The 123,291-nt window shown below is 34.8% G+C and overlaps 17 protein-coding genes, 1 long non-coding RNA gene and 2 other non-coding genes across 24 annotated transcripts; 10 read left to right on the plus strand and 10 right to left on the minus strand.

Moving 5' to 3' along the window:
• The first annotated feature begins 461 nt into the window (after window positions 1-461).
• LOC18606052 (uncharacterized) lies at window positions 462-5,374 on the plus strand. Its single transcript, XR_001926925.2, has 2 exons — window positions 462-938; window positions 4,921-5,374. It is a non-coding gene; the product is annotated as an uncharacterized LOC18606052 (long non-coding RNA).
• A 14,773-nt stretch (window positions 5,375-20,147) lies between these two features.
• On the plus strand, window positions 20,148-21,764 carry LOC18606054 (Putative AT-hook DNA-binding family protein). The gene has a single exon (XM_007039457.3). The coding sequence runs from the start codon at window positions 20,492-20,494 to the stop codon at window positions 21,368-21,370; it is 879 nt and encodes a 292-aa protein (XP_007039519.1). The 5' UTR covers window positions 20,148-20,491; the 3' UTR covers window positions 21,371-21,764.
• A 5,706-nt stretch (window positions 21,765-27,470) lies between these two features.
• LOC18606055 (auxin-responsive protein SAUR77) lies at window positions 27,471-28,428 on the minus strand. Its single transcript, XM_018116875.2, has one exon. The coding sequence runs from the start codon at window positions 27,966-27,968 to the stop codon at window positions 27,594-27,596; it is 375 nt and encodes a 124-aa protein (XP_017972364.1). The 5' UTR covers window positions 27,969-28,428; the 3' UTR covers window positions 27,471-27,593.
• Window positions 28,429-30,060: 1,632 nt separating this feature from the next.
• On the minus strand, window positions 30,061-34,294 carry LOC18606056 (AT-hook motif nuclear-localized protein 13-like). The gene is made up of 5 exons (XM_018117931.2): window positions 33,546-34,294; window positions 33,405-33,460; window positions 32,588-32,719; window positions 30,974-31,135; window positions 30,061-30,682 (listed from the first exon to the last, which is right to left on the minus strand). The coding sequence occupies exons 1-5, from the start codon at window positions 34,081-34,083 to the stop codon at window positions 30,410-30,412; spliced, it is 1,161 nt and encodes a 386-aa protein (XP_017973420.2). The 5' UTR covers window positions 34,084-34,294; the 3' UTR covers window positions 30,061-30,409.
• A 1,083-nt stretch (window positions 34,295-35,377) lies between these two features.
• LOC18606057 (Clathrin adaptor complexes medium subunit family protein) lies at window positions 35,378-40,128 on the minus strand. Its single transcript, XM_018117930.2, has 13 exons — window positions 39,777-40,128; window positions 39,386-39,563; window positions 39,159-39,249; window positions 38,647-38,741; window positions 38,399-38,488; window positions 38,267-38,315; window positions 38,054-38,192; window positions 37,708-37,824; window positions 37,241-37,331; window positions 37,020-37,162; window positions 36,629-36,743; window positions 36,076-36,120; window positions 35,378-35,996 (listed from the first exon to the last, which is right to left on the minus strand). The coding sequence occupies exons 1-13, from the start codon at window positions 39,857-39,859 to the stop codon at window positions 35,916-35,918; spliced, it is 1,317 nt and encodes a 438-aa protein (XP_017973419.1). The 5' UTR covers window positions 39,860-40,128; the 3' UTR covers window positions 35,378-35,915.
• An 8,371-nt stretch (window positions 40,129-48,499) lies between these two features.
• Window positions 48,500-51,925, plus strand: LOC18606058 (uncharacterized). Its single transcript, XM_018116853.2, has 2 exons — window positions 48,500-49,007; window positions 51,380-51,925. Exons 1-2 carry the CDS (start codon window positions 48,756-48,758, stop codon window positions 51,620-51,622), a joined length of 495 nt encoding a protein of 164 aa, XP_017972342.2. The 5' UTR covers window positions 48,500-48,755; the 3' UTR covers window positions 51,623-51,925.
• A 159-nt stretch (window positions 51,926-52,084) lies between these two features.
• LOC18606060 (late embryogenesis abundant protein 18-like) lies at window positions 52,085-52,779 on the minus strand. The gene is made up of 2 exons (XM_018117220.2): window positions 52,600-52,779; window positions 52,085-52,490 (listed from the first exon to the last, which is right to left on the minus strand). Exons 1-2 carry the CDS (start codon window positions 52,684-52,686, stop codon window positions 52,194-52,196), a joined length of 384 nt encoding a protein of 127 aa, XP_017972709.2. The 5' UTR covers window positions 52,687-52,779; the 3' UTR covers window positions 52,085-52,193.
• An 847-nt stretch (window positions 52,780-53,626) lies between these two features.
• Window positions 53,627-57,079, plus strand: FDC2 (2Fe-2S ferredoxin-like superfamily protein). Of its 2 annotated transcripts, none has more exons than XM_088804992.1 (6): window positions 53,627-53,923; window positions 54,125-54,188; window positions 54,393-54,481; window positions 55,788-55,856; window positions 56,559-56,603; window positions 56,830-57,079. In XM_088804992.1, exons 1-6 carry the CDS (start codon window positions 53,669-53,671, stop codon window positions 56,833-56,835), a joined length of 528 nt encoding a protein of 175 aa, XP_088661118.1. In that variant the 5' UTR covers window positions 53,627-53,668; the 3' UTR covers window positions 56,836-57,079. The 2 variants fall into 2 exon arrangements, with proteins under 2 accessions (XP_088661118.1, XP_007039531.2); XM_007039469.3 differs by having other exon boundaries at window positions 53,628-53,923; window positions 56,825-57,079.
• Window positions 57,080-60,444: 3,365 nt separating this feature from the next.
• Window positions 60,445-63,406, minus strand: LOL1 (lsd one like 1). Of its 2 annotated transcripts, none has more exons than XM_007039471.3 (6): window positions 63,249-63,406; window positions 62,761-62,909; window positions 62,061-62,174; window positions 61,770-61,883; window positions 61,507-61,616; window positions 60,445-60,737 (listed from the first exon to the last, which is right to left on the minus strand). In XM_007039471.3, exons 2-6 carry the CDS (start codon window positions 62,819-62,821, stop codon window positions 60,699-60,701), a joined length of 438 nt encoding a protein of 145 aa, XP_007039533.1. In that variant the 5' UTR covers window positions 62,822-62,909; window positions 63,249-63,406; the 3' UTR covers window positions 60,445-60,698. The 2 variants fall into 2 exon arrangements, with proteins under 2 accessions (XP_007039533.1, XP_007039534.1); XM_007039472.3 differs by lacking the exon at window positions 63,249-63,406 and adding an exon at window positions 63,034-63,165.
• A 5,936-nt stretch (window positions 63,407-69,342) lies between these two features.
• On the minus strand, window positions 69,343-73,359 carry EYA (eyes absent-like protein). 2 transcript variants are annotated; one of them, XM_088805058.1, is made up of 6 exons: window positions 73,270-73,359; window positions 72,804-72,983; window positions 72,524-72,691; window positions 71,689-71,782; window positions 70,450-70,644; window positions 69,343-69,871 (listed from the first exon to the last, which is right to left on the minus strand). In XM_088805058.1, the coding sequence occupies exons 2-6, from the start codon at window positions 72,957-72,959 to the stop codon at window positions 69,612-69,614; spliced, it is 873 nt and encodes a 290-aa protein (XP_088661184.1). In that variant the 5' UTR covers window positions 72,960-72,983; window positions 73,270-73,359; the 3' UTR covers window positions 69,343-69,611. The 2 variants fall into 2 exon arrangements, with proteins under 2 accessions (XP_088661184.1, XP_017973639.2); XM_018118150.2 differs by having other exon boundaries at window positions 72,804-72,994.
• Window positions 73,360-76,616: 3,257 nt separating this feature from the next.
• On the minus strand, window positions 76,617-79,341 carry LOC18606066 (plant intracellular Ras-group-related LRR protein 5-like). The gene is made up of 3 exons (XM_018118149.2): window positions 78,622-79,341; window positions 77,048-77,964; window positions 76,617-76,953 (listed from the first exon to the last, which is right to left on the minus strand). Exons 1-3 carry the CDS (start codon window positions 79,151-79,153, stop codon window positions 76,816-76,818), a joined length of 1,587 nt encoding a protein of 528 aa, XP_017973638.2. The 5' UTR covers window positions 79,154-79,341; the 3' UTR covers window positions 76,617-76,815.
• A 1,521-nt stretch (window positions 79,342-80,862) lies between these two features.
• On the plus strand, window positions 80,863-84,549 carry LOC18606067 (RING/U-box superfamily protein). Its single transcript, XM_007039477.3, has 3 exons — window positions 80,863-80,995; window positions 81,093-82,815; window positions 83,711-84,549. Exons 2-3 carry the CDS (start codon window positions 81,172-81,174, stop codon window positions 84,227-84,229), a joined length of 2,163 nt encoding a protein of 720 aa, XP_007039539.3. The 5' UTR covers window positions 80,863-80,995; window positions 81,093-81,171; the 3' UTR covers window positions 84,230-84,549.
• Window positions 84,550-86,375: 1,826 nt separating this feature from the next.
• LOC18606068 (aluminum-activated malate transporter 12-like) lies at window positions 86,376-89,278 on the plus strand. The gene is made up of 6 exons (XM_007039479.3): window positions 86,376-86,929; window positions 87,026-87,166; window positions 87,268-87,540; window positions 87,628-87,749; window positions 87,845-87,988; window positions 88,339-89,278. The coding sequence occupies exons 1-6, from the start codon at window positions 86,617-86,619 to the stop codon at window positions 88,963-88,965; spliced, it is 1,620 nt and encodes a 539-aa protein (XP_007039541.2). The 5' UTR covers window positions 86,376-86,616; the 3' UTR covers window positions 88,966-89,278.
• Window positions 89,279-89,384: 106 nt separating this feature from the next.
• TRNAC-GCA (transfer RNA cysteine (anticodon GCA)) lies at window positions 89,385-89,456 on the minus strand. Its single transcript has one exon. It is a non-coding gene; the product is annotated as a tRNA-Cys (tRNA).
• Window positions 89,457-89,698: 242 nt separating this feature from the next.
• LOC18606069 (TLDc domain protein) lies at window positions 89,699-90,699 on the plus strand. Its single transcript, XM_007039480.3, has 2 exons — window positions 89,699-89,924; window positions 90,084-90,699. The coding sequence occupies exons 1-2, from the start codon at window positions 89,750-89,752 to the stop codon at window positions 90,602-90,604; spliced, it is 696 nt and encodes a 231-aa protein (XP_007039542.2). The 5' UTR covers window positions 89,699-89,749; the 3' UTR covers window positions 90,605-90,699.
• Window positions 90,700-92,712: 2,013 nt separating this feature from the next.
• On the minus strand, window positions 92,713-95,496 carry LOC18606070 (NAC domain-containing protein 71). The gene is made up of 4 exons (XM_018116834.2): window positions 94,692-95,496; window positions 93,972-94,246; window positions 93,567-93,887; window positions 92,713-93,466 (listed from the first exon to the last, which is right to left on the minus strand). The coding sequence occupies exons 1-4, from the start codon at window positions 94,846-94,848 to the stop codon at window positions 93,203-93,205; spliced, it is 1,017 nt and encodes a 338-aa protein (XP_017972323.2). The 5' UTR covers window positions 94,849-95,496; the 3' UTR covers window positions 92,713-93,202.
• Window positions 95,497-100,660: 5,164 nt separating this feature from the next.
• ABCI7 (non-intrinsic ABC protein 6) lies at window positions 100,661-103,738 on the plus strand. Its single transcript, XM_018117732.2, has 3 exons — window positions 100,661-101,591; window positions 102,555-102,814; window positions 103,168-103,738. Exons 1-3 carry the CDS (start codon window positions 100,704-100,706, stop codon window positions 103,484-103,486), a joined length of 1,467 nt encoding a protein of 488 aa, XP_017973221.2. The 5' UTR covers window positions 100,661-100,703; the 3' UTR covers window positions 103,487-103,738.
• Window positions 103,739-103,844: 106 nt separating this feature from the next.
• On the plus strand, window positions 103,845-103,976 carry LOC148763837 (U6atac minor spliceosomal RNA). The gene has a single exon (XR_016025621.1). It is a non-coding gene; the product is annotated as a U6atac minor spliceosomal RNA (small nuclear RNA).
• A 255-nt stretch (window positions 103,977-104,231) lies between these two features.
• On the plus strand, window positions 104,232-107,087 carry LOC18606072 (pentatricopeptide (PPR) repeat-containing protein). The gene is made up of 2 exons (XM_018117731.2): window positions 104,232-106,655; window positions 106,741-107,087. Exon 1 carries the CDS (start codon window positions 104,387-104,389, stop codon window positions 106,520-106,522), a length of 2,136 nt encoding a protein of 711 aa, XP_017973220.2. The 5' UTR covers window positions 104,232-104,386; the 3' UTR covers window positions 106,523-106,655; window positions 106,741-107,087.
• On the minus strand, window positions 107,086-113,546 carry PLL1 (poltergeist like 1). 2 transcript variants are annotated; one of them, XR_001927169.2, is made up of 5 exons: window positions 111,436-113,546; window positions 108,436-108,549; window positions 107,987-108,035; window positions 107,771-107,888; window positions 107,086-107,540 (listed from the first exon to the last, which is right to left on the minus strand). XR_001927169.2 is itself a non-coding variant. In XM_007039485.3 (4 exons), the coding sequence occupies exons 1-4, from the start codon at window positions 113,290-113,292 to the stop codon at window positions 107,416-107,418; spliced, it is 2,361 nt and encodes a 786-aa protein (XP_007039547.3). In that variant the 5' UTR covers window positions 113,293-113,543; the 3' UTR covers window positions 107,086-107,415. The 2 variants fall into 2 exon arrangements, 1 of the variants encoding a protein (XP_007039547.3); XM_007039485.3 differs by having other exon boundaries at window positions 107,771-108,035; window positions 111,436-113,543.
• Between the last annotated feature and the right edge of the window lie 9,745 nt (window positions 113,547-123,291).

Here is a 123,291-nt window from a genome sequence, read left to right on the forward strand (position 1 = left end):
GGTTAAATTCCAAACAATTTTTTTTTCTAGTTGGCTTCGTACCTCTGATCGGTTAGCATTGGGAAGAGATCGAGTCATTACCCCGTAGGTCATAGCTCATTCTACAGACTCCCAAACTAGTATAAATTTGGATCAGATTGGTGTTGAAACCCAGTTATACAAGCCCAGTACCTGATGCCTAAATATACAAATTAGGCCCATCATCATGTTGTGGATCCTATCTGTTGCAAAATAAAACGTGAAAGAACTGGATGAATTCTATTAGAGTGTAATAATTCTGATTCAATGTGACAGGTAGCGGGTTGGATGCAATGAACAGTTGCATTGAGATTACAGTTTGGCCCTTGCTTGATCCAAAAGTAACGCCAAACCAACCACAGCGAGTTGGATTTGGTCCATGTGGATGCGGATGTGACAATGAACCGCTGAGATTGAGGTAGAAAACAACGGTAGATTTTGGCTACGGGTCAAGCTAGGTTGAGTTTAGTTGGTCTCCAGTTCAGCTGCAAGGCTACAGCAAATCTACTCAATGCTGGTTTGGGATTCGGATGCGTCACTGCCTAGTTCCCAGATTTTGTTCTAGAAAAAGAAAAAAGAAGGCATGAAAAAAAATGAAAAACAATAAAAAAAAAGAAACAAAAATGATTATATGGAGACTCACAAATATTTCAAGTACGAATGTGTCCTTGTAGATTCTGTACTGTGAACTGAAAGTACGGGAAAGTCTCTCCCCTCAGTTCTGTTCAGTTGCTGAGCTGAACCTTTCTGAGTCAAAAACTAGAACTCTAATGAGAGATCTTTGCCTCCATTCAGACAACAGCAAAACAAACCCACCCTTTATTTGTCTCTTATTGTTCCTTGATGATTTTGTTCGCTAGCCAGACGCTGCCTGATGGCTCTCTTGTCTTTGCAGCCAAATAACCCAAAGCGCATGAAAGGTCAGTGCTTCCATCCTTCACTTTCTTTCTATTTGTTTTTTTCTAGACCCTGTTTTATTGGTTGTAGAGAATGATTTTAGCAATATTATGATCGTTATGGTTTCCTTTTTGTTGAGCTCTTGAATCTCTTAAACTTTTGTGGATAGTGCAACCTTGTGAGGTGAAAATATGAGAAGCCTCGATCATTTTTTTTTTAATCTTTTTTTGAGATTCTTAGATGATATATGAGATGTTGTTGATTCAAGCCTTTCTACAAGATCATCGTTTAATGTTACATTACCTCTAAATTTGGTGGGTTCTTGTGCAAATTTAGAAAGATGCCTTTAATTGCTATTTCATTTGTAGAAATCCGAATGTCAGTTTCCCTGCTAGAGTATTGCAGAGTTTAGGGTGTGATCTATTTTCTTGTTTTAGAGTTAAACTGATGGTTTTTTTTCCCCCTTCTTATATGAGAAAGGAGGAAATTTAATTAATTGAAAACTGACAATGATGGCAAATGGAGTAGAATTTTTAATTTACTGGTGGAGTCCTTTAGTGTCACTCATTGCTGAAAGTGTAATCTGTAAAGAAGTTTCTCAAAGCAATGACTGATTAGTAGGAGTTGGAAGTGTTCATTGTTGATATTGATATATTGAACTGGTGCTGTCAATTGTTTGAAAGAGGGACAATTACCATGGCTTGCATCAAGCTTGTCATATGCTTATTTATTCCAGTGGAGTTGTGAATTTTTGTTCATTATCATGATAAAAAAGTCACCTTGAATGGCACGAGGGAGGAGAGATAGAAAAGATGCTTCTCTATGCAACTAGCAACAGCAATATACATATATATATATATATATTTTGCACTCCTCATATCTCATTTTATCTGACTATAACTTGTTATGTTTTTAGCAGTTTGGGCATAAGTAATCCTGGTTCGAATATAGAGGCTGATACATGAGAATTTTGTCTAATTACCAATTATTAGAAATTAATGACATCACTTGTTTATCTGACACTATCCCCAAGATTGCTAGGTGTGTTGTGGAAACTTACAATCAAACTATAGATGGGTTTTGGGAAATGATGGACTTGTAGATTGTTTTGAATTTCTAACTTATGGTTTATATCCATTTTTAAGAGATCTAATATTTGGGTATCCAACATACGCATTGCAAGATGAGCTTGTTAGAATTTCTTAGATATCCCTGCTCTCTTTCAGTAAATTTGTTAGTCAGTTTTCCTTGGTATCCCAAGAAAAGGAGGGAAGAGAAGAGGCAAAGTAGTGTTTTCCCCATTGAGGGGAACATGATATTACGTATATTTTCATCTATTAGTCTGTTTTATAAGTTTAAAGGTTTTAGATATAGGCGACGAGCCATCGTCAGAGAAATCATGCGTGAGAAAATGGAAAGAAGATTGAGAAATGTGGAAATTCCTTTAATGAACTTTAAGATTATGTTTGAGCTAGCCTACAAGTTCAGGTAAAATGGTGTGAACTGTAAAGTCTTAATTACCAAGATGCATTGGTCATATAAATGTGGATACCTTAATCGGTTTTAGTTTTCGAAATCATAGTCTGTCTGAAAGTTTTTTGGTAGTTATACACCCATATGGAGGCACTTATTAGATGAAAAAAAAAAGACTTAGTTTTTGAAGTGCCAAGTTGAATACAAGGAATGTGCCTATTTTTCATATTTCATTCCTTTTTAACATTGTGCAAGTGCATCTTTTGTCTTTGGTAATTGTCCAGTTTATCTTCAAGTGCTTTCTGAGATTGTAGAAATTTGTGAAGGACTTCCAGCAGGATAGTTTTAAAGGGTTGGGATTTGGCTTGCACTTTAGCTTGTAAAGTGTATTTCTTGCCATTTGCCAATGACTTACTGGAGTTTATTGTTGGTTGTTTTACAATTTAGGGCGTTTGAATTCTGTAGTTGATAGGGTTTGGAGAGTGTGAATTTGGTGTTACTCTGAAGGTGTTAAGTCAGCTTCAACCTGTCTACGCTCAATGATCAAATATCTATTTGCATCTATTTGTGGTAATGTGTTTAATAAATTACAGAGATTTTTCTGGAAGTATGCATTAGGGTGGATCCGAAGTCGATATGAAACAGCAGGTGGGAAGGGATGGTGCTAAAAAAAAGTAGTGGAAAGAGAATTAGTTGTGGTTCATGTCTTAATGTGCATGGTACTATTGAAATTTACAGTTTCATAAGCTTATTTCCAGGTAGATGCCCAGATTTTCTTCTTTATCTCTAATAACTTCCTTATTATGGTCTTTTTCTGTTTTATTCTTTCTTTTTAATTACTTGGACCCTCAACTATCTTCTAAATTGTTACTAGAACCAAAACCTCTGGGATAAAACAAGATAACTAACCCATATAAGATTAGTATTTTCTCTTTAATGCCTTCTCATTCCTAAGTTTGCATAATTTACAGTTATAATACTAGCTTTTGGAGATTCCATGCTGTTCTAGTGTCATAACAAGCCTGTTAAGATATTTATTAATGAATCTATTTTCAAGGGGAAGCCATCTTTCATGAATTTCATGAACGTTTGATATCGCATTGTTCTTGGTTTACCCTAGTGCTCTACAATCTATTTCATTCTGCTATATCTAAGGTTTCTTTGGGTAGCATCAGATTTCCTCAGATGTGCATATTTTATTGCAGTTTTAGCACTTTCTAGAAATCAAGCCTCTGTGTGATTGGTGTTTTTGCTTTTTCGCTATTTGTCTTTGATATTTTTTCCTATTTCTAACTTTTTGCTTGTAATTCATTTTTTGCAAAAATATAAAAATAAAAAGTGAAAGTATTAGCTAAATGTAAATTTAAAAACAAATAATTAGTCGGGGGAATTTCAATGTAAGAAGTTTTTTTTTCAAGCAGCTAGCTATAGCGCCTATCGTACAGAAGTTAAATTTTAAGCACCAATATTGCAGAAAATTTCCTCTCTAATATTAATGTTACTGGAGGTGCCCAATGATTTCAATATAGGGCTTTAAAGATCTTGAATGCATCTTCATTTTCCTTGGTTTCTGGGGCTTCCATCCAACTTTGTCAATAACTCAATGTTTTAATGAAATTATTAGAACTTCAGGAAACACAAGAACCTCGTACTAACTATTTGGAGGGCAGCTAAAAATCGGTTATCATTTCCCTATGTGCGCTTTGAAAATGCTCAGTAAGAGCAATTCGAGTCTCTATGAGGATGGAAGAGTCATGGACTCTGAATTATCATTTAGCTGGCCAGGAAGGCTTCAGCTTTGATGGTCCATTGTAAGCCACGAACCAGTACATACATTTGGGCTTTTTAAGGTGAAGTTGTCCCTATCTGACTGACAGTGGACCAAATCCGCAACCAGACCAAGTCCTCGAACTTCGTTCTAGAGAACCGAACAAGCCATGCAAAACCTAAATACACTGAAATGTTAACCAACCGCAAAGTCTGATGTAGCACAGATGTATGTATCTGGTATGGCATTGAACATTGTGTATGAGTTACTTGTAGCAAATTTCGTAGATAAAATTGTGGTGTATCGCATGATCAAGATCGTTTTTGCCGCTAAAAGCAATGTGAAACTTTCTCGGGCAATAAAGAAAGAATAGTTGATGATGGTTCAACCCAGGATTTCAGTTACAACCCTCTGATCTTGGTAGCCTGGTAGATGGACCAAAAACAATTTGTTTTGAAAAAGCTGCTAGCACATTGGGCTGAGTGCATGACATTGAGGGGAAATGTTGGTCAAAACGAATGTCATGAAGAAGAATTACTGTCCAAAGAGTCGGGTACAGAAGTTAGGAATGAATGGATTGAAAGAGCAGATGATATTAGCTCACAATCATAGCTGATACTTGTTGCATACTTGCATTTATTTCATAGTCATTTTTGTTGATTAATTATTTGTCATGCTGATGCATATTCAACCTAGCTTCCTCATATGATCCGGCCCGCACTCAATTCGTTTATCTTATCTCTATTTTGTTCACCTCTGTCAAGGCATCCTCAGCTTGTAAACCTTAGCATATAGCAAGTCAATCTTTCTTAGTGGCAGACCTCTCTCTCTCTCGCTTCGCATATGTTGGCACACGAGGAGCAGCCCTGGTTGACCTGAGGGAATTAACATGGGTAATGCTCAATGAGCCTTGTGTTTGGAGTCCATAACAAGTTTGAGGGCGTTGGCACCGGCCACCCACCAACTGTGCCAGCAATACTGAGAGATGGAGAATCAATGCGTAGTGAGGAAAAGAGCGCTTCTTACGGCTCGTCATTCTCCACCCACTCTTGGCACCATGTACCCCAGCTTGCATTTGCATATGCTTTCCGCTCCTCAAAAGGAGGCCTCTTATTTGGACTCTTTTGGCTCCATTAACTATGCTTTCTTTTGCTTTACCTCCATTTCCCTATTATTATATTCTCTTAATTAATATATAATCTTTCTGGTTAAGACTTTTGTAGTCGTCTTTATTTGAGTTTAATATTGGGAAACGGTTCCTGTTCCATTCATGAAAAGTCTTAATTATCTCTTGGAAGAAACCCAATTGAATAAAGCTTCGAGGGGTTCATATTAAAAAAATTAACAGAAAAGCTATGGAAATGGTGTCGTCATTATCAGTGGCACAATATTCGCCCTCTCTCTCCATTGATCTTTCTTTTGTAGCTAAGGACATGTTTTATTGAGATTAATGATGGGTTTTGATCAATTCTTAAAAGTTATACAGCAATGGAAATGCTTTTCTTCAAGAGGCCGGGGGTCTGGACCGAGGTGCTTCTGTTTCTGTCTACCTGGCTAATCCCAGCCAAGTGATTTCTATCCCTGACTGGTGCTTCTTTTACCTTTCATAGTTACTGCCTCTGCACTACTATACGATTTTCCATCCTAAACCCAAACTGTAAACCTCAGACGACAAGGAAATTGGTTATTGGAAGCATCTTATTTGCATTAGTCCACAAACAGATGAGATTCAAACCAAAGCATAAAGATAGAATCCTATTTATGGACTTAATCATGGTAATTGGCGTAAGAGGAAAGAAGACGAGATTATAAAAATCTTCTATCTTTGGACGTCTCCTGAGGAATTTTTTACATAATTTTAAGTCAGGTATTTAAATTTATATGATCAAAAAAAAATTTAAAATTTTAAATTACTAATAGAAACAAACGGTGAAAAGGATATAAAATGAGACATTAAATTGTCGCATTGGATTAATATTTTTATTTATTGAAATGTAACTATCTTCCAGAGGTTGAGGAAACACTAGAAGATAGATTTGATCAGTGCATCGTTCACACCGGAGAGGTCATTTAATTGCAATTATGGTCCTAATAAATTGCTAAAATTAGGATTTAATTATCAGAAAGTGCAAAATGGATCCTGAAGCAGAGGGGACCCCAGCAGATCTGAAATGTCAGAGCTGCAAAAAACTGGTTGTCACGTGGGAGCGTGGAAGGAATAAGGCCCCCCGAAACCCAAAACGCACATGGGATCGCTTTGATGTTTGGGCCTCTTCATTGACACGTGCTCAAGAGGGTCACGTGGCAAACTTTGAGTGATGACTTTTGGACCTTTTCATGACTCCTAATATTTTATATGCTCCGATCCTCCATTGTAATTGCCTCCCCATCTTCCTATCTTTGATCTAAATTGATTTTTCTCTTAATTTTCTTGGTCAATAAATGATGGTTAACCATTTCAAGCTTTTCTTAGTGCCATTATATAACCCATGATGTTCAGATTTTAGTCTTTTTATATATTATTTCATATGTATTGTAATAATGACTCGTTATTTGTCAAAAATTAAATAAAACATTCGATTGTCAAATTATTTATAAATTTATTATTTATTATATTTATTTCATTTGCTTGTTATCCAACAATCCAACTATTTGAGCAAAATGATATTGTTACTCATTTTAGGAAAACAAAAATTGTTGGGCAGATTGTCGAGTGGACGGGATTGTAGTTTTATTAGTTTGCCTTTGATCATTTCTAAGATTTTACGGATCCTCTTGGTAGCGTGAGGGAAATAAGGGAGTATTTAATTGCATTCATGTCAAATCGAAGGCCACTTTCGACACCATGCATCCACCTATTAGTAGGGAATTAAAGGGAGAATTTCAAGGAAAGAGAACAAATTAAAGGGATCTGTATAATCTTTTAATATAAATTCATGAAGTGCCGAACTCAAAAGCACAAAAGTTGAATAATTCTTGAAAAGATAATATTTAACAAATTAATTTTGTTTTAATAGTTATCATATGCAATCATCATCAATAGTAGGCTGACTTGAATAAGAGATGGAAAACAATCACATAACCAAACTTCTTTAATTTTATTTGTTTGTTTTCTTTATAGATGGGCAAACTACTTAATTTAAGAAAAGTTATCCATTTTCTTCAACCTTCTTGCCTTAAATTTAGGAAAACAAATCATTACTATGAACTTTGCTACTTGATAAATTTAACATTATCAGGTTGTTGTGGCCTTGTGGGCATATCTTTACGACATCATTATTGATTATGTTATTTACTCGAGTTTGATTACTCTAATTAATTTCATCTGATCTTGTAATCACTTGGTGTTAAGGCTGTCCAAAGAAATGATAATGGCAAATGTGTTTTGCAGCAGATAAACTTTGATATGTCTAGATATTTCTCAAAAATAATAAACTAGGGATGTTCTCGTGCCAAATATGAGGACGGAAATTAAAGTGGTAGGGGGTAAAAATTCTTACTAGAAACAAACCGAATTTGATTAATTTCTATATCCATTTGGATAAACACGAGCTTAAGCTATGGGTAATTGTGCAAAGCTGACCTAAAAGCGAGGGTAATAGCTTGAAGAAGTGCATAGGCGTATCCTGCATTCTAAGGGAAAACATGCATTGAAGCAAGCAATGTTTGCTTTGATACACAAAAGCTGCTGCATCCGTGAAGAGATAAACAGTAAGCTCATCATGCGCCAAGTCCAAATAAAAGCACTCATTTCTCTATTCCAACCCCCTCAACCGCAACATCACATTTGCTGTGTCTCTTAGTTAGGACCCTGATAAAATTATGTCTTCTTAACAAGCTGACAGGCAGTTTTTTATGGGGGGAACGTTTGTCAATAAAAGGAAAGGTTTCTTAAGATTAAATTCTCTGTATCATTCTTATTTAATTACATGCTATATATTTAGCATGTTTTAAGAATGTGGCAAAACATTGGACGAGGAGACAATGGTTGATTTAAGTTATTAATTTCCTTAATTCCACAGCTAAAAAAATTAAATTAAATTGCCTTGATTTCTTGACCATATCTTAAATACAAGTTTTTCTTTCGTTGTACGAACAGATAACCAGACGTTTTTAAAAGTAATGCAAGTGGACAAGATAGAGCCCACCCCAGTCCACGCAAAATGATAATAAAACGACAATGAAGTCTTAATCATCCACGTGGTTCCCTCATGCTCATAGTGTTGCACCCATGATTTTTTTTTTCACCTTTTTAACTTTTCCTTTTTGATTAATAAACATTTTAAACACCATGGAATCTATGGGCTAATGGGTTTGTTTATGCAGATTATTTTATTAAATGTAGGGCCTTTTTTGAAAGCTACAAAGGAATTAATATTAAACTATGATTGATTGAATAATAGATATGCTGTTTTACAAGTTGGCTTTAGTGAAGCATTTTTCAAAAAGATGGTTTGGATGGGTTATTGTGTTTTGTCAAAATGATGCTGATGATGTGTTTAATTTCAAGTCTTTCAAAAGCAATACAGCTAATATGATTTACAATGGGAATTGTTTGCTCAGACAGATTAAAGCTATAGTTTCCCCTTTTGGCTTGATCCTTGCTGGCCTTGCAATCTTGGTATCATATGGCCTCCAAATTCCATAACATAATCAGTTTTTACTACTCCAGATTTCTGAATATGAATGTGTGTTTTGATAGAAAAAACAGTAAGCAATTTTCCATTTCACTGTATAATGATAGAAAACACTGTCATATCATGATGGTTAATGCCTCCCAATTGACCCAAAGAAGGAGAGTCATAAAAGAGACGACAGATTCCAATAGTATAATTTTGCCACAACTTGGGAAATGTGGAGAATTCTCTTAGGAGTTTTTTGTGACTGATCAATAATTATAAGTTGGAAAAGTTGTAGGAAATTCTAGTACCTAAATGAGATCTTGGATTTCTGTTAAGGTCTTAGGTACTTTTAAGTTCAATCAAAATGAAATGACCCTATCAAAATTTAAGGATTTAACTAAAGTTACATAACTTTTCTGTGTCATATAAAGTGCAAAAGTAGATGATAAGAGTCCATGGTTGTTAAGAATGTAATTGAGTTATATATATATATATTTATCCAGTCCATGCTTCCTAAAAAATGTCTTCCACTTGCTTGCTGGTTAAGCATTTGGAAAAAGAAAAGCAGTATCATAGTTTGATGAAATAGCAAGCTTCATAGATGATTGTGTAGGTGGTCAGTTGTAACACCCTCTATGATGTAAAAGAAATGGAACCCATGAATTGACATCAAAGGCTCTTCCATAGAAATGTGATGCAGAGAGAGGAAAATCCAAGTAGAAATTCCCTCACCCCCCAAATTATATATGAAACAATGGGAGGAAAAGCATATGCAACATCACTAAAATTGACCTTATTCACACGTTTTATTTTGTTAATAAGATGGGGAAAATAAAAAACATATAAACATATATATGAAGATTAACACCCCCCCCCCCCTCTCTCTCTCTCTCTCTCTGTTTATCCTAATCTATATACTGTACAAACTCCAAATCAAATATATGTATACATGTGGACCTTACATTCATCAAGCAACATGATTTCCCCCCAGAAACATCCCATGCCATGTGATAGAGCCAAAAATGAAATGAAGAAGAAATTAAACAAGATAAATTTAAATATACTATAGGAACCAAAAAAATATCAGGATAAATGAAAATAATCAATCGTTTCAAATCATAGTGTAAAATCAGAATTGGAGCGATTTACTGACAAATCATTGTATCTTTTGTTATTTGTACTCTAGAGTCCAAGACACTATCATTGATACCTTTTACTTATATTTAATCACTTCTCACTAATTAAATGTCCTAAGTCAAAAAAAAATTTATATTATTAAAAAAAATCTTAGTATTCTACAATATCTAGTGAAGATTTACTGAGATCCAACATTGTTTGCTGAAAAATCAAATTGCTTATTTATAATGATAAGGATCACATCCTTCATTTTCAGTGTGATAATATTTCATAAAACAACCTTTTTGGAAACCCAGGACATAGTTTAATATTTGACCTCAAAATTGTAATAATTAAAGATCTGTTATGTTCTTTTGTTCAAAATTAATATATACTAAAACCAAATGAGGCTGTTCCCTTGTATGGTAGAGTCTTTATTTATTTCATATGTATAATATTCTTTTTTGGTGAAAGAGAGAATTATTAAACTAACATATATAGTAATTATATTAATTGAATTTAACTTATAATAAGAAAAAGAGAATGTTACTTTGTAGTAGAAAGATCCAATAGGGTCTGCAGATTTTTTTTTAATTTTCTAATATATATTATACTTTCTCTTTACAAACCTTAAGGAAGGACGTGCTCATCGTATAATGATTGGACAAGAAAATTTATCCGAGGATTAGGCTTTTTCATTTATATATCCCAATCTTTCCTAATCAAAATAATAAAAAAAATATATTAAAAATCAGAGAAAGTAGCTAGTATTTTTTTAATCCTTGAAACTCCACCACTAATCAATACCTAAGGAAACAGTTCTTCAACATTTCATTATATCTTTCTGTTTGATCTTAAGCAAAATAAATAAACATGTTGAAACTGTTCACTTTGTTAAGTCTTGATTATTTAAATGAAGGTAGTTAAATTTTGAAATCAGTGATTAAAAGATTCATTCACACTTTGTGCTTTTTTGTGAACCATAAAGACCAAAAACCTCACGACCGTCGAAGATTGTCATCATAATTAAGAAGAAGAAGAAGAAGCAAAAAATTTTCCATGTGAATTGCATACATTAATTAAGCTGATATTTGGTAACAAGGTTGTGTGATCATGGATTATTAAATTAATCAAGTTGAATTAAAGAAACAAAAACTAGCGGGACCTCGGATTTAAGCATAGATTAGGGAAGTTAATTACTCGTTTCAAGTCCGAAGACGCAGTCTAATTGGCTGACGTAGATGTTTTCATTGAGATTACCTAAAAGATATTGTTAATTTTTTTTATTTCAAAAGATGACAAATTAGCGCACGAACTTAAACTCCATGCCAGCACTTACTTGGAAGAATCATACGAAGCCTAGTGGTCTCAATTATTTGAGGTGGTCAATTTGGGACGAAGACAACTATGATTGATCTTTCCATAGTCACATCTCGCAGCCCAAAGTTTACCATCTTAAAATGAAAAGAGAATCAAGATTCCCCAGTAAATGTCAAAATTAATGTTGTTCTTTGACCTATTGTAGTAGCCCCAAGCGATGCACATCAGATTATTTTTTTGTCTTGATTATACCTATTCGTAGGATTACAAATTGAATGCATTGATTTCCTTGTGATGAAATTATGAAAAGCAACAAAGGAGAGCTTGTCAGTCATAGGAGGCCTTAGGCTTTCAGAGAGAAGAGTTTGATCCCTCCTATTGACCAAAATTTGGATTCACTTGGAATTCAAGCTTGAAGTAATTGACTAAAAATTGCATTTAATGTCGTGGTTCGATAACAAGAAATTCATAATCTATGGCACATCGTTTTATTATGAGTTACAAAAGCATGTTTTGGACAAGTAGGAGTTATTTCAAACCAAAAGAATAGCCAGCTATCGTACTATCCAATATCTAATCCAAGTTTAATAGAAAGAACTACAAGTTGCAGGTTCAGTGGAATAGTCCAAGAGACGAACAAGAATGCTGGGAAACCCCCCATGCAACGCAAGAGCAGCTCACGGCATCTCTCACGGGCTACAGCCCGTGAATATAGGAAGATGTCCATCGTATTTTTCAGAGCCTAGCCAATGGTATTTCGTTGACACTTTTTGGCCTTTGGTGTTGTGTTGTTTTGAGAAAGAGAAAGAAGAGGGAGGAAAAAAAGCCAAAAGGACTTGGCTTGGTTCCTTGATTTGACCCGATCCGTCCTTGGAAGATCCACCAACTCTGCTTCCCAAATCCCTCAATGTCTCCATCACATGTCAAAAAACCTCTCTTTCCTCACCTTGTTTCTTTTGAAGGTTCTTTAGCCCTCTCGTGGGTTTGGCTTTTGTGATTCAAAAAGTCATACTACACGCACTCGCCCAACCTCTGAGACTACAGATTTTAGGGTGAAGGAGAAGTTTGATGTGGAGACTAATCAGGAACTGAAGCTCAGCTCTGCTCTGCTCTGGGGACCGAGAATTCGGGGGGCGGGAGAAGAGGAAAGGAGAGGAGAGGGTGCACTTTTCTAGGATTCGAAAGGATAAGGTTCTTGCTATGCCTTTTTCTTTCTTGCCAAAGCAACCTAGGTAGAAAGAAATTACTTGCTACCTGCTCAGGACAGGAATATCAGACTTGTCAATGACATTTATTAATTTCTTCCACGCACTCATTACTCGCGTGTCCATCAATCCTCCTCTATACTCCAAACCACCACCACAGCTTTTATTTTTGTTTTCCTAATTACAGGGGTAACCTTAATTTTGTCCGATTAAAGAAATTATATTTTAATCTTATATTTTGATTAACGTAATAAAAAGGGTTTTTTTAAGGTAGTAAACATTATTCCTTGACAATAATCTGCTGTTTAAATAGTTTTATGAATATTGTAATAAACCAACGCTTGTTACTAGTATAAATTATGAAAAAATTGGTATATTTTTTCTTTGGTTTTTGGGTTTTGTTACTATAAATGCGAGTGACAATTTAATGGTAGAAAGAGTGGTGCAGAAAGGGCCAGCAGCAAGCAAGCAAGGTGATCAAATGGTGGGGCAGGTGATTGCAGGGCTATTGGCTTTCGTTTCTTACAGTCCCCCCGGAATTCAAGGGGAAGAAAAAATTTTTTTGAAAGAAAGAGAGAGCAATTCCCGATGAAAGTGACAGCTGCCTCGTGGCCGACAGCTATACGGTGGCCTTTCCCTGCGTTTTGACTTGGGACACCGGCCGCACGTGATCTCCCCTTGAACAAACCTTACACTGTGCAACTTGTTCCCACCCCTCACACACTCTCCAGACTCCACCCAGGAAGAGAGAGAAGGTGGCGATCAGTTTTTACTCATGAAGACAAAGACAGCTAGCCCCAGCTTTAAACCACCTAACTCGCTTTCCTGGGCCTCTCCTCTCTTCCTGTTACTAGGTAGCTTCCTTGGTCTTTGGCCACTGCCCACTGACCACTGACCACCCCGACTGATCGAATTACATGCCCTGTTGCTGTGCATTGTGATCACAAAATCTCTCATTCCTGAACCCGTCCTTCACCTCTCTCTTTACCTGTCCCTCAAATCTCCTCATTGGTTTTTGCAAACATCTTAAACCCCCCATATAATTTTATATTTCTCAATGATCATATTTTTACTTACTAAATTAAGTTTTTACAACAGTATTGAAATTAGGGTCACCTTACAAATTTTGACCATTGAAATCAATTTAGGTACACAATTTGTAACCAAACCCAAATCGGGACGTCAAGTCCAATGTGCCACTTGCACTTTGAAAGTGTTAATCTTACAATTGGTGCATCTTAGAATTTTTTAAATTTGGTGGTCCTCCTTGTTTATTTGTTTAGAAGGGAAATGTTGCCAAGTCTTAATTAAGCGATTAATTTATTCCAAGGGAGAAACCCTAGCCTTTCAAATTTGCATAGACTTTGGACTTTTATTTAACTATAAAAACAGTTTGAAACTATTGCTTTCTTTCTTTCTTTCTTTCTTTTACGCTCTGGATTCTATCGGTTGGAAACAGCTTAAAGAATGGGCATGGTTTCTTTCCCCAGTTCACAACCTCGTACCACTGTTTTCCACTACAATTTAAGCTTTGTCCGAGGAACTCTGTGGCCTGTACCTCACGACTATTAACTACCACACATAGTCTGTGTTTTTTTTTTATTTTTTATTTTTCATTACAAGAATGGAAAAAAAATATATACCCCATGCATGAGAAGAAATACTAGCAGATTTTTTAAAATAATTAATCAGATTATTCTATTAATATAAATAAATTTTGTATCTAATGTAACTTAGTATAATTAAAAAAATTGTTAATTTGATAAAAATAAAATGAAATTATATACAAATTTTTTATCATGTTGAAAAACAATTTTGTTTAGATTACATAATAATAAATAATTTTTTATCAATTTTTGTAGTATTTCAATCTCAGAATTTAAATTCAAAACCTTTAAATTAAAATCTCAAACTGGGTTGAAAAATTTTGGCAGATATTTAAATTTAAGTCTCAAGCACTCTACTCTTGTTAAAAAAAGAGAAAGAAATCACATTCAATAATTGATTTCCCATGTTCATGTGTGACCCCGGTCAACTAATTTGAAGATGGATAACGATGAACTTCAACCAATAATCAAAGCCCAATTTTTTCAGCTTTGGCAGGTGAGTATAATTTCCAACAAAATGACAAGATCTTCCATTGAAATACAAGTACAAAAGTCTATGGCTTCCTACACCACATATCTTATCCCCAGTTATTTTTTGTCTTTATTTTTTTGGGAGGGCCAATCTTAGCCTTGGGTTAAGTTAGCCTGACATGTTGCTATTTGCAAGTCAAATAAATTTTAAATTGGCAAACCCCCCTCCCCAAATTCACCTACTTTAGAACTATACCTTTGAATAAATTAAACACTCTTCATTTACTGGTCAATCTTGGTGTCTTATTGAATCATCATAATTAAAGGTATTCAAATCAAATTACAGTCCAGTAAGATAATGAACTTATTGTTAAACGGACACATCTTTCCATTAAATAATTTTCATATTTTAGAAATGAGTTTATAATTCTCTTATAATTAATTTGCGTGTGTATATATAGATATAAAATAAATATAAAATAATCATTTCAAGAACATTTAAAAGGACTGTACAAAATTACTCTATAAAGAAATAGTACGACGAGGTATATAAACCCTAGAGTCTGCGTCGAGGTTACGTGGATCCAAGAGTTGGATTTGACGTTAGTGATTCGTGTGCCAAAACCTTGTTCTCTTTCTTTTTTTCTTTCCTGGGGTCCTTTGAAAGTACTAAGAAACAACTGTAACAAGCAAGAAACCTTCACCGGCTACCTTTACTCTCCTTTGATCTCAATCTGATCGTAACGCGCCTTAAGTAGGGGTTCTTCCCAGAAATCCCAATTCCTTTTAATTTAGTGTCCTATAATAACAAAATGTTAAACCAAGGTTGTTGCCATACATTTATTTAAGTTTACATTTATTCTAACTTCTTGTTTTCCCACCAATAACTGTAGACAAATATTTCTTTATACAATCTTGTATCTTTTAATTGTTAAAAGGAAAATAACAAAAGTGTCTTGAGATTGTTTTATATCAATCAAAAAAAAAATTGGGTGGAAATTAATTTTTTATACCCTATGTATAATTAATTAAGTTAAAAAAATAAATTATTACATTAAAATATCATTTATCTCAAAAATATTTTACCCTTCTTATGTAAAAATTCAAATATGAAATTTTCAAAGAGGTTTGAACACGGAAGGACTACTCATATTTTCATAATTTCTTTGATAGTGGATATGAGGGTTATGATGATCTTTGAAAGGAATATGGTTTTGTGAACATTGAACAAGTAGGAAGAAGAAAAAAATTGTTCACCTATCAACTTTAGTCTCTCCTAGAAGTGTGCATGAGCAACTTTATTGTAGTAGCATTTTTTTATTTCTTATGTTAGATATATATATTGTTGTAATGCTGGCTTAACTAATTAATTAATTAATCTTTCAACAACAACAATGGTAATTAAACAATCAATTCATTAGTACAAAGTATGTTTGGGAGGATAAATATATATATATATATATATATATATATATATATATGTTTCAGTTATTTAAGAACTCATTTTTAGTCTAGAACTTTTTGAGACTAAGAAATCGACAATGATTGTTTTCATGTATAAATTGCTGCTAACATAATAAAAAATTCTAAAAAAATAAATAGTATAAACGACAATAATTTTTTTATTTATTTTAACTCTTGATGATGGGCGTGATGGTACGGACATACACCTTAAACCCCACTGCCTATTCTCTTGCTCCCTCTTTTTCCCAACCCAATATTATAAAAAAGACAGAACTCTTTCCAAATTTAAGATAGATATTGATAAAAGTAAACAAAAATGTCTAGAGATATCTCTGAATCAACAGAAACAATTTGAAAACGGGAAAAGCAGAAAGAAAGGTTAATGGTATTATATATAATATATATTACTATCATTACAACAAATTTGATTTAAGATTATACATTTTTAAAATATGCAATTAAAATATTTTTAGTAATACTTTTTGTATATTTTTTACAAAATTTTTATAAATTTAATTACATTATATGAATTTTTAACAGCATTATAAATAAAATATAATTATAAAAATAACTTACATTAATAAAGATTGTACTCTTGATATTACTACTAAATTAATGTGAACAAAGTGTAACTACAATTTAAAATAGCTACGATTTTTAAAATTTTACAAAATAAAATGATATGTCATCCAAAAAAATATAATTAAAGTCAAATTAGAATTTATTTTAGTGGACGTTAATCATATACAAACAAAACATAAGGGGAAAATTTTTGTCAAGCATCCTAGCTAGCAAGCTTATACTCTTGGTTTAAAAAATGGGTAGATAGAGAAATCCTTAGTGGGCTTTTGGCAGTGGCCTAGCTAATAAGTACATATTTTTCATGAAGAGAAAAAGAAATAGTTAAAAAGCTTTGCAAAGGCCAAATTAATTACCATTATTCTACTCAAAGAAAGAAAAAATTGCCACCTAAAGTAGTTTAAGAAGAGACTTTTGTCAAATAAAGGGAATTAATTTAGTCAAATATGTACATTGGTAAATTTCAACGCCTCCAAATGACCTCGTGGTTTGAATGGGAATATGAACACTTTCTTTTATTTTAGATAAAATATATAAAAGATATGTACTTTGCTTCAAACCAAGAAAATTTCTTTCTTTTCTTTCTTTGTTGATTGACTTGTACATGTTTCCCATATGGAGTTAGGTAAGTGTGGTCTAGTGAAATTTAGTAACTCATGCAAGAAAATAAAAAATCCCTATGTTGGGAGCCTTTTAGACTTTTACACGCTTGCAAATGCCGCCTTCTTTGCTTTGCAGCTTTGCCTCTTGAACACCAAAAGCAAATTTTCCAAACAAAATTGCTCACTCTTCCCATTGGACACATGATTGCTGTGGAAGCTGATCAATGTAATTTGTTGGAGACCATATGCTAATGCAACCAATTAAATGCATACATTTTGTTTTATTCTAGCTTTACCCTTTTAAAACTATGGAAGCTTTTTTTCTTTTCTTATCCAATGGTTCAACTATGGAATGAAGTAACCCTTAAATATTGGCTTTCTGATTTTGTTAAATTATTCTTATTATAGCACCATTCTTATATAGAAGCTAAATCATGTTGTGTATAAATTATATAAAAAAACCATTTATAATTATAAATTTTACATTATAAACAAAATATCTTACAAATTAATTACTTTATTTGACTCATAAGTCACTTGAATCAAAAACTAATTATAACTTGACTTATATAGTTATCAACTATGACCAGTCCCACATCAAAAAAGAAGGTCCTTTCTCTTCTTCTCATTTTTTTTTATATATATAACAACAAGATACAGTTTGTTATTAGCAAGTTAACAAGTTGCAAAGCCAACAAACAAAATAATCGAAAGTGGTTTACCATTTATGAATGTGATATAATATATAATAATGTTCATTGACTTATATATATACATATATATATATATATATTTGTTTCCTAATAATTAAAATTTTTTTTCTGTGGTGCTATATATATACAAAGGGAAAATGATACACCAAATTTAACTCATGTCTTCCTATGTTGTATTAAGATTGGCAATCTATAAACGTCAAATATTTAATTTATTGAGCAACTTATACTGAATAACTAAGGGTCTTATCAATTGCACAATTATTTAAGTAAAGCATTTAATTAAATTTGTAGTTTAATTATGTTATATATGCATTCTTGAACAGGTGGTCAGGTATCCAATGTAGACCAGAGATTTAAATAATCTTTGTTAATAAACATTAATCGATTCTATAATTTCAAATTAAAAGAAAAAAAAAACAAAGAGATCAATGGATCAGGCGTCTCTGCAAATGGTTCTTTGGCTTTATGGAATATATAAGCCACGCCCATGATTTAATCAGGCATTGGATTGGAAAACTGATTAATGATCTTAATTTGTTATTGTTGAAAAATATAGAATAATATAGATAACAAAGTATGAAACCCTAATCTCTAAGAAGAAAAACCTAACTGCCTGGTCAGACCACCATTACAGTTCCAAAGGTGTCATGGCAATTGGTTAGGCTTTCACTTTCAAGGGCTGCTCAGCATGAGCTTGCACCTCTCCTTGTACCTAAGGGGCGAAAAGAAAAATTAATTAAAGATTTATAGGACATACTAGTAATTAATTAATTAATTAGCAGCAAATAGTATATATTTAAACCCAAATCAACCAGCAGTTGTATTAAATTTGGGTCAATCTTTTTCATTTTATTGGTCATATGTAGTTTCCTTGAAATGGAAGATAAGAGATTGTCAACAAATTAATCATCTACTATTAAATTCTAGCTCTTAACTCCTCAACTTTTGTCGTCTTATGGAATTAGCATAATCCAGCAATTAATTATAGAATACTTTAATATGAAAGTGACAAATTAAAATTCATGAGAGAGGGTTATAATTTATGTGATAAATAAGCATTAGTTTCACTATATATAAAAGCAATATAAAATTTAACAATAAAAGACTATCTAAAAAAGAACGCAACTGAATTTTCCCTTTAAGGAGGAACAAACTGAAGTCAATTACCAATTGATAAAAAGCATTGAATTTAGTAATTGCAAACGAGATGCATGCGAATTAATATCTGATATTTGATAGTATAAAATTATGATACAAATTGAGCAAAGCAAGGGGCAGTGACGGCTAGGAGGAGGAGAATGCCGTCCAGGGAGTGGGAGGAGGCGACAAAAATGGGACCCAGGCGCCGCAGCACCATTGCCCACTTGCCCCCATTGGTTTTTTTTTTCTATCTAACTTTTGTGTAATTGTGCCTCTTTCTCTCTTCTTAACCCATACTTTGGTCAACTTGTATAGTGCTAACCATGGTTAAGATTTCTTCCCTGCCATCAAAGTCCAAACCCCCATGACCAACATCTATCATCTAACCCCACCCACACAATCCCCCTCCCCAGTCTAGGGTTCATTTGCTCAAATGTTCTTATCATTAGATCACACCATCATAAGAAACAACCACCCTTACTCACTCTTTCTGCCGCGTGACCCTCCCACCATCCAATCCAATAACAAAATCAAGCACTTAATTACTAAAATATATACTATATACATATATATATATATTTCTTCATCTTCTTCAAAAAATTCTCCCCAAGCTCTGGAATTCTTATCCAAAACCAAAACCATTTTGTCTTCAGAATCAAGTTATTTCTTTAATTAAAGGATTTCTCCACTTATAAAAAAAGGGAGGTCATGAATATAAGTATAATATAGAATGGAAACTTGGGTAGTATATATTTAAAACATTCATTTGTTTTTTATGTGTGTTTTCTTTTTAATTTCTTAATTAGTTTTCACGGTAACATGATAATTAATGTAGAAGAAATCCTTTTAGGAAGAATAAAAGCTTCTTTGAAGTAGTAGGAATATTTTTCTTTTTATTTTTCTCTATTTGGTCACTCATTTCTTGATCTATAGACGATTTAATTTAATAATACAATTTAATTTTGTTTACATATATACGTACGCACACTGAATGTTTTGAAGTCCACGCTCCGAAAATTGAGAATGGGCTTGGCATCCACCAGCCTGTGTCTCAAAAAATAGGAAAAGCAAATAAAAAAATTTCCCAACCAATTATTATTTTATGTATATATTTAAACTTTTTGGGGGTGAGAAATGACTGCGTTTTTTTTTAGAGACTTTGTCCCCTCTCCGTCCTCTTCTTCTTCCCCTTCCTCTTCCCTTTCCTGTCCCTGCACTCGATCTCCCCTCTTGTTGTTGGTTTTCTTTAAAAAAACAAAAAGGAAAACCCTTTCTTCGCCTCTATTCAAATCTTTTATTTCTTTCTAGTCCCGGAGGGAGACCTTGCCTTTCCCTTTCTTTTTCCTCTTCTTTATAATTTCCCCTTAAAATAAACAAACCCCCATAAACAGTTTTTAATCTACACTTAATTTATATAAGTATATATAATTTTTTTTAATTTTTATTTTTAATCCTTTGTTTTTCCTTGTTTTCTGTTGTCCTTTGATGCTGGCATGGCCGGTCTTGATTTAGGCACTGCTTCTCGCTACGTTCACCAGCTTCACAGACCAGACCTTCACCTCCAACACCAACCTGAACCTGAAGACCACGAAGCTTCGCACAACCGTGTTGGTGGTGGAGGAGGTGGTTCTCAGTATGGCTCAGCTGACCATCAACAAGACGATGGCTCTCACCATGCTCTGGACCTAGTCAACGCAGGCAACTCAGGCCCAGGTGACCTTGTAGCCCGCAGGCCAAGAGGCCGTCCTCCAGGTTCCAAAAACAAACCGAAGCCTCCAGTCATCATCACAAGGGAGAGTGCAAACACGCTCCGAGCTCACATTCTTGAAGTTGGGAACGGCTGCGATGTGTTTGACTGTGTTGCGAACTACGCTCGGAGAAGGCAAAGAGGAATCTGTATACTGAGTGGGAGTGGTACGGTGACCAACGTGAGCATTAGGCAACCGGCTGCAGCTGGAGCTATAGTTACTCTTCATGGCAGATTTGAAATATTATCACTTTCAGGTTCATTTTTGCCACCACCAGCTCCTCCAGGTGCCACCAGTTTGACAATCTTTTTGGCTGGTGGACAAGGCCAGGTTGTAGGAGGAAGTGTGGTTGGGGAACTGATGGCGGCAGGACCCGTTATTGTCATAGCTGCATCCTTTACAAATGTAGCCTACGAGAGGCTGCCCTTGGATGAAGATGAACAGCTGCAGATGCAAAGTGGAGGCGGCGGCAGCGGAGGTGGAGGAGGAAATAACATGTTTGCTGATGGGGGCGCTGGCGCAGGGGGGTTGCCTTTCTTCAATTTGCCGCTCAATATGCCTCCCAATGTCCAGTTACCGGTTGAAGGATGGCCAGGAAACTCAGGTGGTAGGCCTCCGTTTTGAGAGATTTGGGTGGAATGTGATCTATGGATGGAAAATTCAAGCGCTGTTGAGAAGCAGTTTGCATTGATGGAAACGGGATTCTTGGATCATAAAGGTCAGGAAATTTATGGACTAGTTATCGTCATCATCATCATGATCATGCTTCTTCTTCCTCTTCCACTTCCACTTCTTCTGATGTTGATGTTAATTTTAGGGTTTTTTTTTCTTTAATCCTTGTTTTAGTTCTTCTTTTTCTTCTTTCTTTCCTTTTTTTTTTTTGGATTTTTCGACTCTATGATTTCTGGAAATAGTCCCTCTTGTTCATGGTGAAACGACTTTCTTCTTCTCTATAAGAAATGGTTTGATGATGTATTAACCTTTGTTGGATAATATCAGTCACTGAATTTCAGTGTTACTAACAGATCAACTAGGGTTTTCCTTTTTCGTTTTCCTGTCTTTAATTTTCATCTTTTAAGTTTGCATCACATCAGTCTTTCATCCCCTACATGGACCAACACATACTATTCTTGTCATCCTTGTTTACAACAGTTTCTCCTCAAGACTTAACAAAGTAGTAAAAGGCTTCCAAAGCAAATCTTGTAGAATTCTTGGTAACATGGGATTGTGTTTTCTTGCATTGTTTTCAGGAGAGAATAAATAAAACAGTATAAAACATAATTAAGAGCAAGGGTTTCATCGCTGGGGGATTCTTCTTGTTCGGATGGTGCCTGACCCAACATGAGTTTTTGCATTGATGTTCAAGCTAACTTTCTTGATATCTAGTTCTCTTGGGAATAAGCTCCTTCCTATATATATATATATATATATATATATATATATATATATATATATATTTCTATCAGATGAAATTCTTCTCTTCTAAAATCTTTTTGAATTAAACCAAAACATAACCAAAAATCTAAGCACCCTCTCCATTAACAAGTACTAAACTGCTCCTTTATAAACCAATTATTGTTTCAAAAACAAGCTTCCATTAATAACTCCATGAACAAGTTGGTAACAGAAGCCTTTTTCTGGTCACATAATTAGAGATGGAGTCTTATTAGCTTAGGTGATCAAAATTTATATGTAGTTGAGCCAAGAGTCATTCATATATACATTCAGCTTGAAACACTATTGCTTTGTGGCTGTCTACTCAGATTCCAGTACTTCTGTTTCTGATAATTTTGGAAACCCATTTGGGGTGGGAGTGTGTACTATAAGAATCAAAATGGTGTCCTTAAATCTTTCAACACCCTCCTTAGAATTCCCTAAAGATCAGCCTTGGCTTAGTTTCCAGGGAGAACCAAAAGAAACACAACACATAGTATCTCTCCCTCTCCTTATCAATGGGATGGATGACAAATTTATGTCCTCACAAATAAATATTATAGATATTATTTTATCTTAATTATTATATAATTTCTTAAACATTGTTTTTGCTTTAATAAGTAAGTCTCTAAATAAATAGTTGTATACTTAAATTATTATAAGTAATAATGTCAAAATGTTTTGAACTCATGGGGCACTCTTTAATTATAAAGGTCGTCTATGTTAAATATCTTAATTAAAGCAAGTGTCTCTGTATATATTCAAATATTCTTTTTGGTGTTTGTACAGTTGGGCAATGGTTTAAAAATGAAGAACAGTACTCTTACATGGAAAAGGATATATTAACTTATTTAGGCTTTTCCGTCTGCACATACTTGATTTTAGAGACTTTCTTCCACCAACAGTCCTCTCCATTCATAGCATTGGCAGCTATGCATGCTCCCAAATCCTATAACCCTTTTTTAGTTTTTACTTAAATACCATCAATGCATATTTTTTTTAACTATTAATTATAAGAGTTAGGCATTTTCCATAAGATCATCCTCCATCTGACTGATAGGATTAAAGTTTACATAGTTCAATCAGAAGATTGAATTTCCTGTTTATAAAGATAGCGATACAATGATTTAACAAATGTTATGACATAGATACCTCATGCGAAAGAAATTGGCCGTAAAAGCTTTTTCTGATTGCATATTTTGATCAAATAATGGTCTTGTTTATCCATCTTGATGCTGATTCCTTTCTTGCTTACGATTACAGCCTCTTCAAAATCAATCCTTCCACGCTTCATTAAGAAATAACATAAGCCATGATCTTCATTAGTTCAGTTAGGTATTCTATCAATAGTGCACTTAAATAATATATATTTTGTCAAAATTATTGTCAATGACTGAATCTATTCTCCACTTTGAATCCTTATACCAAGGTTCCTTTATGCAGAAAGAAAATGCTTGCCTTGCGCCAATTATCAACATTGCCGAAACAGATTATTCTCATTGTGCTTTGTCTTAAGATAGAATTGTATTTTAGTCTCTTTGGTACTAAAGAACTTTAGTTCTGGAAGATGCCCATTTTATTCCCGGGGGGTTTTTGTTTCGTTTTGATTAGTCTGTTGTTTGAACTAAACACTAATATCTTACAAGTGGAATACACATACCCAAGAGTTAACACAGTTCGTGAACCATTCCTTGCATGATATAATATATACTTTTGGTTTTGATATATTTAGAAGTGTTCCCAAAGTATTTCATCTAGCAAAATTTCTGAGAGTATTGGAAGCAAAAGCAAACTAATTGCACAAAAAGAAAAAAACAGAAGCAAATTTACATGCTCTACAGCTTAATTAGCGATCATGGTAACCTTGGAGTGAATGGAAATGCTATAATTTTGTTATATTTATGTTAATTGTCTTCTAAACTTATCCATACATATACATATATATATATATAACCATTTTTAGCATTAGATGCATCTAACTAAACCCGTATTTATTACTTCACTTCTTCCATCTTGGTTTTTGGGATCGAGATCAAAAAATACAACCCCTTAATTTAAAAGCTATAGGTGCACTATACTACTTAATAACAATACTAATTATGTACCAAATTAAAAAAAAAAGAGTAATTATATATATATATATATATATATACATAAATTACAATAAGATTGTCTATTCTTCATAATTTAGTCAAGAGAATTCTACAATTCTTGATTAATTTGATTATTTACTTTTGGTGATGTATATAGAATTTCCATCATTAAGTTTCTTTCTTATTTGATTTTTTTTTTAAATTTAAGCAAATCAAATTTGATTTGTGCTTGTAGTTAGTTATACTCCATCCAATTCTAATAGCGTCAAGAAGTGGCATAACAAGAGAAACATTTATGCCTTCTTACGTTGTATATGTATGATACCTTAAATTACTGACAAGAATAAATGGAAGGTGAGACTTATAGTTCTTTGTGATAAGAAAATGAAAACAAACAAAATTCCCCTAGACATGATTGGTATAACATTGTACAATTAACATAAGCAGCAGTGTTTTATGTCATAGTCAAATTAACCAGATTTGGGTCGATAAAATCATTGTCAATTTGTTTAGATAATTAAGTAAAGAAAGTAAAACAAAGTTTTTTTTTTTTGGATAAATCAAAATAGGAAGATGCCAAGAAAAAAAAATCTTTTAATTGCTTAAATGGTTAAGTCATGCTTGATATATAGATTTTCATTAACTGAGCTTACTAGTATTGAGTAAAATTGGGTCGAAACGGAAATAACCAACCGGCGATAGGGATGAAGATGATGATGTAGAGAAAGCAAAGAACAAAATGATGATGAAATGACTTTGAGAAGCTTGCTGAATAGTAGTTAGAAGCTGAAGATGAAGATCTTAGCACACCAAGATGAATAAAATAGTGCAAGTGTGGTGGAACAATTATGAGCAAAACCTGGTTTTCCAAACAAGAGCTGACCAAGTCATATGTACACTAATACATATTAAATATCAAATCATGCCTAGGCTTTACAACATTTGATTCTAAGCTGTCACCTTTCTGGATAATCAAAATTTTTTATTCTCACAAGAAAAAAACCTTGTTTGTTTTCTATTCATTTTAATTTAATCAACTCTCAACCCCCAATAAACAATTATCGATTAGGGCTAAGCCTCATTTCCAAGAAGTAGCTTGTTTTCTGGCTCCCAACGACAGTGATCATAGGGTAGACGACAACGATGATGACAACGTACCACGGAGAGTCCCCTTTCTTGACCCCAAATTTGGGTTCGGTTTATTGAATAACATTGATTAATGATGCTAAAAAAATGCATAAATATAGTAATTGACAAATCAAATTCATGATGAACATTTAATATTAAAATATTATTCTTCATCCGAACCACGACAGGAAAATGAAATTAAGATTGATATACTAAGAAATGATGGTGTCCCTAACAACAAATCAACAGTGCTTATAAATTCCAAAGTGTATCATGATTACCATTGACTAAAAGCAATTAGCAATTATGTAAATCCTAAGCAAAAAAAGTCAGCATTTTAATCAAATATCCTGGCCTTCTTTCTTTGATATTGGAAAAGTAGGAGAATTTTGTGTTGTGCATTGAAAGAAAAATTGCACAGCAAACCAGCTTTGGGTCATTCATGCATGTGATTGTGATTCAGAATCTAAACAGTAGAAGGAGATGATGAGGGTAAGTTTACTTGGGGCAATTTTGATGTGAAGTTCAATTTTTTTTTTGTTTTTTGAAAGTGGAAGAGATTTTATTAATGTAATTCAATTACAGAATGCCTTAATCAAATTGAGACCCACACCCCCTATTCCATACCAATACCCTGACATTAAGACACTAAAGAAAACAAAAACGAGGCATCCCACCCCAAAATAAAGCAATGGATGTGGACTTGATATTTGTTAGTGCTTCCTTCTTGAAGGAATTTCTGTAATTGAATTACATTAATAAATGTGATTTTCAAATTTAGTAAAAGAATATATCTATGGTTAACTTGGACTTTAGGTCTTTGAATCACTAGTGACCATTTGAAGCACTTGGATTTATCCAAAAAAAATATACATAATGTAAAACTGAACTTTAGTCATGGAAAGCTTTCAGGGCCCAACCCAACCTGACCCAGTGGGCCTAAAACGCCAAACCCAGGTTCCAGTTTGGATATGCTCACATGGAGTTTATACATAAACGAGTTAGGGACTTAGGGTTTCTTTTTTCTTTCTTTTTCTGTCAAATCTCTGTTGAATCTAAATTCTTCTGGGAAATTTGCGGCTTGAAGTTTTGTGCTGGGTAGCTTTTCCAATAGAAGTTCTAACATTTGACCTGATTTTAACTTCAATCCTCTCTTTTCTTTGGGTTATAATTTTAACTTCAGTCTTTCTCTTAATGCGCCAACAACCCCAAAGTTTTCAGCATCTACTTGGGTTTAGATCGGTCCAAGTCTTGAATTAAGCAAATTATACCTATACTTTTTGTGATTTTAACTTTTTTACATGATATTTTTATGATTTTTTTCGACCCTAATTTTGTTCAATTAACGTCTTTGTTTGAATTAATGTACTAAAAAATTATGTTTGGAATGATAAAAGAGAAAGAGAAAAAGAAAAAGAAGAGACTGATAGATTTTGTCCCAATATAGTTTACTTAATTAGCACATGAAAACAACGCCCATGTTTTCTTTGGGCTTTTGAAAATTACGCATTGTTCTTTTGTTTCATCGAGTGTTGCGTAGACTTCTTGTTGTTTTTAATTGAGTACATTTACCTCTTTGTGATAGAGATTGGAATTAATGTACTTAAACGTTAGGTGAGTTAGAGATGGACTAAATCTGCGCCATTCACATCATTCCATACAATTGCAACAAAGTTGTATTATTAGGACAATTGCGAAGTAATTAACAAAACTGAGAGCTGAAACTTTCAAAGTATACTTAAATTAAGTACTAGTACTGGTTATTTTCAACCCTAATTATCTGCGTGAACTGCTCTTAACCCAAATATATGGTGAATTGGAGAAGCTGAAATCAAGTTAGAAACATTATTACTTCTTCAACACCCAAAGAAGATAAGCGTGTTTGTTGTTTTTCACTGTAAAACGCAAGATACGGCTCATGAACAGGGCTGAATCACAACCTGGGAGAAGGATCGATTGAATAGTATCAACCACTTGAAAGGAATCAGCATTAATTCGTATAAAAAATGGAGTGTCAATCTCCCGGTCATTAAAGAAAAGAAAGGAGGCAAAGAAGAGAAAGAGGAGGATAAGTAAAGAGAGAAATAGTTATACTGTTTCTGTTTCTGTGAGTGCTTGTAGTGTTTAGATTACAAGAGGATATGTCAATCAACTCAAATTTTGGTTACACCAATGTACCTCTCTTCTCCACTCTAATTATCCTGAGCATAGAAGTCGATAATCTCCTCGAGGTTAAGCTGAAACAGAGAAGAGCAATCATTATTCATCAACCAAAGCATATGCTCAAACAAGATAGCATCCACGTCCACGAAAATCACCCTCCTCTTCTCCCTTCTCGCATCAACTTGACTTCCATATTCCTTCTTCATTGTGTCAATCAAAGCCCGGAATGGACTCTCCTCCAACACGAAAGGGTCAACCAAAAATTCCCTCTTCTCTTTCCCTACCACCACCGTCACTTGTCGGTCCAAATCGCCATATCCATCCTGCCTCAGAGGCCGGTAGCGTAGACCTGATGTCGTGCAGCGCCTTCGCAACAAGGAGACAGGCAAGACCAAGCAATCCATGAAACTAACTAACGTTGGAAGATAAAATATTACGCTAATGACTCTTACGGTGCGTGCTGTGTTATGGCTAGGACAATGGAACAGGTTATATAAATGTGGAAGTGGGGTTTTCGAGGTAAGGAAAATTATGGGGATTGGAGAGGTTGTTATGATTTGGGAGTGAACGTGAAGGGTTTTGAATGGGGGGAAGGTGTTTGACAAGTTCCGGTTGAATAGGCCAAGCAACGGCTAGAGAGAGAAGGAGGGAGTATTTATAAGCAAAGCAAAGGAAAAGGTAATTATAAATGGTAGTGTGTGTTTTAACGGGTTTTTTAGGTAGTAATGTTTGGTTGGGAGTAAAGGGTTTTTGCTGGCCAAAAGAGCCGTTGGCTTGTGTACAAGCATATCTCTTTGGTAGTAGGAATTGGAATAAGACTTGTGATTGAGCAAATACCACTCTCAATCACTTGCGAGTGTGCTCATCAATACTCAGGATTGCTACATAAAGAGTAAGATATCTCTAATTTTGAGGTATTTAAATCTCAACTTAATTTATAATATTCGATTATAAGGCATCGAGGAGGGCTGAATTGTTGAAGATAATAAGCAACGCACAGTCTTACCAGAAACATTGAGTTCATGGGAGACTATGCCAAAGGAGATTGTAATTCAGCAAAACAGAGAAGAGGGTGAAAAAATGCAGCAACACTTGGCACTGACTTCGGTGCGAACTGCAAAGAATTGAGAGGCGCGTGGGAAGAGACAATATCCGTGTAGGATCCGCGTCAGGCGGCAGCAGCAGCAGCGTCGTCGTTGTGTTTGAAGTTCGATTGCGATGTCATGTGCAAAAGTCCGCGTTGAAATTTATGCGTTTTGTGTCTTTCCTACATGCAATTCTTGTCTACGTGTAGAGTTAAAACACCCACTATATTATCTATATATCCAATTCATTCATTCACCATTACATTATTTGTTTTCTTTTTATATATATATATATAGATATTATTACATATCAAACTTTTTTATGCATATTTTTTTCGTAAACAAAAGTAGAGTTTTTACATTATATTAGTTAAAAATTTAAATTTAGTAAAATTTTAGGAGGAGTATCCCATCCTTAAATCAATTTACAATAAATTTTTTTATATATACAAAATTTCGTTTACCCATCATTCTTAAAATTTAATCATAAAACTAAATATCTTTTAATCAAAGTCAAATAATCATAAAAGCGTGATGAAATTGAAATCAATACATTAATTTTGTTGACAAAAAGTTTTTAGCTTAAACATCGTCTTCACTTATAGATGAGGTAAACCAAATCGACAACCAAAATCAGTTAATTCCCGCATACGTATTAGGACGGGCACATTTGTTCTTGTTATTATATACAAATGTGGTCAATTAACCGAAGGAAATTTCCTGAGGTAGTTCATCAAGCATCATTAAGAAGGTTCAAATGGCTAAAAATGAAAATAACAAAAATTTAGGTAAGGTTGTATACATGCATAAACCCTGTTAGGTTTTTTTTGGAATAATGAAATTGTAATGATGAAGAAATAAGGTAGAAAATCAGTTCCAACTTTACAGTCTTGTGTTAGGAGCCGCCCAACGATCCTTGGGTGGTATCAGACTTTCTCCTCACGCGGTTTCTGTGCTTGTGCTTTGCATGTGGCTTCAATGGGTTTTAATCATTAATAATTTATTCACACTTCCATCATTAAGACAAAGCATGTTTCAAAAGCCCACACTACAAGTCTTTCCTTGGTCGTTGGTGCTCCATGATTTCAATGACTTGGTTCTGTCAAAGAGGATTCCAGAAGATTGATCACCCAGACCTAGACTTTGAACATGTCCACAGCTTTTACAACTCTGGGTGGTATGCACTGTTTTTGACATGCAAGCACCGTCTTACAATGATTTGTCTTCTTTCTATTCGGATTTACTCTTTTTTTAAAAAAATTTGTTTATTAATGTTTGAATATAAATCTTGCAACATTAAATATAAAAATATTAGTATGAATGATATCTTAATCAATCTTAGAGATTTCTTCTCTAAAAACACTGGTTAGGAAAAGCAATAAAATAAAATTAATTAATCAATTATGTGATATATGGAGGACTCCCTATGATAATCATATTCTTAAAATGAGTTTTACATCTGAAACCTACCAACAGCAACCAGTAGAGAAACAATACTCGGAAAAAGTAAATTTGAGATTCTAAGAAATAGGTGGAATGTTCTCAGCTCTCAACAGCAGCCATGTTTCGATGAGATGAAGAAAACTTGAAAACTACTCAAAAGAAGAAAGAAGGAAAGAGTCGATCTAGAAGAAAAATGAATCCCTACCATTCCTATTCTTTAAGGCATGTTAGCATTTGGAATTTGATCTCTAGCTGTTATGCAAGAACCATCACCAAGTTGATGCCCAAAGTGCTCTACTGTTAATTCAGTAGCATCTTCATTGTGGAGTGTGGCCAGTCCAAAGTGGGTACATTTGCATGTTGTTATTATGAATAGATGGAGCAGAATTACTGTAGAATCCAGACCCCCGATTAAGAGCGCTGCCGCCATTCTCATCAGAAGACTCACTTGAGCCCCCTTGCGAAGGAGGGCTACTGGTTGATGCTGGAGCTCCAAAATTCAGCATATTTGGTGTTAGTAAGGAAGGTCCACTTTTCAAAATATCTGTGCTCTGTTTTTTCCCATCTGCTATAAAGCTGCCAACAATAACCTGGCAGGAGATAAAAAAACAGTCATGAAACAAGAATGAACGAAACACATTGACTTATTTGCCATGCCATGACAAGTCAGACACTTCCTTTGATACCCAGATGGTTAAACAGTAAGTAATGGCTTCTGCGATGCAAACAACTAAATTCAACTAAGTTTCAACCCCAAGCTGCTCAAGGCTTCTGAGGTGTGCATGCAGAAAATATGTCATCATATTATTATAATTTTACGGTAATTAGTAATTACACATACGAACAAGGCAATTGCAAACACAGAAGTAAGAGAGAGATACCTGAACTGGTGATGCTGCCTGTAACATCCCCGCAACTCCACCACCTAATACTCGACCATCAGATCCAGCCAAGGAGACACTCAAGCCACCGGACCTGCTGCGACTACCATTATTTTCAGAAAGCAAGAACGAGCCTGATAGAGAAATAATTTCAAATCGGCCCTGCAATAAAAAATGATGCCATAATTAAATTGTGCATAATTGATAAAGGGAAAATAATTCAAACTGCTAAAATTGTATAGACCATTTTGGTAATAAATATTTCATGTCTTTATAACCGGATAGGGATGAGATTTCAGCTTAATGTGTGCTTGATGCCATTAGCTATAAACTCTGAAATAAACTCGTGATAAAACCCATGCGGTAAGTTTAAAAAAAACAATGGCTGCATAGGATTATTAGCCTTCTTCAGTTCATATTTCCCTCTGTTCACGTCAACAATTTGTACATGTTAATTCATCTCTCCTCTCAATCTCTCACTTTCACATGCTGGCTCACCCACTCCCTGTCTCTCACATCAACCTTATTTTTGCTAGCTCTTATTAATGGAGGATGTTCAATATTTTGAATATGAATTAGCAATGCATGAATTAGCAGTGCATAGGAGAAGACTGACCCAAGACAGCATTTCATTTGGGTTTGTGTGTATCATTTTCTGGTATATGGGTTTCCAATGTAAGGTTTCCCACCATAAAATCTATATGCTGTCTTCTTCTTCTTCTTTTTTGGGTACAGACAATCTATATGGTGTTTTTTACATGGACATATGTGTCTATGCATATGGATTGCAGTGTTTTGATGGTTTGTTAGCTATCCTTCAAAAAAATGGCAGCTATGCTTTATGTTTTATTTTGTAAGATTGTTGTTATTGCTGTTGCTGTTGTTAAATTGGTGGTAATGGTATTTTCAGCAAATTAGTAGCATTTAGGAAGAAACAGCATAATAGGGAATGGAAGGGCAAAACAAAAGGAGGGAGCATCCATTCAAAGTATCAATATTTTACCCCAATTCTTGCAAGCAACAATTGACTCAAATTTCAAGGATCTTCCAAAACTGTCCTTGGCTCATAATAATTCCTCAAGTTCCAAGAAGGGATCAGATAACTGCATATTACTTGCAGCTCCCTCTTCTCAATTAGTTGGCCTTAACATCCTATATCTGTGACTGCCTATTACACGCATATTGACATGAAATTTTAGCTCTAAGCCTAATAATTGTATCTAAGAATTCATCTAGCACAACCACACTCCAAAAAACCCAACTAGCACATATGAGGACTGGATAAAAAAAATGTAGCCACACTAATGAGTCCTTGGACTGTGATCCTAACATGTGACAAGAAACTTATAATACATTAAAAATACATTTTCTTAAAATTAAATGCGAAAATATAGAAAGTATTCTCCCAAAGAGAGAAAGACACCAAGGTGTGTGTGCAATACGCACACATGACAAAGACAGAGAGAAAGGAAACTCTTTTATTTTTTCTGTCAAGGGTCCTTCAGCAGCCTTGGAAATATGGAAGCAATCCTATCTAAGCCAAGGTGCTGAGCAGATGCATTAATAGGCCTAAGCTTACTTTATCAGATCAATCTTAAATGATGTCAAAATTACCTCATATGTCACTGTACCACCAGACATTGCGGGTTGGCGGAGTGTAACATTACAGATGGCACCATTTGCAGAGAGAATACAGACTGTGCGAGGTCCTTGCTGTGAAAAAGCCATAATTTTAGCCGCTATATCCTGCAAACCAAAAGACTACACAATAAGGCACAAATTACAAGTTTCAAGAAATACAAACATGAGCAATCAGAATATTTCCAAGAAGAAAGTATCACAAGTTTGTTGTGCAATACTATTTAAGATAGATCCATCAGTGATGGAATAACGGTATGCATTCTGCCTCAAGTTATCAACTGGAAGATGTAAACTAATCCATCCACCACACTTAAACACTCAATTATAGAAGTATCTATGTCAATGAATCTTCAACAACAAAAAATAGGGTAAACATGTCATGACTAAAGCTACTTTCCACATCCTATACACAATTTCCATTGCCCAGCATTTGGAGTGTGCAAACATCCAGTTAGAGCTAAATCACTTGATAGTGCTCCACTTAGGAATTATAGGATGAGTTGCTTATTCAATCATTTTTCAAAATCATTATGCTAGAGTTGTATTTCGAAGGGCTCGAAGAAATTCCTTCACGGTACTAATAAACAAAATGGATGATTTCACCGACACGGGAAGCTTAAAACATTTAAAAACTCAATTTAAGAACTTTTAGTTATCCCCCAAATACAAATGCATTAAGCCAAGAAACCCTCACACAATTTCAAGCCTGCCTTCAGATACATAATATTTTCCATTCCCTCTGAAACAACAGCAATTATAACTTCATATATTACTTATAAAACAAACTCACCTCGCCGGCTTTCACGGTGATCACATGAGGAGTAAATCCCACCCCTCCAACTCCACCTGCTCACAGAAACACACACAAAAATTATACAACAAAATATGATAGGAAAAAGACTATAACTTTGACTCTTCAACTCTTACTTACCTAATGCATCCATCTGTCTTTTTCCAGAACCCGGTGGCCTGCCACGGTTCCTTTTAGCAGGTGGTTCTGACGCAGCACCTCCGCCACTACTACTTCCTAAACCGACAGAATCACCGCCACCGTGATTCGTGGAGTTAGAAGCAATAGGAGTGGTGGGTGCCAATTGTAAAAGAGCAATGTTACCATCAGGAGCATATTTTCTAGGCCTGCCACGCTTCTTCTTCATGGCCGGCTCCGTGTTGTACCGTAACTGCGGCGATCCATCAAACCCGACGGAGTTGAGCGAATCCAACGGCTTGGGTTGCTGCTGATGTTGATGGTGTTGATGATGCTGATGATGCGGCGGCGGCGGTGGAGAAGATAAGGAGTTGAAAGGGAAACGTGGGGTGGAAGAAGTAGGGATGGCAGGCGTCGGATTAGGGCTGATCATGCCGGAGTTCGAAGGGTATGATGAAGATGTGGGTCCCATTACCATCTGTTGCGGTTGTTGTACCTGTAATCCCCCTGCCGCCGGACCTTGTACTTCTCTCGACTCCATCCTCTCTCTCTCTCTCTCTTTTCTAAACTAAAATTCTTTATTTTTCTTCCAAAGAAAATGGGAAACGGAAGAATCGAAAAAGAAGTGTAATGCGAAGCAAGTTCTAAATAGTTTGTGTGAGTTATCTACTTTGAGAACTGGGGAACTGGAAGGAACTCAAAAGGAAGAGTACAAATAAAATTAAAAAACTGGGGAATGAATGCCGGAAAATAAGCCCATTTAGTTACAATTAAAATAATAATAATAAAATAGACAAAAATTGTACCCTCCAGGTAGGGTTTTTTCTTTCTTTTTATTAATTTATTTTTATTTTTAGGGTTTTAATACTAGATTTTTTAAAGTACTCTTTATTTGCCCACAGATTTTCTTGTGGGGAAGCCGATTGAATTTTACAGTAATTTTTAAAAAGGTAACGTGGCAGGTTATGGGAGGGTTAAGGGTTTTTTTTTTTTCAGCGGAAAGTGAGTTCAGAACATGTCCTGACTACGTAAACCAAATCTGTGTGTCTTTCGCAAAAGTTTTATACTTATGTTATTCTACACCGATCTTGAATTTGATTTTAGACTTTATAGTATATTAGAATTCATGTTGCTTATTGTAGTATGCAAAAAAAAAAAAGTTTGATCGGCCTTCTTTTTAATTTTTTTTCCCTTTTTACAAAAGCAAGGTAGTAGTAGACTTTGATCCCAAGATTGGGAGCCTTGTTCTTGTAATTGAGAATAAAATGGTAATGAATCTAATTTTTGCTAAGGATCCAAATACCTGGTAACAAAATTTTTAGTAGGCTTGGGGCATGTGGTAGATATGATAGTGATTTTGTGTCATATTTGACAGACAAAAACAAGACTCCAGCGATGTACAGTCATTGATGGATGCTTGCCTGCTTGAATGAAATACAGATGTAACTGCCATAATAATGTCATATCCATTTAATGGATACTACAAGTTTTGGAAGCTGTCCTGCAAAGAGCAAAAAATTTTGAACTTAAAAAGGGTCAGAATCTCTATGGAAAAAGGCCAAGAACCCACCCACAATAATTTCAAATTCGATATTCAGGAATCACGACCCGACCCGGTGAGAGCATTGAACCACCTACAACTAAAATGAAATTGAATATGTTCTTTTTTTCTTTATGCGTAAAAGACATTGATGTGCCTCAAAATCTCCCAGAAACATGGATGATGGAGCAAAGACTAGAAATGATGCTTAAAAGGGTATGCTGATAACCCTTTCATTGCTGTACAGCACCTTGAAAAGAACTTTTCTCACTAAAGAAAAGCAAAAGCATAAAAGTTTGATGGAAACGAATCCTTTTGAAATTTCACAACAACATTGGGAGGGGAGCAGCAATGTGCAGCCCAAAGCAGTGGGATTCACTACTTGCCCAAAGCAGCGGGATAATCTACACTGACCTCAGATGAATCCAATTCCAAAATCCAAACTTCCCAGGTTCCAGCTATCCTGGTCATACTCGTTTAAAACTGCGTATAGTTACAACAAAATGTGTGATAATCTGCGACAAGTAATACAGCATCATGTAATAATGGGACCGTGTTTTTGTTCTAAATAAGGGCTAGCCTTTACAAGAAAAATAACAACCAAATACTCAAAATAATCATATTAACAAAACTCCACTATGAGGGGGAAAAAATGCCTAATAATTCAAGAAACATGAACACAAGCTGCATCCTTTAGGGGGTAATGGAGGCTCATTCACCTTGCCCTCAAGGTAAAATACATGCAACAATCACTTTGCTGAAACAGCTAGCAAGAAAATATCCTCATCACTGCTCAACTTCTGTGACACAATCTCACAGTAGCACCAATGTTTTTAGCACCTGACCTCATATGAGCCAGCCTTGGTAATATAGCGAACCCACTCAACCGTGTTATACCCACTCTTCTCCCATACCTGCAAAATATTGATGAAGTCAACACAGCGTTCACCTAAAGGAATCACATATACATTCAGAGTACATAAGAATTCTGACCTTAAGAAACCGGACACGTAAACCAGAGGCTGTAAACATTGGAACCTGAGAAGAAAAATGCCAATAAGTTACATCTGTATTTCGCTTGTCTAAGTGTCTTCCATAAACATGGTAAGGTGTCAAGATTCCCTGCCTCAGTCACCAAACTGATGCTCTTTGGCATTTTCATGAAAAATACAAATAAGAGGTTTTGTTTTCAAAGATGTGTTTAGAGAACCAAATAGAACCTTAATTCCCTTTATAATCCATTGATCATCCAACTATCCCATGTTGCACCCCCCAATTCCAAATTTTCAACTCATCAAGCATACCTGGAAATTCAACTACCTTTAAAAGGATTAAAAAGGGAAACTAGACGACCGATGACATACATTACAAACAATGAGGTTAACAAGTACAGCATCTTTATTTGAAATTTATAAAAAGAAACTAGAGGAACAATTTCAAGAACAGCAATATCTTTTCTATATTTTCCAAGAAAAAATATTGCAGTAGAACAAAGCAAAATGAGTCTAACATTATTAAGCAGTAAAAAAGTAATCGACTTAGGCACCTGAAATTCCATCTGAATTGGTGGCCTTGTCCAAGACTTCTTTTCTGCCATCGTGGAAATTAACTCAACTTCTGCGCTCAAGGTTGGCTCTGTTTGTCCAGGGAATTTTCTTATCCTAAAAAATCACATGAATATATCATTTAGCAATGACTCAACTCAATCTAAAGATAAACCATATATAGAGTGAAAACAAATGACTAGCAAAGGATAATAAACTCATTGGGCAATTGGCAAACAGATTGGTGCATGGAGAGGTTTGTGGTTGGGACTGCAGCACACAAAATGTTTTGGCTAATCCACCCTTAAGATGAGAAGAAAGCAGGCAGGCAGATTCTTAATATGAAAGTGGAACACAGAAGATATGCGCATATTAACAAACGAAAACACTTACTTCCAAACCAAGCAATCAATAGCAGCATTATACTTTGCTCGACCTGATGTGACTTGGAAACTCGTTTTCGCTGTTTGTTTTGGGACAGGAATTTTGATGACAACTCCAAGAGCAAACATTTTTGCTCCAAAGACACTTTTAACCTGAAATATTAATATAAATAAGCCAAAAGGAACCATGAACTTCCATTATGGCCAATTTCAAAATGTATGATTGCAAACCTTAACGTTTACTTCCATTCGTGTTCGACCAAGTTCCTTGATTGTTGGCAAAACCCGAAAAGGAAGATTAACACCCTCAGTGATACGGTACCTATGCATTCATCAAGTCAAAAGGAACATTAAACAAGCATATATAAAAGAAATTTGAATTGCAGAAACATAGCAAACTGAGATCATTCACCACCAATAGAAAAGGCAACAGATAGAGCCCCACACCATTAAGCATTCATTTTCACAATCTATATCAAAAAGATTTCTAGGTTCAAATGGCATCTGAATGATCAACAGAAGCGTTCAGAAAGTAACATGGTGAGCAAAGATTGAATGCAGCATGGCAGTCTCAGATGCAACGGCCTTACCGCTACAATTATATAAAGTAACAAAACTTTGCTACAACTGAAGTTACATATAAAATAACATAAACTTGACCCACAAAATAAAATATGGAAGAAGACTTTTAAGCTTACTTCATCAATTCAAATTCACCATCTGGTGGCACAAAACTAACAGTCTTTTCTGAGTTGAATCTTGTAAGATTTACACACTGATGGAAAGTAACATCATCGAGCTCGATAGTCTTGCCACTGCAAAATGTAGCATTGTAAGAGATAGAAATCATAAAGTTAAATTTTCATGCTTTGAAAACAATATCAGAAAATTTTGACTTCGTGCAAATGGGAGCAATATATTGAACAAAGAATACAAAAATTTAGAAAAGAACAAATGCAAAATTGACCAGAAAGAAAACAAGAGGATGATATATGAATAAAGCAAACCAGAATACGATGAAACATGAATGCAATTTGAAGCCACCTTTTAGTAGGACGGGATTTTAGTTGTGATTCTTTTTCAAGCCCAATTTTATCATTCAAGCCCAACTTCAAATCAGGCATTCCAGAGAGGAAGCACTTCATAAGAATCTTTCCCGTAACATCACAACGCAGAACACTGCCTGCAATCCCCAAATGGTTTATAATCAGCCAAAAGGCATCAACAAACAAAAACACTTTCAAAACCAGTACCAACCTTTTGAAGACATAAGTAGGTTTACACTTTCCACGATGTCCAGAAACACCTAAAACAAACAAATGTTAAAACCAGCGGAATTGCCACATTCAGTAAAGAAAGGAAGTTGACAGAACTCAGAAGCTAGATCACCTCATTCTTTTTATAAACAAGTCCCTCTCTTCGCCAGCCAACAGCACCTGTAACTTGTAATGTTGCATTTGGAACTGGCTTATCTGAGGGCTATTGATTTGTTGCACACAGCAAATGAAAATGATTAATGAGAACGCAACTTTATAGAAAATTTAAAGCACAAATTAGACCTAGATCTTCCATACATGTATCATCCACATGCATCAATCCTGAAAATACAATCCTGTACAACATAGAATACAACTTACCTTGGATGAAAATGGGGATCGCACTCCTTCCTGAGTAATGTAAAGCTTTAAAATTTCAGGAGAAAGATTTTGTGGGTAGCCAAAGTCCATGATTTCTGCAATGTCAATGCAGAAATCAAACATTTAATCATTCAATCAAACAACAATTTGAACCCACGGCTAAATGATTTTCTTCAACCTTCCTTTCTGTAGAATAAATGTCTGGTATAGAAGGTAGCATGCAACCTAAAAGAGACAAACTATAATTACTTATTTAACTGTCAGTTAATTGACCAATTGAGTCTGCAAGTAATATTCATATGTTTCAGCTGCTACCACTAATTATGCCAATCTAAGCTCCCTAACACAGTCCATAAACCATGAGTCAAGAATCAGTGGTAGTGAATACACAATATAGAAATGCAATAGAATATCATGCATCAAGCCAAAAGAAGAGTGTCTGAATACAGTAGAAACTAAGCAAGAGAATGCATGAGGAAGGAGGTACATTTAACTGTCCTTAAATCACATACCATCCAACAATTCGTAGATCAGAACAAAATTATTACGAATAGCATCCTCATCAAAAGCACCACCGAAATAGGATTTGAACAATGCAACAGCCTGCAAAAGAAGCAACAACGACAGTGTTACTGTCAACCACCATAGAAAAAATAAAAAACAAATTGCACATTTTTCTAGAGGAATATGAGGTAAATCTTTTCTATATAAAAACAAAGAGCAAGATATCTTTGACTACCTCAACAACAAACTTGAAAGCGCAAGCTACATTAGCATTGCTGCTGACAACAATTACGATGTAGACATTGCTGATTCTCATGTAGAAGAAAGAGCAACCTCCAATCTGTCGCACGGGACATGTACCGAGTTCTTTCGTTTGCATTATGTGCATTCGGAAGGCATCCACCATATTTCCCCTAAATGGAAAATTATACGAATCAAACACACACAACAACAATACCAAAAGAAACTAAAGAATTTTCATAAACCTCACTCAAACCTCGCCGTTTCATAGAAAATGAAAATTAGCTATTAGGAGAAACCTAGATGCATTCACGCCAAACTCACAGAAATTAATTCTATTTATCAAAGTTATAGCTCGAATTGAAGGAAAAAAGAGAAAGAGTTACCCGACATCGTCGCGGTAAAGACGATTGATGAGGACATCGCCGCGGAGATTCAAGAAGTAGATGGCAGAAGCGGCCACCGGCATCTTCGATCCAGTGGATCGTGTCCCACGTCAAATGAAGTGAAATCTATTGAGAATTGATTGGATCGGCGGTGGTTGAAACCGGTGAAGCACCTGGATCTAGTAAAACAGATGGCGTTCGCTTTCGATTTTGGTTTGGGTTTGGTGATCAAAGCATCGGTGAACAAGAGAATTGAAGAGAAGATGGAAATTGTTTCAGAAAACCAGTTTTGTGCAGTTCGCCGTTGGAGAGTTTTAATGGTCAAGGGACATTTCCGTCTTTTTATTTTAAGCTTTCGAAATATAGCTATCTTTTCAGAATTTTAAATACTATATGTACAATAATGTAATATTTTTAAAGGTTAAATTAAATTGAAATTAATTATATTTGGTTAATTCGATTTAAATTTTTTTATTTCGATTGATTTATTTAATTATTTTAATATCTAAAATTTACAGAAAAATTTATCAAAAATTGATTATTCATAATATATCTTTAAATATATTTTTTTGTATAAATATTATTGACATTTTTAAATATAAAAATTATTAAAGTATTTTATATATTAAGTATAAATACTATTAATATTTTTATAATATAAAATAAAATCCACTGAATTGACAAATGCTCATCTTTAAATATATTTTTACAACTACTAACATTTAACAATTCATTTAACTACTTTTAATGAAATTAAATTGTCCAAATAGAGATATGTGATTAATTTGATTGAAGTGAAACTTCTTTTTGAAACTTAATTATAGGAAAGGAAAGTAAAAAAAAAAATAAGTAAGTGGTTTTTTCTTTTTATGGAAGGAAGAATATTTTTTATTCTTATCAAGACGGATTACCATAAATCCATATTGAGCATAAGCTATTAGAAAAGAGTCAAGTGAGAATATCATAGTCATAGAGCGAAGCCATGAATCTCATATCAATTATGTATTAGAATGATATTGGATATTTAAAGGATCACACCACCTTTATATGTAAGGCGTTTTTTGTAAGATAAAATAGTAAGGCCAGCAAGGAAAAAGATGATTCGGATTGTGACAGTTGTTATCATAGTAGATTCTGAGCGTATTGGCGATGAAGTGTGCCATTAAAGACATTGACCCTTAATGAAGTGGGGATGCTGAAGCTCTCCTATAACATAATGAATAAAGTAGTGGAAAATGTAACGGTCCGTGTGAATCCCACTTTACATTTAAAAAAAGTGAGAGCTTTTAGAGAGAAATCTCATTTTATATTGAAGAGAAGTTAAATATCTTAGAAGGAATAAGCTCTCAGAGGGGAATCTCAATTTACATTGAAAAGAAATTGAAGCTCTTAGAAAAAAGCAAATGAAGTAGGAAAGAATGTCACGGTCTTAGTGTAAAATCATGTGAATTCCATTTTACATTAAAGAAAAGTGAACACCCTTAAAATGGAGCAGACAACACCTTACATCGAAGAAAAGTGGAAGCTCCTAAAAGAGAGCAAATGAAGTGGGCAAAGGCGGCCCAATAAGTTCAAAGATGTAAAACGAAATATTCAAATGAGGTTTTTTATTATTGAAATTAAAAAAAATTATTAAAATTTTATTTTTCTAGCTTTTTGAGATACAAAATTTTTAATTAAACATTTATAATCAAGTTCTTCTAATGTTTCTTTTTCAATTGATAATATAGTCCATTCATTTAATCTTTCTTGAGACATTATTGATCTTAAATAATATTTTATTAATTTTAGTTTTGAAAAACTTATTTTTTTTGAAGCAACACTTATTAAAATTGTTAACATTATTCTAAAAGCAATATATGCATTTGGAAAAGAATCGAGTCTTCTTATATGATTAAGTATGTCAATTATACTGTTTTCTTCCTGTATAATTTCTTTTTAAATTTTTAACTTCAAAAATAAATCTAAATCATCAATATCAGAATAGTTATTATATTTTAAGGAACATTCAAGAATAAGGTAATATTTTTTCAAACTATTATCATCTAATGACTTCAACTTTTTGCCACTATATAGAAAACAAAAAAAATAATTAGTTTTATATATAAGAAAAAGAATAGCTGTTGGAAATCATCAAATGAGTTGATTGGAAATAAAAAAAATAAGTGAGAAAAAAATAACTGTTGGAGATAATTAAATACATATGATCGTTAGTTAATTAGAAATTAGAGAATATAGTTGAGAATTAATAGCATTCTAAAATTAAGAAAGTGATAGACAATTGAGATTTCTTAGACACATAATTAGAAAAGTAAGAGAACAAATAATTTTATTAATTGGTTTTTACTTATATATATTTTTAATATAATTAATTATATTATAATTATTATAAAATTATAAATCCTTTTCAAATTTGGGGTCTTTCCAAATTGGAGACTTAAAGCCCTTACTTTGGTGGCTTCACCCAAAAGCTAGCTTTGAAAGTGGGAGAGAATGTCACGGTCCTAGTGTAAAACCATGTGAATCTCACATTGAAAAGAATGAAGTGGGGGAGAATGTCACAGTTTTAGTGAATAACCATGTGAATCCTACATTGAAGAGAAGTGGACAAAATCTAGAGAAATGACAGCTTCTAGAGGGGAGCGAACAACACCTCACAAGAGATGGTATGGACAACACCACTTATTCACTTAAATGTCAAAAATTTCTGCTTGTCAATATAGATTTATCAAAAAGTAATTTATATATTAATAGTTAAATACTACATAGAAAGATAAATTTTATTTATATGAGTACTAGTCACATAATGACAATTGAAATTTTTAGTTATTTTTTATTTTTATTTTTTCCATTTTAAAAAAATTCTAAAATTTATATTTGATATAATAAATTTATCACTTCATTAGTAAATAAATTTAAAATATAGAACCTTCAAAAATAAATACTTATAATCTAAAATGTATTAACTTTGAATGATTTTGAATTTTTACTTTTACATATTTTACGAGATGACATTTTATAACGAAATGATAATGTATAAAATATTGTACATTAATAGTGCATTAAATATAAATTCAAAATTTATAATTGAATATATAATTTATAACAATCCATAAAAAGAAAAAAAATCATATATAAACAAGATGAATGGCTTATTTTTATACTTTACTTATTTTTTTAATTTATTGGCTTAAATGTCAAATGTTACTATATAAAATAGTTCTATCACTTTTTTTTACTAAACAAAATATCACTTTATAAAACTAAGAAAGAATTAGAGAGAGTAGTATCATTTCAAAATTATAATCTCTATTTAATTCTTGTTTACTATTACTTTATTGAGTTAAAACTTTTATGACATAATATATAAAAAAGACCCTAAATTATTTAAGAAGATTTAAATAAATCTTTATACATTTATTACGTTCAATCAAGTTCTTATATTTTTATTTTGAGTCAAATATATTGTTATGATTAATGATTAACTTAGTCAAAATGTTATTTGTCATTAACACAACATAACGTTGACGTGATATGCTAAAATATCACAATTGATGATGATGTGATATACTGGTATATCATACTTGATTATATCATGACATGCTATTTTGACATAATAATATGATCATATGGTATTTTTTATTTTTCATATTAATGCTAGTATTATGTAGATATAAAATGATAGGTGGTATTTTAACTAATGACAATTATCAATCATTAGTGATAAAAGCTTATATGATTTAAAATAAAAATATATTAACTTGATTGAATATATTAACAAATGGAACGTTACTGTCGAAATTTTCTTTGGGGTGGTGATGCTGATCATAAACGTATTCACTTAATTAGGTGGAATCAAATATGCAGACCTAAAGAGGAAGGAGGTTTCGGTGTGAAAAGGCTACACGTGATGAACAATGCCTTCTTGATGAAACTGTTATGGCAACTAGTGACTCATCCTAAGTCCCCGTGGGTTCGCATTATTAATGGAAAGTATGACTTCAATATGGATAGACAATTTAGCTCAGTCTATTGTCATGGAGCATCGCATACTTGGAATGCACTGAGTAAACTGTGGAATGTCTTCAACAATAATTTACGATGGGTTTTAGGTGATGGTATCTCGATTCACTTTTGGAAGGATATTTGGTTTGAAGATACCCTTCTTTTAGAACAGGCCATACTTATAATATTGTAACAAGCGAGAATTGTCGCGTTCGGGAATTCTTATTAGATACTGATGAGTGAAATCGTGAGAAGTTAGCTACCTGCCTACCTAGTGATTTAGTGAACAAGATTCTGGTGTTTCTTCCTCCATCGTTATTGTAGACACTAAAATTATAAACACAAAAAATGAATCAAAAAAAAAATATATATATATATATATATAATAAAAATAATTAAAAAAATGAAAATGAAAAAATGAAAAAGGAAGGGAGAGAGGTACGACTGGCAGGGTGCGGACGCACCTTGCCAGGAGCCTCCCTCACCTTGCCAGACGCGAATAACATGCCCCACAGTGCCCAGGGACAAGACAGTGGAGCGTGCACCCTAGTGCCCAGGGACAAGGCAGTGGAGCGTGCCCCCTTCAGAGCCCAAGAACCGGGTATAAAGGGGAGGGGGCACTGTAGCATTCGAAAAGGAAGAAAAAACGAAAAAATCCCAGATCCTGCAAGCAAAAGAAAACAAGCATTCAAAATCCGAGAAAAATCTCGAAACCTACAAGCCAAAAATAAGCAACCAGAGACCCAAAAAATCCTAGTTTCTAGCAGCCAGGAAAACCCAAAAATCAAAAAAATCCCTAGTCTAAGCAGCCACAACCATCCACAAGAAAGTCAAAAACAAAAAAGTCAAACAATACCCATAAAAATACCTGAAAAAATGTGTGTGCAGTGAGAGTTGGGGCTCTTGCCGCCGGTTGAGAGGGAGGTTTTTTAGGGTTCTTTTGGGTTTCCGTTTGGGATAGATCTGAAGCTGATTTGGGTAGAAGCCGTCGCAGGTGAGAGAGAAAAAGAAGCCGCCGGAAGGTGAGAGAGAAAGAGAAGCTTGATTCGGGCGACGTGAGGAAGAGAGAGAGAAGAGAGTCACCGATAAAGGGGAAGAACTCCCCAAGTTAGGTAGCCGGTGAGAGAAAGGAGAGAAGAAAAGTTGAATTTTAGAGAGAGAAGAGAGAGATCCAGCGTTGGGTTGGCTGGCGTCGACGAAGGGAGAGTCCAATTTGGGTAAGGAGAAAGAGAAGGTCTGGCCGACGGTACAAATAGGGAGAAGAAAACTGTTACCTTGTTGGCAAAATAAAAAAAAAAAAAGAAAGAGAATGGGAGAAGTCGCCGGCCACTAGAGAGGAAATAGAAGCAGGAAGTGAAAGGGCAAAAGGGCAGAAGAAGCTCAAAGGGCAATGGGCAAAATGGTGCCGTTTTGCTAATCGGTTTTTGGGTGCCACAAAGAAGCTGAAACGGCGTCGTTTCAAAGGAAGAAGAATACTCTTTTGGGCCTCCAACAGTGAATTCGGGAAGAGGGTCCAGTCGATTGTCCTATTGAACTTAGGTCAGCATTTGAGCCCAAGTCAGGTAAAAAAATTTTCACTTATTCCTTTATGGGCTTTTTGTGTTTTGTGATGATTAGACCGAATATGGGTTAGCTAGATCATTTAGTATAATGTTTGAAAGTTTTTTTTAAAATAAATAAATAAATATTTAAAAATATAAGAATTAATGCAAACAACAAATATAAGGGTGAATATTAGTGGTAAAAGAAATAAATTTAAATACTTTGTGAGTCATAAAAATTATAATAATAAATAATGAATGAAAAATAATAATAATAATAAATAGTAATATAGCTTTATATGAAATAGAGAAAGGAGAGAACGAAAATAGGATAAGATAAAGAATCATTAATAAACTAATAGTTTAATTTAATACCAATAATGGGATAATCGGTCGGGATACGAGAAGTCACAATCCTGGGCCGAAATTCCCTATGTTCGAAATCCGAATCAAGGCTCCACCAGTATCATGAGAGGGCCTCGATTTCAAAATTTCGAAATTCTTAATAAATAAAAAGTTTGACTATACCAAAAAAAATTACTTGATAAAAATAATAAATAAATAATAAATGATAACAAATAATAACAATTCAAACATATAATAAATAATTAATTTGTGAAAATGCAATATAAATAAAAATTAAATAATAATAAATGTTGAAAAATATATATAATAAATAAATAATAAAAAAAACAACTAATTTAAAATTAAGCATTGAATATTAAATGGCATAAACTATAAAAAATGTAAAAAAATATAAATAAAAAATAAAAAAAAATATAATAAGATCTTGGACATTAGGTTTGAATAAAAGATTGTTTATAAAAAATATAATAATAAAAATATATAAATATATAAAATAAAAATAGTATATAAAAAAATACTATAAAATTTTTGTTCACTAAAATAACATAGAATTATAAACAATTTGTCTAACTATAAGTGAAAAACATAAGAACTTAGAACAAAAAATGTAAAGTATAAAAAAAAAAATAATAATAAGAAATAAGAATAGAAAATAGGATAATGAAAAATATAATAAAATAAAAATAATAATTAATTAATAATAACTAAAAAATATAGATAATTGCATTAGCATGACATATATATATTGCATTATGCATATCATTGCATATAAATATTTCTGTTTTCGAGTTTAAGCCCCGATGATGGGATCTTCCGGATATCTTGCGAAGGCGGGTATTTCTCGAAAAGTTTTCTAAGTGAAAAGATGTCCTCGGGTCCCACCAGTATGATGGGAGGGCTCGAGAACCCTCTTTAATAAAAAGTTTTTGCCCGAATTAGGTTCATTATGCATAAAAATATTATTTTAAAAGGAAAACGTACGATGACCCCGATGACGAAAATTATTCATTGAATTTGCGAAGGTGAGTTTCTCGGATAATTCCCTAGGTGAGAGAATATCCCGAGTCCCACCAGTATGATGGGCGGATTTGAGAAAATATCCTCGATAAAAGGTTATTTGTCCAGCATTTTTATCTAACGCCATGTATTTTATCTTGCCACCCATTTGCATTCCATTTTAGGTTAAGTATGAGATAAAATAAAAGAATAATAATTAAGGAAATATAGTGAAATTAAAAATTAAAGCCCAATAGGATAATTTAAAAATGGTACCGTTCATGGAACGGGCGTCCCAGGGGTGCTAATCCTTCCCTGGGCGTAACCGTACTCCCGAACCTAGATCTAGAAAATCGTAGACCGATTTAAGGTTCTTTTCGGTGGGCTTAAAATTAATTTAAGCTTTCATCGATTAGAATCGAGTCAATAGGTGGCCAATCGCACCTAGTAAAAAGATTGGTGGCGACTCCTAGTTTAATTTTTTAGTAAGTTTTTTCACGTTCGCGCCTGGCAGTCGGGTTCTCGGACCCGCATGTTACGACAGTTATCTTTCAAACCAGATACACCATACTAGGCTCCATCAGCTTCAAGGGTTTGTACTATAGCGTTAACATATGAGGTGTTGCGAGAAGATTATCCAAATTACATAGGACAACAAAGCATAAAATGGGCTATTGCGTGGAAGTGAGATGGTCCTCAACGAATACGCACCTTTCTAGTGCAATGTCTTCATGGAAAGTTATTGACTAATTTAGAGCGTAGGAGAAGGAACATGTCATCTTTGACTACTTGTGCGTTATGCTCAGTATCAGATGAATCGGTATTACACCTCTTAAGAGATTACCCACACTCAAAAGAGGTATGGTTGAAATTGGGGTCACGAATGGGCTATGGGAACTTCTTTGATTTATTTTTGTCAGATTGACTGTTAACTAATCTAAAAAATTATAATATTTGTGTTGATGGTATTCCTTGGGCTATTTTATTTGGTTTTACTTGCTAGTATATTTGGAAGTGGAGGAATGTAAAAGTTTTTGACGGAAAGTTGATACCCATGGATAGGAAGTTATTGATGATAAAGGCTTAGGTGCTGCATCATATCATGTTGTCCAAATTCTCTGTACACATAGTAGGCTGAATGGATATAAAAGAGAAATGCTAGTTGGATGGCAAAACCCTCCACAAGGGTGGGTGGCAATAAACACGGATGGTGCATTACGTTGTAATACAAACAAGGCTGCTGCAGATGGTGTTTTACGGAACTACAACGGATGTTGGTTAGGTGGCTCTGCTGCAAAATTGGGGAAATGTTCTTCCTATAGGGCCGAGTTATGGGGAGTCCTACATAGCCTTCGTATAGCAAAAGAGAAAGGATTTCATAGGATATGGCTACAGGTGGATAATAAAATCGTGGTTCAGGCAATTACCTCTAGTGCATTGTATCCATGTGCGAATTCTGATTTACTAAACGCTATTCATGGACTGTTGCAACTTGACTGGGAGATAAAAATTTCTCATATTTATCGAGAACGAAATATGGTAGTTGATGGTATGGCTAACATTGGTTTTAATTTAGATAGTAACTTTATTCTGTTTGATGTACCACCTCCAGAAATCAGTTCAAGGATGTTCAATGATGTATTGGGAGTTTGTTTCTCAAGAATGGTTAGAAATTAATAAAAATTTCCTTTCAAAAAAATAAACTTATTTAATTATTTTTAAATAATTTAAAAATTTATTTAAAAATTATGTCAATTCTTATCTACCATTGATTATTCATTTATCAAAGAAATTTTATCACTTCGTTAAGCTACAAAATGTGAAATTTATGGTGTTGTTAAGTCATGTTTCTCCGCTAGTATTCTTTGCATTGCTTTTCTTCTCGGATGCTTGAGCTTCCTTTCCACTAGAACAAGACCGAAATTAAACATTTCTCTCTCTCTCCATCTTTCGCTTCTTTCTTCTCAACACTTCCAAAACTGTAGATTTCATTTTCCTGAAACATCGATTTACTTAGCTTATTTTCGCTTAGTTCATCGAAATATCGGTCGAGTAGAATTGATCTTTGATTATGCGATTCTTTAGAAGAATAGCGGGGCTTCTGGGGTTTGTCAGAGACGATGGGCACGAAGTGAAAGACCCAGAGAACGACCATCACAACAGCAATAACAACAACAATAATCAACCGCCCAGCAACCGTCCCGTTTTCCAAGAAACTGGCCTTCCACGAAGGGGATTCAGCGTCCCTGTTCAGGTCGCCGTCGATCGTCCCCAGCCTGGCCCTCTGCTCCTCCCCTGCACTTCCGGTGACGGCGGCGTCCAGGTCCATCTCAGATTCTTTCATTTTCTTTATTGGTGTTTTTCTTTCTAAGATGTGGGTTTTTGATGTATTGTTTTAATGGTAAATGTAGTTACGAGTTGACTTCTGGGTAATAAAATTAGGAAGCTTTAAGGTGATTTTATGCATAAGCGATTAATTATTGCTAATCCTTTTTAGCATGGTTAAAGAAGAAAGCAATTTCCGAACTAATTAGTTTGGAATTAAGACAAGATAGCGCGAATAACTAAACATATGTAAGAAAGAAGTGACTTTGAATTGTTTAATTTGGTTTAAAAGAGCTTGAGGTTTGCTAGGCTTTAAAGATTTACTATAATCATTTTGCTTAGTAAATTGGGTATCCGGAATCTTTGATGTCTTTGAATATGGGACCGATGTTTTAGAGGGCATTATCAGGCAAGATCATGTTCTTCCTGTACAATTACAATAATGTGCTGAATTTGAAGTGGCCTACATACATGTGTTTTTGCCATTGCTTCCTTTCCGCTAATGCTGCTCCTGTTAGATTCGTTGTCTTTATGTGATGAACAAAATGCTATCACTGCTTAATCTTAAAACCTAAATCATGTTTTAGTTACATTGTGTAAACCCCACTTTCTTCTAATGGGCTGGTCTGAAGTCCATTGATGTTACTGCCTTGAATAGAAAACGTCTGCTTCTGTTGGTTAAAATTTCCACTGCAGGTCTTACAAGTGGTCTATAAAATTTTGAGCTCCCTGATAGTTTTCTGCACTAGTTCCTTTGTCCATTTCCGGTGTTATGTGTGTTATGTGTATATTATTTCTATTTTCAAGTCAATTTTGTAAAGATGCCAGAACTTTTGTTAAAGATGCTTATTATAGTATTTGTAAGTTTGTAGAAGTCATTCATCGAGGATGATGGACATGCTATTTTGTTTTTTCCTATTGTCTTTATTGACTGATAATGTCATCAGAAAGTTTATCAAAGTTAATGATTGTATATGATGTTATCTGCAATCTGTAGCATGGACTTGCTACTGGAACGTTTAGTTAAATCTACTGTCAATGAAATCAAGTGACATGCATGATTGCTGTTGTAAATTATGATGGAATTGAGTTTTAACTGTTAATATAAAGTAAGCAGCAAGAATAATAGTCCTTCTAGGAGGCTATTCTGAGTCAATTATCAAAATTCCTTCACATTATTATTTCTGATGTTCATGGAAAATATGCAATGAGGAAAAGAATGCTAGGATAGGTTAGATCCAGAGGTAGTTGATGCTCATTTCAGGAAGCTGCATTCCAACGCATGGTTAAATTTAGGTTTAATTTATGTATTGCATGTAAATCATTACTTCTGTTTAACTTACGTTTCTACTATCAATCATTTAATTTTATCCTTTTCTTCCTTCTTTTTTTCAGTTAATAAACACATGGAGGAAAAGATCTACGCTTTCTCTTCTTTTTTTGAACTGTGCTTAATCTTTCTCCCTCAAATTCCTGTCCTAACATCAGTGGTAGTGGTTCCACCAAATATTACTGAAGCCTGTTTGTTATATGTCTTAATTTCCTGAAGTTTTAAAATCTTTTTGTTATCAAGACTGGAAAAGTCTTTTATCTTGAGGTGACTGAATCTACCAAGGCAAAGAAGTCAGTTGCTTTAGTTTTTCTGGAACAGCCTCCCTCCCTATCTCTCTCTCTCTCTCTGTTTGGGAATGAAACTTTGATGGCTGATCTCCACATCTGTTTTTGTTTTGAGAAGATATAGTGCTATGCATGGACAAGTCTGAAAGCATCCAAGCGCATGTCAACTCATTTATTCTTATTAAGATTAGTCCTTTTGCTCCAGCACTTGTTAGATTTATGAAAAATAAAGGTGTCAGATTATTGGTATTTAGTTTCATTTTATGATTGGACTTTGTTGCTTCTGATTGTTTTTTTCTAACTCTTTCACTTTTATGAGTAATCTTCTTATCAAGAAAAAGATATATTATGTACAATTAGTAGTAGTGTTACAAAACTAACACTACCAGTTTGGAAAACAGAAGCAATTGACAATAGATATGATATCTTAGTCATTCAAACTATAATTTACTGGGCATGACAATACTTTCGTATTTAGATTTACCATTGTTCTCTTTGTCAAATAAATGTCCATGTGGAAGATGCAGTAGCCATTATTGGCATCTTGGTGTTTTACACCAGCTGGTAGTTGTATCTCCTACTGTTGGTTTCATTCATTGGCATGTTCTGAGTTCTCAGCATACATTCACCAGTAATCATTTTCTTTCCCCTCTTTTGGTTGTCTCAACCTGCTATGCTACTTCTTTTACATCATGTATCTTCATCAAGCCTGCTTCAAGTAGCTAACACTTCTGTATTGACTTTTCAATTCAGGGTCTGAAATGGTATGCAAAGCGTCTTAGGATAGATGAAGATGGAGATGTAGCAGATGAGTTCCTTGACGAAGTCTTGCCAGAAACATCAAGCGCAGCTAGTGCAGAAAATGAGCAGAAGCCATTCCCAAAGTTCAAAGTGAAGTACACTACGAGACCAGCTAAGGTGAAGACCCAGGTCTTGTCCCATGATGGGAAAATCCAGCAGTGCGTGGAGTACCAAGGAAGTCTGCAGTGGGTATGATTGTTGGTATATTTCATTTGTTTGGTCTAATATAGCGAAAAAGCGTGTTACCAATTTAATTCTTTTGAATAGATTTAGATTTTCTCTTTCTTTCTTCTAACTTCTGTATTAATGGTAATAAACCTGCATTCACTGTAACAGTATGATGTACAAAAAGGTTTTTTTTTTTTTTTTTGTTGTGGTTTCTAAGAGGATTTTGGTTCAGAATTTTCAGATTTGGCTGTTCCATCAATGAAGTCATTCTGTGTAAGTGGTATGTTGAATGATCGTATTATAGATTTTCTCATGTTTGCCTTTCTTGCATCTTTGATGTTCCTTTAAGTTGGTTGATTAGAGGATTTGTAGAGATTGTCAAATTGTCTGTTTGTCTCTGCATGGATGCAGTTACTCTTGGGTTATAGGCAAAATGATAAGATAAAGAGAGTGGTTTGAATTACTATTTCAGCATGGACAAGAACAAGCTTAAAGAAAAAACACACATTCTTATAACTACAAACCAAACTAAAAGGAGTAAAGCACACAAGTGACAAAACACTCCGTTTTGTGTGTAAGCTGTCCCATAACAACCTTATTAACCCATCTTATGGCCATGAGGTGGGGGATGCCCTACAAGAGGATAGGTAGGAACATTAGTTCCACCCACTGGAGCTGCACTTCCGACAGTCTGGTGTCCATGAGTGCCTGAGACTGGTCGTGCATGGTCGTAGCCATAGCCATGGAGATATTGCGGTTGTTTAGACCTCAATCTCTCCTTCGCGTGTCTGACCTTATCCTGTTGCAGCTCCATCTTTGCTCGAGCTTCCTTGGCTTTCTTACTCTCAGTAGCCAACCTCTTTTCTTCTGCTGTCCTAGCCGCAGCTTTCTCCATCTGCTACATTCACCCTTATACTTGTAAACCCATTTTCTTCAACTCCAATATGTATACAATCAAAAGAAGCAAAAAGAAACTTGAAAGGAAGAAAGAAAGAAAGAAGTACATCCTCTTCAACTTTAGCTTTGCCGATGTTCATGTGTTCCTTGGCGCTACTGGCCATGTTGCTAATCTTCTCCTTCACTGACTGCATCTTTCTCAGCTGCTAAACTGTGTAATGATTCCAAAGCAGTCCTCTGTTTTCCTTCACCGATTACAATAGGAACAAAAAGATCAGCATCAACCTTCTATAGTTTTATTACATCAATTTTTCTTTTAATAAAATATGTTATTAATTCCCGAAATTCCGGGGATCATAATTCCCGAAATTACATCAACCACGTTTAATGCAATAGCCACACGTCATCCATGCAACGCAGATCATGTCCTGAATTTGCTGTCACGTTGGACAATCTATCGAGTCACTTACGCACGGTCCTTCTCTTTTTGATAAATTATAATAAAAAAAGTAAATAAATAATAACACACCGCTTTCACATCGCCCTTGCTCTCGTTAATTTTAGAACTAATATTCAACTTAAAAATAATCATGATAATTATAAATATTTTTATTATATTTAAAATTTTCAGATATTTTTATAAGCATTTTATCATCACTTTAAATTTTTTAATATAAACCACGAATCTATCAAATGAGATAAATCATAAAAAATTCTCAAAAAATTGATAAAAATAAAAAATATTATTTTATTTTATATTTTTTATTATCAAAATTATTTTTTTATTTTTTAACTAAAATAATTGGATACGCAAAAGAAAAAATATTTCCAATAATCTGAGTCTTTAAGTTCAAAAGCGAAAATGAAACTAAATACCTTCTTCTTATTAAAAAATCCATCAATAAACGAAATTAGCTTTTTATCAATGACCTTTTATTGGTGGTTTCTTCCTTTTTGTCTATATAAAATTTGTTTATAGGAAATAAAAACAAGTGCAACTGTTTCGCGTACCAAAATATAAAAAAAAAAATGGGCTTTTTAAAATCAAATCGGACGGTGAAAAGTTCAGTTCTACAAAACATTGCGTACAAAGAGGAGTACGATATAAAACCTCTTGCCCCTTATTGTTTTATCTCCTCATGACCAGCAACTGATTAGATTCTAAAACCGGTATCAATGGACCTTGTGGTTCCCTGCAATTCCTGCACTCCACTTTACCGGCAACCGCCTCTTCACCGGCGACTCTCTTCTCCAAAACGCTGCAGTTTTCCCTTCAATTCCTTCAAATGCCGACGCAGAACAACGTCAGAGCTCCAGACGCCGGTGAGCATTACCAGCCCAGACGGTAACCTTTCTCCTTCAATTCCCACTCATAAAGTCACTGTCCACGACAGAAAACAAGGTGTCGTTCACGAATTTCTAGTTCCAGAGGTACGACTTCCTCTCTGTTTGTTTCCCGATTAAATGCAGAAGTTTGACCTATTTTCTGGTTAGAACAATTAATTGTCAATTTTTTAAAAAGTTTTTCGGACACACATTTTTATTTATTATGCTTACAGTTGATGCTTTAGCTAGCAAACTTGTTAAATGATTGATTAGACTAATTTAGGGCATATTTGATTGCAAGTGCAGGACCAATACATATTACATACGGCTGAATCCCAAAACATTACGCTTCCATTCGCTTGCAGGCACGGTATTGTTCTTTAAAATTTGCAGAAGTTATGTTTTGAAATGTCGCGAACATGTCACATTTATTGACGATTTGAGTTTGTGGACATCATTAAGATACTGCAATGGAGTTTATTAATTGGACATTAAGGCTATTTTGATTCTTTTGAATGGTAATCTTTTCTTATTGGATGGGATAGGTTTTGATGAATAGCTCCTTACATGGCAGGTTGCTGTACTAGCTGTGCCGTACGCGTAAAGTCTGGACAAATAAGACAGCCTGAAGCTCTTGGGATATCTACTGAATTGAAAGCAAAGGCATGGATCCATCTGCTCGTTTTGCTTATTATTTGGCATTTGAGTTTCGACTCAAACATTAAGCTCCTATCTCATTGTGTTCTCATCATCTAGTTATCATTTTGACCATAGTATAGGTTTCTATATGAAGTCAGAGTAACTTTAAGAATTCTAGTCATTTAACAAATAGGATACGAATAAGATAAATAAATAAATGTTGTATAAATGCACTAGGAATGAGAGCATAAATGGAAGAAGATTCATAAGACAGGTTTGATTGTGACTGTCATGTAGTCCTTGTTTCAGTTAAATTAATCAAATTATGAGTATCCTTACCTATTTTGGAAGACATGTAAACTTCTTCGAATTGATGTTGTTAAATTTTTGTTGAAAATTTCTGGATGTTATAACTGAATGGATACTAGCATATAAATGTTCAGTTGAAGCTTTAATCTTCCTAGTTAGATGTTGAGGTATTTGATCCCTCTTAACAAAAGTTATTTATGTCCTGGTTAACACGTTTCACTTTAGTTTCTTATTCATCTTGCTTTTTTTTTTTTCAATTAAATTACTGCTGGAATACTGATTAGGCAATTATTATAAAATACAAAACAATAATATGATCCTTGATATGACCATTACAATTTATCAAGATGCTGACCAAAGCAAACCAATACAAAATTCAATTAGTGTCCACAGTCATTTGAGGCGCACTAGGTCTGAAAGGACTCCCTTGCAACCCTTTTACTCATTGGATTCACAGACAGCAATTTCTTATTCATCTTGCTAACGAACAATTATGAGTCATAAATGTATCAAATAAAGAAAAAACATCATTACCCTTACCAATATACATTATCTTAACTGCATGTCCATAAATGTATTGTTCTACCTCATCTAAAACTTCATTCATGATCATTCTATTACCTTACACTATGTTTAATAGGATGGAAAAAAGGTGAGGACAAAAAAAGATGAAGGAGAGGAAGGGTAGTTGTTTTTCCTTCTTTGTATTTCATATAAAGGATGGAAAATAGAGGGAAAGAAAGATACTAAGGTAAAATTGCAAATAAAATGATTATCTTCAGTAGAAAGAATGTTTTCCTCCCGATTTCGAAGGATTAGATTTTGAGGGAAGGGAAAGGTGAAAATCCATCCATTTCCCTTCCACCCTCCAATTTCCCTTCTACCAAATGAAGGAAGAGAAGGGAAGAAACACTATTTTCCTTCCACTACCTTTCCTCCTTTTTACCTCCTATCAAACATAGTGTTAATGTTCGCAGTGAATTGGAAATTGATTCTCTTTTTTTCTTATACTTAAATGCAGGGATATGCACTTCTATGTGTTGGTTTTCCTTCGTCTGATCTTGAAGTGGAAACACAGGATGAGGATGAGGTAATGTGAAAAATGGCAACAATCCATTACAAATAATAACTGCTCTTTGGATTTTTTTTTTTTAAAAGTGATTTTTATTGATCTCCTCACCAATTTGCCATTTTGAGTCTTAAGCTTGACTGCAAAAGACTCTTCATGGCGTAAGGGAGTTGGTGAGGTTGAGGACTTTGTACATTTTCCAACATTTGTCTGCTACTCAAGAGTAGTGGTAGCATTACAAGAACCAAAGAAACTATCTAAACTACATAAAACAGAGCATTTTGCTCAATAAAAGGAAAAAGCAGCCTATACAGAAGCATCGCTGCCATAAAACAGAACCCAAAGATAACAAGAAGAAACAACCCAAGAAGCCATCAAGAAGGCAGAAAGCACCAAAGAACCCATGCAGGAAAATCAGGCCGCAAGCAGAGAAGCCAGCAAATGAAAAAGCGAAACTCCATTTGACAACTAAACCAGAGATGATCAACGAAAAAAGACGATGCTGATTGCTGCATAGGCACTAAGCAGTGCTTGTAACTATTACTGCTTTATGCAGTTTATTAATGAAATCCATATTTTGGCTGAGCCAAAAAAAAAAGGAAAGTGCCTTGAATGTTAATTGTGGCATTTGAATGCATCTCCATCTGCATTTATCTGATTTTTAAAAAACAGAAAGCAGTGCTAACTATATGGGTCAAAATCTGAAATTACTGGCATGTGCAGGTGTATTGGCTTCAATTTGGACGATATTTTGCTCGAGGACCAATTGTAAGCTCTGAGCACTAGAACTTTTTGTTACACAGTAATATGCAACTCGTAGTAGTAAAGGAAAAGGATATTGTTAAAATTGAAAATTTGAGAAGTTTATGCCATAGAGAAAATAGAAATGAGCTGATGCACAGTTATTTTTCTCTTTCAGGATGTTTTAATATTTAAAACTGTTTAGCTTTTGAAGTTATCTTAGAAGTGTATGTTTTGAACTTTGGCAGGACAGGGATGACTATGCATTGGAGCTAGCCATGGGTGATGAATAAGCCACTTAGATTTTCTAAGCGGAAGTGAGCATAACCATGTAAAGCCTGCTGCGGATTCTGTAGTTTCCCATTTTATAGAACTGTGATCATGCTCAGTTACATAAATTAACTTTTTCAATGTTTACTTCACCGTGCGAATCCAGCATTTTCAGCAGTTCTGTTGCCATACTTCAGTTCCAGTTAATTATATCTCTGTTTTATTCCATACAAGATTATTATCTGCATATATGGGTGTTTCTACACATGCACATACCCATTGAAATGATTCTTGGTCGAATCGTGACCTGGCCAGCATCTTCCGAGCAAGCTTCAGCATGAGTAAATAGAAGGGGTGATGAAACTTTTCTGGATAAGCAAGGAGTGAGATAATGCCAGAATGTCCAAATGCATGCTGAAGTTGTTGAATTGAAGAGACTCCACTCACGAGACTCCGATGGAACACAAGGAAGGTAAACCCTCCATTTTCTCTTCGGAAGCAGCCCCATTGTAAGGTTAATCTTTTGATATCAAGGATTGAATCGCCATATATTAGGAAAATTGCTTAATAAAAATCCCTGAATCGCAAATTCCACCCACAAAGCACATATTCTCTACAACTGTAACTTTCCAGAAGCAGAGGAAAACAATCCTGTACCGAGGAATAGAGGTTTTGAAACAAAGGTTTAGACATTTTGGGGTTTCCAACTGCTTCGTTGGACTCATATCTTCGATTACAAATTGATAGTGTCATGCTATAGAGTTAGCCTGACATGATCTGGCTTAGTCGGGAGCAGAGATTGACTGTTACATAGAGTAAAATCCAGTCTCGACTATCCTCTTATTCGGAGATGATGAGTCATGTTATGGTGGAGTACTATCGCTGCTTCAAAGTTTGTTGTCCTAGAGTTCGTACCTTGTTCTACTTTGCCCCACCCAGCTGCCACCACAAAGCTTGAAGGCCCTTCGTATATATGCTACTTTAGTCTGCAAATCACTTACTCGTGCATGCATTTTCTGTAAGTATGAATCTCATCTTAAAAGTTAAATCTCTCTTTTGAGTTGGTCTGTGACTGTGATGTTATTGTTAGAACACAGATGGCGAAAAGATACAAAGAACAATGCAATGATTCCAAGTGCATTTTAACCTTAAACCTCAAAAATCTAAAAATAAATCTAATTTACAATTTAATTAAATGTACGTGTCAAGTGTCAAGTGGCAAGTGTCAAGTGTCTTTATAATATATTATCTTAAATCTTAAAAAATAAAAATAAATATAAAAGCACATGCCCCATTTAGATCAGCTTGGCAAAACATGTGAGAGGACTAAAATTCAAACGAAAGGAGGTTAGTGTGCTACCCTTATTATATATGGAAGGTTTTGCAGAAAAGATTTCTTCGATTATAACCTTATTCCTGAAGGTTTTCTATGCCTGGAACTGACTTTATTGCATGTAGCACACTCGACAGGCCACAGAGAGAGTTAAATTCATGTGTATGTTGGCTTTAGTTCCCGATCACTTTCTGGCTCCTTCTGTATATATTTGTCCATGTGCCCGAGGAGATAGAATTCATAAAGGACCACCTGAAATAGAAGTTTGCATTATGTGCTTTCTGACCATACTTCATTTGAGAGATTCATTTTGATTTTGGGCCAACGGCCAACTGATGGAACTCAACAGGAATGAGAGGGGTTGCCTCAAACGATAGGATGCGACGTCGGGTGAATTTGGATAGCGACCTTAGGTTGAGGATCCTATCCTTCTGTGCCAGAAACGGAACAGACCCAGACAGCGAGTGAAATGAACTACTGAAATGGAAAATGTTAACAGTACAAAAACAGTGACTTTCAGTTATTGTCAACAGGGCAACTTGTCTCAAGGCGTAACCGTTGTTTCACATCAAGCGTCAACCGGTGCAAACAGTTCACTTTCTGGTGAAGCTAACGCCAATTATCTGCTTACGAGAAGGAAAGTTTAGGTTATTAAGCCCTCGTTTTTGAGGCCCCACATAAGGAAATATAGGCTTATGTAGACCTCGCTGGCATTGGTCTCAAGGCATCATTTCTTGGGACCAAGTTACGGTCCGTAGACCCAAACTTTAGGTGCTTTGCTTCCTGCAGATAACATAAGCTTTGGCCACAGATGGTGTGGTCTCAACTTTATCAGTCAGAGAATATACCCCCTGGATATTATAGTTTGATGAATGACATCTGAAAATGACATCAGATTAGCACAAGAAACTTATGAGGGTGCTCAGAGAACTTACAAATTGGCATGGCAAAAGCAGCAAAATTCATTAAATCAGCAAATCTTTTTCAGATATATGTAATGTCTGCTAGAATTAAACAATGTTGCAAAGGAATTCAGCATAATCTCTCAAAATAAAGATTACCGGACAAGAAGAATTAAAGGAGTGTTGCAGTGTTCGGGTCCAGTAGATTGTATTTTGTGCTCACCGATAGTTTAAGGTCGACTAGGCAAGTCTAGACCATATGCTAGTACTATTTTTGATAGTCTGCGCTGGAAATCCGATTTTCATTAAAGGATCTAGTGTTTGATGTATAATATGACCAATCATCCTGATTAGAGGGCTGCAAAGAACAGATTAGAGACACTGATTTCGGCTTATCCTGCTTCTCCTAAGAATTCTTTCATCTTTAACTGTCACGGAAGTTGCTCAGAATCTAGATTTTTTCGTATAACCTCTGAAAAACCAACATTTTTCTTGTAAACTTCTCTCTAAAGGCAAACACGTACATACTTGGTAGTTTAGAATAGCTTGCACAATTCTCTCTTAGCAGCAAATTTTTTCCTGTTTCTTCTAGATGAATGGAATTTCAATTATTCAGGAAACGAATAATTTATTGGATATAGAAGAGGTCCACCTGGCTACTCATTTATGGAGGACTGTCATTACTTTATTGAAAAGATCTGTTTGTTGTGGGTCGGAGGACTACACGTGGACAATGCCAGGAGGAAGGGGGTGTTGAATCCTTGATCCTGAGACTGTTGGATGGGTAACAACCTAGTCCATGCTGAGTTAAACATGGTTGAAACTTGAAAGAATCCAGGATTTAAGCAGTTGAGATAAAACTTAGTATTGGTTTGATAACAATGAGTCTGATTCTGGTTTCATCTCACAATTTTAACATTCAAATAATGGGGTTCTGATACTTCCTTTCCTATGAGTTAATCAGGCTGAATCAAACAATTTCTGAAAAATTCCTCAGCTTGTTCTTCTCTTTTTAACCTTTCGAAAAGTTTTTCCAGATCATAACCGGGTAAATCTGTCTTTTTCATCTAGAGATTCTTTATGAACTGGATAGTCTGAACTCTGAAGAGGTTATTAGTTGATGTCATCACACATCATCTACCATGTAATCAACTAGATTCCCTAGAAATCTGCACCTCAACATTTGCTACGAAAAATCTATTTGGTCCCCTATGTAAGTTTCTTGGGTCAACATATATGGTATCATGAAAAACTCTGAAACAATGGTTTGAACTTAGACTATTGACAATTAGGAAGCAGAAAAAAGTATCAGAAATTAACTTTGCGCCGTGTATTTAATGCCACTCATACTCATAAAGCAAAGTAGCAGAAAACCAAGTTTATCTTATCGGAAGATAACAGAAAGTCTTTCTGATGGAAACACTTATCATACATCCAACCAGCCGCCAAAACTGCTTATTCATAAATAGGTCACGCAAGGAAAAATAACTCTATACATTTGAGGAGGGGATTTCCTCTATTTTGCTGAGAGATGCAACCGTGGCCGAGGACATTGTAATGTTGGAAAACCGAAGTTGTAGCTTCTAAGTAATCAACTTGGGTGTGAAAATAAAATCTTTAGCTGTTGAACTTCTGTTCAGTGGCACTGGCTGAGGCCTGCATCATTCATTAGAACAACATTGAACAACATTGCAAAGCGGATGAAAACAAAAATAGTGACAAGACCATCTCTTCAGAGGAAGGAAACAGTTTCTGCAATGTGCATAAGACACTGAAACATGGGTTGCCAACTAGCTAAAACTATTGCAGTGCAGCTGATGTTCCAATTGTTTTTTAAGTTTCCCAGTGGCTCTCTTCTAGGTGTTCTTAGTGACCTACATAATGGCTGTATATCCACTTTTAAAATTGATTAAAAAGGACATACTACGAATTAGCTCTGCATAATCATCAAGTTGAGAACAGGCCAAAGGGTAAGAAAAACAAGATTTATGACTTTTCTTGAGAAAGTTACATGAAGAAATCAGAGGTACAGATTTTTTGAGCGGTTGATGTGTTAGAGAATATTTAGGGAATAGAAAAAAGAATGTACACGCACACAAATCAGACCAACCAACACACTTCTTAATCTTATAGGAGCTATCTTATCTGCTTCCTTGTACTTCATTTACTGCTGCATTGGTTTCACTGTGCAGCATATTTATGAAATTAGAGCAAGAACTTGCAAGCAAAGTTTTTTATTGCACTTGGCTTTCATTTTTATTTTTCCATTCATTTTTCACAGTGACGGAATCCTACTTAGGTTTGCAGAGAGAACAAAATTGAACTCGGTATTCTCTAAATTTGTACATGGAGGCTTCTAAGAAGTGGATGAATCCTAAGGTTATTAAACAGTTACTGTGTGAGAGAAAAAATATATTGTACTTACCCCAACTGATGTCACAAAATTGCAAACTGCACATTTTACAGATCGTGCTCCATACTGGTACATTAGTAGCATCCTGCAGTTCCCACAATTTACATGTGCCACCTGATTTGCTGTCAGAAGTGAAGGAACATTTGAAGCTTAGACCGAAAAATAGTAACTTAATTTACGAGGTTTTCAATCTTAATTATGGTTGAGAAAAGCATTGTTGAAGTTATGAAACATCATAAGTTTATTAAGTTAAAAAGGAACCACAACATGCATACCTTCCAATGCCAGATTGACGGTGTGACAGCATGAACATTGAACACTTGTGGCCCCCCGGATGTACATTAATAAGGTATGGCAGCCTCCACAAACCAACTGGGCCATTTCTGTGCCTGTTTAGAGTTTTGACTTACAATTTAGGCATAGCCCTTCCCCAGTTTTTTTCATTTAACAGAGATAGAAACAAACTTAAAACAGGCGGGAGATTCAGACGATGTGATGTTTCAGGGTTACATGATAAGATTAAAAAGTTATGAAATAAATAGTACTATAAATAGCAGATGATGTACCAGGAGGCGGCACGGCTGTTACTGCATTGCAAACAGCACAGCACACAGAGGTTGCTCCAACCGGATAGAGTAATAGGTTTCTACATCCAGAACACACAAGCTGGCTCTGAGCACCTGATGACATAGATTTTGGTCACTAGATCAGTGAAAATAGAAAGATAGAACCACAATAACTTTTTCCGGTGCAGAAAGATAGATTCACAGCATATCCTGTCTTTGACCAGTTTGTTAACGAGGCCAAGCCTGTTAGAATCCAACCTAGAGTTTGAAACTAAACTTCTAATGTTGGTAGTTACGTCCCTAACCAGCTGTGTCTTAATGCAATAGCCATGTCCTTGCAACACAAACATCAGAAAAAGAAAAGGGAGAAGAGGGTAAAGAAAAATGAAGCAGACACTATGAACTCGTATTTGTTCTAGATTTGTTATTCCTAATTTTTATCAAAAAAAGTATATACTGCTTGGATCCATTTTTCCTTTGTCTTTTCCTGTATGTAGTTACAGTGAGACTTAACTCTTCTCTGAAGGATAGGAAGGATAATGAAAGAAAATACATAATCTGACTGCATTTGTACTATCTCTTGGCTGTTGCAGCTGACCAAAGTTTCTTAAGAAGGCCCTTCCCTTTGTCTCAGCAACTAAACAGTAAATAGGATTCACATTTTTCAAGATAAATCTGTCTGCAGAACAGAAAAAGATACCATTGGCAGGAGGAGTGTATGGCGCTGGAGGTGTCGGGTATGGAGCAAGAGGAACTGGCATTGTAAAATCAGACAGAGGTCAACTTTCCTTTCCTGGCTCCTAATACTTCACTACCTCAAAAACAGAGAGCACCGATGTCTCTCCCATTCTTACCATGTCGACAAAAAGAAAACAAAATAACAACACTTAGAAACAGCATAAATATAGCAACTTTGATGAATTCAGAAAGTGCTAAGAGTGCAAAACAGAAGGGACTATAATTAAAATCATACCAGTTAACCGTTAGAGAGAAGGGAAATGATGGGGAAGGGAGTGTAAAAGAGATGCATAACAAACAAGATACCTAATTCCCAACTTGGAAACCTTTTTATAGAATTATACAAGATGGTGTAAATGGATATATGCAAAAATAAAAATAAAAAAAAGAGAGAGAGGAAGCTTGAGGACACTTAATAAACAATGAAAATGAAGTGGAGCAAACACATACCTGTTCAGTTTGCAGTCTGCAGATGAAGTGGAGAGAGAGAGAGAGAGAGAGGATTAAGTTTAGAACGGACAAAGATAGAGAAAAAGTTGTTAATAAAAAAGATTTATCTTTTTTACTATGTTCCTTATCAGGTTCATCTTCGGGAGCAAATGTCAACTGAAAGCTTTCATTTTCACCTTATCAAAAGAGAGAAAAAAAAAAGTTCATTTTCTTATCTTGGTGAAATTAAGAAGCTGGTGTAAAAGGAGATCTTTATTGTTTTCCTTCTGAGTTCAGTTTGGTGAAAAAATACTATTGCAGTATGAACTTTCACTTTGTCCTTATCTTACTCATTTTAATCCCACATGTACATGTACGGGTCGTAGTAATTGATTGGCTTGGTCATGGTCATTGGCGGTTTGCTTAACGCCCTTTGCTCTTGGTGGCATATCAAGATCAACTTTGGGGCAGAAACTCTGCGCCCCACATCCTCTGTCGCTGTCGCTTTGCTTTGCTTTGCTTTTTTTAGTGTAAAACATTGCATGCACGTGAGTGTTACAATCAGCCACGCGCTTCCTTTCCCATGGGAGAAATGGAGGGCTCACCAGCCAGCCACATCACACAGCAAAAGGCAATCAGGACCGTCTGTCAAATTAGTTTGATATTGGCAAAACCCGGAACCCTTTTGCTGGTGGTCCTGTTCCCGTTGCATTATGATGGCCGAGCCTTGGAGACTGACTGTGACTGTGACAGGACCGTGGGATTTGGTGGGTGTGCATCTTCTATCTTCAGGCAATTATTTCCCTCTCCAGACGTTGGCTGGTTTTTTGGCGGATTCATCTATTTGTGGACCTATGATCAAAGCCTAAACCAGATATCAGAACCATCTTCTAAATCTCTGCGATACGCTTTTTTGTTAGCTTTGTACATGGATACAGTTTGATATACCCTAAAGTCAAATCAGCATCATCATCATCATCAAAAACAGACATGACAAAAAGAAAAAAGAATAGCACAAGTCATGAACACGGGGCAATACAATTTCTAACCTCTCAGCCATGTGTATAGGAAACAGAAAGCCACAATCCTACTGATACATCATCCTCTGGGTGTTTAGGAAGTTAAGGCTACACTTGGGGTCTACTCTCTACTGTCTACATCTTTAATTATTTTGGTCCTACATTGCATTTGCATCTCCTGTTAGTGTTTTGGAGGGCCATTAGACCATGTGCAGGCTACTCTTAAACCAACTTCCACAAGCTTATTTTTGCTGGATGTCCACTTACTATAACTTTTAAGGGTGTGGTTTAAAGCCTGACTCATCATCTAAGCCACCTCAACTACTCAACTACTCTTTAGCTGTAAGTTCATTTTCTCCTCTTTTGTAGACCCCATAATGTTTACATGCTACTAATAGAAATCGAAATCTAGGGTAGATCCTTTTTGTTCAACGTACGGCTTGAGATTAGCTGATTTTGATAATATTTTTAAGAATTCTTGACTGCAGGTACAGAATTATGATATTTCAATTTGTATGTCCCGTAATTGTAATTATTAAGATTAGTTTAAAAGTTTAAATCTATTATTATTAATAATTTAAGTTTTTAAATATCTCATAATTTAATTTTAAAAATTATTAAATCAATAATATTTGAATTCGGATCATTATAAGAATGATGCATGAACAATCATTGTATTGAAGACAGAAAAACATTGAATAAATGAAAATTATATATATATATATATATATTTATGTGGCTAGGAAAATATACAAATAAAAAATTGTTGAAGACGACTAGAAGAGATCAGTCAGGGAGGGACAAAAAGAGTTAATTGTTGAAGAAGAGTCCATGAAGTATGGGCAGGAGTTTTGCAAGAACTTGATGACACCCAGAGACTGCAGAGAACCATACCAGGTCCGTAGATAAGCATGCAAACAAGAAGGGGACCGCTCTGTTTGTACTTTTGTTGGCTTTTCTCCGCATTCTAAACTGGATATTCTTGCCCCCCTTCTTTTCTTTTTTTTTTTTTCTATTCTAGAAAAGTCTATCAATAATTTAAAAGGGTTTTTAAAAAAACCCTTACAAATAAAATATTTTTAAAAATAGCTTTTTTATAATTTTAATTATTTTTTATTAAATTGAATAAAATTACTCTTAATGATGTTACACATCATGATTAAAAAAGTTATTATATATCATGTTAAAAAAAAAATATTATTGTTACATGCCATATACGAAAATATGTTACACGTCATGGTTAAAAATAATTATTACACGTCATACTAAAAAAAAAATTATTGTTATATATCATGTACAAAAATATGTTATACGTCATGGTTAAAAAAATTATTACACGTCATGTTGAAAAAAAAAATTTTACTGTTACATATTGCAGATAGTAGATTTTGGTTAATATTTATTCTCTAAAAAATTATTTTATCGCGTAACATTATACAAAGAATAATTAGAACAACAATTACAAGTAAAACACTACTTCACGTAAAATAATTAGAATAAGTGAAGCATTACTCTATGTGGAATAATTAATGCAATTAGAACAATTATTTCGTATAAAATAACAATTTCACACAAATGACAGTGAAAGTAATTCGGAATAGGTGGTAGGATTCATGAGTTACTTTCATATTGAGATGTTCCGGAGAGTTTGGCTTGGTGGCTTAGACATAAAGGTAGTTAAGAGGTTTTCTTCTTAACCTTTTTCTGAAGTGTAAATGTTTCACCCTCCTACCTTATTCTCGTATAGCTTTTCTCTTATACTTGTTCACGTACAACTTCTTCTCTTGTACCGTTCATATACAACTTCTTATTTTGTACCTATTCACGTACAGCTCTTCTTTATTAACTCCTGCTCAATAACAAGTCTTATTAAATATAATTACTTTAACAGTCAAATAATAAGTGCCTAACAGTTACTCAACATTAACTCTTAGTAACGGTTACGTAACATTAAAACTCTTTTTAATGATATTATTCATTACGTGTATTAAAACTTTTTCTTGTAACCGTTACTTTTGACAATATATATAGAGCCTTCACGATTCAAAAAATGAGATTTTTTCAGAAAGACCTAACTCTCACTCAAAGCTTCTATCTCTAGCCTATTCTTACTCAAAACTCCTATTGTCTTCTTCTTGTTGCGACATTTAGTACTTCAAGAACTATTCCAATATTCCTCTGTCACCTCTTGTACATCTCTTACTTGTTTGCAACGCTTCCTCTTCTTATCACAAAAACCTCATCTACACATGTTATGTATAAAAATATGTTATACGTCATGTTAAAAAAAATATATTGTTGTTATACGTCATGTATAAAAACATGTTACACACTATAGTTAAAAAAAGCTATTACACGCTATATTGAAAAAAAAAATATTATTGTTACACGTCATGTACAAAAATATGTTACATGTCATGTTCAAAAAAATTTTGTTATATTTTAATGTCTAAAACGTTGTTGTTATCTACGAATCAAAACTTCGAATCATTTCAACTCTCTTTATTTTTTATTTTTATAATTTGGCATCGATTAAAGTGTTTCTAACATATTTTCATAAATCAAAACACAAAATTTTTTATCTGAAACACCTATTTCGATTAAAAATTTTAAAAATTATCTTTAAAACTCTATGTTTATAAATTTCAAAATTTTGAATTTATTAGTATCTAAGTACCGAATTGATCCAATTAAAAACTATTTCAAACATCTGTGATCATTATATTGTTTTAGTTTCATCAAAAATACTTAAAAATCAAATTCTTCAAATAACCACTTATTTCAAGCACATCAAAGTCATCGTTTCGCATCTTGAAAGTATGGGAGAAAGAGATTGGGAGCATAATAAACGAATGCTGAAAAGAAAAATCGATAAAATTAGAGAGAGTTGAATAATGAGAGAAAAAAAAATCAAAAGTACAGATGAAAAGAAATTGTTATGAATGATTTAATTTTTTAAAAATAATTTCAAGAGTATTTTTATTAAGTGATGATTAAATATAATTAAAAATAATTAAATTTATTTTCATAATTATTTTAAAATACCTTTACCAATCAATGAAGGTTATTCTTAACAGTTTCTTTTAATTTAAACTTTGAAATTAACTAGCCAGCCAGCCTATGACATTGGAAAAATATGGGAGACATTGGGTTTGTTTGGTTTGTGTCAAACCCAACTCTTAGACAATCAAGTGATCAATAAGTGTCAAAAAATGAAAAGGAGTAAATATTTCCAGGGGAAAGATATTTTTCATTAATGAAGAATAGTAACCGTGGGGGCAGCCGGAGGAGCACGAGGGTGACTTTGCGTAGGGAGGCCTCCCTACCGACAATGGACAGCTTAACAGCCTCTTAGGCTTCTGTCAAGGCAGCAAGGGTTTAGCACCATGCAAAAAGTTATTCCTGAGATTTGAAATTTCATTGCATGAATTTTGGTGTTTGTATCTCTTATCCAAGTGGGTGACTTGACTTTTTCACTGTGTCCAGTGTACAAGGCAATGCCGAGAGATAGATAATACGAACAGGGTAGTACCCTGGAGAACCCGCCTGGCTTTCTGAGAAAAACGTGATTGATGTGATGGCCGTAGCCCTGAATTCATACATCATACAATAATTTGGCAACCCTTTTTTTCTCTTTCTTCATTTTCTTTTCGTTCGATAGTACATGAAATTTTCACTTCAAAGTTGACAATGGTAACTTGAAAACTGTGCGTGGGGTTTGGTTTCATATCAGATTGAGATGACAAACTAAACTTCTCCTTTGTTGATCAGCTTTTTCCTGTACATATCCAATCATTGTCTGAACCAAAATGAGAATTTGTGGAGCCAAATGCATCTGCTAACGCATCAGCACTCAAGCCTCGTTAGAAATTTCTGCATGAATTATCTCAACCCATTGCCTTCCGGACAAGTTTCATTAAATGGCTTGAATTGAATCCTGAACAGCTTATCTCGTTGCCCTGAATGGATAAGCTGTCCTGATCATGATTAATCAACCTAATGATCATGCTAAACTGTTATAATTTCATATTTTCTTCCTTCTTGCCAATTTCCGTGCCCTTTTTTTTTTAACCGCAGGAGCCAATAGAAACTTCTGCGAGCGTCAGCAGGGCGTCACTTACACGACAAACAATTTCAATGAAGTTGTACAATTCTTATCTTCGAAAAATCATCGAGGAACTTTTGATTTGCTTGTGACGACAGGACAGGAAAGGTCTAGATCAAGGGGGGGGTTTGTAATAAATAATCAGACCCCGTTTCTTGGTTTAAGCAAATGGGTTTTGGCATCCAAATCAAAACTGTTCCGGATTAAGGACAAATCCCAATTTACGGCACTCATCTCAGCCACAGACCTTCCTGATGGATGAGATAAGGTCTGCACCCTATGGATGAAAACATGGAATGCTTTCTTGTTAGAGCCTTTCGCTCTTTTTTTTTTTTTTTTTTTTTTCTGACTGAAAACAACCATAAAACATGACATATAGAGGCAATACAAGTCTCTTTTAAAAGAGATAAAAATGTCTTTTTAGACAACAAACAGAAAATAAAGCCCCCTTTGTCCAAATTTATAGCCCCCATAACATCAGATGCTGATATTTCAACCCATGGCCTGGCCTAGCCTGTATCTCTAACTCCGTTCCAAGAGTTCAGCGATTCGATTTTCGACCACATTTCTGAGGATTTTTGCATGCAAGGAAGGAAGTTTTTTAATTTTTGGAAGAGTGCGGGGGAGGAGGGACATGCGACGGATGATATTAAACATTTGTCAAAGAATCAGAACAAAGTCCAATTTCAGACACCGACATCTGAATCTGGACTAGCATTAAAGAGAGGCTGTTATTAATATGACTGCTTGGAAATGGCATTTGACCTGTTTTCTTGAGGCAAAATGTGGGACCTCATATGCTCAAAATGCATTAAACTTCGACGCTGCAATATTGTCTCTGGCAAACACCGTTGATGGATTATATTGCAAGATAATAGCAATGCCATGTTTAAAGTCTGTCACACATTCCACCACCTCTATGATACCGTTAAGGTTAAATTTCCAAAATTATCAAGCAATCTGAATTGCCTGACTTTTCCAATGTAAACTGTACAAGTAAGCGCATTCTAAGAACTATTCCATATAAAAAAACAAAGGTCATTCTAGCACAAGGTCTAATGACATCATCCAGAAGAAATTTGCCAGATTAATGATCATTATACAAATAATATATGGCCTGCCAAGTGACTGAATGACTGGCCTAATACAAACAACACCATTATTGACACATGCGGCTTCCACATGATCAACTCTGATTTTATGTACAAATAGATATCCATCTCTTTGGCCAAAAATAGATATCAAGAAGTAAAGTATGGTCTACTCTTCATCGTTTTCAGAATCAGGATTTCCATACACAACAGAGAAATAGAAACCCACTGTTTTAAGTGTGAGGCCTGGAAACCTGTGAGAACTACTGGGCCGCAGGTCTATCTTGATAAAAGGCCACTTCATGGCTTGCGCAGCTTCACACTCTTCCCATCCATCTCCAATTGCACAAAAACGGAAATTTGGATTGTTAAAGCGTTCCTTGATCCACTCGAAACATTGCAGTTTCCCGACATCCCATGAGCTGTAAACTGAAGAAACAACTGATTTGTTAGTACCTCCTAGCTCGATTCTTTTCCTCTTTGCAATAAATGATGAGCTTACTAAAGAAATCAGATTAGAAGCAACATGGGATCGATACAGTCTATATGAAAGGGAACAGGAAGGATGGTCTGGCTGCTTGATTTATCTATATTTACTGCAATTGTGGCAGAAGTCCAAGATTCCAATTCCACATTAACATATAATAAGCTATTATACTCCTCGAATCATGCTAACAAAAGATATCTATGCTGTGAGATCAATTGAGGGTAAGAGAAAATACAGTTTTTTTTTTTTTTTAAAAAAAAAGGAAAAAGAAGTTTGTTAAATGTCAACAACACTACCCTTATGATTGTCTAGTTGATGACTTCAACATTAATAATTAATTATAATGACAATATTTATTATAAAGATACCACTTGCTATGTGGAAAGCATGCATAGGCAGGCAGAATGCAGTAATAATGCCAATTAAAGTAGAGGCTGATCCTAACAGTTTCAACACAGAGTATGAAAACATTATAGTTCACTTCAAGTGAATAGAAGGGAGATAAAATCAGATTACGCACCATTTTCGTATGATATCAAACTGTCAAGTCGAAAAAGTAAACATTTAACAAGGCTAGGTATCAATGACCCAGAAGTCACCAAAACATTTATGTGTCTGGATCCCGTCTCATTAGAGTTGACAATTCCACCAGAAGCAGGAAGACAAAAGGTAGCATCCTCATTTCCAGATATACACTGCTCCAAGATTTCCCGTGCTATATTTGGAAAATGAAAAAAATAAATACTAAGCAACGTAAGCGATGCAAAAGAAAATATGAGAACTTTAGCTCAAAATGCAAGTAAATTCTTATATTAGAGTGAAACCTTAAGCTTCAAATGCAGATCCAATGAGAAGGACAACTCTCAGCCATGCATGACTCTTAAGAGGTAACCTCTTATTTGGTGAGTTTTGAGCCCAACCAAGAATGCCCTAAAAATCGAAAATGGCAAATAACTAAACACCTAAGGAAGGCATACCTAAATTTTTCTGTTTCACATATCCCATCTAAATTGCATCTTTTTTCAAAATGCTCAAGAAGATAGCCTACGAGATTGAGCTAACACCAGAAAAAGAATACCTACTGGTCAGATCAAACATTTAAAATGACCACATCTAATTGAAAAAAAAAAATTCAGTAAAGATGTCTAGGCTCAGGCATTCTTTAATTTATATTATCTCTACATAGACCTTGTGCTGATGATAAATAGGATTTATCTCTTACAAGATTGTAGTTTCTAGCACAAGGTTATATTCAGTCCAATTCAAAGGCAGGAAGGTTCCAGAAAGTTCAATGAATTTTATTTTTTTTGGTTTTTCACTAAATTAATTTTTTTTGCTAAAGAGGTCCTATGACTGTTTCTGAAATTACTATGCACAATGACATTATGCCATTTTTTCACTTTTTTTTTTCTCCAAGACATTGCAATATTTCTCAGGGAAAAAATGCCAATAACAGCAGCAACAATTTATTAAGCATGTTGGACACAACCCAAATAAAAATGTCAGCTTGTGTCAAGGACAAAAGATGATTCTAGTTTTCCTTCCATTATACGTTTTTTCTAAAGGCATAAAGTGAATCTATTCGAGTTTCATTAATTGTCATTAAATATTTCAATTTCCCTTTTTCATTTCAAAACTTTCTTGAAAACACCAAAATATGAGAAACAGTCCATGATCTGGATCGGCAATTAACCAAATGGCAGCTGGCAAAGAAAACAACAGAATGCCTCAGCAGACATATCATGGTCAGAGAATATACCTGAGGAAAGCCACCTATCTGTGTATTCATCAGTCATATTGTACAATGCATCCCAGAGATCCATCATCTCTTGGTCAAAAATATTGTGTAAACCCTGAAATGATAGAGAAAGGAGGACTCTCTCAAAAAATTAAACTTTTGTTTCTACATCTAAGATGCATTTTGCATTTTTCATTTTTACTTAGCCTTTGAGGAGAAACAAAAAAGAAATCACAATCAAGGGTGACCATTTAAAAACAAAGCTCTCTAAGGTAAGATACAAAGATGAAGTTTATACTGACGAATAAAGATAACAAGTTGTCTTTGTTTTTTTGTTTTTTTTTTTCTCAAATAATAAGTTGTCTATTCATTGCAGGAAAGTGGATGCGTTGGGAAAATAAGAGAGAATAGAGTGCCAGATTCCCACAATTTGAGCACAATTTTTCCTTTTATATAAATAATATATCTCAGATAAGGAACCAGCAGCTAATGGGTACCTCCATGAGCTTTCTTTTTGCCATTTATATACCTTCTTCATTAACCAATAAGTTATACAAGTTTAGCTCCATCCAATGTAAACCAAAAGCTGCAGATTAAGCCAATATTATATTTTCTATAACAGTTTACCTCTAAATTCCAACTAACTCAGCACAGTGGTACTTTTTTGTAGCTAAACACCTAACTCCATCCATAGGTTTGACAATAACTATGGCAAGGCAACTATAAACAGTGGGTGTTGGAGCATGCAATGCAAAATGCTGCAGATTTTGAATAAATGACAATGAGAAAACATGAAAACCACGCAACTAATTGGGCACACAATTTATATCACGCTTGAGAACATCAATTTCAAAACCTGTTTATACTTATTGGCTATAACTCGGTGTCTGTACGCTAGTTTCTTTTTGTTGAGATCATCATGTGGTGGGCCAAAACCATCTTGCTTAAAATCATAATCGGACAGATCCTGCCCATCATCATATTTGCTCAGGGCCTCGAGAAAAGGCTTATTGCAGTTTTCAATCTGCATCACGAAACACATTCAAGATAGAGATATAAGACTGTAAAACTTGGGATATCTAAGTGGAAAAGAATGTAACATTAAAGAGGGTAAATGAGCAGAAGAACCAGCGTACTTGCTCATAAAAGAAAAAATCATCAGAAATTTGAAGAATATGTTTCTCCCACATCTTTCCAATTTCAACACCCTTCTGAGCATCTTTTACACCGCTGAAGGCCTCGGCGTATGTCCCATTCAACAAAGACTTGAGAAGTATAAGGGTTTCATCCATGTCCCATACATAAACATTTGTTATCTGATTCATATCTAGTAATCAGAAACCAAACAAAAAAAAATTAAATTGCATTCACAATTCTGTCAGTCCATAGTAAGAAATAAACATAGAAACTCATTGAATAAGGTAAACTATATTGATTGTTTAAACGTAACATAACTCGATTTGCCTTCTTTTTTTTTTTATCATAACAGAAAAAGAAGAACAAGGTCAACGTCTCAAGGAAAATGGTAGCAGTGAAAATAAAAAAGACAGAAATGACCCAAAAATAGAAAAATTCAAAGGGTAAAGAGGATTTTCAGTTTACCTTCCTGGGTCAGTGAGTTCAATGGCAAAGATGAAGCAGAGAGAGTGTGTTGAGAGCTGCTGTGAAAAAATATTCCCGGTTCGAATAGATTTTCCCAGAATAAAACCGAAAAAGGGAAGAATAAATTAATAATGGCGTCGTTTCTGGCCCACGATGATAAAATGGGTTGGGCCAGTGGCCCAGATTTAGCTGGTAATTATTCCATTACAAAAAGCATAATTTAACGCTGTGTTTGGAATGCTCGGCGAAATGGTTTTTAACATTTTTTTCATATTTAGAAGGAGAAAAATATAATCATAAATGTAAAATTATTTGAATCAATGAAATTAAATCTAATCCATTGATTTAGGAAGATTATCTTAAAATGGCATCTAATCACCATAAATTTTAGTTAATTTTTATAAATAAATAATTAAAAGTAATAAAAATTGTTTCATTTAAACATTAAAAAAACAGTGCTTAAATAAATGTATCAATGGAATATTATAAAAATACATGGAAAGTTGAGGTATAAACTAATCCTAACTCCATTGAAAATTTATCCTCGTAAAATAAATAAAATTGATAAAATAACTTATCCGATGTCACATAATTAATTTTGTGAGATCATTTCAAGTAAAATTTTAAAAATTTGAACTTAATTTTTTGAAAAAAAAATTATATACTTGTACCATTAAATCAAATAATTGTATTTAATTTTTTTATTAATCATGGAAAATATAAGGTTTGGTGCTTTGTCAAACTTATGACCAATCATAAGACTATCTTTGTTCAAAGTTTGTAAAGATTTTGCTTTTTATGTTCTCTTTGAATATTCTCTAGCCCATTAAAAAATAAAAAAAAATGCTTGACTTGATTATAACTGTCACGGTCGGAACTTCAATCCAATCTCGTGCAATCTTAAGTTTTAAACTCTTAAAATATAATTTAAATAAATTTATAAATCATTCGTCGATATTTTTAATTCAAAATACATGTTTGATAGGTGGTAGAAGATTAATATTTATATGTCCAAAACTCATTTCATCTCTTATTAATGTGGGATCCGCAACAATAATTAAGATTAAAAAGTAATAGTGCAATACAAGTTAAGTCATATCTATGTTTTAGATTAATTTTGAAACTTTCTTGAGGTTTATAAATGAATTTCATGAGATATTGTGTTAATTAAGGCTTTGTTTAGTAACGAAGACAGCAAGTTTCAAAAGTTATTTCTCTTAATTTTCTGAAATTTGGACTAAATAAATTATATCTTCAAACTTGACAATAATTTAAACACTATTGAACCCATCCTAGATAATAATACAATTTCTCCTTTTTTTTTTTTTTTATCAAGCAATACTATGATCAGTTCTTCTATACTTTACCCTTAATAAATTTTATAGATTAGAACGAGTTTTAACATATTTTGAGGAATTTTGTTCGATTTGGATAGTAAAAATCATGAAAGAATTTAAAGGATAATGAAAAATATGAATTATTGTGATAATTTTTGTTTGATTCCGTTGATTTTGTATAGTGTACATTAGAAATTTTGTAACAACAAAAAAATATTGAAGTTAATGGAAATGCTGAGAATTTTTTTTCCAAAATAAATGTTGAGAATTTTTAAATTAGTAACTGTTAAAAAATTTTGTAAAGTTTTAATTGGTTGTCAAATGATGAAAAATATTTTTTTCTAGTTTCATTGAAATAATATAAAATATTGTCTTTTAAAGAAAATATTATCTAATAAAAATATTTTAAAAATTATTTACGAAATCTAAAATAAATTTTTAAAAATATTAATATCCATATTTTTAGTCACTTGATAACGCTGTAAACAAGGAGCATTTCGTACGGCGCCGTAATTAAAAGTGGGAAAAAAGTTGAGAAAAATTAGGAAAAAACAAAAAGAATGGAGAAGGAAAAATTGGGTACGGCAACATTTGTGTGTTCTTCCGAGACGGCACTTCCGCCAAATAAGTTGGAAAAACCCTGTTGCTTCCATTGAATCTTTTGAATAAATTATGTCAATTTTTTTTTTTTCATTTCAGCTTTAATTTTTATTTTCAAATTTTATTTTACATAAAAAAACACCTTTAGATCTTAATATTAACCGTTTCTTTCAAGTATGAAATTTTTTTGTTTTATGTTTCGGTAGATTTGTGAAACCAAAACATATGAAATTAAAATATAGAAAATTGCATTATATGATTTTAATATTTGTATTAGTAATCGATGATAAGTCTTTTATAAAACATAGAATATAGGCTCATTTCAAGACTTTTTCTCCTTTGGTTGCATTTATTTGTTCATTATTTTATTTTAGATATTTGAAATTGTTTTTTTATATAATTTTTAGATACTTAATTTTCATATTATAAATTTATTTTTCATATTGAATAACATTGAACATCAATAATATAATTTTTTTTGCCAATAATATATAATTAAATAAAATTAAAGATTTTGTTTTTTTTTTCGTAAAAATTAAAAAATAATAATCATTTTAAGAAGAAAAGAGAAGTAAGTAAAAATGATCGTCGAAATGAAGGTGTTTCTTTTTGCATGCAAATCAGCAAAAGTGACCTCTGTCCCAGACATCCAGACTGTTGTGAACAGTTTGAACCCAAAGATTTTGTCCTTATTTTGACAATCCTAGAAGAAGAGAGAAATGGGTTTGTCGAGAAAATTCCTGAAACAGTCTGAAACTTTTAAAAAAGAAACCACGTAAGTGCTGACACCGGGTTGATTAAGCTCACTGTTTTAGATGTTGACATCTGAAAATTTTCCGCTGCTTCATTAGTCAACTTTTGATAACAGTTACCGACTCCCCGAGATGTTGTCCACAAGAACATTTGTTTATGCACATAAAATTTTGGTTTGTGTGGTGTGACAGTTATCTTGAAGAGCACAACACCTACTGTCCTGGGAATTTTTTAATCAGATGGTAAGGGGATATGAAACTGAAACTTGTGTTTTAAATGAGTTGTTCCCTCTTCGTGATTACCATTTTCGATCAGGTTGTGTTTTGGTTAAGTGATTCGATTTGTCAGAATATCGTGGGAGCCAAATATGTTGCCGGTTCAGTAGTACGAATGGAAGAAATCAGTTACTACAAAACTTTAATAGGTAAAAATGATGTTGTACAGCAATGAGCAACTTGTTTGAAAAGAAGAAAAAAAATGCCCTTTTCCCTATTTTTTTTTATCTATATTTGTTCCCATATTAATTACTGATGGAAATTCCGTTGATACTGTTCACAGATGCTTTATCATCCCGCAGTTCCTTTGTAGGACAGTTGCATCAGAAGAAAAATTTATACAAAAGCTAGAATTTGTTGCATGAGAATAGATGCCGAGAGATTTACAATACCAATGTTTCTCATTTCACTTGAATTTGAACCAAGTAATTGGACCATCTGCAGAAAGCTCTGCAATCCCACAAATAATTTACAAGTAATATAACTGATGCAGAACAAATCTTGAAAAGAAACCAAAACATTTCGAGCTATGTGCAAGAGGCTAAGGAAAACATTTATTGTTGTGAGTAGTGATTCACCAGTTATATGGTCCTGGCATTTGCAGTCCGGAAATGCCAAAAAATTGAGCAAACCCTGAACCAAAAACCCTTCTTCTTCTTTGCTGGTGGAGACTTCGTACCCCTCTTAGCAACAAGATCGGCCATGAACTGAACAACAGCCTAATGAACGAAGAGGTTGAATAAGTTAGTATGTCTTAACTAATTAAACAGGCAAGATTCCACCAAGCTAATTTTGTAATCGCACTAGCAATACCTGAGCACCCAATTTGATTACTTCTCTTGGTGGTACTTCCAATGGAGTCTCATCAGCACGAAAAACTCTCAATTTTGACAATAATCCGAAAGAATCTGGTAGAACTCTGATCTGGTCGTCACTTATATCCAACTCTTCAAGCATCTCAAGATTTCCAATTGATCTTGGCAAGGCTCTTAGATCTGCAAAGTTCTTCCCCACATTCAATTTTTTGATACTTACTGCAAAACACAGGTTTTCAGGAATGGATTCAATCTCATTGAAGCTTACATCAAGCTCCTTTAAATTGGAAAGGTTACCCATCGTTGTTGGCAACCCTTTGAGCCTGTTATAGTGTGCTGTAAGAATCTCCAAGCATTCGAGCTTTCCAATTGCCTCAGGAAGAGCCCTTATCTGATTAAAATCTAATATTAACTCCAATAATAAGGAGCAATTTCCAATTGTGTATGGAAGTTCTTCAAGGTCATTTGTTTCCACGTTTAGTCTCTTCAAAGAGGTCAAATTTCCAATCGTCTCTGGCAAATGGGTGTACCCATTTGAACTCAAATCTAGATTCATGAGGTTTGTCAAGTTCCCAAAAGAAGCTGGCAATGACTTTAACCTGTTTGCATGGAGATCAAGCTCTATTAGGTTGACAAGTTCCCCAACTGAATCAGGAAGGTTAATAAGTTGGTTAGAGTGAAGATCAAGCTTTGTCAAGGCTTGAAGACCACCAATGGAGGGTGGCAGGGCCATGATACGGTTTTCAGATAAGTCCATTTCACTCACATCCTTCAATTTCCCAATTGATAAGGGAAGCCACTCCGTCTGGTCCATTAACTTGCCCCTAAGATCAAGAACTATTGCTCCACTTCTAGCAGTATTTTCAATAAGGGCTGCTGTCTTCATTAGATTTAGTTTTTCACTGCTATCTTCACCTGCAAATACACCAAAAGCCTTTATTTAGGACTACACTTCCCTCGCCCATCAATTACATGCACCTATCTTGGAGAGTCAGGCTTTCAATCCATATAAAACAAAAAAAGAAACTATCCAGTATGAGAAAGGGAAAAGCATAAATCTGGGATTATAATGATCAGCTTAATTGATGAAATATCAGAAATTTTCCTTTTAAAAAAACTAAATTCCAGCTTTCCAACCAAAACAAAACATACACCCTCAACAAATCTTCGCCCTGCAGGCTTGAAATCAAGGGAAAACGGTCATTCAAAACCAGAAAATAGAAGACTCAAGACAGTATCAGGGATATCTTGCCAGTTGAAATAGGAAAACTTGAAAATAATCTCTCATAAGAAGAAAAGCACTTATCGTTTCTCTAATTACAGAAGCAAATAAAAACAAGCAACAACATCTTTGACCTTTCTGATCTAAAGTTGAAATCACTATAATTAATGACTCCTTTCATTTCATCATATTAAAACATTCAACAATAGAAAGAACTTAAAAAAGAAAAAAAAAAAAACTTAACTGGTTTAAACTATATTCTTGAAATTGTATACATAATTCCGTGGTATATGCAAAATTTCACAAGAAACCAAAATTCCCCAACAAATATAAAAAGTTTTATGCTTTACCTGAAAAGAAAGAAGCCTTTGTAGAAGAACTTCTAACCATACCCTTTGCGTCATCTTTATTTAATTCACCACCATCTTCCTTTCTCTTCTCCAAACTGTCATCACTGATCAAACTTTCTCTCTCAAATTTCCTTACCTGTTCCCCAAAAGTACTCACTTTCTCATCCTGGGTACCCCCGGAAACCAGTAAAGATGCCCTTTGAATCAACCCATCAAAGGTCTCAAACATCTTGTCAGCTTCAACCAAGTAAAGGGCCTCTTTTTTTTGCTCATGGCTTTGAAACAACACCATGGTCTTCCTCACCTGTTGCAGAACAGAGAAGAGTTCCTCAGGGACATCTTCAGCGGCTTGTGCCTTTGAGATTTCCTCAAGCTTGAGTTTTTCTTCATTTTCCACAGTTTGGAGAACAGACTTGGCTGCTTCAACTTCTTCGATGGAAGGCCTAGGTGGAAGTGATCTGTAAAGTCTCATGATTTCTTGCACTGTCTCTACAAAGGCAGGTGATGGATCTTGCTTTGACATCACAGCCATGGCTATGGTGTTTTTTTCTTTTGTTAGTTTGGCTTTGGACAGGAAATTGAAATAGATAGTTTTGAAAGGTTTCTGAAGTATCTATGGGCAAAGTCTTCGTTGTTAACTGTAAACGGATTAGACTTTGTTATTTATAAATAGCAAAAAAGAAGAGTTGGCATTTCTCTATTTCTTATATAATTATTTTTATCATACAAATTCTAGGTTTTTCTTTATATCATATAAAAATTTTCCCTTGTAGTCCAAGGCTGCTAGATTGAAAGCTTGTTTAGAAAAGGCCACGAAAGACAAAAGCAGGATAAGGAATTCTTAAAGCATCTGTGAGAAAGACACTCAAGCTTAAGACTACCAAAAACCTACATAAAACAATGGGCTGACCCGCTCCTCCTCCTCCTCCAAGTTTACCTTGATCTTTTCATCCTCATTGCCTTTCTTCTTTTCTAATAAAAGACTTTGTTTTTTTAATTAAAAATTAGTATTTCAAACCCTTTTACAAGTTACAACATACATTTGGGTAACTTCATTTTTACAGCTTTGAACGAAAAATGGATAAAGTAAGAATGCAATGAATTCTTCCAAATCCCCATTATTTTATGAAAAGAAATACACATTTTCTTAAAAGGTAAAAGATAATTATCAGATTTACATTTAATGAAGTATATATATTTTTTTTGAATTTGAAAAGTGAGAAAAGGAGATGTAAATCTTATTTTTTAAATAAAAACATCATACATTAATCAATAAATTAAATATTTAAATATCATTTAATAAAGTATATTAAAAAATAATAATTTCACATAAAAAAAATACCATAATGTGCTCAAAGTAGAAGAAATAGTAGAATGCATAAGACACAAAGAAGTGATGAATAGCTTTTGTCATCAATGATGAAAAATGTGGTGGGAAGCTCTCTTACATGTTGTAAGTTTTACCAATAGCCGTCAAAAGCCGGCACTTATGTTTCTAGTTCTTTGCTATTGCAAATTTTGATTCGCACACCATTTCTCTCACTAATAACACTTGGAAAGTAATGTCTCCTTTGAATTACTTGACAATATATATCTTCATTACAAGCAGTTGTCAATGGAGTCAATGCATTGGGTTTGCTTTTCTTATACTCAATATTTATTTAAATGTCACAATCTCAACAAATCTTCGGTTTAGTATCTACTATTTGGTACAATTAACATGACCAATTCATAAATGATAATACGTCTAGTACATTTATTATTATTATTATTATTAAGATAAATTTCATTTACATTTTGTGGTGGTTTTTTTTCTCAATGAATATCTTGTGAATTTTTTTTTTCAATTGGTGTGTTGTGGATGATTTTTATTTATAAAAGGTATTTAAATGTGAATAAATAAGTTAACTTGGAATTAAGAGTATTTTGATAATTTTATTGTACAAAATTAACAACTTAATCTTTTGGGAGAATAGATATTAAATAAAAAAATTAAAATGAAAAAGAGTATAGATAATATACTTGGAAAAGAAGTACCAGTGAAAATAGGCTTTGTTTGGTTTGGGTTTTTCCACCTTCTGATATCTGATGGAATATAAAGCCCAAAAACGTAGACAAGGAAGACGAAGAACAATGCAAATTCCACATCCTTGACCACACCAAAATGGCGGAAGGGCCGAAAAATGGCCCAGACCATACTTCACCAATCACACATTTGGCTGACTTCACTGCCACAAGGACCCCCTCCCATGTTTCACCTTTGAACCAAAATGGTTAATACTACTAATAAGCTGCATATTCCCCATTTCTCCTTGTGACTCACCCTCTGCCTTCAACACTGAAACAAAACAAACCCATCTTCACCAAAAAGCCTGTAAGTCTCTCTTCTCTATCTCTCTTCAACATCCCCTTCTGATAATTTTCATTTCTTTTTACTCTCATTTTGATCTGCATGTAATATTTTCTTGCAGGTTTTGAATTTTTTTTTGTATTTTTAAATCTCAATTTGTTTTTTTTTTAAATTCATCGACAAAAGTAAGCACAAAAAAAATGGGCTGCACTGTAAGAGAAAAGCATATCCGGTCGACCCGAAGGTCCCGATCGGTGAAACCCGAATTTGATCCTTGCTGTCTTCTTGATAAAGCTTCAATATCGAAATCCATACTCGAATCGGGTCTCAAACCCTTGAGCTACCCTCTGGGTCTAAACGATTCAACCCAAAGCCCTAATCCTAACCCTAATAACAATAGCAATACTAATTTTGACGATCATGGTTGGGGGTATTGCACCGAGGAACAATTAGAGGAAATTTTATTGAAAAACCTGGAATTTTTATATAATGAAGCGATATCTAAGCTTGTAGCGTTAGGTTACGACGAGGATGTTGCATTAAAGGCGATATTGCGGAATGGGCATTGCTATGGTGGAATGGATGTGTTGACTAATATTTTGCATAATTCATTGGCTTATTTGAATGGTAGTTGTGGTAGTAGTAATGGGAGTAACTCAGAGGAATCGGAGCCTGGTTTTCCAGATTTGAGGCAGTTGGAGGAGTATTCGCTTGCAGGAATGGTTTGTTTGTTGCAACAAGTTAGGCCTCATTTGAGTAAAGGTGATGCTATGTGGTGTTTGCTTATGAGTGATCTTCATGTAGGTAGGGCTAGTACTATGGAGATTCCAACACTTCCTTCCCCGACTAGTGGGTGTAGTCCGGTGTCAAACAATGTGGAGAGTGTTGGCAATAATGGGGTTGGTGTTATGTCACCAGCTCTGTGTAGGTTTCATGGTGGTTGGGGGTTTGGGAACAGAGGAGCGGAGTTTGCAGTGAATGGATTTTTTTCGTATTGCACAGACATGACTCTGCAGAGGGATATTGAATGTCCGAAGAGATTTAATCTTTCACCTTCAATGAAGTCTTTGTTGAAAAAGAATGTTGCAATGTTTGCTGCTAGTTTTAGGGCTAACTCAAAACAAATGCAGACACAAAACCAGGCATGTGTGGGCACTTTGTCTAGTGGGGATGCCCCTCCGGCTGTTGCTGGGGGTGAGGTTCCTACTGAGAAATCTGAGGAGTCACAAAATTTGAAGAGCCAGGATGGGGTTAATTCAGTATTGAGTAAATTTCGTGATTTGAATATTGATGATAATTATGAGCATGTTGGGGAAGATCAGAAAGGTGAGATGATAATTTCTCTGCTTCATCAGATTAAGGATCTTGAGAAGCAAGTCAAAGAGAGGAAGGAGTGGGCTCACCAGAAGGCAATGCAGGCTGCAAGAAAGCTTAGTAGTGATCTAACAGAGCTTAAAATGCTGAGGATGGAGAGGGAGGAGACACAGCGTTTGAAGAAGGGGAAACACACAATAGACGACTCAACCATGAAGAGGCTGTCAGATATGGAGAATGCTCTGCGGAAGGCTAGTGGGCAGGTGGACCGCGCAAATGCAGCTGTGAGACGGCTTGAGAATGAGAATGCAGAAATCAGAGCTGAGATGGAGGCATCTAAATTAAGTGCATCAGAATCAGTCAAAACTTGTCTGGAGGTTGCAAAAAGGGAGAAAAAGTGCCTGAAGAAGCTTTTGGCTTGGGAGAAGCAGAAAACTAAGTTGCAGGAGGAGATTGCTATTGAAAAAGAGAAGATTAATGAGCTGCAAAGATGCTTAGCTCGAGTAGAGCAGGATCAGAAAGAAACAGAGGTACATCCTGTTTACTTATCGATGTACATGCATACATGCTTGAGATATCTGCTTCATCTCTTTAGGCCTAGGTTTTTTGTTATCTTGCTGTGAAATAAAGGGTGATCAATGGAGCATTTTCGATGTCTATGTGGCATGCCTCTTTTAGCACTGTTTATAAATTATTTAACTGACTTAGAGACCCCCTTGCGCACTGTCTTGTTTATCCAAAGTTCATTACTTAGACAACGAAACCTCAAAGCATGTGATCCTATCAGAAGCTGGAATTCACATTCTGGAGTTCTGCCTCATTAACAAATTCATTTATCCACTTGTTGTGATGCTCACTTGAAAATTTCCAGTAGAATATGAGTGTATGTGTGATGTTAATCTGTTGGAAAGAACTAGACTCATTATTTTGGGTGTAGAAATATCCAGCCTAAGAAGGTATCTTAGATCAAAAGCAGCCAAGGCAAGCTTAATACACAAAGGCACTCTCGTATGCGTGACTGTGAACTTGCTAAGATTCGGGCTGTGAACTAGTAACACTTAATGCATTTTCAAGTAGTTTGATGTCCCATTTTTCTTTTTGTAATTGATTAGAATTCACAAGTATGACTTGACTCACGGTGAGAGCCAATCTTTCCCTGGTTTCCCTTCTTTTAATTGTTTATGGGTGTACATTCATACTACTGGATATTTATGTCTGTCTCTTTTATTTTCTCTGTTTTGAGGTTTGATTTATTTAATTATACAAGTGACCTTTTTATGCACAAATATTTTGTCTCATGTTATTCTCAACTGGAGTAGTGAGCTAGGCCTGAGTTATAATCTCATGATCTTTAATGTGTATGTGTATTCTAAATCTACTAATTTCAAGAGTGTAGCAATTATGCTGTGCAATATTCTTTTACAGTCAAAGTGGAGGCAGGAGTTAAAGGCCAAAGAGCTAGCCTTGGCTCAAGTGGAGGAGGAACGACGATCCAAGGAAGCAGCTGAGGTAAACAATAAAAGAAAGCTTGAGGCTTTGCGCCTGAAGATAGAGATAGACTTCCAGCGTCATAAGGATGATCACCAACGACTTGAGCAGGAGCTTTCTCGTTTAAAAGTCTCTGCACAATCTACCGAGTTGAATCATCAATCAAATAATTTACTCACAGGAAAGTCAGAAGGGGCAAAGCCACAGGGAGAAACAATTGCTAGGTTGCTTCATGAATTAGATAAACTAGAGGATTCTTCTGAGAAAGAAGTCAACTGTGATAGGGAATGCATAATATGTTCAAAAGATGAAGTCTCTATTGTTTTTCTGCCTTGTGCACACCAAGTTCTGTGTGCCAACTGCAATGACAGTTACGGGAAGAAGGGTAAAGCTACTTGTCCATGCTGCCGGATGCCAATCGAACAGAGAATTCGTGTTTTTGGTGCTGCTTCATAGTTGCAGTTTGGTTTAAGATTATACTTTGCTGCAAGTCTTTTGGCATACTTAAATATTATGCAGTTTTCTTTTCCTAGCAGTCAGTGGGCTGTTGGCTTTTGCATATACTTGCCTTAAAAGTAAACATGCTGCTGTTGCTTTAGCACAGTGAGTATGTATGTAAATAAACACCAAGCTTCTCCAGGCTCGTGCTGTAAGCCTCAAAATAAGTTAAACTCAATCTTTCTGTTGTTGCCATCAGGTTGAAAACCTGAATTGAGCAAGTGGTCTGTCATGCTTTGCTCATGATAGTGTTCAAATGGAGATATTTTGTTGGCCTAGACCTGTTTATGCTGAATCCTTACATAATGAAAACCATCTCTACGCACTAGTTGAGAATTCTTCTCATGTCCCTGACTGCAGTAGAATGGGTGACATGGCATCAATTATCGCGTATCACCCTCTTTAAAACCAGGGGGCTTTGTGCATTTAAGCACATGTATCTATCTACTATTCTAGATATCTCAAGATAGTTTCAGCAAAAAGCAGAAAAAAAAAAAAAGGATAGTCTAGATCATTTCTAGCCATAACAATAACATAGATCAAATATGAAGATTCTCTTTTTGTTGCTTCAACCATTTATCATATCATACATTTATTTCATAGGACAAATCAATCAACTTCATAATTTACTGAAAATTAAGATGGATTTTATTATTTTGAACACTTCAGTTTACTTTCATTTATTAAATTATATTCTTTCGGTACATATATATATAAATATATATATATTATGTAGAGTACAAAACATGATGATGTTTCCCTTTTCCTTCTATTTGATTGACATGTCAAAACTTATTTTTAAGTTTTATACTACTATATGTATATATATTTCTTTATCATAAATAAATAAATAAATAAAGGCACCTTTTATTTTATCATTTCATGATTTATTGGCAGAATTAACCCTCTCTCTCTATGTATATGTATATATTTTGTTTCAGGAAAGAAAAAAGAGAGATACTTTGATGCATACAGAAGCTTTTACAAAAAGTAACAAAAAGTGAGAAAAAGAATTCAGAAACCAACCTTTAGTAGATGGCCAAATGTAACAAGACAGAAGGAAACATATGGCAAAACCTGAGCTGCAAATCGAGAAGTTGAGAATGCACGAGAACTGTGGCTTTGGTTGATAATCAAAGCACAGCTGTTGGACAGCAACAGACGTACAAAATTTTCACACGACGTTGATGTTAGGTTAACAACAAAAAGCCTCCGCTAACCCTTCCTTTTCCACCAAGTTAACTTTCAACGCCATTATTTGCTTAGCTAGCTGCACATTGTCCGTGACCAGGAACTATCTCTCTGCCCCTAGCTTTACCAATTTTTCATTTTATAGCAAAAGCGACTTCCCTTCACTCTCCTGACTCTAATGTTGTGGTCGCCGCTCTCGATCAGCTTGGTCAACCGGACAGTAGACTGTTGATCGAACCACAATTTTTGGTGTCAACGATGGTACTGGCACGAGAAGAACAAATGCAGGTCGACTTGTAGTTTGGAAAATGACAGTTGTAAATTGACATTGGGATCCTGCTCTTATGTTTTGCGTGGTTGTAAACTGAACTTTGACCATCTGTTGAATAATGCCGGATTCTTGGGAGTTCATTTATAGTTTTTCACATGGTAGTTGAGGATCTCCACCATGGTTTTAATTAAAGTTTACTAGATTTGATGAACTTATTGATCAGAGTTCGAAAATAATTAAGTCAGCATTGTTTGTTAAAAATAATGTAAGAGCATTATCAGATAAATACTAGGAAAGATAGGCTCGGCAGTGTTCTGTTCTGATTAATATGGTAACTTCTGTCTTGTCTGCTATAAATCTCTAAGGATTCATAGCTACTTCCTTCAATTTTTTACTGCCTAACTCATCATCTGATTCAATGAGATTTCACTTACTGCTAAGATTATAAAAAACCCACTCTAATCAACCTCATTACAAAAAGTAATAAACAACCAAATATCTTGCTTTAGCAAACTTGGTGTTTCTTTTTTTGTTGACTTTAGCCCTTTGAAAATGACAAGGTTTCAATTTGTTATTTTGTTTGTACACTTTATAATGGAAGGCATGTGACTACAGAAACAACATCGCCTCTCTCCATCCCTCCTCATATAACGTAACATTGCATCCTAAAGAAGAGAGTTGGGGTTCTCACAAGCACACCAAAAACTCCCCACCAGCCACCCACAAAAATATCAGCATTTTTTTATGCTATGCTTCTTTCTGGTCTGTGTAGTCTTAATTTCTTTAACTAAATACATCTACCTTAATTAAGGATCAAATAAATTAACTCTGCTGTGTTGGCCAACTATTTCCTCCATTATCATAGCTTGTTTCCTCTCAAGAAATGGCTACCAAAGTTCATGTGGGAATGGAGACGGAAATGAATGGAAATGGTGTGCCTGAGAAGGTTTTCAACAACTGGAAGAAACGCATACATGATTTCTCTGGGAAAATGAAAAGATTTCCAGGTTGGTTGTGCCGAACCATTTGGAAGGTTGGTCGAGACGACCCTAGAAGGATGATTCATGCTTTCAAGGTCGGGTTGTCCTTGACACTAGTTTCCCTGTTGTATTTGATGGAGCCATTGTTCAAAGGGATTGGACAGAATGCCATTTGGGCTGTCATGACAGTGGTTGTCGTGCTGGAATTCACTGCAGGTTTGGTTTTCTTGTTAAATTTTTTGTTACCATGCATTAGCTTTCTTGATGAACAAACAATGTATTTATTTATTCAATTTTTTCCTGTTCTAACAGGGGCAACTTTATGCAAAGGCCTAAATAGAGGATTAGGGACAGTGTTGGCTGGATCATTGGCATTTTTCATTGAGTTTATTGCAACTAAATCCGGAAAGGTTTTTCGAGCTGTTTTCATAGGAGCAGCAGTTTTCCTGATAGGTAAAATTTCTAGCTTCAATAGAAATTCTCTTTTTCCCATCCAACCTCTTAAGCGTGTTCTGTATATTTTCTCACTCTTCACCCATTTCTGAATTCAACAGGAACTGCAGCCACATACATGAGGTTCTTTCCCTATATAAAGAAAAACTACGACTATGGTGTTGTGATATTCCTCTTGACCTTCAATTTGATCACTGTGTCAAGCTACCGTGTTGAAAACGTATTAAAGCTTGCACATGATCGCTTCTACACCATTGCCATTGGCTGTGCCATATGTCTTTTCATGAGTCTTCTGGTATTTCCAATTTGGTCAGGTGAAGACCTCCACAATTCCACTGTAGCCAAGCTTGAAGGGCTTGCTAAATCCATAGAAGGTAAACGAATTTGAGAACAGTACTCAATTTTTCCGTTCTTTGTTGTGTTGACAAACATTAATATAACTTTATTGCAAAATGATGCAGCTTGTGTCAATGAGTATTTTGATGATTCTGATACAAAAGAAAAACAAGAAAGATCATCAGAGGATCCCATCTACAAAGGTTACAAAGCAGTTCTGGATTCCAAATCGACTGATGAAACTCTGGTAAGTTCTTTGCTTGTTTCTTTAATGTACTATCTAAACTTAGCCCTTCAATATTGTTTATGGCTAATTGTAACGATAAATTTTGTTTTGTGCAGGCATTATATGCAAGTTGGGAGCCAAGGCATTCGAGGCACTGTTACAGATTTCCGTGGCAGCAATATGTGAAATTGGGAGCTGTTCTTCGCCAGTTTGGATACACTGTTGTAGCTCTGCACGGATGCTTGCAAACCGAAATTCAGGTAGTCTTCAAATACAACTTGTTTACTGTTTTGGCGATGCTTTGTTGGACAGTGTTCCATGTGATACCCATTAATGAAATAAATAAATTCACCTCCAAACAATTGGGTTTTTATAGGAAGCTACGTCAGAAAGCAGGAACTAGCTTTTGTCAGTGGCCACGACATTTTTTACTGCAGAAATAGGCAGCTTTCTTATTAATAGGCCAATATTTGACTCTTTATTATGAAGATATGATCACCAATAATTTCGTATAATACTAAATATTAAATAACAGCAGACCAACTGTTGTATCAGAAAAACTATGATACTCCTTTTTTCAGTTCATTTCATTGATCATTTTCCTTTTTAGACCCCACGATCTGTCCGTGCCCTCTTCAAAGACCCCAGCATCCGACTTGCTGGAGAAGTATCCAAAGCACTAATGGAACTTGCCAACAGCATCAGAAATCGCCGCCATTGCTCCCCTGAAATACTCTCTGATCATCTCCATGAAGCCTTGCAAGACCTCAACACTGCCATAAAATCCCAACCAAGGCTCTTCCTGGGCTCCAACAGTAACCAGGCCACCAACATGCTAGCATTAGCAGCTGCACATGCAGCTCGCCAAAAGCCTGAAAGGGACCTCGGAGTTTCATTGTCAAGTGTAAAAACGGACTCGTCTGCATTGATGGAATGGAAAACCAAGAGGGTTAGTGAACAAACCAAAGAGAATGAAAGGAAGGTCTTGAGACCGCAGTTGAGCAAAATCGCAATCACCAGCCTGGAGTTCTCGGAAGCACTCCCTTTCGCTGCTTTTGCATCTTTGCTGGTGGAGATCGTGGCAAGGCTTGACAACGTGATTGAAGAAGTTGAAGAACTGGGGAGGATAGCATGTTACAAGGAGTTTAATCCTGACAATGAAACTATTGTGACATGCGAAAAACCACCGGTAGATGTTACCAAGAGTCAGCTGCCATCCCATGCAGCATCAGATTAATGGTAGACAGGCCTATTGGGAGATCAGTTTTCTTGAGACGTGGCTGGTTTCATTATCATGTGAACATGTTAGAACAGATTATCAGCGTATTGGTAGATTGAAATTTTCATTTATGATGAAGATTTTAGATGAGATGATGCAAGTTATAGCTATTGATCTTTTTTGGGTGTGTATCGTTATTGGTTGGCTCCAATAGAATTATAGTTTAGAATTGGAGGAAACCGAAATACTTGAGACAAAAGTTCCTAATTTGTTAAAGTTATTTAGTGAAATTGCAATAAAGGTGAGAAACTAAGTTATGATTGAAGAACAATTAATAAGATGTGACAAAATTTCTATAACTTTAGTTTATTACGCAAAAATAAAGGAAATTGCACGATACGCAAAAACAAAAAGTGGGGAAAATTGATATCTCATTAAGGGCCCAACCGGATTCGAACCGGTGACCTCTTGATCTGCAGTCAAATGCTCTACCACTGAGCTATGGACCCTGTTAGAGTTTTTAAGTTGCAAATTTATGTAATTGGTTAATTCACATTTACTTTCAATCTTTTATCCTACAAACAGCGATCCAAAATTCGCGTTTCAAAATTGAAAAAAATTCAGTTAAAGAAATATGAATTAATATGAGAAACATGTAAAATTAACTTTCAATATTTGTTGGCCTGTCCCAACAACCAGCAGGGGAAAGAGACAAATACTGATGAAAAGATAGGTCACTCAGATATTAGATAAGGCACCGTTCTTGTGGAATTTGTGAGGATGTCAGTGAATGAAAGATTAAATGGCTTGTTGCATCTCAAACACAGTGTTCCAGCAGGGCTGGAGGAGAAGCCCTTACAGCTTATTTGGTTGGCACATAGGTAAGAAGAAAAATGCTGATCTTAAGCCACAACCCAAGTACCATGACGTTGATCTCCCTTTCTCTCCTTCCCTGGTTGACAAAACATTCTTAAGAGGTACTCTCTCACATTCATGCATCATTATCAGAAACATGAACTTTCTAGGCAGACAAAAGCATATAATGATATAAACCAAGCTCTTAAGAAGCTTTTCTGGCATAGCAAAAGTTAGTAAAAATGCAATTACAGGTGAATTTCCGACATGTTTATGAGCAGGTAGGGAATTAAAATGCTGCTATAAGGCTATTATTGATGGATTTAGCGCGACCAATTTTCATGACTGCTGTGATTTCAAGGGACCCTGTGTGATAATTGGATACACAGACAAGTCCTTCAAGTTTGGTGCATTTAACCCTGAAGGCTATAGGAGCACAGATGATTACTACGATACATTCGATGCGTTCCTCTTCTACTGGACAGGCAATGAGGGAAATGATCCTATCGTACTGCCCAAAATAGGGGGCAGTGGTGCAGCACTGTTTGATTATGCTCGAGGGGGTCCCCAGTTTGGGGCTGATGGGTTACTCATTGGACCTCCCCTGGCGCCAGTCATGGGCGGATTTGCAGGGCCTGATACCAATTCCGGGATTGGAGACTTGAGGCAGGCGAAGTCTAGATTGGGTTTGTCATATGCTAAGAGGAAGGATGGTAAGGAGTCCATCTTTGGGGACGAGTCTAGGGCTACCCTTGAGGAAGTGCAAGTTTTTTGCAGTCCTCAAATTGCTAGCTTATACTAATGCCAGCAGGAACTTGTAAATTCTGATTTAAACAACTTAATGAAAAGAAAGTTCTTTGTAGCGCATATCTTTTGCAATGAAAAATCCTTTAAGCAGCATTTTATTTAAAGATAATTGCTTTGAGGCAAGAAGTAGTTAAATGTATGTATTTATAATTATTTTAGGTAAGAGTCATCACTATTTGAGAGTTTACTCTTAAAGCAAAAAAATATTTGTTTCTTTGAGATAAATGCATGTAATTCTTTATTTAAAGAATGTAAAGAGTTGAGTTTAAAGAAAAAGGAAAGAAAGAAAGAAATATCCACTTATTTTCATGTATATCAAATTATGGAAACCTCCCACAGGGGGAAAAAGGATACAAACTTGTTACTTTCTTAAAGTTCATGACCAATTTACTCAGTGGAGGACTTTTCTTTGGAACTTCATTTTCAATTCTTACGGATGGGAGCATATTGTTAAAGGCGAATTTTCATGAACCACGAAATCAAGTGTTTATTTGGTGAGGAAAGAGGCCACACGCTGATGCCAAGGGGCAACTGAAGCAATAGGGGTGGGCGGCAGAATCTAATTTTAGAGAATATTTACTTTGTTGCATTAAAAAGAGTTTAGGGACATTTGGCCTTTTAAGGAAGCATCCTCAAAGTTATGTTATTGTAGTTTCTTTACCAATATTCTAAGCAAAGTGAAGAAAGGATGGGGAACAACTTGTTTCAAAACTTAATGGATGTCTCTTTTTTTTTTTTTTTTGTTGTTGTTGTTCTCATTGAGTTTGGTTTTGGCTTTTAGTTCGCATCAATTTGGTTTATCTTTTATGGATAATGTTTGTTTAACTTCCAAGATCCACTGCCAAATTTTATTTCATGTTGAGAAGTTCTTCCCTACTACGTAATAGATCTATATCGAAGAAATGAATCTTGATTTTATGTCAAGGTTTGAGTCCAAGTGTCATTTTTTTTATTGATAATTTTTCAAATTTAAATTACATAACTCTCAAAAGTTTAATATCAAGTTATTACTAATAATTAACTTTTTGTAAAAAATAATAATAATAATAAACTTAAATTCTTATATAAATCTCAAAAATCATATTCACATTATTTCAATAAGAATGAGACTTGAGATGAGACAGGATGTGTAAATACTGATATCAGTATTTCAATTACTGTTCTCTTTTATATTGAATGAGTGTCATGGTTCATAAAAGCAAAAGTAAATTCCCCTTGTTTTACCGTGACATTATCACTAGCGTGATTTGGAAGAACTTCAAAGAGAGGAAAAATTTTGAAGGTCAAAGGATCAATGTCGATTGTAGTCATATAGCTCCCTTGGAATGGCCCTTCGGGAGCAGTAGAGATTACTTGCTTCTGTTAGCAATTACTGTAACTACATTATTGCTTGAAGTAGTTCTTCGGAAGAAGATCCTTGAAACAAACGAGGCTTAGGGAAATTTTTCAGTGATGGGATCCGAAAAGGAAATTTAGCTGATAATGACTGATCTTGACTTATTTCAGAACCTGCCAAGCCAACCCTAAAGCACAAAACGTGGAGAAAATGGCGACGGGACGATGTTGATAGCAGTGGCAATAACTGGTGTAAGTCACATTCTCATAGGGTGGTATTTTTTGGAGGAGTTCAGCCGATACACAGATATCATGCCGCCTACGCCCTCCAAAAGTGTGTGAGTAATGCAATTGAACTGTTAGCAAACTCAGTCCAGATCAAGTACCCCACTGAATTTGATAGAATGCCGACCAAAAATAGAAAGTGTTTGTCTAAAGTTAAACCTCTTGATGGAATGGCGTATGACATATGACTAAAGTTCGATCATTTCTAAACTTTAAATCTCCGGTTAATTTTGCATTTTCAAAAGCTTCAAGCGATTTGACAGCAATGGTGAAGTTGACAACTCTGCTTGATGATTAAAGTTGGAAAAAGGAGTAAAATCTCCCCCGTTTAAACATTCATCCATTGCCAAATTATTTGCCTTTCACCTGGTTTTTCTGTTCGAAGTGTTCATTTAGCATTTGTAGAAGATTCATTCCCATAAAATGCGTTATCAGAAAAATATGAAATTTCAGCCCTTGGAATATACACAAACAATGAATAGATTCCATGAAAGAAGCTTATTTATTTCATAAGACCATGTAGGTAAAATAGTTAAGTTGCCATTAAACCAACTCCAGGTGCAATCGTTAAAAGTGATTACCTCCAGGGGGTCATTTTTTGCATCTGCAAACATAAATAAGAAACTGAAACAGATACTTAGCTGCTGCCATTGCAGCTCCAATACAAAATACTATAACAAAGACACAGTAATCTTGATGGAACCTGATAGCAGAGAAGGGATTGTGCTTATTAATTTGTTACTCCAAGAACCAACATTAAAAGGCGTCGTCTTAGAGACCCCTTCTGGATAAGACAAACTAGGTACTGCCATTCTTTAATCATAGTACCTCCTACACATCACAATCAGCAAATTGTATTCTTGCAACCAAATTCCCATCTCTACTAGCTTGCCTGCGAATTGGAGCTTGGTCCAAAAGTGTCAAGCCCTTGCATTGAGAAAAGAAGAGCTTCCTTGGTCTTTCCTTCCTTTTTTCAGAAAGGGTTCAGATAGCTGAATGAACCAGACTGGTCATAGCCTTCATTGCCATAGAAGTCCATGTAATTTGCATGTCCTGAGTAAGGTGACATGCAGTTCATGCGACTGAGATCATCAACATGTTCAATTTCCCCAAAATTTGAATATGATGAACTAGGGGAGAATTCGGTCTGGTCGTATTGTTGCCATGGGGTCCCTGAGCTTGGAAACTCATACTGAGGAAAGTACTGGGATGCTGTTTCACATATTTGTGGATAATCCTGCAATAAGCCAAAGGAGAATTGTTAGAGAAACCTAAAAAAACAAAATGAATCTTCGAGTTCCATTTTTCTTTCTCCAGATCAGGTTATACATATACACCTTGGAAGAATCAAGAATTAGATCAGGTGAGACCCAAACGCTGGCAGGATCAGTATCCACAGAAACAGGCTCAAATGGTTGCATTTGTGTGACTTCATAAGGATAAGGAGAAGTGGTAGGGCTTGAACAACGACTCTCGTTGTTAGGGTAACTTGTTTGACACGAAATGTCACCAATGCTCAAGGACTCGTTACAGATCCTTGTCGAGGTAAGTTCCACATTTGTGGAATTGCTTCCGACCCTTGTGGCTTTTGGTTCTCCATGCGCATCAGTCGCCTTCTGCTCGTTCCTTTTCACAACCCGGCACAAGGCAAAAGCACCCTGAAGAGTACAAAATATAATTCGTTGGTTGTTTTAATGAGTCAAAGTGCAAAAACAAACAATCATATATGCTTATGTCTTCACCTGGTTAGTTGATCCTTGAGAGGGCTCATCAGAGAGCCTATACTCATGCATAACCCAACCCGTTCGATCTCCTAAAGGGGCACGTCCCAGGTAGAAAACCAGGGTCTTACGATAGCCAGTCACAGCAGATTGACACACCACTTTCCTGTCTTTTCCTGTAGCTTTCCAATAGCCAGCTTTGGTGGCTCGGTTTGTTCGCGAGCCATTTGGGTACTTTCGATCCCTGGGACAGAAAAAGAACCACTCCAAATCTCGTTTTGGAAGGAACGACTTCTCTGCAAAAGCAATTCAGATTTTTTTTTCTTTTTCAAATTCTCTATCATAGCTGTGATAATGAAAGTGAAAACAACAAGACCAAGAGCTTCTATTTGCATTTTTTTTCATTGAAAAGCAAAAAGAAATCTGATTGAACGAGCTTTTAGTTGGAAAAAAGAAAAAGTTGCAGGTCCCATGGGAATAAAGAACTGTTCTGATATAAAGAATTGCAAAAGAAAGAACACCAAACTACACAAAACAAACAAAAAAGTGCTTTCCCAACAATTAAAAGAAATCCATGTTCACATTACTACATTAGCCTGAACCCGAAACTCCATTCTATCACCTGAAATCACACTAATTCTATCATCTGGTGCATCTCCTATAGCCTTTAACAGATCCACTTGTCACCGTGACATTTCTTCAATTCGGAAGGTTTTAAGAAAACAATGTTCAGAAGGGTACCTGGCAACTCCCACGGATCAAACTTGTACAAATCGATCACGGGAATAACTTCAAGCTCAAGTTCTTGTCCTTCAGTTTTTCTTTTCAGGTAATATCCTATCAATTCCTCATCAGTTGGATGGAACCGAAAACCCGGTGGCAGTGATGCTCCACCCATTGTCTCAGTCCCCAGTTTGATTAACTCTACTCTAGTACTTTAATTTAGAATATATTTAAGGAAATGAAAAAATAGATTGGCCAAAAAAGAAAAGAGGGAAACAGAACAAAAAGAGAATTAGAGCAGAACAGAAGCAGAGCCAAGACAGCTATGAACTTTGCCGCTAAGTGCCAAGGCTGTATCTATTAAAAATCTGGAAAATCCAAAAGTAAAAGCTTTTGTTAACGCTAAATTTTTTCTCAAGAACCGAGTACAATTTCCACAGAATGCACCCAGTGAATGGCAGAATCATTGTCTTTGAAATGTGAAGTTGTTCTTCCAGTGAAACTCGCACACCCCTATCCCACCCCCTCTGAAATTTTCAATCCTAAAACAAAAGCTAGATTGAACAAGAGCTTTGATTACAAACTCACCCAGAAACCAAAATGGATTCAATTCTACAATTAGCTTTGTTAATTGAACAAAAAAGAAATAACTTCTCTAAAACCTAATTAGAACTTCCAAAATTGGAACCTAACCATTCAAAACCTCTAGTAAAATTGGAAAATTTTGAATGGGGAGAAAGCTTGGAGTTGTATCCTTGAAAGCGAAGTTAAGCTTTTACTATGAATCAAGCAAAAGTTGAGAAGAGAAGTAAGCTAGAAAGAAGAGAATTTGAGTAGAGTAAAACTAGAGGTATGTGGGATGTGTAATATATAGTGCTGAGAGAAGGGCACCAGTCCAAAAAAAACACACCGAAAGTGCAGGGATTGCTTGTCTGAAGCTTACCACGAAATTCCACAGGCTTGGTCCCACCTGCTTGAACTCGCTTCACACCTAACTAGTTCCTTCCCGCCAAATTCATTTCTGACCGTTACATAATTATTTGCCCAGCATTTTCTTTTTCTTTCTTCTCCTTTTTACTTTGCACTGTCCTCTTTTGCGAGACCAATGAGAAATATCTTAGAGAGGATGACCATACGGTAATGTTTAATTGCTTATTTGATATTTGTTTTGTACGTAAAATTGTACGAACAAATCACGTATGAATCACATGATTATCGAACAAATATGATTAATTTTATCTCTTTTTAAAATATTTTAAAAATTTTTATTAAATGATGTGATATTTTTTATTTCATCGTATCAACTTTTTAAGTTTGTGAAATTTGACGACTCGGGCGGACATCTAATCTTGTACTATCCTTTTAAAAAAACAAACTCCAAACTATAATCAAACTTTCTTACAATGATTTAATTCTATGAGGCATAGTGTATTATTCACAACATAAAGATTTAAGGGCTGAATGGCTGAATTTATTTGTACTGTTTTCATGTTATAAGTGCTTAGCGATGGAATGCCGCCATAAGAATTGAAAAAAAAGAAAAACAATGGGAGAAAGTTCACGGCAGGGTAGTCAGAGGGAAGAAGGCAATGGTGATTGGGGGAATTTAGGGTTCTTGGTCACGTCCTACTGGTCTAAGCACCTTCCATGTCATCCTGAGTCAGACAAAACCACTTTTTCTTTCTTTATATAGATGATTATGTCATCTGCCTAGCCCACCCCTCAAAAAATAAAGCCTCCCAAAAAAGTTGATACCCAGTTTTTCAACATTTTGGGAATGTCCAAACACACCTTAGTGGAAGCTCAATTCTCTTTTGAATGCCCCTTAAGAGGCGAAAACTGGGCACTAGGTTATCTCCCATTTAGTGGGACCGGTTAATTCAATGTTTTAGCAAAGAAACTAAGCAAGTGGTTGATGGGAACTCCTTGTTTTGTATATTAGTAAAAAGGGGGAAAAGAGGCATTAAAGCCTTGCTTTAAGGCTTAAGTAGTTGTATGGTTAAGTATATCTTCTAGCTATGTATATAGTTTTATATAAGAGCTAGTTAGTGGGACTTCTTGCTTTTCACATTGGAGGACGAAAAAGGTGAAAAAGAGACCAACCTGATTTCATACTTGAAGCAGTATTTGGCTAATCGATTTATGTCAATTTTTATGATTCTTTTTAAGAGAAATTTTAAGGGGAGGGGGAGAACATGTGGTGTTATTAGAATTTTCAAATAAAAAAAAAAAGGCGAAAAATCTCATTTAACATAATGAAATTTTAATTGATATATATATATATATATTAATTCTTTTATGATTTAATCTTTAAAAATCTTACTCTTGTCTTCAAAACTGCAAAATAGCATAATTGTAAGCAATTAACGCTAATGAAATCTTCTTTCGAATCTTGTTGAAAACATTAGTATTGTTTCTGTGTGAATGAAAATTGACCACCCTAAAAAAACAACCTTTTACCCCGCCAATTAAACTCTGGTTAATCATTTTAGGTTATTCAAGATGTTTCTTGGTACTTATGTTTTGCCTTTAATATGATTAGACAATTTGTCTTGTTATACACTTGAACGAGCTTTGGTTCTCCTCGGCCTCAAGACCAAAAACAAAAAAATGAGGTATGCATAATTTAAAAGGAAAAGACAAAGAATTAAGTTAATCTTTTACTTTTAAGAGTTTGGTGGCAAGAAAAAGGTTACTTTGTTACTTGCAATCATGACCAAAACAGAAGCCCCAAAGAGTGGAGTTGCAAGCTAAGAATATTCACTTCGTCAACTCCATCAAACATAATGGTGCTAATATTGTAATGCGATCCGACGCTATTATAGCACAATTTTATCTGAACATTAAATCAAGGGTTATATGCAGTCCAATGATTGGTGAGTGATTCAAAATTTTTCAAGAATAAAATCCTTGCATCGATCTACATTTTACATCATCACATAATTAATTCTTGGAAAGGTGGTGGAGAGGAGCCGCCCCACAGTACTTGATCATATCTCTTTTTTTCTTTTTTATTTTAGCTTCACGTTGGCAACGATTGCAAAATTTCTATGTACTAAACCAAGTAGAATTATTTCTTTTGCGTAATTTAGGTATTGGGGAGGGTTTTATACTTGAGGGCAGTGGCTGGAAACAGTGCAAGTTTGGTCATTTGCAAAATGTATCCACACTTCATGGCCCCCAAAAAGAAAGTGCATTTTCAAAACATAGATGGTAAAAATTAATGTTAATGCATAATTTAATAATGTTCTTTTCAATTTTTACTCAATTTTTCATAATGTTTTTGCCTTTAAATATGAACAATACAGAGAGAGATGGATTTGGCAGGTAGTTTAACTACTTTTCACTAAGTTGAAATAAACAATAAGCTTTACGAGATACACAGGGAAAGGGGTTTTTTAACCCCAGTTTGGAATACTCTAAAAGTAAGAGAATAGAAAAGGGAAAACCCCCTAGTATTCGCGGCAAAACCGTGAGCAAAACACTTGTGGGTATATAGATATTAAATTTTTAAAATGAGTATATAATTTAAAATTAATTAATAATAAGTTAAATTTTAAAAATATTTTTTTAATTTAATTGATATGAAAATTCTTTTATCACTATTTTGATATCTTTTTAAAAAAAATTAACAATAAATCATAAAAGCTAAATTGACCGAAAAGAAGAAATTGCTGTTGAAGTCTAATTGCTGAGGTGGAATTTGCTCAGCCTGGGAAGAAGGTCAAGTGTGAAATGAATTAACCAAGGAAAGCAAAACGAAACGATGGTCATGGTCGTGTAGTTGTTAGTGAATGACAACTGCAGAAAAAAGTAGAAAAAAACATTACAAGGAAAACACAGCAAGGGAGAGAATGATTTCCTTTTGTGGGGAATTGGAAAGATGGGAGCCTCGCCCTTATCCTTGTCGTTGTTTTGTCTTGTGCTTTCGGCCCCTTTGTCCCTTGGCGAATTCGGAATTCGCTAGCCCTAGCCCCCTTCGGAAATCAACGGCTCAACCATGGTGCTGCCTTCGTCTGTGAGGAAAAGAAGTGGAAGAGAGTGGTCAAAAATGGTTGCAATTGTCAGCGATGGACGACTTTTTCCAAAATGAAAACTATGCTGTGTTCATTTCATAAATAATCATCATTATAATAATGAAATCAATTATGATCATTTTTATTATTTAATTCATTGATTGATACATGATCTCATGCTTAAATAATAAGTTTCAAATTTTCTCTCTCTCAATTACAAAAAAAAAAATATAATTATTTTTATTGTTATTTAAAATAATAATAATAAAAATTTTATTTATTAATGAATAAATTTCTACTTGCTTTACATATTTTAGATTTTAAAAGATATTTAAATATAATTATTTTATGAAATTTTTTATAATTATAAAAAAAAAGTATACATGTAATTAACGATTTAAAATTATCACTCGTGAAATACAACATGTGTATATAATATATGACTAATCGAGATTAAGTTGGGAGTTGGGAGTTGTGTTTAATGCTCCCACTTAAGAAAAGAAGCAAATGGTTTTGGTCTAATTAAGTCCTCCTAAATGGATTGGTTTAGGGTAAGATTGATGAATGACGAGTCAAGCTTGCTTCAATGGACGGGGATGTGACATGTTGCTTTCCTCCATGGGAGTGGGGGTTAGAGATCTTGGGGAAAATCTGAGTCGCGGAAAAGATAAAAAGGAAAAGGTTCAGTGTTAAACAGTGCACCCACCTAATCATGGACTCATTGATGAGAGAGAGAGAGTGCTGCGGACTCAGATTGGTCGCATCTATCAAAGTGGTTTTGTGGGGATGGGACCCTAATAATTTGGTCCTTTGGAAATTAACAGAAAAGGCAGCGGCCTCCAAGCAGTGTTCCTCATTGAAGCAAATCAGACAAAACAAGTCAACTTTGGACTCTCTTATAAAATTAAAACATGATATAATCTCTCTCACAATTATCACAGATGTTCTGTTAGAGATATCTATGACCATGGGATTGTGGAAAATTAAAAAAAAGAAAAGAAGAGACTAATTAAGGATTCATGTACCAGACATGTCGCAGCATGAAAGCAGAAATGACTGACAGGCCAAATCCCTTAAGGTTAGACTAAATCATCCACTTCAACATTAAACAAACTATTAGGAGTTTGAAAGTAAGGAGATTTGCTTTTAGAATTTTGTGGGTTTTCTGAGTCTGCAGACAAGATTCCTCTGGTCAAAATATGAATGGGTCTAAGCAGACAAGATGAAGATTTTAAATATGAGGGAAGGATTTTTGATTTGAAGTATGAATAGTCTTACCATTTTGTTTTTTGCTAAAAACGTAATCATCAAACATGAACAGGTTTAGGCCTCGTGTTCTGCGTTTCCCACAAATAATTAAATGGGTTTACCTTTTAGGTAAGAGTTTTTTAATAAAAAAAAATTACTATTCCTTGTTCATCTCCTTCATGAGAGGATAACCTAATCATTATTCTTTTGTTTTAGTTATTGCTGCTTTTACCCACATCAAGGAAGTATGCCTCAACTTCTTTTAATCTCGACTCTCAAATCAAGTGAATACTCATACCATTGAAATTGGTATATTCGAATTAATTTATTTTCATTTTATTTAAAAAAAATTAAAAAAGTCTACTTATTAATAAAAAATCACTTATACATACCTATAATGTATCTTTATTTTGATTTATATCTCTTTCTTGTGTGTGTATGTTAATTATAGCAATTTAAGATCTATGTTTGATTAATAATTTTAAGTATCTAATTAATTTTCGTTGAAGAATTTAAAAATATATGAAGAATCTTATGTATTATTTTAAATTTAATTCAAGTAGAAAAAAACACCTTGGCGTAATAATTCAAGGACTTCAATGTTGAGAAAACTCCAATACAATTGCAATTTCATCAAAACTAATTGTGGACATTCTGCAATTACAATAGGAAAAGGGGCGAAACTCTAATTTTCCTATTTTGTGTCGGTTTAACTAAAAATACAAATTTTCTAGTCCGAAGGGCCGCAGGTCTCAGCCGCTCGTCAATGGCTGCCTTAGCATTTACTCACCAAAATTTTCTTCAGTTTACTCCGAAACTCACGCCTTCAAAACCCAAACTCAAACCCAAAAGAACCAAAACCAAACTCTCAATCCAAACAATTCCAACTTCCCCACAAGCTTCGTTTACTGACCAATTTGTTCTCCAATTAGCTGACTCATTGGAAGACTCTCTCCCTTCTTCCTCTTCTTTGCCGCTTCAAAAGCTTAGAGACAATTCCTCGGAAACCCTTGTTTCAACCCAATGGCCCTCTCGAAAAGACGAGTCTTTTCGCTTCACAGACACTTCTTTTATCAAGAATTCAGATATAAAGCCAATTTCTCGCCCACCTGAATCCCTAGCTTTTTTGGATGTTTCGAGTGATGCCCAGTTTAAAAGTTTTGATTTTGTTGATGGGTTTCTTGTGGATTCTTCATTTGATTCATCAAATTTTCCTGATGGGGTTTATGTAGGTAGCTTGTTAAAGTTGTCTTCAGAGGGAATTCTTAAAAGGGTGTGTGAATTTTTAGGTGATTTTGAATGGGGTGATTTGTTTTGGTCTGTCAATGGATTGGGAGCACCTGATGTGACGGTTGTTTATGTGCCTGAAGGGTGTAGAGTTGAGAATCCTATTTATTTGAAGTACATTTCAGTTGAGGGAGGTGATGGGGGCTCTAAAAAGATGCCGGTTTCGAATCCGAGAGTTTTTGTGTTGGTTGAGAAAGGAGGGAAGGTTGGGATAGTTGAGGAATTTGTTGGTAAAGAAGGGAGTGAATGTTATTGGACGAATTCAGTTTTGGAGGTGGTGGTTGGAGAAGGAGGGAAAGTTAGGCATTCTTATGTGCAGAGACAGTCTTTGAGTGCTGCTCATATCAAGTGGACTTCCGTCCGGCAGGTAATTTTCGTGTTATTGCTTCTTAAATTGATATGTTGATTGCTTGTGAAGTTTGTGTGTAAGTTGTTAGTTAAGTGAATGAACTTTATATATGCTTGTATCGGGGTCAGTTGATCTTTAGGGAGGAAGTATTTTTAGGTGAAAAATGAAAATTTTGTTAGGAGAACAACCAAAAAGGTAGTAACACAGTGGAACACAACTTTGGAAACTCAAGTCTACATGACTCCTATAGTTATCTCTAGAAAATTGACTAAACATCTAGTCAATTTCCTTTTTCCAGTCTAGGGGCTCCCTGAAGAGTGAAGACTTTATTTTTGTTACGCTTTGTCAATCTAGAATTTGGAGGAAATTTATGTCTTCAATAGGGTGAACTTGGCTCAGGGGGATCTATATTTGGGTAGAGATTTAGATTTGAGTCATTGCACTCACTTCGTCAACCCTCCAATAAAGTGTGTCATTGAATCATATGGCATGGAATGGTATCTTTAATTAGACAAAGAGTTACTTGCTTGGATCAACTAATGATATGATTTATCCCTTTGAATAAACTAAAAATTGATTTAAATATCACGTGAAAAGGTGAACAACATTTCCTACATTTTTATGAAGATTCAATGCTAAGGTATAAATGGAGAGTGAGATTGAAAGGGAAAGAGGAGATGTGAATCCCATGCTAAATTTAGTAAGAGATAGAGAAAGGGTTGATCAAATCCTTTGAAAGGTCATTTGGATCATATACACCTAGTTATAACCTGATAGCCAAGCACTTGTGGCTCTAATCCCATCTCAATTACCGTTCACGATCCAATCCCTTTACAAATGACTTCGGCCTAGTCGTCAAGAAGTCTGCCACCCAAATATCATTTCCTAAAGCCACTTTTTCTGTTATGTAAATTGAATTTAAATATACATTTGGAACTTACTGAGCAACAATATTCTCATAAACTTACTGACAATGTGTAGGAATCAACTAGTACCTATGAGCTTGTGGAGGTAAGCACTGGTGGAAAATTGAGCAGGCATAATGTCCATGTTCAACAAGTGGGCTCCGATACAGTAACTGAGTTAACAACGTTTCATTTGTCTGTTGGTGATCAAACCCAAGATCTACATAGTAGAATAATTTTGGACCATCCAAGAGGTTATTCTCAACAACTTCACAAATGTATCGTGGCTCACTCTTCAGGGCAAGCAGTTTTTGATGGGAATGTAAAGGTCAACAGGTAACTCTGTTGTGTTTCATTATTGATAATTCTCATTGTAGGGTTATCAGAAAATAATTTGATATGAATGGGAGAAGATAATGTTGGGTCTCAATGTGTTAGGATTATCAGAGAATGAGTTGCTGAAAATTGAAGTTTTAAAGATTTCTATTTCTTCCCCCCTCGCCCCTCGAAGTACTTTTTTTCTTCCCTTCACCCTAGTATCCTGGAAAATCTCTTGCCCTTGTTTTCGTCTGGATAATGCCTAAAACAACAGAGTCGCTATATAGTTATAAATTATAATTGATGCATGATTACTATAAGAGCGTGGATGTTATATTTCTATGATCTCATTCACTTCTAATCTTTCGCAGATATGCACAACAGACAGATGCAGGGCAACTAACAAGGAGCCTCCTTCTTGAGCCTCGAGCGACTGTGAATGTCAAACCCAATCTTCAAATTATCGCGGATGATGTCAAGTGCTCTCATGGAGCTGCAATAAGTGACCTCGAAGACAGCCAACTGTTCTACTTTCAAGCACGTGGGATTGACTTGGAGACCGCTAGAAAGGCTCTTGTCTTTTCATTTGGGGCTGAGGTTATCGACAGGCTGCCTTACGCTTTTGTCCAAAAGCAAGCAAAAGATCATGTTAAAGAACTGCTCGAATCCACAGGAAAAGGGTCTTCATAAGGAACGATAATTGATGGTGTATGTATCCAAATTATGATATTTATGTATTTGTTGTCATTGTTTATCTCCAAAATAATGATCACTCAAATGCAAACAAATTTTGATCTTGTTTGGAAATGAGTGGATTTTGAGGCACACCTTACGGTTACACTGCTCCATTGAGAGGAAAGTAGCCCGTACTATCAAATAAAACATTGTAACTGCTTGATTGCTTATTTTGTTGAGAAAAGATTATTGTTTTTTCTTTTCTAATTGGTTCTTTTTTTTTTCTTTTGGATATAAATTTTGCCCAAAACCCACATCTCTTAGGCAAGAAAGTCTATGTAATATATAATAATGCTCCTGAGTCGAGTGGACCGTGTTCTTAAAAAGGAGAGATGGTTGGCATCTCCCCTGACAGGGACGGGAGCAGCCTTCGGGCTTTCCTGTTATCCACACATGCGGTGAAGGCTACCCCCCCATCACGGTGGATCTCTAACCCAATTTTTTTCCTTCTTTTTCTTTGGGCTTCATCCACCCAATTTTTTTCTTTTTTTCTCTCTGGGCTTCATCCACCCAATTTTTTCTTCTTTTCTCTCTGGGCTTCATCCACATACCTTCACCTACTGAAGCACTCACCCAGATAGAGTAATTTCTCTTTCTCTCCCTAATCAAAATTATTTAGGAGTTGGGATTCAATCTCATTTACCCATTCATTTTTATTTGGCGTTATGAGAGCTACCCTTCACCTACTGTAGCACTCACCCAGATAGAGTAATTTCTCTCCCTAATGAAAATTATTTGGGAGTTGGGAATGTCCTAAAGGAATTCAGATAAGGAAACCAAAATATCTACTGCCACTATAAATATACAAAGCAGACCTGTCCAGATTTTTTATTTCTTCACTCGAAACACTTACCCATGGCTGCTGCTCTCTCCACTGCACTTGATGTCCATTTTCCTATCGCTCAATCTGATACAAAAAGACCCGTTTTCTTCACCAAAACAAAAACGCAAAACCCCAGAAGAAAATTCACCATTTCTTGTAACTCCTCCAAGTCTTCCTCAAAACCTCCCAAAAACCCACCAGTATCACCCAAAAAAACCCCATCTTTATCTGAGCAACTCCAGCCTCTTTCCACAACCACACTTCCCAAAAAGGACCAAGCTTGTCTCTTGTCGAAGCCAAAGTCCACATGGGTTAATCCCACCAAGCCTAAAAGATCTGTGCTTTCACTGCAAAGGCAAACGCGTTCTCCTTATGCATACAATCCGAAAGTCAGAGAGCTGAAACTCTTTGCAAAGAAACTGAATGATTGTGAAAATAGTGAAGATGCTTTCTTAAGTGTTCTTGAGGAAATTCCACAGCAACCCACTAGAGAAAATGTACTTTTGATACTCAACAGCTTGAAACCATGGCAAAAGGCTCACCTTTTCTTCAATTGGATAAAGACCAAGAATTTGTTTCCCATGGAAACTATATTCTACAATGTCACAATGAAGTCTTTGAGGTTTGGGAGGCAGTTTGAGCTCATTGAGGAACTTGCTAATGAAATGGTAAGCAATGAGATTCCACTTGATAACATTACATATTCAACTATTATTACCTGTGCCAAAAGATGCTATCTCTTTGATAAAGCTGTAGAGTGGTTTGAGAGAATGTATAAAACTGGTTTGATGCCTGATGAAGTCACTTATTCTGCTATTTTAGATGTTTATGCAAAATTGGGTAAGGTTGAGGAAGTACTCAATTTGTATGAGAGAGGGGTAGCTAGTGGTTGGAAACCTGACCCTATTGCATTCTGTGTATTGGCAAAGATGTTTGGTGAGGCTGGAGACTATGATGGTATTCGGTATGTTTTGCAAGAAATGAAGTCTTTCGGTGTGCAGCCTAATTTGGTTGTTTATAATACTTTGTTAGAGGCTATGGGCAAGGCAGGGAAGCCTGGGTTGGCAAGAAACCTCTTTGAGGAATTGCTTGAGTCTGGTTTAACTCCAAATGAGAAGACTTTAACTGCCCTTGCCAAGATATATGGCAAGGCAAGGTGGGCAAAAGATGCATTGGAATTATGGGAGGAAATGAAGTCTAAAAAGTGGCCGATGGATTTTATTTTGTATAATACTTTGTTGAATATGTGTGCAGACGTTGGTTTAGTTGAGGAGGCGGAGAAGCTTTTTGCGGATATGAAGCAATCAGAGCATTGTGGGCCAGATAGTTGGAGCTACACCGCAATGCTAAATATATATGGAAGTGGGGGGAATGTTGGTAAGGCGATGGAGTTGTTCGAAGAGATGTCCAAGGTTGGTGTTGAGCTCAATGTCATGGGAAGCACTTGTTTGATTCAGTGCTTGGGCAAGGCCAGAAGAATGGATGAGTTGGTGAGGGTATTTTCTGTCTCAGTTGAACAAGGAATCAAGCCAGATGATAGGCTCTGTGGATGCCTGTTGTCTGTTGTGTCGCTGTGTGAGAAGAGGGAGGATATGGATAAAGTCCTTGCTTGCCTGCAGCAAGCTAATCCTCGGTTAGTTGCATTCGTGAAATTGATTGAAGATGAGAAAAGTAGTCTTGACACTGTTAAAGAAGAGTTCAAGGGTATCATCAGTGACACTACAGATGATGCCAGAAGACCATTCTGTAATTGCTTGATCGATATATGTCGAAGTAAGAATCTCCATGAGAGAGCACATGATCTGCTCTATCTGGGAACCGTATATGGGTTGTACCCAGGTTTACACAACAAAACCGTGAATGAGTGGAGTCTGGATGTCCGCTCGCTGTCTGTTGGGGCAGCACAGACTGCCCTTGAAGAGTGGATGGGGACTTTGGCCAAAATTGTTAAGCGTGAAGAAGCATTGCCAGAGTTATTTTCAGCTCAAACTGGTACTGGAACTCATAGATTCTCTCAAGGATTGTCCAATGCCTTCGCTTCTCATTTGAAGAAACTTGCAGTACCGTTCAGGCAGAGTGAGGAGAAAGCTGGTTGCTTTGTGGCAACAAGGGAGGATTTAGTGCTGTGGCTGCAATCGAGGATTCCTTCACCCGCTGTTACAGCATAAATGGTTAATCGTCTGTGATCACTAGCCCGACTCTTAAAATACCCTTGTTTGTCACATTCGTTTACAGGATAGCTGATTATCAGCAAAACCAGTTGTGTTCTGCATCTGCTTTCAATCGAAGGAATTCTAGAAAGTAAGCCCTGAATTTTTTTTTAAGACGGATCTTCTTTGTTGTTAATGGTATATAGTTTCCAGGGGAGATAATAATTGTGCTCCAGGGCTGGAAGAATTGTTTGCAGGAGCAAGAAGATGAACTCAGAAAAAGGACCAGGGAACAAATTCCAACTATTGTGAACCGCATTGGTCGAAATCCACCTTCAAAATTACAGATGCTCACTTTGGACGAGGAAATGCTCAACTTCAGTAACTATGTCTAATATTTGTATCCCCCCACCAAATTACAGACACTATTTTCTTTTTTAGTCTTTTTGGCTCTAAAAGCGAGAGAAGATGAAGAAGAAGGCATCTAGAATTGAAAGAGCCTCCGCCTATGCAAAATCCTCTTAAGGAAGAAAATGTCTTTAAAGGAAAAATAAGGAAAATGCGAAAAAAAATTTATCTCCTTCTTTTCTGTCCCTAAAGAGCATTTCCTGGTGACGCCATCTGCAGATTTTCGCTTTCTTTTATCCTGAAACAAAAATTTCAGGCATCTACTCAACTCCTGATGACTACCTAACATTAGTCTTCGCTGGTATCATCCGGACTTACTGCTATCAACTGTGTAAGCTTGTGATGTATGACCGAAATAATCCCCTTCAGACCCACGAAAAATGGGCCAGCACCCACTTTCCCCAGTGCTTTGCGAAGAACTGGACTTCAGAATTTAAACTTCTGAGATCTCAGTCTCTTGGTGTAAGGAAATTGCTTGGTGTGAGTCCAGCATGTGAAGAGTTTCATAAGTACTTTCCTGATGACTTCCAAATTCTTCCCTCCAGCGATATCACCATGACAGTAACATCATCATGGTACTTTCTTCGATCCCCTTGCGGGATGTCCAGTAATTCATGGAAATCCATGCCTGCAGAAATCCAACCCAAGATAAAATTCAGTCCCGGAAAAAGAATAACCAACATGTCAGATAAACAGAAATAAATTGTGATGAATCTATCTTTTGTGTCAACCACCATTTATAGTTGTTAAGTTTAAAGAAAAATAAGCATTTGCGAAAATTCATCCACAAGTGGCAATCCACTAACATTATACACAAGGTTGTAGAAATATGAAGAAAATTATAGAAACGATGTTTACCAGCTTTCTTGGCTGCACGGAAAAGAAGCTCCTCTATCAAGTGTTGTGCAGGGTCTCCATCCGGAAACTTCTCCATAAAACTCTCAACAAGAGAAACCACTTCCTGATTGCTCAGATACTGATATAATCCATCAGAAGAGAGGATTAAAAATTGATCCCTTGGGCAAAGTCTATGGTGACAAATAGAAGGTGAGCAGGATATATATGGTGCAGTACCAATGTACTCATTTCGAAACATCTCCAATAATGCATCATTCAACTTGGGCTGCAAAATGTGAACATCATGTTATGGCATAACCAGGTTATATTCTTAAATATATTAAGTTTTTAGCATAATATTACATGAGTGAATGCCCTTTTCCTCCTAGCTCCTAAGGCCCCTCCCTCATCCAAAAAAGAGGCATGCATAGTTTGTTATTTGTGACATTGGAAGACAATCACATTAAAATGTTGGATAACTGAAATATTCTTTGGTCTGAAACTAAATTATTTTTTCCCCAGAGAAAAGACAAGTAAAATTTGTACTCTTCTTAACCTTCAGAATTTCCTTTATAACCTGTTAATAGTAAATAATTGATAAGCCACTCCATTCAATGCCTTTATTGAACACAAACTATTATAGATAGGATTTAAGACTTCAATAGTGAAAAGAAATGTGAAAGAACCTTTTTCAGAAATCCTGCACCAAATGCTCTAGTTACTTTAAGTCGACCTTTCACTCTGTCATTGACAATGCAGTGGCTGTCATCTGGATGCTCATTCTTTATTCTTATGACTTCCTGCACAAATCAAAAGTGAGATTCAGCAAATGCAACATATAAATTGGGAGGACTATATACAGTTTCAACTGAAAACCTTCCATGTCTGTAACAACAATCACCAAAAAACCTGCAATTTTATGTACTTTTGTTGACTGTTTAGGGAATATTATCATTCATCATTAGTTGAGGACATCCAAGGCAATATTACCATAGTAGATGTGCTTGATACAAGAGAAGACCCTCTTCAACCTGAACTCACTAAAATCCAATATTAAATGTGTAAAGGATCCAAATTTTGAGAAAGAGCAGGGAAAGAGGTATATACAAGAGCCAAATCATTGTCCCTGGTAATCCATGAAATAATGATCCAAAGAACACCATTTCAGGTTGCACAAGGAGATCACATCCAGGAATCTCGCTGCTTCTGTCATTCCAAATGCACCATATCATGCACTATTAACAACTGTCGAGCTGGAGTGTTCCTTATTATCCTAATATTCCAGATCAATGACTACATACAAAGGTGAGACCAAAGTTGTTCCAATAAAAAGTACAGAAAGACCTGAATTCTTCTAGCTGCAGAACAACTCCAAACATAAAGCACAGAATGGTAAATAATCAGGTTTTTCTTAAAGCTTTAAGAGCTAAGGAGCCCATTTGTCTGAATTAGTATCATCCACCAAAAAAACAAACACTTCCATTTACCCCAAAACACCCATGTCAGCATGAAAAGCATAAAGAGACAGATCTGAGCATGGCAATCTAAACTTACCTAATTGATTGTATCCTGTTAAAAACGAAAAAGGGATGACAAAAGATAGCAGATAAATCTAGTCTTTCATCAAATGGCAAATTTTATTTCACCCTATCAAACACCAGTTTTCAGAATATCCTTATAATTTTATTTGATTTCTTGTAACTCAGGGTTCAACCACAATAACTTAACCTGCTGAACAATTTTTGGAATACCAACCAATTTTCTGATATATTTACAAACACAGACGTGCAACAAGTTGTTGGACACCATAACACTGCCCCTATAATCTGCTCCTGAAGATCCAACTCATCTCAGGCATAAACAACTCTACCCTACATGATTACCTTAGTCCATAGGAGCAAAGCTAGTGCCACTTACTAATACCATTAAGTTGAAATAATTTTCTTCAAAACCAAGTGGTTCGCCAGCAATATCAATGAACTTTCCCTGTACACAAAAATGGCATTCACAAAATTGGGTGTTCCAACGATTTAATGTTTATCAACTTCCTTATGATCCTACAAGACATAGATCCATCTCCTTATCCAACTCCACATTCTTGTTGAAATTGTGATCAGATATCCTCTAAATTATAGAAATTTGTAGTTTATTCTCCTAAATAAAATGCAGAGTTAATCTCAACCATTCTCAAAATCTTCACCAGAGAGATTCGAGGCCTTTTCTAAACTGTTTCATATCCAACTTTCCAACTTATTTGACTACCCTCAAATCCAAAAAGAACCAGGAGAAGTGTAAATCTAGAAACAAGGGGTTGCATATGCAAACTTATTGCAGGAAGATAAGATTACAATGTGCAAAAAGTAATTTTACAAATCACTTCCAAGTCAAGGACAAATGTCCACATTAAAAAAAAAAAGATAATTAAACAATACAACCTTGCAAGACAGCCCTCTAAAGGAATTAAAACTATGGGGAAGGAGATAAAACTGTGTAACTTAGTATATATACTTGCAAGATCTCATAAAGTAAATAATTTGACTCAATTAGGCAATCAACAGAAAACCATCACCTAGATCCTGCATAAAAGAACAGAAAATGTATACCCATTAGGGAGAAAATTTATCCCCAGAGCAACTAGCTAGGAGATACGAATAAAAACCTGCAAGGAAGCTTCCATGCATCAACCATGTTCTCTTATAAGAGGTAAAATGACAGGAACCAATGACAAGATGCCAGGAAGTAACTCGGAAAAGGAAGCTTCCTGAAATTTCCAGGCACCTCGAACACAGATTTTTGAGGTGCATCAAAGAGGATTGGGTGCATGGTACACCATTTCACTAGCACACTACAAACTGTGGCTAAGCTAAACAGTTTAAATATGCAATTATAAGTTTTAAAAAACAATATAAATGACTTATACAAGACTTAAACAGGCTTGTCCGAGGTCTACTATCCCTTAGCTAGAGCCATTTCCAGGAAAAAAATGATGATGGCTAAGGTATTGTCTCAAGGACCACATAAGAGATGCTTTTACAAAATGATCTGCATGAATTCATCTATAAGACTCCTCTCCAAACACATCTTGAAGCACACAGATATTGCACAGGCCATTCCAGAGTAAGAACCTCATCTGCTCAACATTAGACTCCCTAAATTCTCTTTCCTAGCAGATCAAAATCATAAGAGAGTAAAAGTAGAATTTGAAAAACTTAAAATGTGTAAGCAATAGCAAAAATAAAGTAGCTCAAGGCAATCCTGAGGTTGATGGAACTATTTGGCTAAAGTGGTAAACGATGGAAACCTGATAAAATTATGTTCACAAGAAAACAATAGCATGCCCAAAAGTACAACCATATCCACAAGACATTCCTTTTAGTTCACTTAGAATTTTGCTGAAGCTCTTACATAAAAAAATACAACTTAGCAATCCAGGAGTTGTAATAAGAGTTGTCAAAACCACTATTTTCCTAATTATCCAAGACAGGAATCAGCCTTAAAGCAGAACTGAAGTCATATAAAATCCAAACCTAAGCAACCCAAAAGATGTAGCTTGCCAGTCTGAAGCAGAGAAATTTGTCAAGCCACATAATTCATATTGATGAAGGCTGTAATAAAGATTCTCAACACTCAAAGATAAAGGCAGAAAACAAGAAAGTGAACACAATTTTTCAATATTCAGAACTTACTTCTTCAATGCTTGTGCTATGATCAGTTGACAGCTGCAATGCAGTCAATCTCATGGGCTGAGGAGGAGCCTCGCTCACTGGCTTAATTGCCTTTTCACCAACTGCCAGTGTCTCCTCCACTATACCCTCCATGTTTGATCCATTTTCCTCTCGCTTTCTTCCCTCCATACTGGAACCAACTTCCTCCAGTTCATACTGTGCAACAATTGCCCTACTATCCCCCACATTCATCACGTACACATCTTCATCCCTCATCAAAACCACCAACAAACACGAACCCATCAATGCAAGCTCTGGATTCGTTCCAAGCACCTTATCTGTCATATCCAAATATGCTAGCTCAGTCACTTCCAGAGCCCTCGACAACGCCCTCAAAACCAATTCATGATCAACCGGACCTTCTTTCCTTCTCCTCCCAGTTTTTTGAACCCTCTCCTCCACTCTATTACCTACCTCCTCAACCTTCTCCTTCTCTTCCAACCCAAACCTCCATGGAAACAACAAACTCCCTGACCCATCTCTATGCTTCGACAACCCCTGCTTCAATTTTGACAATAATAACCACCTCCTACTCACCGCAGTCCCCTCTTTACTTACACTAATTGCATCATCCACGGAAAATGCAAACCTATCAGACCCTGAAAGATCTAACCCATCTTCTGGATCATCCTCAGCTAGAAACTCCCACAACCTCCTCCTCCTAATCTCAGTCCCCTCTGATTCAAACGTTACCCTCCTCGTCCTCTCTTGTACCACTCCACTCGATTCATTCTCCCCAATTAAACCCTCCCCCGCACTCTTAACCTCCTCAACAGACTTCTGCTGATTCTCAGTTTCAGTATCAGTTTTATTTGAACTATCTGTAGCAATTATTAAGTCAGGTGCGTTCGTTTTATTTTCAGCTTCATTTTCGGTTTCTTCATCAAGTTCCCAAAAAAGACCATGGAGTTCATGGAAAACAGCTCGATAAAGATTACCCATTAAGAATTCGGGTGCATCCGGCCCATTAAACCCGTCATAAATCCCAACGAACAACCACCCTTGCTCCTCCGAAACAACGACGTGGACCCGATCCTCCCCGGCCTTCCCCAACGCCCACTGCACATCCCCCTCGGTCTTCCCCTCCACCACTGCCGCCGCCTCCGCCTCCTCGGAATTCTCCCTTCTTCCGACGAAATTCAACACCGGCACCACCCACGGCCGTTTCTTCTCGGAGAAATTTCTCAAAATCCCCGTAATGCCTTTCTTCCTCTTCTTTTTCACATAAATGCCACCCAACGGTGCCGAGAAATGTACTCTCCCTTCGGGACCCTGGTTGGCCTCCAGTGGACCTGACACCGCCCCGCGCTCTAACGGACCCGACATAAAGAACCCGCCCCGCTCCATCGGGTCATGAGCTCCGCCACGTGGCACCGGCTGCAGCGGCAAGGCACTAAACGAAGACGTGCTCTCGAAGCCATTCCCGCTAACAATACTGCTCTTGACGCCGTAACCAAGGGTATTCTCAGTGGCATCGTCGTAAATATTGTCAAGTTGGAGAACAGTTCTGGGAGTCGACGTATTAGCACTCACCGAGGCTCCGGATATGGCTTTGAACAAAGTTTCGGGTCCGGTTCGGGTTTTCGGGTCGTGCGACGGAGAGAAACGTAGAGAGTGCGAAGGAGAAACGAAACGATCGGAAGGAGTCGGAGAGAGGAAACGATTGGAAGATCGAACGTAACAAAAGGAGTGGCCTAGGGTTTCATCCAACGGCTCTGATGATGCGAAGATCAAGTCCGGTTGATTGTCTGGCTGCCGGTTCGACCGGCTTGTCACCGGATTAAAGCAAGGGCAGAGCGTGGAAACTCCACTTCCCATCACATTTGATTCATTTCACTCCCCTCCCCACCCTTTAAGATAAAAAAAACTTTATTTCCAAAGAAGCAGAGAAAAAGAAAAAACAGAGTTTCTAAAAAAATGAAAAACAAAGGAAAAGAATAAACAAAAGAGAGTTGCTGCTGCTGTTTCTGGCTTCTGCTGCTGCTGCTGCTGCTGCTCTTCTCTTGCTTGCAGAGAGAAAGAGAAAGAGAAAGCAAACAGAGAAAATGTATTTTGTATTTTTGCTTTTTGTTTTTTTGTTTCTTTTTTATATTAGCTGAGTGGACTTTGGGTTTTTTTGCCCTTTTCAAGTTTGAAATTTCTTTTTCTTTTTTATTTTAAATTCTGAGCAGTTGTTTGTTGGCTCTGGCCTGACGGTTACACGTGGCGATCGCCAAATGCGTGAAGAGGGGGGAGGGGTCCAAATTTGATGCCAGATGGGAAAATAGGAGGTCCACATCGATTGCCAGGTGGGAAAGTGAGGTCCACTGGCGGGCTTTTTCATTTTTTAGTGTTTAGTTTTGGCGGTTTGCCGGTTTCTGGGGCTGTGGCTGGGGCTGGGGCTGGGGCTGGCGTTAAAATTAAAATGACGAGGGAGTCCTTGAGGGGGAATGGCTTTAAAGAAAGTGGTAGGGTCAAATGCGGGAAACCGAGGTGGGACGTTGGAGTGAAAGGGTTGTCATTTAGGGGGTGCTTTTGTCCGTTTCGTTGTTTGGTCAAATAGGGCACTGACCCTCCCCTTCAACCTCAGGCCCAACCGCCCAAGCCAGAAGCAGCTCTTTTTTCTCTTTTCTTTTACCGAAATTAGATGTCAATTGACCATCTTGCCCTCTTTAATGCTTTTATAATTTTTTTTATGATTTTAACTTCTACAAATCACCCATATAAAACATATTTTGCGGTCTTTTTGTTTTGCCAACAAATTTTGATAAAAAATTGTTTGGGATTTGTCAATATAACTAACCTTTTCCTCGTATTTTAGGTAAATGTACAAACCGTTTCAAACAAATAAAGTTATTTGTAAATTTTAAACTTCTTTTTAAGTTTTTATAGAAATGAAACTAGTGTAGTAAAAGACTCCTACTTTTGGATTTAACATTTAATATTTTACGTTGACAAATGTAACAAATTCAAAAAGATAAATTCCTCATTTTAATAACCATTAAATGCATGCAGATAATATTTTTATTTCATTTTGTCGTGTCGAAAAGAAAACCCTTTTCAAAAAAACCAAGTGATTTGAACAAATTTATTTGTCGCATTAATAGTTCTTACTAGACTTTGACATGATGTCATCACAATTACAAATTTTGTTTTATTAAGGAAAAGTTCATTGAGAGTTTAACTATTCATTTTGACATATATATAAATGCAATTCATCCTTTAAAATCTGAAGGATATCATAGACTAACCGTTAAGTCAAATATTTGATGTTATAAAATAATTTATCTTCTAACAAACAAAATGTAAACAAATACATAAAAAAGAAAAAGTACCGGAAAATCAAGGACATTTTCGTCATGTAAATAGGGGCAAGAAATCCTTCGAGTAATTAAAAGGGAGGGTTTGACCTAGAAATAAGGCCCAAAACCCAGAAGCAACGACTGCCCCCGATGGATCCTGGTCGGGTATCTTTCACGCCTTCGTATTCCGCCACGTCACCCGGACAAGTATCCCAATATCAAACTCTTAACCGAGATAATATTGGACGGCCCTGATTCTTTCGATCCCACAAAGGGAGAGAAAGAGAGAAAAAAAACTTTGTTCGCGTCTTTTGCATGACTCTGCCTGATTAGTCAAACGGCACGAATTCCTCCTCACTCTTTGTTTGTCGTAATCCAAACTTTTACACAAAAAATAAATATTTTAATTTACAGCTTCGTTTTCATAATTTTTATTTAATTAAATAAATATCCAATTAAAAATTTAATGCTTGCTTTTGAAAGTCGCACTGTGAGCTTTTCACACTTTACCCAAAAAAATAAAACCCCACTTCCATTAATTATAAAGAAAAATAAAACAAACAAATAATATTTTTTCACAAGTACATAATTAAAGATATTTTCAATTAAATTTGGCTTTAATTTTTTTTAACACAGTATTTTGGGATTTGTTTTCCCAATTAACGTTCTGTGGATAATTTTTATTTTTTATAAAGAGTTAAATTATTAATTTTTTAATAAAATTACAAAAAAACTCTTAAATATGAATAAATAAATTATCTTTCGGTTTAATATAATTTGATAATTTTGTTAAATATAATTACCAGTTTAATTTCTGTAACGACCGAATATAATTCGAGTTTATCCTATATTTAGACCAGAAAGGAGGAGAGAGATATGAAAGAGAAAAGGAAAGGAATTTGGCATGTGAAGGCGGGAAAATCTCAACGTGTTTTCTCTCTCATTGATTGTTTCTAAGCTGTAAGTCAAAGAGTTTGTTGGTTTTGAGAATTTTATGGAGCAAAACGACAAAAGCGCATGTAATGTCACATGATACGTGTGAATGCCCACATTCTCTCTCTCTCTCTCTAAAATCCATAGTTTTACTTAAAAGATTTTAATTTAGGGTATACGTACCAAATATTCAGATTCTAAATTTTTCTTTTGATTCTTTGGCAAAGGGTCAATGACTGATTTGAATATGGATTAGAATGAGTTTGATAAAGAGTTATCATTAATATGGAGGAGAATATATGTAAAGTTCGCTTACCCAAAAAAGTTGTAACTTCTATGGTTTTCTTCTTTTTTTTTTTTTAAATGTGGAGATTTATTTAGATACTTTTTTAAAAACCCTTTGATCATTGTTATGACTAAATGGTTTGCAATCAGTGATGTTGATTGTTGGTAGATTTCAATGTTTGTTTTTTTTTTTTCCTTTTTTCTAGCATTTAGTTGAAAAATTGGGTTGTCATTTTATTTAATTAAATTTTACATGAATAATTATCTAAAAATATATTATGAATAAATTGGTATAAGTAGCAAAAATAATATTTTAAATCAGTTAAATTATACTATTTATATTCTAATAAAGTAATGAATTTAATCCCTATATAATAATTTGTAAAAATTAAAATTTTATATTTTTTAAAATTAATAATGTCAGTTTAATTATTAATAGTATTAAATTTTTTCTATTATTTCTGTTGACACATATTTTTTTGTTAATGTGGTATTAACTTTGATGATCTATTAATGATGAAATGATATTTTTTTATATATTTAACAACACTCTTTCACTTTTTTAAATTATAAAACACATAAATTCAATTTTTTTTGTTTCACAACACTATTTCATTAAATTTTGAAAATTTATTCGTAATTTTGATTTGTTTATTTTTCAATATTGTTTAAAGTTATTAACTCACATTAGATAATTTTATATCCACATTTATAAAATTCATATTAACATTTAGTCATGTTATATCGATACTACTATTACATTATTCGTAAAATACTACATCATCATTTATATTATCTAATTTAATGCGAAATCAATAATAAAATATCATATCAACACAACTAAGCGCCATATTAATATAGTTAATAACAAAATTTTAACACATCATACTGACATTATAAAATTTAAAAAATACGATATTCAATTTTTATAAATTATTATATAAAAACTAAATTTACCATTTTAATAGAGTATAAAAATTAATTATATTATTTGACATTTTAAATCCCATCTATTAACCCATATCAACACATCTTTCATTTTGTTGTAACATCATTTGGAACAACCACAATGACCATTCTTTTTTATACAATGACTTGTTGGGTTTGGATAAAAAATTTTAAATTTGAGTTAAGACATTCATTTTGTAAAAAGTAAATAAAATCTCTTTTATGCTATCATATAATTGAATCCAGATAAGAAACCTTAAATTTAAATAAAATTTTAAGAAAATCTCTTTTATTTTATCATATAGCACACTATGAATTCAAACGTTACATTTATTCTTAAAACTTCAATATATTTGATTTATAATTGTAATTGTTAAACTAATTGATTTTTTTTTAGGTTTTTGAATTAATTAATTGATTTAACTCAGCATAGTTGGCAAATATATTAGACCCTCCACCATTACAGAAAAAGGAAAAATACATTCTGTTGTTTAAATTGGCCTTCAATTCTTCTTTTTTTCGTACATACAAGCCAACGACTAAAGATAAACTGAACGTGGCGGAGATGGTGAGATTTAGGGATTAGGGGGCCCGGGCGTGGGGTCCATGATAAATCAGTTGGTCAACGACCAAAGACAGAGTCCCCGATATGTGGGGTCCACACAAGTGACTCTACCTTTGATCTGATGTCATCTTTGTCGGATTTCCCTTTTCAGCTTTTATCGACACCTAATTTTTTTTTTTAATTTTGTCTCAGCTCGTACAAATTATTTTTACTTTAAATAGTACTAATTCATTTTAAATATTTTTTCATACATATATAGGTTTTATATTTATTTAAGTAATTAAACAAGTGCTACTTATAGTTAAGTCCTTCGTACAAGTTTAAATATGTTATATAATTTATAATATAAAAATGTGCAAATTTATATATTTCATTATGAGTCGATGATTGAATATGAAGAAAATCTTGAAAAAATGCATAACGTTGAATTTTGAGCTAATGATCATATTTTTTCCCATAATTTGAGTTCAACTCATTTTAAGATATTTAAAAAAAATTATATTCAATGCATCGTCAATATAAACTATCAATGAAGTATCTCATAAATATATAAAAATAAAATTTTAAAAAAATTAAAATTATGAATATATTTTTTAAATTTTTTAACTTTTAATAATATTTTATTCTCAATTAATGCATAAACTTAAATTCAAATAACAAATATATGTATATTTATTATATAATATGGTTGAATTATTTGTGGGAAAAAGGTGAGGGGTTGGCACGCTCCCTTTGGACAAACAAAAATTTGTCTTGTTGAGGCGAATAAATAGGCAAGTTGTGGTCTTTTTCTCGCATTTGAATTGTTTAGTTGCGTGATGTAGACACTCAGCAGCAGTCTACTAAAACCCTTTTTCTCCCCCTTTGTTTTCTTTCGGAGCATCTTTTTTCCATTTTCACTACGACTCCTATCATGCACCAATCAATGTTTTTCTTTCTTTTTATTTTATTTTATTTTATTTGACCTTAAAGCAATGTCACCTTCTTTTCATTCATTGCAATAATAGACTATACGAGATTATTAAGTTTGGATCCTCCAAATCGTAATCTCATATCGTGACGCTTCATTAACAACTCATCTAAATTTTAATACAAATATATGTTCTAACACAATTAAATAAATATACTTACATAATAAATAAAAAATTTAAATAATAAAAAATTAATTATCTAAATTGTATCAATTTATTACTTTCACACAAACTCTTAATTTTTAACAAAAATTGACAGACATTAGATTTAATATCAATTGATATTTTCTGTTCATATGATAGTCCAAGTGGCCATTATATCGTAACCACGTCATATGCCACATGATGGGTGTGAAAGGGAAAAAAGAAAAAAAATATTTCTCAATTGTCACATTATCACATTATTATGCCTTATGAATTGAAAATATTAATTAATGTTGAGTTTGACTATTATTAGTTTTTGGTTATAGATTAAAAGTCACCTGGATACAATAAAAAATAAATTTTTTATGCAAATCAAATGATAAAGATTTTTTTTAATATAATAAAAAAAAACTCCATTGTATACTATTATATAATTCATGGGTTTTTTTTTTTGTTATTTAAGTCAAAACAAAATGAGATGATCAAAGTCATGTGTCCAACTTGAGTTCTTGAGTTTTATTCCTAAAACTTTTAGAAATTCTATTCATTGAGAGATATTATAGTGGAATAATTACTTTCTTTTAGAGATTATTCAATCTCTATTTCATTCAAATGTCAAATTGATGACTTGGTATCTAGTCTATATAACGAAGCATCAACCTGTGAAAAAAGAAAGCAAAGAGAATATTTATTTATAGCAGCACCATTTATAAATTAAATAGTAATTTAGTTTAAGCAGACTCTTTATTTTGATGATAGCTTTTTTAAAAATAAAAATTCTTTAATTTTATTCTCATTTTATTTATTTATTTTGTGTGGATTCGATTAAGGTCACATCAAATTAGTGCAAATAAAAGGATTTTTTTTTCTTTTGTAAATTACTTATAATGGATAAACAAAACATAGCTTATCTTCAAGTGAAATTGTTATTTTATTTAGACTAAGACAAGTCTCCTTAAAAGACAACAACTTTTTGTCAATCCAATTGGCTTTAGAGTATTCCTCATAGGCTCAAACTCGACTCGATTACTACGCCAACAAGTTAAATAAATAAATAAATAAATAAATGTTTAAATATACTTAAAAAATTGGCAATTTGCAAAGACAAAGTCTTGAAAAAAGTTCAATCATGAAGAAATATAAGTTCCTAAATTATTAGAAAAAAAAAGCATCAAAGATCCCCAAACAACACATGTACCTTTGCATTAGTTGACGGCCAAAACAGTTTTTTAATTTTTGATTAAGTTAATATAACATGATATATTTAATAATAATTCATCGGTTCTCACTTCGAGGAATAATAAATTTAAATTTTATATTTTTATTATATTTAGATTTTTTGAAGTGAAAATTAATTGTTTAGTTAAAAAAATTAAAATGACTAAACAATTTAAAAAAAAAAAAGTGATTTAGAAGCTGAATCTTTGAAAAGTGATAAATTTTTTTAAAGTTGTATTTGCATATAGATTACATCTCAACTACCATGAATTTGTCAATTACATATATAGAAGAAAACATGGCTTTGATTTGATGCGAATATATATATTTTTTATACGAATTGAAACAGCTTTTAACTTTAATATTACGTAATTGACTCAACTCCAAGAATTATTATTTTTTATTTGTCAAAAAACTGTATTTTTCCAATATTTAATTTAGGGAGGCACCATTGATCGTACCTTAGCTTTCTTTATAAATTACACGAATTAATTGGATTTTTGGTTTTGGATTATCTTTCAAGTCTTTTTCTCATGCATGGTAGCGACCACAACAATCTTGACCTGCCACCAAAGGAAAAAATCTATTCTTCTATTTTTTCAAATTATTTTAACTAAACAGCTACTTTTCTGCCACAAAATAAAATAATGTCAGATCGTCAAATGGGAGAACTGATGTTGAAAATACTATAATTTATTGTGTAATTTAATCAATAGATTTAAAAGTACTAATATGGTTAGCCAATTATATATTTTTTCCATAATACTATAATACCATTTTTCTTTAATTTAAGATTAAAGAAACCCGTTAACCTAAACCTAGAACCGATTTAATGATACGTGTATGTTTTTTTATATATGAAAAAAATGGGGTTTCAATCCTTCTTCAATGTGAAATATTCAAAGACAGGATGATTTTTTTATAATATGTATGTGAAACATGGACAACTTGTTCTTTAATTTCTCTGGGTTAACTGCTAGTTGACTCCTGCTGGTTGAGATCAGTCTACCACTTTGATTTTTAGTTGTTTAAACAGCGATCACTGTTTTTAAGCAACGCATATAAGTAAAGATTGTAGAAGAAGAATAGTTTTAAAACGAAGATGCAGAAATTGAGTGATTGAGACTTGAGAGAGATAGTAGGTGAAGGATGGGGTCAAGTGCATCCTACGAGAAAGAAATAAACAGGCATTGACTTTGTTTTCAATTACGTGCCGTTGAGGATTGGGAGTGCATTTTACCACTAATAATAATATATTTTTGCTTAACTTTATTCATCAACTCTTTCTCTCTCTCTCTTGCACTCAATTAATAAAGAAAAGAAAAACCCAAAATAGAGAAAAGATTTGGGAGAATTTTCTTTCTGCTTCTTTGAAATTTTCTATCTGCAATTTGATTTGGTTGCATAATCACTTTAATTCCTGGAATCTCAAATAGAAGTTGGACCTAAATTTTATTTGAATATTCCCATGTCAAAGTAGTGGTATTTGAACCTATCAAAAAGGCCCCGTATCTCCATGTAATCTCAAAATATTTTAAAAAAATTGCAACGTTGATTGAGATTCTCAACCTAAAACATATTAATTAATTCAAAATTTACAGCAAATTTAGCTAAAAAATCTCTATCCTTTTAAACTTATAATCATAAAGGGTATGATGCAAAATACATGATACTGAACAAAGGGATGGATATTGGGAACGATGATTATGTAGATCACTTTGGAACCATAAAATTTAGAAAATTTAAGTTAAGAGGGGATCAAGATGAACAGTTTGTTGCTTGATTGTCAATTGCCTAATGTGGGATGCTTTGACCTAGGATTTTTAGGGTTTATATATATATATATATATATATAAATAAATAAATAAATAAAAGAAGAAGGGAGCAGAGAAACTAAAATCATTGATTACTCATAATTAATAACTTCTCTTCAAGTACATTATGGTGAGCTCATTGACCCCATGAATTGATTAGCATGCTTGATTAGGTTTTCTTCTTTTTTATGGGTATTTGAATTCAAACTTTTGATAAGCACACGGTCGCCACCTAACCCACCCTCCCCAATCATCAAAACTTTTTCTTGGTTCTGTACAGTGGCCTTCCTACATGGGTTTGGGAGGCATTTATTGATTCAAATTCGAATCATAAAATCCATTGAATTTGATTATCTCGGATCGCTTTTCAATTTTAATAAGGAAAAAAAAATTCGATTATTTCGATTAATTTTTATTGTTTAAAATTTATAATCTAGTTGGTTGAAAATCAATCATTAATAATTTTTTATATGACTATAATTAATGTTTTTTAAATATACAAATAAAATATCTCAATCTTAATTGAAATAATTAATCTAATAGGTCAAGATAATTTAGTTTCGATTTTTTTTTATTTTCTATTATAATTTAGACAGTTTTGATTATTTTTAATAAAAAAATCAACTGATTTGATTTTTAAAATTTTAAAATCAAACCGATCAAATATTTATGTTTAGACATCGATATGATTGAGCATAAAAAGTTCATTTGTTCCAGACATTAATAAATTCAGAACAAATCTGGTTCTAACTCGTAAGGTCATCCAAACTTGAGTGAATAAATAAATTATGATTATGATAACGGGGAGATATATATATAAAAACTGGGGACTAAAGGCTAATGGGCACATGCCTTTATCGAAAGTCCAAAACACAGCAAAGGTCAGCATCGCAAAGAGCATTGCAGTGTAAATCCCTAGCCCAAAACAGATTGAGATTGACTAACAAGGCACTTAGATCCTAAGAATCTAAAGAAATGGAGAATAATGGACCTCCTTAGAGTCCATGGACTGCTGCACTTTTGATCTTATAATTAGACCTTGTCCGGTTGTTCCCGTAGGACTCATCAAAACCGACCATTTTGACTATCATCAGAACGATTTTAAGCAAACCCAAAGTTTTGATTGAATTTGACTCTGGAAGATTTGAAACTCGATATAGGTTTAAGCCTCTGCCAGAGGTCGGGAGAAAATGAAGAAAAAATATTGAGTGGACGGCAACTGCCCTCTGCCCCATGGTTGAATCAATTGTCAAAACCAACTAAAGCTTTGCTTTCATGTTGACATGGCTTCTTTATTCCAGAATCTTGCAGAGGCACAAGTCAAAGATTACGTGCCCATGGATATTTTCTGGTTCACTATCCGCATGCCTTTGACAAAGCAAAATCTAGTAATGTCTGGCATCTTATTCAAATATCTGTTTTGCATCTTCCTTCTGTTTTTTTTCACCGTATCAGCAAAGCTTCCGCCAGGAGGTTACCAGCAATTTTCAGTTGGATTAGATTGTTTTTCAGGTTCTTGTTCGCCACATAGCAACAAAGGAATATAAACACTTGGTAGCAGGACAAAATGTGTTGAAGCCCTTTGTTGTTTTATGACCGTAGAAGGCAAATTTTTATGCGTATTTCTCAACCAATTGTCAGGTAGCAATTCCAGAGTC

The sequence above is a fragment of the Theobroma cacao genome, chromosome 3 (assembly GCF_053813885.1).
Source record: "Theobroma cacao isolate CCN51 chromosome 3, ASM5381388v1, whole genome shotgun sequence".
NCBI classification, from domain to species: Eukaryota; Viridiplantae; Streptophyta; class Magnoliopsida; order Malvales; family Malvaceae; genus Theobroma; species Theobroma cacao.

What these genes read in the sequence shown, in the direction of transcription:
- LOC18606057 (XM_018117930.2), bottom strand. Translation starts at nt 39,859, where the DNA reads ATGCCGGTGGCCGCTTCTGCCATCTACTTCTTGAATCTCCGCGGCGAT. An exon ending in TTGTTTATAAAAAGAATGAG is followed by an intron (nt 38,316 to 38,398) that starts GTGATCTAGCTT and finishes TGTTTGTTTTAG; the next exon opens with GTGTTTCTGGACATCGTGGA. An exon ending in GGTGAATTTGAATTGATGAA is followed by an intron (nt 37,332 to 37,707) that starts GTAAGCTTAAAA and finishes ATGAATGCATAG; the next exon opens with GTACCGTATCACTGAGGGTG.
- FDC2 (XM_007039469.3), top strand. Translation starts at nt 53,669, where the DNA reads ATGGACCTTGTGGTTCCCTGCAATTCCTGCACTCCACTTTACCGGCAA. An exon ending in TCCATTCGCTTGCAGGCACG is followed by an intron (nt 54,189 to 54,392) that starts GTATTGTTCTTT and finishes CTTACATGGCAG; the next exon opens with GTTGCTGTACTAGCTGTGCC. An exon ending in ATTTTGCTCGAGGACCAATT is followed by an intron (nt 56,604 to 56,824) that starts GTAAGCTCTGAG and finishes GAACTTTGGCAG; the next exon opens with GACAGGGATGACTATGCATT.
- LOC18606072 (XM_018117731.2), top strand. Translation starts at nt 104,387, where the DNA reads ATGGCTGCTGCTCTCTCCACTGCACTTGATGTCCATTTTCCTATCGCT.
- EYA (XM_018118150.2), bottom strand. Translation starts at nt 72,992, where the DNA reads ATGAATCAGATAACAAATGTTTATGTATGGGACATGGATGAAACCCTT. An exon ending in ATTTTTTCTTTTATGAGCAA is followed by an intron (nt 72,692 to 72,803) that starts GTACGCTGGTTC and finishes TTCGTGATGCAG; the next exon opens with ATTGAAAACTGCAATAAGCC. An exon ending in AGATAGGTGGCTTTCCTCAG is followed by an intron (nt 70,645 to 71,688) that starts GTATATTCTCTG and finishes TTCCAAATATAG; the next exon opens with CACGGGAAATCTTGGAGCAG.
- LOC18606056 (XM_018117931.2), bottom strand. Translation starts at nt 34,083, where the DNA reads ATGGAGTCGAGAGAAGTACAAGGTCCGGCGGCAGGGGGATTACAGGTA. An exon ending in GTGGTACAGTGACATATGAG is followed by an intron (nt 31,136 to 32,587) that starts GTAATTTTGACA and finishes TTTTTATTGCAG; the next exon opens with GGCCGATTTGAAATTATTTC. An exon ending in AGGCAGCATCACCAGTTCAG is followed by an intron (nt 30,683 to 30,973) that starts GTATCTCTCTCT and finishes ATCTCCTGCCAG; the next exon opens with GTTATTGTTGGCAGCTTTAT.
- LOC18606069 (XM_007039480.3), top strand. Translation starts at nt 89,750, where the DNA reads ATGGCTTGTTGCATCTCAAACACAGTGTTCCAGCAGGGCTGGAGGAGA. An exon ending in TGACAAAACATTCTTAAGAG is followed by an intron (nt 89,925 to 90,083) that starts GTACTCTCTCAC and finishes GTTTATGAGCAG; the next exon opens with GTAGGGAATTAAAATGCTGC.
- LOC18606067 (XM_007039477.3), top strand. Translation starts at nt 81,172, where the DNA reads ATGGGCTGCACTGTAAGAGAAAAGCATATCCGGTCGACCCGAAGGTCC. An exon ending in AGGATCAGAAAGAAACAGAG is followed by an intron (nt 82,816 to 83,710) that starts GTACATCCTGTT and finishes ATTCTTTTACAG; the next exon opens with TCAAAGTGGAGGCAGGAGTT.
- ABCI7 (XM_018117732.2), top strand. Translation starts at nt 100,704, where the DNA reads ATGGCTGCCTTAGCATTTACTCACCAAAATTTTCTTCAGTTTACTCCG. An exon ending in AGTGGACTTCCGTCCGGCAG is followed by an intron (nt 101,592 to 102,554) that starts GTAATTTTCGTG and finishes GACAATGTGTAG; the next exon opens with GAATCAACTAGTACCTATGA. An exon ending in GGGAATGTAAAGGTCAACAG is followed by an intron (nt 102,815 to 103,167) that starts GTAACTCTGTTG and finishes AATCTTTCGCAG; the next exon opens with ATATGCACAACAGACAGATG.
- LOC18606068 (XM_007039479.3), top strand. Translation starts at nt 86,617, where the DNA reads ATGGCTACCAAAGTTCATGTGGGAATGGAGACGGAAATGAATGGAAAT. An exon ending in GCTTGCTAAATCCATAGAAG is followed by an intron (nt 87,541 to 87,627) that starts GTAAACGAATTT and finishes AAAATGATGCAG; the next exon opens with CTTGTGTCAATGAGTATTTT. An exon ending in AATCGACTGATGAAACTCTG is followed by an intron (nt 87,750 to 87,844) that starts GTAAGTTCTTTG and finishes TGTTTTGTGCAG; the next exon opens with GCATTATATGCAAGTTGGGA.
- LOC18606054 (XM_007039457.3), top strand. Translation starts at nt 20,492, where the DNA reads ATGGCCGGTCTTGATTTAGGCACTGCTTCTCGCTACGTTCACCAGCTT.
- LOC18606055 (XM_018116875.2), bottom strand. Translation starts at nt 27,968, where the DNA reads ATGGATTGCTTGGTCTTGCCTGTCTCCTTGTTGCGAAGGCGCTGCACG.
- LOC18606066 (XM_018118149.2), bottom strand. Translation starts at nt 79,153, where the DNA reads ATGGCTGTGATGTCAAAGCAAGATCCATCACCTGCCTTTGTAGAGACA. An exon ending in AAAGGCTTCTTTCTTTTCAG is followed by an intron (nt 77,965 to 78,621) that starts GTAAAGCATAAA and finishes GTGTATTTGCAG; the next exon opens with GTGAAGATAGCAGTGAAAAA. An exon ending in TAATCAAATTGGGTGCTCAG is followed by an intron (nt 76,954 to 77,047) that starts GTATTGCTAGTG and finishes TTCGTTCATTAG; the next exon opens with GCTGTTGTTCAGTTCATGGC.
- LOC18606058 (XM_018116853.2), top strand. Translation starts at nt 48,756, where the DNA reads ATGCGATTCTTTAGAAGAATAGCGGGGCTTCTGGGGTTTGTCAGAGAC. An exon ending in CCGGTGACGGCGGCGTCCAG is followed by an intron (nt 49,008 to 51,379) that starts GTCCATCTCAGA and finishes TTTTCAATTCAG; the next exon opens with GGTCTGAAATGGTATGCAAA.
- LOC18606060 (XM_018117220.2), bottom strand. Translation starts at nt 52,686, where the DNA reads ATGCAGTCAGTGAAGGAGAAGATTAGCAACATGGCCAGTAGCGCCAAG. An exon ending in AAGCTAAAGTTGAAGAGGAT is followed by an intron (nt 52,491 to 52,599) that starts GTACTTCTTTCT and finishes TGAATGTAGCAG; the next exon opens with ATGGAGAAAGCTGCGGCTAG.
- LOL1 (XM_007039471.3), bottom strand. Translation starts at nt 62,821, where the DNA reads ATGCCAGTTCCTCTTGCTCCATACCCGACACCTCCAGCGCCATACACT. An exon ending in ATACACTCCTCCTGCCAATG is followed by an intron (nt 62,175 to 62,760) that starts GTATCTTTTTCT and finishes CTATGTCATCAG; the next exon opens with GTGCTCAGAGCCAGCTTGTG. An exon ending in ATTTTGTGACATCAGTTGGG is followed by an intron (nt 60,738 to 61,506) that starts GTAAGTACAATA and finishes TGAATGATGCAG; the next exon opens with GCCTCAGCCAGTGCCACTGA.
- PLL1 (XM_007039485.3), bottom strand. Translation starts at nt 113,292, where the DNA reads ATGGGAAGTGGAGTTTCCACGCTCTGCCCTTGCTTTAATCCGGTGACA. An exon ending in GTGCAGGATTTCTGAAAAAG is followed by an intron (nt 108,036 to 108,435) that starts GTTCTTTCACAT and finishes CACATTTTGCAG; the next exon opens with CCCAAGTTGAATGATGCATT. An exon ending in CCGTGCAGCCAAGAAAGCTG is followed by an intron (nt 107,541 to 107,770) that starts GTAAACATCGTT and finishes GGATTTCTGCAG; the next exon opens with GCATGGATTTCCATGAATTA.
- LOC18606070 (XM_018116834.2), bottom strand. Translation starts at nt 94,848, where the DNA reads ATGGGTGGAGCATCACTGCCACCGGGTTTTCGGTTCCATCCAACTGAT. An exon ending in TGATCCGTGGGAGTTGCCAG is followed by an intron (nt 94,247 to 94,691) that starts GTACCCTTCTGA and finishes TTGCTTTTGCAG; the next exon opens with AGAAGTCGTTCCTTCCAAAA. An exon ending in TAATTCTTGATTCTTCCAAG is followed by an intron (nt 93,467 to 93,566) that starts GTGTATATGTAT and finishes GGCTTATTGCAG; the next exon opens with GATTATCCACAAATATGTGA.